Consider the following 144,179-nt stretch of genomic DNA (forward strand, 5'->3'; position numbering starts at 1 on the left):
TACTGGTTTTCAAGTATTTAAAAATGCACCCATATTTTAGCTGGGTAGGCTCTAAAAGGAAATATTTCCAAAGGGAAGAGAAAATTCTAGGATTATGTTGGCATGTATTCTCCAAGTCCTGTCTCTTCATTCTCCTTTCAGTTAATTCTAGGAAAGTTCCTTCAGCTGGTGAGAGGGAACTGAAATTCACAAGATTTGTGTGTTTTTTAAAGTCTTCAAAAACATGTGCTGATCGAAAATGGGAAGCAACAAAAAGTCTTAAGAAAGTAAAGAATTGCTGCCCATGAGAAGAAAGGTAAAAAGAAATACATGGAATGAGAAAATAGAGAACAGGGGAAGATTCAAAGAGGCAGAAATTCAAAGGCAAAAAGTAAGGGGAAATTCAAGTAAGTTTATAAAAATTACTTTTTATAAACAAATCATTTCTATGCCCAATTATTCTAAGCACATAGTAACTGTCACTTTATTAAATACAATTATTACATAAAACCTTATTAGTATGAAAAAGTTTTAATAATTTAAAGAAAAACCCAACTATTAAAATAACCATGCCCTTAGTACACCAGAGGAGTGTGAGGAGACAAGTGAAAGACCCAAAAAGAAGAAAAAGCAAAAGCTCCAAGAGGCCCCTCAGGAAAATGGAATGGAGGATCCACCTGTCTCTTTACCCAAACATAAAGGAAAAAAAGCTTTTTCCAAGAAGCAGTTGGTTAGTAGTGATCTTGAGGAAACAGGTGGCAGTGGAAGTCTTCCCAAGAGAAAGAAATCGTTCCCCAAAGAGGAATCAGTTATTGACCCTGAAGAGGCAGGAAACAGGAGTGTCCCCAGGAAAAAAAGGAAATTCTCTTCCAAAGAGGAGCCACTCAGCAGTGGGCCTGAAGAGGCTGCTAGCACCAAGAGCAGCAGCTCCAAGAAAAAGAAGAAGCTCCAAAAGCTGGCCCGGGAAGATTAGAATGGACAGTAGTACCCTGCGGGGTATAACCACCCAGTGACATTTCCCGACCCATTCCCTACAATAAAAACAAATTCACAGGACAACAACAAAAATAAAATAAAAAAACACATGCCTTTTTAGTCCTATCTGTCTCTGACACACACACACACACACACACAACCACTGAACAATACATATACATGAAGACAGACTCGTATAGAAAAGGAAAAGTTGAATCATTACTTCTCTTTCTAACTACTCCCTTCATAATCGAAAAACAAAATTAATGAAATGTGAAATTCAACCTAAGTGCTACCAGGAATGTAATTCCAGTGTTATAGGTATAGGAGGAGGAAAGACAAAGCAGTTTGGAGTAAGTTCTATGAAAAAAGATTTGAAGCTGACAAAAGGCAGAACTTGATTAAGACTAAGACACTATACTCAAATTAGTTATATGATGGCACATCAAGCAGTCCTACAAATGAGGAAGTACTGTCAATCTTCCATTAGATATTCAATAAAAAACCCAAATAGCTTAAGTCCTGGGATTGCATCTCAGAAAAAAAGACAGTGAGTGTTTCATTACTGCAAAGTAAGCAGCTATATTTAACTACACTATACAGAAACAATATGTAAAAGAGAGAGTATAAATGCCCCGGATAACTTCAGTCCTGGAAAAAAAAAGAAACATCAATAACAGAATATGAGAAACACTAGCACAACTGGTGGTTCTTTTGGCAGAAAAAATGATGTAACACATATTTTTAAGAACTTGTAACCTAAAAATAAAAAGCCAAAGTGAGAGGAAATGAGTGTTAATTTGAGATCAAAAAGAATAGCTATTTGGGAAGCACCAATTCAGGCAGACACCCAAAGAGTGTTTGGATTAAGGGGTGAAGGCAAGGCAAGGTTTTTGTTTTGTTTTGTTTTTTAGAAAGGAAAGGGAAATAATTACATGAGTAGAAGAAAAGAATTTCTATAGGTACAAATAAGCTAAGTTATTCTTCAGCTATACATGGTGGTGCTAATCTAAAGCATGTCTTTAATTTTCAGTCCTTAATCAGGATATCTGCTTTCCTGTTAGCATTGCAAACAGTTGTTTGAAATACAATGTTGGTTTGGCACAGTCCCAAGGTTATTTTTCCCAGTTCAAACATTTCAATGGTTTGAATAATAAAAAATGCATGGCAGTGCCTCTGGAATGGCTGCTCTAGCTCTATTTTAAAATGGCTCCACTTATATCAATTTTGCACAAACTACAGTCAAGTTCCAGGCAGTAATACTAAATTCACTTATTAGTAACAAATCAAACTCATGGCAAAACAAAGTTTACTTCGATGTTTTACTGATACTGACAGATTTATCTGGAGAATGTCAATGTTGCTGAATTTAATCAACTTTAGTTGCTAAATGTTCATTCAGTCTTCATTAAACAGTAAAGGCATTTCTATTTGGACAATCTATATTCTCAGCGTGTTTAGATCTGATATAAAATATGTTTGAGGTAGAGCCCTTCCCTTCAGGAAGAAGATAAATTCAGCAATAATCTTGTATCCTTCCCAGGAAAATACCTTTGAAAACTTAAAAATAGGTAGTAAATCTGTATGTATTTAAGTAAATAAATCTCTTCTCTAATGACTTAACAATTAGCAGTACAACTAAATACAACTAATTAGAAAACATGGGGCTATCTGAATAAATCTTAAAACTCTAGTACTAAAGCAATATGGAATAGCATTTCTCTCTTTAGCTTTTCTAAAGCTGTTTAATCGAAATGACAGCATGTGTGTATATATATGTATACATACATACATACATACATACATGTACATACACACTAGTAAGGAACATACTGGGTAGCAGGTTACTGAAAATTGAGGTAGACAGGCTAGACTCAAGGGCCTTATGAACATCTGTAATTATTTGCTTAGGCACAGGTGAGTTAATTTTTATTCATATCTTAAAACTCCCAGACTGATCTAATATTAATAGACCTGAGCTCTGGATGAAAGATGCCTGAAAACAGTTTTTGGCTTATAGATCACATCTCAGTGAGCCTTCACCTATACCCAAAGCTTGATTAAGCATTATTTTTTTTTAACACAGCAGGAGAAAAGAACTTCATAGATATAAATAACTTTTGAAGTATATAAAATGTCATTTAGGTCTCAGATCAAATATTACCTCCTTAGAGGTCTGCCTTGACACCCCATCCAGAAAATTGCTCTATCATAGCATTCCATTTTATTTTTCTAACACCATTCTCTGAAATATCTTGTTCATTCACCTATTTAACTTGTTTATCGTCTAGCTGTAGAATTAAGGCTCTGTAAGAACAGGAATCCTGTATGCTTTGTTCATCACTATATTTCTAGTCGATGCCGGGCACAATTATTTGAATAATTAGTTGAAGAAATGAATTTCTCAGTGTACATGATAGATCAAACTATTCTGAGAAATAGAAAAGCACTCTTTTGCTATATATTATACATACCTACACATACACACACGCGCGCGCACACACATCTAGACTACAGAGTAGGTGTTTTTAATTTAAGATACATTATTCAAAATCAGAGGTGGAATATTTTGTTGCTTTAAAGAGAAATAATACTGTATTACAGTAAAAATTACATAAGCTATTGAAAGTAAAGACCTTTGATAGGAAAACAATTTAAATTAGTATTTTTGATAAAATAACCCAAAGATTCCCCATAAAAGACAATGTTTCTCCCACAACTTTTACATTAGTTAAAAATAATCAGATAAACCAGCTTTAAACATGGTAATTTATTTTATGCAGTTGTTTAAATCCATTGTTCAAAAACGTTCAAAAGGCACTTTAAAAAACATATTTAAAAATACATTTTTCTGACTTATCAGTGATCACTTAAAATAAGCAAGTCACCAAACATTTTCAAATCATTCATGATACTATTACCTTACATAAATTTTAAATTCCAAAACACAAACATTCACTGTGTAATATAGCACACTGCTTAGCAGTAAGATTAGTTCCCCTCTAATAATATACTTTAGATGAATCATTAATTTGCAGGGCCCTGCAAAGTTATTTAAACTTAACTAATATAAACTGAAAACCAGAGAGGTAAAGGAATTGAAATAGAACACTAATTTTAGAATTGGCTCTCTATAGAGAATTTGTAAAATTTCTTGTTCTAATCTGTATTAAAATTTCTATTTCAACACCAGTATATAAACATGGCAATTTTTTATCAATAGAGGTTACATTTAGCATAAAATAAACCACAGGTTGTCCCGCAGACTTCTTTAGTATGATACTATCAGGCCTACTATAAAGAAATAGAGAAATGAGGCAAATGAGTTAATAATTTGTTTTTCAGGAAAGTAAGAGGAGGGGTGGTAGTGGTGGAATCCAAATAATTTTATTTAATTTAATAATTGGGTACCTATAATTAATTTAAAATTATAGACTTTTAAGTAGTGCAAGTATCCTGAGAGCCAGCAGACATTATTCTTGGACAGATTTTTTATTTCTAATCTCATAGGGAAACCTAAAGTTAATAGGTATTAACAGTGATACAAATTCTAATCACTAATAACAGCCAAATTAACCTTGTGAAGGCAGCACTAAGAGTAGTTAGAAAGTGGAAATTAGTTATAAAGGAAATAAAGAAGGCAACAAGTATAAAGAAGCAGAAATTGTCAAAGACAGAATACTCTAAATGAACTGAAAATTTAAATGGAGAATAAAAGATACACTTGATCTTATCAATAAAGGGATTTTTTTCAAGCCTCAATCTGGTAATAATATACTTTGATAGGCTCAAGGAAGTAAAAAATTAATACTCAAGAAACAATTATGAAAACAACCTGTTGGCAAATTTAATGCTCAAATCCAACTACCATATTTCAAAAAATATTAAAAACTGGTCAGTGATTTATTTTTGAATCTTCTTACAGTAGTAACAAAAATTCCTCTGAAATTTAAGATATTTGAAAACAAATACTGAACTCTGGCACAACAATCTGCTTTGTATCATCTATGAACTTCCCAACTGAAAATATAAGTATACTGTTATTAAAGAACATAGATAGCAAAAGCCTTATGTTTTGAGACCACAAAATCATTTGTCCAACGACAGAGATCTTAATTTAAAAGGTAAGTTATTATCATCATGAAATCTGATTTCTTGTACGCTATCAAACACTTGAATTTTTTTACTTTATTAGGTCATATAGGACAGTCAACTGATTTTTGAAAGTGATGAAATTTTGATAGTATGACTAGCAAAAAAATCTGCATATTATAAAATAGTGTTTTGCTACCTCTATCTAAAATTATTTACTAATAATTGTGGACATTGCTTATGACATTCATTTAGGTATGCTTTCAATGAATTAGTATGTACTTACTAGTACTTAATGACCCTTTCCTAGTCCAATGGGAAATTACAAAACTTGGAGAATTACAGATTTTACTGTGGGCCCTGGTATTAGTCACTCCGTAGAAGCTATAAAGAATTTTACCAAAATGAATGAGCCACTGAACCTTTAAACCACCTTTAAAGTCTTTTACATTTATTATAGTTAATCTTGGACTACACTTATTTAAAATATGCTTTACGTAAATCTTTGAAACATACCTTACTTATGGGGCAGTAATCCTCAGCATGTTTCAAGGCTCATCTGTATCAAAATCACCTAGATCTGAGGGCAAAGGTTTTCAACCTGGCATGAGTAAGACTCACTTGGAGGGCTAGTTTAAACACAAGTGCTAGCCTCCACCCTTAGAGTGTCTGATTTAGTAGGACTGGATGAGGCCCAGGAGAGACTGCATTTCCAACAAGTTCCCAAGAGATACTGATAATGCAGGTTGGGGCCACACTTTGACAACCACTGCCCAAAGGTGTCTGGTCAGAATGCATACTCCTGCGCCCCATGCTAGATTCAGAATTTTTAGGATTGAGGTCTTGAAATCTGCATTTGAAGAAGCTCCCAGGCAAGAGTATAAGAACCACAATTTGAGAAGCACTATGACACTTTGACTGGTTGATTTTACTATTACGGGTCAATGTATCAGATGTTATATGTCAATAAGCAAAAATGGAAATAATGCTAAATGACTAACCTCAAGGCTGACAGAGTACAAAGAACAGTCTTTGAGTATAAATCCTAGCTGGTACTGATTAGCTTTGTGACAGCGGAAAAGTTACGTTAATTCTCTAAGCCCCAGTTTTCTCATTTATCATATGGGAATAACACCCAATTTGTGAGGATTAACACTAATGTACACAGAGTACCTAAGCACAGTACTTGGCATACAGCAGGCATCAAATAAAAACTAGCTATTACTTGTAAGAAATGTACAAAATATTTCCTTCAATATCTGATTTGATTAAAGCAGATTTTTAACTTATTTAAAACAAATATTTATACTCCAATTTAACAGAATAATAAAATCTTATATTTACTACTCCATACTCTGGCCAGACAGTGTTCTAAAAGCCGTACATATATTCACTCATTTAATCCTCACAAGAATCCTGTGAGGTAGGCAGTATTATTGTCCCTAATTTACAAATGAGGAAATGGAGGCACAGAGAGATTAAGTAAATTGCTCAAGTTTACAAAACTAGTAAGTGATAGAGCAAGAATTTAAATCCAGGCAGCCTGACTCCAGACCGCGGGATTTATCACAATGTTAATTTCCTATGAGTAAATTTTAAGGTTTTTGGATGTTTATGACAAACCCTTTATTCTTCTAATACAGAAAAACAGCAAATATGGACTCAAATGCACATCCATATCAAGGTGAAGAACTGTTCACACACTAGAATAAATGTCTTGAAATTTGAGCAGATGACACAACCATGAAAACAATAAAAAACAATTTAATAGGTAAAAATTGGTGGGAGTTTTCACTATGTGGAAAGAGTATCCATAATTAGCCACTAAAATGAACATCCTCTCAAATATACCATTCAAAGAGGTCATAGTTTTGACATGTTTTGGCACAATAAATATAAACTATTTAGCTAAGCAGCAGAGTCAATGGTGTGACAGCCACGTAAAATTAACGTAACAATAAACATAAGAGAAATGTAAATCATTTGTAACATTTAAGATCTTATAGAAAGTCTGTAAAATATTCTGTTATGATACACTCAGATAATATTGCTCAAGAAAACAAAAATTTATACGTTCTTTTTCTTTCCAGAAACTCTTTAAATAGAGGGTTATTAAATTAGGAACAAAACATTTATGAATGTGTTTCTGATGAGTCTTGAATGGTTATTCTGCTCAATGGGAATGATCTACCCACTGGCAACACAATCATCCCAAAATATAAGTCAGCATGAAAATTCAGGCTGTTATTCACAAATTAAGTATTGGGTCTTTTAATATCTGACATATTTCAGCTTGTTTAAGCTTTCTGCATTTTCTGATGTTTTTAATTAACTCTGGTCAAAATCCTGCATTCAAATTATTTTGTCAGTGTAACTAATAGCCACTTCAGATCCTAAAAATGAATTTCAAAACTCTGCTTTAAACAAGTTATGAAAGGCACAAACAAGTTCTCATCTCTCAACAGGATGAGAATAAAAGGAACTGTAATTATGTAGTTAGAAAGAGTTTTAAATAATTCAAAATGTTGCTTAGTAATTCCTGAGAGTGGCACTGATACTAAGAAAAGCATTCTGAACTAGCATTAAATTTACTATTTATTAGTTACCCATAATTAACAATGGGTAAATATGGGAACAAAGTATTTAAAAGTCCATGTTTATCGAATGCTATTAATACTTTGAGTAAATAAATATTAACAGTTGAGAATGATATCCAAGAAGGTTAAACACATTTAGAAGAGACAATAGGACTCAGTATATGCAGACCTTAGAGGTATTGTGGGTTTGGTTCCAGATCACCGCAGTAAAGCGAGTCTCGTAATAAAGCAAGTCCTAATCTCTTTGCTTGTGGAAGGTCTTGACTTCAATTTGTTAAAAAAAGAAAAAAAAAAAAAAGCAACATCCGTGAAGTGCAATAAAACGAGGTATGTCTATAAAAGATTATTTATTAGAACCAAACATATATAAAATACAGTCAAGGCCCATAATTTCAAAATGCAGTTTTATTAATGCACTTTAGGACAAGTGCCATTCTTATTCTACCTTCTTCTGGAAGAAATACTGCCAATTATAAGTAGTCACAGCAAAATGTTGATTAGCCAAAAACTGCACACGGGTGTGTGTATGGGGGAGTTCATTTGTATCATACTACAAATATAAACGTATGTCTTGAGTTTATAACCAATACTGAGCAACAATATTTCCTTCTAAAATTTTCTTTAAGGCAGATCTGTTTAGCATCATGTGTGTATTACTAACATGGTACAGTGGTACAGTGTAGTTTTAGCAAATTTAACTGTTTTAGTTTCCCAGTGAAAATAATACATATGGTCAGGAATGGACAACAAAATCTTTCCTAGTTCTTTTACCTGGCCACGGTAAAGGAACTAGGAAAGATATATATATACACACACACACACACACATATATATATATATTCCATACATATACGTGTGTATATATATGTGTGTGTATATATATGTGTGTGTGTATATATATATATATATATATATATATATATATATATATATATATATCAAAACACATTTTAACAGACTTCACAGCTCATTAAAGCTTCAGTTTACAGTCATTCATATGAAAGATTTCTAATATGGAATGGTCACTTAGAATTCCTCACTGGTATTCCAGTGTCCTACATCAGAAATGCATTAGTTCTTCAGTGCAATGCTAGACATTTTACCTCTGTTCATTTATGGTTTTCTTTTAAAGTTTCCCAATTTTACTTTTGGATCTTCATTTTTGTATGCTCGACTTATTTCCTTTAGCATTTTCTCAGGTAAGGCAGGTTGATATCTGTATAAATATCCATATGGACGAAGATGATAAACGAGGTATTCTAACTCATACATAGTTGTAGAATCAACATAGTGAAAAGAAACCGCAAGATCAGAACAGCAACCAGGACCCTAAAAAAGAAGCGGGGACAGGCATTGTTAATAAGTAGCACATTGTCAACATACAATATTCATATACTGATAAATGAAACACTAATTTTAAAAGACTCCGATAATGAAAGCTAGCAAAGTTTAAAGAGGCACCTAATTTATTAGACCTGTGAAAGAATTAGAGTCCTAATGATTTAAAACTAAACATGACTTTGCTAAAGTATTTCTAACTGAAATAATATTCTCATACTCTACAGTGTTTTTAGCAGAAAAGTCTTGAGACTTCTTTCAATGAAAGGAGCAGCTAGCTTTACAAAGACTAAAGCTCTATTTCTTCAAGTTTTGCTTTCTCTTCATAATTTTCTCACTATAAATTTTTACTTGGCTCAGTCTCAGAAAGACATTTTTGGCACATTCAATGACTACAGAGTCTTGCCCATTATGTGTCTGCAACCTAATACTTCATCTACACATCAATCCAAACAGTATAGTATTTAAGTGAGAAAGCTCTCAGTCAAACCTAGATTTGAATCCAAATTTTGCCTACCAGTGCGTGACACTGGGCAAGTTACTGGATCTCTGTAAGCTTCAATTTCCCCATCTGCAAAAGATGGTTACTTAAAGGAGATAATGTGTGTAACGTGCTTGGGACTATGCTTTGCCTATAGTAAATATTCAATAAACATTAGCTATATTGACAGAATAATAAAATTTAGGTAGCCCTCAGTAAGTCAGTCAGAGTTAAACCTTTGTTCAATTTTATAATTCTCATACATTACTAATACAGTTGGTATGAGAACAGATTTAAAATAATAAAAATATAAGAGGAATGAAAAAACATGAAAATAAAGAAAACGGGAAAAAAACTGGTCACAGAATTAAAGTCACAAGGTTATTTTGGGATCAGAATTGGTATCTGGATAATGTTTCACCCAAGTGACTCCAACAAAATTTAAGACTCTAATGTCTTTGCAAGGGCCCAAGGAGAAAGATAGTCTGGCAAGTTCAAAGAGAGATTCATAGTGACTACTAAATCGAACATTTAATAATTCATGTTCGGAAGTATGTAGCTTACAATGCAGTAACAATCATCAAGAAATTGTCCATTATATTTTCTGTGGCCTTCTCTCTGAAGTTTTCCTTTGAAACAAACACTGGGTACGTGAGATTCTTGGACAACTATGTCGGCACTGAAAAATTATCTGGTGCCTACTTTTACACTTTTAGGGAATGTAATAAGAACAAATATGAAAAGGAAATATGTAAGTCAAGTTGTGATTATCTAAATCAACTCTGTCCAAGAGATATATATGAACCACATAATGCAGTTTAACATTTTCTAGTAGCCACATTTAAAAAGTAGAAAGAAACAAGTGAAACACCTTTGAAGGTAGCATATTATTTAACTGAGCAAATTCATATTATTTTTTTCAATATGCAATTAATATTTTAAAACTTATTAATCATTCTTTTCAGTTGTGCTAAGTCCTTGAAATCAGGTGTGAATTTTATACTTACAGCACATCTCAATTTAGACTAGCCACATTTCAAGCGCTCAATAGTTAATTTATGTAGTTAGTGGCTACTGGACAAGTGCATATTAAGCTAAAACACTAGAACAATAGCATTTAATTTTAAATTGACGATCCTCTGTGGGAGCAATTTTATATGACTCTGAAATATTGTAGTAATATTTTTGATAAGATTTACTGCATTAATTATGTTATACTCTATTGCATCTTTTTATCGGATGGCCAGAATACTGTTATTATTAAGCATTATAAGCAATAAAAGACAACTAAAAAAAGACAATTAAAAAGCCGCCACAATTATTAGAAATAAAACAGTTCTCTGCATACATTATGGTTATCTCCAAAAACTCAAGAGAATCAAATAAAAAATCTTCAGAAATAAAGAGTCCAAGGACAGAGCCAGATTTCAAAGATGCTTTAAGAAAACAAAAGCTTTCAGAAATACCAGTTAAGAAGTTCTAAGATAGGACCCAAGTATAACAGTAACAAAAATATTAAATACCTAGGGAAATACTTAAGAAGAAATAAAGATCTGAAGAAAACTATAAAACTTTACTAAGGGACCTAAAAGGTAACTTAAAAAATCCTGGACAAAGACGTCCACAGTCCCTAAATTAATGAATTTATACACAAGGATAAAGACATGAGAGTTTCCAAAACAATTTGAAAGAAAGAAATACACCCTCTTAGATTAATAACTTAAATATGTTGTAAAGTTACAAGTTTCAAAATAATATGGTGCTGAGCCAAAACCAAATAAAACAACGGAAAAGAACTGAAATTCCAGACACCGATCCTTCTATAAGTAATACTATAGTGTATGATAAAGGAAGTATTTTGAATCAATAATGAAATTAAGACTCGGTTTTTTAAAAAAGAAAGGTACTGGAAAAATCAGTTAACAATTTGGAAAAATCAGGCACTCTCTATCTCAACCATATCAAATGCCAGTGAGTTTCAGATGAATTAATGTAAATAAAACTGAAAAATTAATAAGTCATATTTTATCATTTCTGACCTATGAAAAAGGCAATCTCACATGTGGAAGGATATATTAGGTTGGTGCAAAAGTAATTGTGGTTTAAAACGTTAAAAATGGCAAAAAACGCAATTACTTTTGCACCAACCTAATGTATGTGTGTGTGTGTGTGTGTGTGTGTGTGTATAATACACACACACACACACATATACACACACACACAGAGGCATATTTATATACATATATATTTACACATCTATTTTAAATCCACTGTATTAAGACTGGAAATTCTCTGGCGAAAACTGTATTCCTAGGGAATAGACTCACTTATAAGGAAGTGAGAAGGTGGTATGAAAAGAGAACTGTATGAAAAGTTCTGAACAACCAACTTAAGAACATAACTCTTCGATCAACTAGAATATCTCACACCCTGACTTGCTAGATAAAACCTTTCTACACTGCATTTTTAGTGACTACTACAGAGAATGTATACATGAAATTTAGGATGGTTTTGAAAAATAGTAACTCTGGGAGGAGAAAATGTATTGAATGATTGATGAGTAATAACAGAAGTTTGATTTCACGTTGGGTTTATACAGAACCTCCTAAGAGACAAGAGGCAATGTTAGAAGACTGGGTCAATTTTGGTACTTCCAAGTCTATTTTAGTCTTAAATATAACTGAATAAATTTGTATAGAAAGAATGTAAATTTTGCCATCCATTTTTAAAACCATGATAATTTAAATAAAAGATGCACTACAGAAATACTAATTTTATTCATATAAAGCACATTGTTAGGTATACCCTAGTTGTAGGTGGGAATTGTTGGCAGTACTCTTAAAGAAGGATATTTTACTGGTTATAAGATAATAACAATTGTATGTAAACCCAGTATCAGATACACTTGATAAAATTGTATGTATTTAGGTGTATTTGTTACGTGCACTTATATTGTTCTTGAGTTTGGGTATATTTTTGCATGGGAAGGGGTGCAGAATTAAGAGAAAAGGTCAAATAATCTTGGAATGGTCAGAATATATTAAGAAAAGTTTCCACTAAAAAAGCATCTCACTAAAATAAAAAACAGACTTAAAAGGCACACATGGGAATACATCTGTTTTATAGTCTAGGAAATTGCTGCACCTACAATAGTAATAAAATGCTAGCATAAGGTTTCAAACAGCCTCATTATATAAAACTGAGCTTTAAAATGTTTATTTATTAAAGTGGAGTTTTATCCCAACAGAATATTTATTCTAACATATCCTCCCCCTCTGTTGGGCACATATCCCATTAATCACAGAGCAGAGCTCATGATGGAAATAGCAACAGCTTTTAGAATCAGAGGTGTTTGCAATACTGACTTACTTATCACCTGACTTTCGTGGGTCTCAGTGTTATCGCCTATTAAGTGCGGAATTACTATAAGGACAGCTCTCATGTCTGTATAAGTACCAAGAACACACTGGTGGGTGATAGCATAAGTGATTTGCTTCAGTTTCATTTTAAAGGTGATTACGTAAAGCTTGGGTCAGATGTTTTAGGTCAGGGTTTCTTAGCGTCAGTGCTACTGACATTTTGGGCTGAACAGTTCTTTGTTGTAGGGGCTATACTGTGCACTGCTTAGCATTTAGTGGGTTTCTACCCACTAGAACCCAATAGCAACCTGCCAGATGACAACCGAAAATGTCTCCAGATTTGCCAAATGCACTCTGGGAGGGGGAAAAAAAAAAAGCTCCCGGTTGACAATCACTATTCTAGATGATGATTTGAAAACGTTTGTGAAGAAGAGAATTATTTGTACCGTAGGGCCAGAGAAAAGGCAGAGTCCTGTAACTTGTCTAAAGGCCTTATTAATTAATAGAACTGAGTCTAAAAAGTAGGTTTCATGATTCCTGGTCTCCTTCGGTCATTCACTGCTGCAATGCTCATAATAGTGAAAAACAGGCAACTTACTAAATGTATATTAGCAGACTGGACAGATAAATCACAGTATATTGAGACATTAGATTATTACACAGCAATCTAAATTAATAAAACATACATATATTGCTGTTGATAAATGTACAAGGATAACATGGTACAAATCCATTTATTTAACAACCTGCAAAACAATACTACAGATTATTATGGATACATGTAGATACATGTAGATAAAAATATAAAAACATGCATGCAATCAGAAACATTAAATTCGAGATAATGATTAGCTGAGGAAGAACGCAGGAGAACTGGATTGGGGATGGTACACAGGTCTCACTATATCTATACCCTTTTCTTTAAAAAAATTCTGAAGCAAATGTAGTAGAAGACTAATATTTGGTAAAGCTGGTTGGTGGGTACAAGATATTATATGCTTCTCAAATATTTGTCTGTACGTCTGAAATACTGAATATTGTATTTTAGATAAAATTCTCAGGAATGTAAGCTAAGGCCTCAAATGAGGGGTAAGGCTTATTACTTCCTCACTCTGTGGTAGGCACTGTACTACAATACACTGCAATTACAGCTGGATGAGACAGGCAGATCCAGTCCATTTTACAAATGGGGAAACTGACGCCTGAAAGTTAGGCAAATTCTGTCCATCCACGGTCATTCAACTATTAAGTGGGAGAACAGGATTTGAACCTAGGTCTCTCTGAACCTCAAAGTCTTTTCATGTGTGTTCCTGAAGACTAAAAGACTCTTTACTCACATCTTCACACAGCCTGCTAAACCTCACTCAGGTTTCTATTCAAAAGTTCCCCCTTAGAAAGGCCTCCTTTAATCACCCAAACTAGGTAACTACCCACTCTGAGTCACTCTTCTTCCTCTTACCTGGCTTTATTTTTCTTCAGCACACTTACACCTACCTAAAATCACATTGTATCTTAACTAGTATATCTGTTTATTTTATGTGTCCTCATCCAGAATGTAAGGTTCATGAGAACTGGAACTTGGCAGTACTTACCTGCTACCTTCTCAGTGTCCGGCATATAGTAGTGCCGGTATTTGTTGAATGACTATTGTTGACACTCTTATTCTCATTTACTTTGTTCTACTGCCTCTGTACATAAAAAGACTAAGGGTGACTGATAATAAAGTGAAACTGGTATACTTTCCATTGGAAAAAAAAGACTAAGGGTATTCTTAGTGGTACTAAAGAAACTTTTACATATTAGCTATTTTTTTAAGTAAACAAAAGTCAGTCTCAGTATTTATACTGTAATAAAATTTCTAAACTTACCTCTATAACAGGATAAAAGTTATAATTCCAGTACCAAAAGGTTCTAGGTAGAAAACCCTTGATTAAGTGGTGTTCTGGTACAAAGGGATGAAAAGTTTCTCTCCCAAAGGAATCTCTGGAATCTCCCGCTTCTACATTTAAAACTTCCAAGCATTTTCCCAGTGCTAAATCTTCGATAGAAGAACTATGTGTACATTTTTCTGTTTTAAATGCATCAACAAATCTCTTCAAGGCTTCTTTGCTCAGTACATAGCCTGCTCCTCCACTCATGTAGCCCTGCTTTACAAAGGGCTTAAATCTTCTCCCGAAGTAAATGGGTTCTTCAGGGCTGTGTTTTGAGAGAAGCCATCTCAAATTGTCTACTATAACGTATGTATCATCATCTGCTTTCATAAACCAATCAGCATCTTCTAGATAATGATCATGAACATACTGAAAAGCTTTAATTGTTTTCCAGTATAGCTGGTCTCTGCCTTCTCTGGTTTTTAATCCCACAGTAGGGAACTCTTTATTTTCTTCTGAACTCATAAACAACACTTTATTACAACGCTGGGCCCATGTAGCTTTGACATGTTTAGCCTTTTTCTCTAGGTTTTGAGGCCCTGTCATAACCCAGCAAAGAATTTTAACCTTCTGGAAGAGGTTTTCAGCGATGTCTGTGTTCTCATCTATAAACAAAAATTTTAAAGTTATATTTACGTATACATAAAATCCAAATAAATTATGCTGAAGACATTTTCTTAAAGACCCCCTCCCCCCACTTCTAATAACCTATCTACAATTAACGATTTAGCTCAAAGAAAGCAAAATTCAACCTAATATGAATTGACATTCTGACTGATTGTTTTCATGTCAATCTTATCCAGGAGATCACAGGAGCTAACAACAGTCAACACTATGACATAAATTCTTACTATTTGAACTGTGGTTCATTGACCAAACAACATCAGCATCACCTGGGAGTTTGTAAGAAATACAGCATCTCAGGTCCCACCCCAGACCAACTGAATCAGAATCTGCATTTTAACAAGTTCTCTTGGTGATTCATAGGCATGCAAAGCACTGCCTTAGGTAGTCTTTGCTTTTCACTCCATTCTACAATGAAAGCTTCAGCAGGCTCTTAACAGAACTTTGAGAGGAATTTTTCTCTGTTCTGAAGGGCAGGAAAGACATGCTGCATTTTGAAGCTCACTGGAGTCCAATGTTATGAATTTCTACAAGTACCCTGAGGTGACTTTAAAAAGGCTTTCACAACTACCCCAGTTTGGGAAGAGGAATCAATGCAGAGTTGAAATTACTTCTGACAGTAACATACCTCATTACAAAATGTAAATCCACCAGTCAAAATAATAACAGATGAACAGGTAGAGGTAGTATTTCCAAGACTGTCTAAAGTATGTTTTTCAAGGTATCAGTTTGCAAAGAAGTATGTAAGGAGTTTATACCAGAATATAAAGCGACATATTAAGCTTTTCATTGAGGAAGTCTTGCTCCATGCACCACCCCTGCACCCCGACCCCAAAAGTCCTAAGCAGTGAGCTTAACTGTTTTATATCCTGGTGCAAGCTCCTTATCTGGGTGCAGATAGGTAACAAACAATTCACAGGCTGTGAGGGCAGGACCACATTTGAGTAACACTGGTGTAGAAGAAGAGTCCAACTGTAAGATTCTAGACCAGTGCTTGGTAAAGAACCAATTTTTATTTCCAATAGTTAGAGATCTATACTTTTATAAATATGCTAAAAATGAAATACCAAAAAATAAAATTTTAAAAGATATAAAATACAGCCCCAATAAGTCTTTATATTTAGATTTAAACAAAATTACTGTCAAATTACCATAAAAGTTTGTTTAATCACAATTTTAATATTTATTTAGCTGTAGACCAGCATAGGTCTGCAAAACCACACTTGCGTTGCAGTGCTGTAGGCAGAATCCTGAGAAAAACATATCCTGAAAGGTCAACCAGTGAGTTACAAAAGCTCAGTCCAATAAAAAATTAACAACCGGAGGCATAAATTTCTAGTTAACTGAGAGAAAACAGAAGGCAAGGTTGGGCAGGACATGAAAATATACTCATGCCCCTCTGAATATCAAGAATTCACAATTTAAAAAAAAAATTCACAATAAGAAAAACAGACAAAATCACCCTATGTTCAGTCAGAGAGCATTCAAGGTTCTTATACTTGAGGAGCCCAATATCCTAGCTATACAGATATACCACCAAATCCTGAATAGATAAGGAAATTGGTGGAGACAGGAATCCCCAATATGTTTCATCTAGAGAAAGACAAATTTCCCCCCCTGGGATCTGGTAGATATTGTCTCATTCTTTGAATTATTCACTCATTAATTACTTTGTAGTAAGCATGTGCTAGCACAGGAGATGAAAAGATGAGTAAGACACATGTGCAAACCAATACTTGCACATACTAAGAGATGCTGTAATAGAGGTATGTACAAAGGGTTCGACTGCGCCGAAGGAAAAGAAAGCAGTGGCTGATAAATCCTACAGAGCAGTGCAGTGGGAACTTGGCTAGAACGGAGAAGAAGGAGAGATAAAGCAATATCAGCGAAAACAAGCAATGATGCAGAAAATAGGTCTTTAAACAAGTAGGTGCTCACCAAAAGAAAGAACAAAGAGCATGGTGAAGTCTGGCTGAGTGCAGGTACATGAGAATAACTGAAGGCCTAAACTAAGGGAAATGCACTATGAATTGAGAGAAGAAATCTGAAAAGCGGTAAAGAAGGTAAATTCTTAGAATTAAGTGAGAAAAGGGATTGGTAAGCGAAGGAAAGCATCTACCATTACTTCATAACTTCTGGCTTAGGCAGAAAATAAAGAATACAGGAGATAGAGCGAGTTTTAGGCGCAGGAAGGAAAAGAAAAGGAGTCTCATTTGCACATGTTAAGTTTGAGAGGAACAGACTTTTAGCATACCCTACGTTTTGTGGGCTATCAAGGAGGACAAATAGGTACCTAATACATGTGCCTGCAGTAAGGCCAATGTAGTACAGCCTACTGGTAGCAGAGGAACCTCAATCCAACTCATCATTTCAAGACCACAGAGCAAGTGCACAGTGATCAAACTGTTTTACGATAAGAATACAGGGCACCTGCTTAGAGCTGAATCACTGTTATATAAACTTGCACAGAACAAAGATAGTTTAGTATATATGTACATGCTAGTTCATAAAACTCAACCAAGATTTGATACTTTGCCCTTCAACCTGTTTTGAGAGGTAGGAAAGAAGCAATTTCCAGCTAGAAAGAGAAGAGAAAAAAGGGACCCTCTGCACCCTAGAATTCCAATTGTTTTCAAGCTGCCTGTATTCTTTTCTGTCAAATAAACCACAAGAATTGCAGTGATCTTTGAATTGTGTTAATGTCTTCTTATAGTGTTTAGAGCTGGGTTGAAGATAAAGACAGCAAGGAATAGATGGAAATTAAAATGTAAGGGTTGATGACATAGGTAAAGAAAGAGTCCAAGTACAGAAACTTGGAGAAAACCAACAATTAATAGGCACATAGAGGACTCAATTGAGAAAATCTGGTCAGAGATATGAGACCAAGAGAAAGAGAAGTCATTATAACACATCTTTAGTTTCCTACTTTCCTAGTTCTTTAGGGAGAAAAGACTAGTGATATTAGCTACTTATAAAAATATGAACTAATACATATATAGACAGATAGATACGGATACATAGATATATGGATATATCTATCGATAGACCGATCGAGCTATTGATAGATGTATCTTGAGTTTCTCTAGGAAAACACGACTGAGTAAAAACTAAGACCAAAACAAGACAATAGCAGAAACCAAAGACACAGATATAAACCATAACAAAGTTAGACAAAATTTTCAGAAAATCTAGTCTGAAAGTTTTGCCTTTCCCCAAATTAGTTTCTGAACTGTTTCTACTGAAAAATACATTCAAAATTAATACTTTACTACCTAAATAAATCTGGATTTCAGCAATTTCTTTCTCCTAAGGCAAACTGAGAACTGTCATTTAATATGTGGAATTAAGCTCATTTTCATCAAAAGATATAGTGATATAACAAAATTCATATAAATAACTTTTCCCAATTCTCTCAACATTTACATACACTGAAAAATACTGTTTATGTTTACTCCTTAATAAAGTAAACCATACCTTTATGTTGGATAACATCTGCATTGAAGTTCATCTGTCCTCTTAGCTGATTCTGTCCATTGTCATCTGAATGTCTAGCATGAGGATCATTATGAAGAATATTAGGCTGGGTGTCATCCTGCTCTCCCAATAATACACTAAATAGCTGAGAACACAAGACAAATCCGATTGCTGATCCACAGAGGAAGGATAAGAAATTCAGCCAAGATTTAGAGGCCATTTCCCGAAAATGTATTTCTGAAAGAAAAAATTAGCAGGATGTTATAAATTATAAAGCAATATCCATATGAAGAGCAAAGAGTCTGGCAACTTTTTGCTATACTGGAAAGTTAATTTCTTCCATGTAAGAGACCATTTCTAAGGGTACTTAACTTTAATTTATGAGTTTATCCCTCTATTTGCTGCTAAAATGCACATTATAGACAAGTCAATAAAATGAGTAGAATAATCACTGTTGGGGTGGGGCATTGGTAAATATGGGCATGGATAAATATGATTTAGTAAGAATTTGAAGAGCATTTTAAAAATATAGATTTCTAGGTTCACCAACTAAGATTTCAGATGCAGAAAAGTGCTGGGATAAGTAAAATTTATATATTATTTAAGGGATACCTTTGTGATACTGATTGTTAAAAAAAACAAAAACCAGCAATAAAGCACTGAATGAAGAAGAAATCACCCCAAACCTCATCAACCAGATGTGAACATCATTACAAACACGAGTAACATCTTTATAAATAATAGAGATAGGAGAGATAAATATAGCTAACTTTTTTTTTTTAAATAATGTATATCATTTTTTTTTTTTTTTTTTATTGTGGGAAGGGGAACAGAACTTTATTGGGGAACAGTGTGTACTTCCAGGACTTTTTTCCAAGCCAAGTTGTTGTCCTTTCAGTCTTAGTTGTGGAGGGTGCAGCTCAGTTCCAGGTCCAGTTGCCGTTGCCAGTTGCAGGGGGGCGCTGCCCACCATCCCTTGCGGGAGTCGAAACCCGCAACCTTGTGGTTGAGAGGAGGCGCTCCAACCAACTGAGCCATCCGGGAGGCAGCTCAGCTCAAGATGCCCTGTTCAATCTTAGTTGCAGGGGGCGCTGCCCACCATCCCTTGTGGGAGTCGAGGAATTGAACCAGGCAACCTTGTAGTCCAACCAACTGAGCCATCCGGGAGGCAGCTCAGCTCAAGGTGCCGTGTTCAATCTTAGTTGCAGGGGGCAGAGCCCACCATCTCTTGTGGGACTGGAGGAATTAAACCGGCAACCTTGTGGTTGGGAGCCCACTGGCCCATGTGGGAATCGAACTGGCAGCCTTCGGAGTTAGGAGCACGGAGTTCCAACCATCTGAGCCACCGGGGGCCGGCCCAATATAGCTAACATTTGAGTGTTGTATTAAGAGCTTTACATGGTGTACCTTAAACCATAGACTAGGGACTATTAATTCCATTTCACGAAATCAGACAGAGAGAGGTTAGTGACTTTCCCAGGGTCACACTAGCAATCTGAATCAAGAATTTAGACCCTTAATCATTTTGCTACAGTCTTATAGAATTCAGATTATATTAGTCATGTTATTTTAAAGATTTAACATATTAAGCTAGATTTACTTAGATTTATAGAAAAAAAGGGAAATTAAATGAATCTTTGAATATCAGCTAAACATTTATAATATGACCTCCCTCCTCTAAATGATCCCTTTGAAGAAAGATTATTACAAGACAAAGTAACTGGAGGCATGTACAAAACTTGTATAAAAAAATACTATATAATGTTGATGGAAAAAATCAAATAACACTTACTAAATGGGGAGACAGACTGTGTTCATGGATTAGAATACTCACATAGTAGAGATGTCAATTCTCCCTAATCTGATACATAGGTTTAATGCAATTTCTATCAAAATCCCATCTAGATTTTTTGTAAATATAGACAAGATTATTCTAAAATTTTATGTGACGGCAAAGGAAATAGAATAGTTTTTCTAAAAAAGAATAACAAAATGGGAGGAACAGTCTGCCTGAGTTTAAAAACATCATATTACAACTGAAATGAAGGCTGTATAGTACTGGAGGAGGAACAGACTCATAAATCAATGGAACAGAATAGAGAATGCAGAAATAGACCTATATAAATATGCTCAACTGATCTTTGACAAAGACACAAAAGCATTTGAGTGGAGGAAAGACAAGCTTTTTCAATAAATGTTGTTGAACATCCCTAAGGGAAAAAAATATAAACAAATAAACCTTGACCTAAGTCTCATACTTTATACAAAAATTAACTCAAAAGGGATCCTGGACTTAAATGTAAAACATGCAGCTATAAAACTTCTAGGAAAACAAATTAAAAAAAAAAATCTTTGGGATCTAGAGCTAGGCAAAGAATTCTTAGACCTGACACCAAAAGTGCAATTCATAAAATGGAAAAATTGATATAGTGCACTTCATCAAAATTAAAAACTTTTGCTCTGTTAAAGGCCGTACTAAGAGACTGAAAAGACAAGCTACAAACTGTAAAAAAATACGTGCAAACCACACACCTAACAAAAGAACCAGTATTTAGAATATATCAAGAATTTTCAAAAGGAAAAGACACAAAAAAATCAAATTAGAAAATGAGCAAGACATCAACAGACAATTCACTAAAGAGGATGTACAGATGACAAACAAGCAAATGAGAAAATGTTCAATTGCATTTGCCATTAGGAAAATTCAAGTTAAAATTAAACTGAGATATCTCTACACACCCACAAGTATGCCTAAAATAAAAAATAGTGATACCAGTAAATGCTGGTAAGGCTGTGGAGAAACTGGATCACTATATATTGCTGGTGGGAATGTTAAATGGTGTCCAACCGCTATGGATCAAAAATAACTACGTGGACAAAAATATGTTCTGACTCATGAAACAAACCCAACTTTTTATCAAAGTAAACTACTCACCGTGACAAAATGGGAAAAATGACCAAGCAAATTTGAACGATATGCCCCCAACCTAGTGAAGGACCTCTTAACTACTAGAGGTTAAAAAATTAAAAAAAATCACAGGAAAAAGATCAGAGACAAATATCTACTTGCACCTGTGCAAGATCCAAGCTCCCCAATTTACCTTCCTCAGGTAGCTAAATGGCTACACGGAAACTACTACTAGCAGCACCAGCAGCAGCAGCAGCAGCAGCAGCAGCAGCACAAATCTCTAACTCAAAATTTCAAAGAAAAGATCCAAATGGTTCATAAAACAATTGTCTACATGTGGAAGGTAACAAAAAAGATTTCCATTTACACAATTTTAAAGCAAGACTAGCTAGAATTGATTCTATTTTTAAAATGAATAAAAAGAAATACATGAAACATATGTAAAAATCTTGCAGTGGGAAACACAGGGAGCAAAAGGTAGGGCAGAAGCACAGTTCTGAATACTTCATAAAAAAAAACACTTAAACTTTACAGGACAATTTTGTAGTCTTTGAAGTTGAAGAGATTAAGCAATTATTGAGAAAATGACAGATATGAAAGACAGGCAATAGAGAGTCAACAGACAGATAACTTATTTCCCCAAAGAGAACAGAACAAACAAAATGAGGAAAAAGTAAGGTATAGTAAAAGAAAATGCACTGAAATGGATGCCAGGCATTTAAATATTTAAAGATCACATATATACAACCCTAATAGAGATAGACCAGTATTGAGAGAGATCCTGAACTTCTTTAAAAAAAACACCTCTAATAATCTAGGGAAAAACAAGCATCGAAGGCAAAACATTAGGCAGAACTACAAAGGAAAAATTATTAAGTAACATTCTCTTCTTTATCATTACATGCAAAAAAAAAAAAAAAACCACCTTCAAAACACCAAATATTTGAGGGTAAAAAGATATGACAAAAGACTTAAGTAATCAGTAAGTTGTCATTCAAATTCAACATAACAGGAAAACATTTTCAAATATGCAACGATTCAATACCCACATACCCTTGGTATACTGTATACTTTAAAATATAATTCATCTGAGAGTTAAATTCAGTTTTAGAAAAAATCACAAATGAAGAAATAATTCAATGAAAAGTTTAGCATACAACATAAAAGGTTGTAATTCTTTCCAATACGAAACTGTGGAGTAACTGTGTGTGGTAATTATGAAGCAAAACAAAAATATTATCATCCTGGAAAGAAAAGCTACATAGAATAAAATGATAGTAGTAATTTAACTGTAAGATACTAAGACACAAAAGGCATATCAAAAATGAATAAAAATGGAGTGGGGGTGGGAGAGAATGTGCTATGCACTCTAATTTCATCAGAGGGGTAACTGAGAGGTTTTTTTAAAGTTTAATTATAAAAATCTTCAAATGCATGCAAAAATATAACTGTGAAACCCCATGTACCCATCACACAGATCAAATTATAATAAAAAATGTGCTATATTTACTTTAGTTATTATTTTGGTCAATTGACTATAAAATTTTAATACTTATCCCAGACATTAAGTCATTTCATCTCTACATACATCCATATACTTATCTGAAAATATGGACATTTTCTTACAAGTCACAATGCCATTATGAAATGCCTAACAAAAATTAACAATAATTCTTTGGACTCATCCAATCCACAGCCTAATCAAATTTCCCCAACTATCTTCTATAATCAAATTATATCAATTAGTTCACAAATGTCTTTTTTACATTTAGGTTTATTCAAATCAGGATTCAAACTATATCACATTCACAGATAAAATTAAAAAAAAAACACAAGAGAACATATAAAATAGCTATTAAACATGAAAACCTAAATGAAACACAAATTTCTCTAAAAACAAAACAAAACAAACAAAAATTACTAAAGCTGACTCAAGATATAAAACCTAAACGGACAAATAACCACAGAGGAAATAAAGAACAGTGACAAAGAGGCAGACTTCAAAAACATCCAGGCTTTTCCTGGATACTTCAATCTTCCAAAAAAACATAATTTTTAGGCTACATAAGTCATTCCAGAAAATTGAGAACTTAACCAGTTCTTCTTTTATGTAAAAGCTTGATAACTTCCTTTTATCTTGATATCTGACAAAGAGAGTTCAAAAAATATAATATTATAGCAAATCGCAGTGCTATCTCACTCCAAAATAAATTATCAAAGAAAATACAGCCCAAACATTAGTGGTCCTTTTAAATTGGATTCTGTGGAAGCAAATTCTGAAAGGAGACATTTGTTTGAAAGTGATTACAAAGTGTTCACTGGAAAAACTTGCAGGGAAGTTAGACAGGGAAGGGAAGGAAGCCAAGCAAGGGTAAGACACCAAGCACAGTCCCATCGAGGATAATTTTAGCTCAATCCTTCAGGGTAGTTCTGGAGAGAATGTAGGCTACACCTCAGAGTTGTACCCATAAAATCGACTGTCCTCAGGAAACAAATTTCCCAGATACTTCCATTGGCAGAAAATGCTCTGGCAGTGTGAGGGCAGCCCTGCAACAGAGAACCTTACCAAATAAGATACTGGGAATGAAAACACATCAGGAACCTGTGAACAGGAAGGAGATACAGGCCTGTGAACAGAGCCTTAGCATAATTTGCCACAGTGGCTTATGGATAAAGTTAAAATCTTATTGATTTGGATTTACACTATGCAATTCCCAAAAGGTTCAGGAATGAGTCATTCCTGTTGAATCATCCAACAGGGAAGACCACTAGTGATAAGCCCCAGGAATGTGTACAGAGATTTCAATTAGTTATTTAGCATTTACTGTAAAATATGAATAGCCAATTAAGAACCGCCAGATAGTTTAAGAAAAATCCTCTAATATGAAGGGGAAAAAAAAGGAAGAAAACACAAGACAGTCAAATTTAAAGCAACTTGGAAGAGATTATGCAATGAGAGGAAAACTTAAAAGAACTCATACAAATTAAAACTTAAGAAAATCAAAACCTCAAAATAGCTATAGGATAGGTTAAAGAAATTGCCCCCAAAGTGAGCAAAGCAGAGACAAGGTAATGAAAAATAAAGAGAGAAAATTAATGATAACTAAAGATCAGCTCAGAGGTGCAGAGAAAAGAGAAAGGAAGTCATCAACAATCAAGTATTTCAAGGAAATTTCCAGATTGAAAAGATCCAATGATACCCAGCACAGTGACTAGAAAGACCCATAAAAAAAATTACAAAATTTCAGAACACTTGGGTTAAAGAAACCATTCTGTAAGCTTTCAGAGAAAGGGGCAAAAGGTTACATACAAGAGATCAGGAATTAAATAGTTTTGGATTTTCACACAACAACACTGAAAGCTGGAAAGTAATGGAGAAATGCCTTCAAAATTCTGTGGAAAAGTGACTTCCAATCTAGAATTTTATACCCAGCCAAACTAAGCAACAATGAGGGACGAGTAAAAATATATTAAAGACATGACAGACTTTGGTCAGATCAATATTTACTATATTCTACTGTGCCTATTTTAAAGCACCAGTAGGGCACTGACACAGAAGTGTTGGACATGCAGGTCTGGAGCCTAGGAAAATATTCAGTTGGTCATCTGTATATTTGAATTACAGAATTAAAAATAACAGTCAAATCTAAAATACGACCAATCAAATAAAAATAGGTAACACTGAAAAATTAGTCAATGCAAAGAACATTCTTTGAAGTGCTTTGAATTAATTCACTTAATTGTTCCACAACACAATACAGGCTAAAAGAGTTGGGTAAATTCCTAGTACTTTTCAGTTTGCCATGTGGTCTGATATTACAAAAAACTCAAAAGACAAGGTTTTCTTTAGCAAATTCCCTTCTTTGCCTTAAAAATATATTTCAGTGACTCAACTCTTAAGCTAAGGAAATCATCTTAATAAAAAATAAAAAAAACATTTATGAACAGTGCCTGCACACAAGTCCTCAAGTATCTGCTAAATGAAAGAATAATTCATAGTCAAAAACTAGAAAAGGAGAATTATATAAGCTAAGGTATACTCATTAAATAGACTATTATACAATCACTAAAATTTTTTGAAAATTACATAACATGAAAACATGGTTAAAACACAAATTGAAAAAAATAGATGCAAAATTCTATACACAATGTCATTCCAACTATGTGCTTAAAAAAAAAAAAAAAAAAAAAAAAAAAAAAAAAAAGCTATCCTGAAAAAGACATTAGAAAAAACATACCGAAATGTTAACAATTTCTAATTTCAACCCTGATTTCTAATTTCAGTGATGGAATTAGGGGTAACTAAGATGATTTTTCTTTCCATATTTTTCCAAGTTGAGTTTAATGACTATACATTAAAATTATTAAAAATAATACTCTCAAAAATTTTAGTCTCAGGATTCCTTTATACTCTTAATTAGTGAGGGCCTCAAATAACATGTTTATAGCTATTAATTAGATTATTAGAAATTAAAACAAAAAAGTTTTAAACATTTGTTTATTCATAAATACTAAGGAAAAATCCACCATCTGTTAACATAAATGATATTTTCTGGAAATTAACTATAGGTATTTTCTTAAAATATTAATAAAAAAAAGTAGCATTGATTTAAATTTTTGTAAATCTCAGTATCTGGTTTAATAGAAGATAGCTGCTGGATCTGGAATTCCGTATCTCCTTCTGCATTCAATTTATTTTAATGTATTGTGTATCTTCTAAAAAAATCTCACTGTACACTTGTCAGAGAATGAATGAAAAACGTAAGACATGTCTCAATATTAGTATAAATAGTTTTGCCTTTAGGGACCTCCTGAAGGGGTCTAGGAGATCTCACTTTCCCTGGACCACTCTTTGAGAACTGCTGCATTATTTTGACTGAAAATTTTTTTCTCCAAAAGTATTGAATGGTGGCTGGTAGTTTGCTGGATCAAGAAATAAATAGAACAGAGGCTTGAGAGTTCTGATTTCTGGGTGAATAGAACCCAAAGTGGAACATTCTATATTCAGTCTCCCTTCTAGACACAGAGTAATGTTCAAAGTAGGGAAGCAGTTTTTCATTAGTTCAGTATTCTTTCCATTTGATTTAGATTCAATTCTCCTTTAAGTTACTGGTAGATACACCCAGGCTTGGAAATCCCAGTGTGAGTGTTAGCCAGTAAGGAGCACCTGTGAAAGAAAATCTGTATGACACTCTTGTCCCTCTCTTTCTTCATTTTGACATAAAGCAGTATAACATAGCACTAATGTTGGGTATTACAGAAACAATAAGGGACGCAAAAATTACTTGAGGACCATAGAACAGTAACAAAAAGGCATTCTCATCTTTTGATCTCTGAACCCAATACTGACGGGAGCCAAGAAAATAGAATTACAATTTGAGATTTATACAATTTGATTTTAACTTAATTATGAGGTTTTACGTAATCTTTGGAAGGTGCTACTGATTGAGTCTCTTTCAGTGTGTCAAATACTGTCCTAGGAGCTAAGAGCTAAGGATATAGTCATTGGTATATTTTCTCCTGTTTAGAGTGTAAACTCCCAGAAGGCAAAAGATAGTATCTTGCCTCTCAGAGTTGCTATGATGCTTTTCACAAGATAGTAGTGCAATAAACATTAACTGGCTTGAAATAAGAGAGCAAAGTCTCTCACTTTACTCATCTTCCAAATTGCCAATCTGATTATATCTCCTTATTTATTGTACCACTCTGTGATGACACTTTTCTCCTTTCATTCCTTGATCATTCTTCCCTGGACTCAGCTCTTGTATTTCTCTTCACTAACTACACAGAGGCTTCACATAGCAGTATTGTTTTTTTAAAAAAACATACTTTCTAATGCCACAAAATCAAGTCCATACTGTTTAGCTGGTACACAAGATCTGGCTTTAGTTTACCTATCTGCCCTCTTATTTCTGATACTTCCTATCTGTAAAGCCTATATGCACCCATCCTCCAAGTTTGCCATGGACTTTTGTGTGGATGACTTTAGCCATTCTATTCTTTCTGCCAGAAGTGCCTTCCTCAGTTTTCTCTACCGGATAGATGTGTTATTATCTTTCAAGGTTACTTTAGTTTCAATACTTTCCATGACCCTGCTTTCCCAACACCCATGGTCAAATTAACTGCTCTCCTATCATGTTTCCTTGTTCCTTCATTCACACCTTCTACTATGTACTTACCATACTGCATTATAATAAATATGTACGTATCTCTTTCCCATTAGATGACAGCTATGACTCTTATATTTCTATATCATCTCTGTATCTCTAGCACCAAACACATTGCCTGGCTTGTGAAACGAATTCACGCATTCAAATGTATGTTTGTTTGTTGCACGGGGGGTGGGGAGAGGGGTAATACAGTTGAAATGATTTTCCCAAATAGGTATCTATAGCTATACTGCTTAATTCACTAAATAAAACTGCTTCTGTTGTGTTTCAAATCATACCTAAATCTCTAAAGTCAAGTTTTTTCAAAGCTTTTTAACAAGTTTCTATCATATTAAACAAAAAGCAATAAAAACGAAATGCATTATAATTGCATAAAGGTATGCCCACATAATCAAGTATTTACCTACCACGAAATCATGATTCCATCAATTGAAACTTTTGCATTTCTATAACCCAAAGCCATAAACTAGTATATAATACGAACTACTACGTATGTTATTTCCTTTGATGTGTATTCAACTCACATGAATTATAATAGAAGTACATTATTAATTCAGAGAGAGACTAAAAATATTTATACTAATTTAAGAATACAGAAATAGAAAATATTAACAGAGCCTTCACCTAATAAGTCAGAAGTACTGTATTTTGCCATGTGCAATGTGCACTTTTTTGCCCCAATTTGTGAGGGAAAAGTAAGGATGTGCATTATACATGGGTAGTACTAATTCCGTATCAATATAAATGTTTTCAATTCCTTTATTTATGCTTATGAGTTAAAAGTGTAACTCTAGAAATCAATAACAATATCCATATGCAAAATAATACCGTGGAATATGATAATCGGTTTTGTTGAACTTGCAATGATGAAGAGTTATTGGCCTTCTATGATGTGTAAATATCGTAAATTTGTTACCAGTACATAAAATTTCTTGTACCTTGTATCTGTTCTTGTGTTTCGCAATTATTTGTTACATAAAATTTCTTGTACCATAATACATTAAAAGACAAATGCTAAAATTCCTTCATAATACAAAAAAAAAAAAAAACAAGTACTTAAATGTAAACAAATAAAAATTTGAATTAAAAAATCAGAATGAAAGATTTTATTCCCCTGAAAGTTCGGGCCAAAACGTGGGTGTGCATTATACACGGGAGTGCATTATATGTGGCAAAATATGGCATTTTATGGGCATTGCAATTTCATAATCTTGGCACTAGAATGGACCTTAGGATTTTATGAATCCAGACAAAATACATAAGGTTAAGAAAACAAATTGATAAACCTCCCAAAAATTACATAATACTTCACAATCAAATTAAAATCAAATTGTAGTGAGTCTCAAACTATAATTTTATTTTAAAAAATAGTTCCAAAATTTCAGATTCGGAAATCAAAAGTGAGAATACCTTTTTGTTACTGTTCCATCAGAACATAAACATTTTTTATATCCTCAATAGAAATTAATGACATAAATAAATGGAAATTCATCCCATGTTCATGGATTGGAAGAATAGTGTTAATTAAAGATGTCAATACTACCTAAAGTGATCTAAGATATATTGCAATCTCTATCAAAATCCGATAGTGCTTTTTACAGAAACAGAAATATCTACCATAAAATTCACATGGAATTTCAATGTACCGCAAAGAGCCAAAACAATCTTGAAAAAGAAGAATAAAGCTAGAGAACTCACATTTCCTGATTTCAAAACTTACAACAAAAGGTACAGTAATCAAACAGTGTGGCATTGGCATAAAGATAAACATACAGATCAGGGGAAAAGAATAGAGCACCCAAAAATAAGCCCTCAGATTCATGGTCAAAAGATTTTCAACAAATCCAAACAATGGGCAAAGGACACTCTTTTTAACAAAAGGTGCAGGGAAAACTGGGTATCCATATGCAAAAGAATGAAGCTGGACCCTTATTACCATACAGAAAAATTAACTCAAAATGGATTAAAAACCTAACTATAACTCTTAGAAGAAAACATAGGACAAACATTTCATGACATTGGAGGTGGCAGTAATTTTTTGGATATAACTTCAAAGGCATATGCATCAAGAACAAAAAAGTCAAATTGGACTTCATGAAAAATTTGTGCATCAAAAGACACTAACTATATCAAGAGAGTAAAATGGCCACCCACAGCATAGGAGAAAATACTTGCAAACCATATATCTGATAAAAGATTAATATCCAGCACATATAGAGAATTCCTGAAATTCAACAACAAAAAACACCCAAAACAAAAATGAGCAAAGGACTTGTACAGACACTTCTCCAAAGAAGGCATACAAATGGCCAATAAGCATAAGCGTGTTGAGAATAAAAAGATGCTCAACATAACTGATCATTAGGGAAATCCTAATCAAAACTACAATGAGACAGCACCTCACATCCATTAGCATAGTTACCATCAAAAAATAAAAAAATAACTAGTGTTGGTGAGGGTGTAGAAAGATGGAAACTTTTGTGTACTGCTGGTGGGAATTTAAAATGGTACAGCCACTGTGGAAAATAGTACGGCAGTTCCACAAAAATTTTTTTAAAAAATTACTGTACGACCCAGAAATTTCACTTCTGAGTATATGCCCAAAAGAACTGAAAGCAGGGTCTAAAAGAGTATTTATACACCCATGTTTATAGCAGCATTATTCACAATAGCTAAAATATGGAAGCAACCCAAGTTCCACCAATGGATGAATTGATAAGCAAAATGTGATATACAGTACATACATTGGAATATTATTCAGCCTTTAAAAGGAAATTTTGACATATGCTACAACATAGATTAACCCTGATTATGCTAAGTGAAATAAGGCAACCACAAAATGACAAACATTATATGATTCTACTCACATGAGACACTTAAAACCACAGAGATAGAAAGTAGAATGGTGATTGCCAGGACCTGGGGGAAGGAGGGAATGGGGAGTTACTGTTTAATGGGTATAGTTATTAGTTTGCTAGATGAAAAGAGTTCTGGCAACAGATAGTGGTGATGACTGCACAATATAAATGTATTTATTACCACTGAACTGTACAATTAAAAATAGTTAAGATGGCAAATTTTATGTGTATTTTACCAAGACAAAAAAAGTAATGATAAAGATGTTGATTTTCTTGAAATTGTGTGTGTGTGTGTGTGTGTGTGTGTGTGTGTGTGTGTAAAGCCATTCCAACTAAAACACAAGATTTTTTAGAAGTTTAAAGTATGGAAAAATAAACATGCGAACACGGGAAATTCTGGAAACGATCGTAGGTGTTGAGTGGACTAAGACCCACTTAAAATACAAGATATTGGGCCTACCAGATATTAAAATGTACTGCCTACAATAAACAATGGTATAGTAATAAAAATAATTTGATATTCAGGTTGAACAGGCATATCAATGTATCTGTGAATCTGTAAAAAATGTGTATTTTTTAATGCCTGTGTTTACTAAAGACATAATGCTAAGTAACTTTTTTCTCTACAACCAGACTGTCAGAAAGTCTATCAATGAGATTAGAACATTCCACTCTTGCATGGATGATGGATCATTCATGAAACAGAAACAGCCTCAATTTCTAACATAGAGTCAGACAAGGATTTCTCAGACACAACCTGCCACATTTATCTTAACTTTATAGTCTCCAAGTAAACAGGACTCTACGTCAGCTTCTTAGCCCAGGCTTGATGTTAATTAACCCCTGGACAAATAGTCCTGCTATGCTTTAAAGTTATCAAACATTACTTCATTTAACTTTTGTCTAAAATCCACCCTTCAAAATCCTGTAATAACCCTGTTCATTCTTTATTTAGGGAAATGCTGGTAGCTCCTCTAGCATTTGGTCTCCGTCACAGCAGCAAGTTTAATTAACCTAATTTTGTAAGCCCAAAGATATCCCTGGTTGTCTTTATCAGATCAAAATAAAGAACCTATTAAAAAACAAGTACATACGGAAATTTAATACATAATACACATAGCATTTCAAATCAAGAAAAATATGGCTTATTCAAGAAATGATACTGAAAAAAACAAAAAAAAGAAATGATACTGAATTAATCTTTTGGGAAAAAATAAAAAGAATCTGCTAGATCCCTACCTTTCTCTTTTAAATTCCAAATGTTTTAAAGGTTTCGATATTTAAAAAATAAAATTAAAACAAAACTAGAAGAAAACATTCTTTACATTTTTATGTCATGAATTGAGATCTTCCCCAAACTCAAAAGCTATGACTACTGTATGAGGTTATTTACTGGATAAACTTCTGGCTATGAAATTGTTGGTTCAAAGGTATCTTTCTGTATAAAATGTTCAAAAAAATGTGTAAGCAAAAAAGTATTGGAAAGTATCACAAAGAAAAATACAAAAGATAAACCTAACATAAAAACAGATAAAGAAAATAAAGGATTCACACACAAAAAAAAATACAATGGTCAAGGATTTTCAAATTTCACTCATATTGAAGAAAGGTAAATGAAATGAAAAGATACTGATTTTAATCTATCATATTGGAAAAAAATTCTAAATTTAGTAACACCCAGTATTGACATAAATATGAGAGAAAACTGACATTCACAGATTCTTTCTCACAATATATTTACTATCTTTTGCAAGGGCAATTTGGCAATGTCTTTTTGAATAAATATACCTAAGACCCATCATTCAATGACCAGAAATTTCTCTTACGGACACGACACACAACATAGAAGTCTGAAAGAAGTTCATGGCAGCCATAGCTATAAAATGTTTGTTGACAAGGATCTAGTTAAAATATATTATATCCATACCACAGAATACTCTGCAGCTATTAAAAATAATGATCTATATGTGCCAGTCAGAAAAATCTTTGCACTTCTGGAAAAGATCATGTTAGACAAACCCAAACTGAAATCATAGATAAATGTATATTTTTATATTTAGATTTATATATATGAAAATGTTTTTTTTTCCCATCCCTAGTCCTATTTCTCCCCAAAAGTAACTACTATTGTTTTTTGTATATTCTTGGGAAAAAAGTAAGGCTTATATCAGCATATATGTATGCGCATCCTTTAATTTACATCAAAGAAGTGATGATCTAGATCCATTAGTCTCCACTTTATTCTTTTCACCTATTTTCTCTTATAACACAACCTTACTCATTTTAACAACTGTGTAAGATAAAAGATTTACTTTTTAAGAGAAAACACTAGTCTACATAGTATGATTACTTTTGGCTTTTTTGTTTCTGCAGATATAAAAAATTCTGGAAAGATAGATACAGTAGTGCTCCCTTATCCTCAGTTTCACTTCCCATGGTTTCAGTTACTTGTGATCCAAAAATACTAAATGGAAAATTCCAGAATAAACAATTCACAAGTTTTAAAATGTGCACCATTCTGAATAGTATGATGAAAGATTGCAATCCAGGTCTGTCCCACCCTGGACCTGAATCATCTCTTTGCCCAGCATCTAGGCTGTACATGCTCCCCTCCCATTCATTACTCATTTAGTAGTCAGGTTATCAGATCCACTGGTATTGGTATGAAAGTGCTTGTGTTCAAGTAATCCTTATTTTATCTTATAATGGCACCAAAGCATAAAAGTAGTGATGCTGGCAATTCAGATATGCCAAAAAGAAGTTGTGGAAGTGCTTCCTTTAAGTGAAAAGGTATGTATAGGAAAAAACAGTATATGAGGTGTGATCTACAAGTATGGTGAATGCCGCTGCCGAATGCCATCCAACGAAAGGCAGGGATCTTCAATAAGCAAAGCAGTGCATCGAACCTTAGTGACAGTGTGTGACAAGTTTCAGTTCAGTCAGTCAGGTGTGAGCTACAGTTGAGAGAAGCTGTGTTTTAAAGTGTGCGGTAAATCATGGATCACGAACAAGGCATTAACATGAAACAGGCAAATGGTTTCATGCTCCATCATGCTAACGCACTGTGCCACACATCGCTTCTGGTATGGCAATGTCTGTCCAATAAAAACATTAAAAGTTTGTCCTCATCCACCTTATTCACCAGACCTGGCACCATGCAACTTCTGGCTCTTCCCTAAAGGCAAAATGACCACGAAAGGTAAACGTTTTGAATCGAGTCAGGACATCGAGGAACCGCTACGGAGTCAACTCATAAAGACACTCACAAAAGAGGACTTCCAGAACAGCTTCAGAAGGCAACATCAAGGGGATAAGTGTGTTTGAAGGGGGGGAGGATTAATGGCAATGTGTCTTTTACTGTAATAATTTTTTTTAACATTCACCGTTTTTATCACACCTCGTACAGAGGCATACCTCATTTTATTGCTCTTTGCTTTATTATGTTTCACAGGTGTTATATTTTTTTTCAAATTGAAGGCAAAACCCTCCACCACCAAAAAAATTACAACTGGTTTTATTACAACGGTCTGGAACCAAACTTGCAGTATCTCTGACATATTGCTGTATAACAGGGTTTGGTACTATACAGTTTCAGGCATTCACTGGGGGTCTTGGACATACTCCCAGTGGATAAGCGGAAACTACTGTCTATAAGATATTTTAACAAGGACTAACTCTGGGAACCAAGATTGGGAGGCATGGGCAGGAAGGACAAAATTTATTTTCATTTTATAACCTTTTCATGTTTTAATCAAGTACACACCTATTACTTTTCTGACAAAAGATAAATAATGGTAGACAATTTTATCTAGAGAGTGAAATAATATAAGAGAAATCAAAGTGCACTAATTTCCCCACACTTGTTACACAAAAAGAGCTCTTGATCCTTTTCAGGCTTCTCCAAGTTTCAGACTCATATATATACACTAAACATTTCCACCTGGGCCACAGGAATCTCAAATTCAACATGTCCAAAAGTGACTTATTACATTCCTCCCTTAAGCCTGCTCATTTTACCTAAATTACTGACTGATGCATTCCAGTTTCACTAGGAGCCATTTGATTATCTAAACTAGAAATTAGGGAGACATTCTTAACACTCTCTTTACCCTTTCCCCACATCCAATTACCAAATCTTGCCAACTTTATTTCCTAAATGTTTTTCTAATCCAATCCTCTCCTCTCCATTTCTACTACTTGTCCTATTTCAGACCCACCCCTCTCCCCTAAGCTACTGTAATATCTAACCCATTTCCCTGACTCAAGTGCTTATCTCTCAACTCGTCCCATTCTGTCACCAGAATGACCTACCTAAAATGAAAAGTTGACCATGTCACTCCACGAATCCTTCATGGAACCCCACTGCCCAAAAGACAAAAATTAGCACATGACATATAAAAGCCCTCCTTGATCTAGACTCTATCTAGGTTTCCAGCCTCATACTTCAATACTCCATGCCTTATAATTTATGCTTCAGCAATCCTGAACTATGTACAGTTTGCTAAACATCCCAAGCAACCAGTTCCTCTATCCCTACTGTCTTCTCTGTCTATACAAACACCCTCATCCCTCCAACATCTATGCTCCAACTTTTGTTAAGTCCCATTAAGCCAGGGTTTCTTAACTTGGCACAATTGACCTCTTGAGCTGAATAATTCTCTGTTGTGGGGGACGTCCTGTTTACTGTAAGATGTTTAGCAGCATCCATGGCCTATACTCACTGGATGCGTGTAGCACTCCCCCAGTTGTGATGAGTTTTTTTCCCTCCAAAGGACTCTTCTTACTGTCACACGTTTACAGATTTTGGCATGTATTTTCCCCTTGGACATCTGAATTAGCTGCAAAGTTAAAATTTAACTACGCATTAGCTACAGATTTATATTTTAAGACATTATGTTATCTTCCGTTTTTATGGAACAAAGCTACCATTTTTTTCTTCCTTTTTTTAAAAAAATGACCTTTATCCCACTGAATTTGGGGCAAAACATTTTGCCATACTTTTCTTTCTACCTTGCTACAGCTTGTACACTAGCCTTTTTATGCAAATCTCAACAACAACTCTAAAAGTAACATGGTTATACTGGAAAGCTTAAAATTTTAAATGAATTGAACTTCAGCATGGTTATACATTTTCCATTTAATGTTTGTTTATACCTGCACTGTCACAAGAATTGTGATCAGTGATTTTACCACACAAAGACTATTTTAAATTACCATTGTTTATAAAGTTCATAAGCTGAATATAATGCAATCTTTACCTTAGTGAGTCTAAATCAATATACGTAAAAGGCATATGTCTAGTGATAAACCTTTGTATTTCTATAACTAGGGAAACATTAACTCATTATATGTATTCCTAAATAACTTTGTGATTAAACTCAAGAATTTCTGGATATTCAATTTACCCAGAAATATAATCTATTCCAAGAAAGTATATTTAAGAAAAACCATACCTTTAAATGGGTAGTAACCACAAAATACTTTTTAAATGCTGAAGTCTTAAAAAGATTCAGAAAAACATAAATTCCAGGCAAATTTAAGAGATATTTAATAGTTCTCCAGTAGTACTGAAACACCATATTCTTTTCCCATGAAAAACTTTAAATGAGTCATACTTTCCTTACTGAATCAGTTTTACTTAACATACACTAAAAAGAGTTAACTGTTTAGTAACTTGAAACTTAATATTCATAAAAATTGCACATCAATATAGCCTAAGGCTGACAGAAAATAAGTCTACTTTACTACGTACAATGCTTAGAACACACAGCATCATATGTATAAAGTTCATTTGACATTTATCCGGTAAGGGCGTGAAAAGTTGTCTAAATGCCTCCTAAAAACTCAAGATTCCCACTGTCTAAACTTATACCAAAATTAAACAACTTGAATTCAAGCAAAACACTTTTTCCTGGCACCCAGGCAGATCTATCTATGGTTCCATGCCCAACTTTTAGTAAGTGAACATATTTCTGTCCCTTACACATCGGCCTAATTATTCACTCTGATGCATTCAAGTTGTAACTTTATAATAATTAACTTTTCATTCCTAATGAAATCGAATCATGGTTAGCATAATACTTTTCAATCTGAAAAGCGTTAAAAGGATATACCACCATACCTATAAAGAATTTAGAGAACTAGATTACAGTCAAGTTTTCCAGAACGGTGTGGTGTTTTTTTGTCTGTTATTTTTAAAAAAATAATAAGGGGAGAGGGAAAGAGCTAGGGAAAAATAAATACCCACCCCTCAATTATGTTCATCTTTTACGAGTATATAATTTATTCAAATTTAAAGCTGTACGGCCAACTCTTCAGCACCTACTAATCATATCACACAGGGTGTGTGTGTGTCTGGTGGGCTCTTTCCCCTTTCTCCACACAAGTGCCCAAAGCACGCCTGGCTTGCTCATTCTGCCAGAGGCAGGGAAATTTGAAAAAATAAATTAATCAGACAAACCTGATGATCCAAAAAAGCCCGGAGGAAGTCCCCCAGCACTTGTGGAAGACGCCCACTCTCTGAGCGCTCAGGTGGCGCGGCAGCCCGATGGCTGTCGCAGAAGGTGCCCACACCTGAGCTACGTGTCCGGCTCGACCCACAGATCGGACGGGGGCGGGGAGCGCTCGGAGGAGCTGGACCGCTAAGTGGTCCCGCCGCGCCTCACAGTCGCCGCCCGACGGCAGACAGCGCGCGAAAAGGTGAGAGGCTCGAGAGGGCAAAAGAGAAGGATCCACGACGAAGTGAAGGCAAGATATCAACGAAATAGCGGCCCGGTGGGAAGGAGGACCCAATGGCAGCTCGCAGGGACTCCAGGAGCAGGAAGTGCCCCTCGCCGCCCGCAGGAGCCCGCACGTCCCTGCCCTGGCGGCAACTCCGGGACACCTGTTTGGCCGCGCCCGGGGTTTGGTTCCACCCTCCACGTTCCCCCACACACACTCCGAGGGGGGAGGGAGAAGGGAACCAAGACCTAGAACCCATAGCCTGAGGGCGCCTCCGCCGGCCGTACCTGACATCAGCCGCGGCTCCCTCTCGCCCCTCCTGGGGGGCAAAGAGGGGGACGACACGAGACCAGCGACCTTCGCTCTTCTCGGCAGCCGCAGAAGTGGCTCCTTGCCGCTAGCCGGGGCCGCCAGCTGCCGCCCAGATTATTCCCGGCAACCGCGGCGGCGGCGGCGGCTGCGGCGGCGGCGGCGGCAGAGGCGGGCCCAGCGCGCGCTCCCGCCCGCTCGCTCCGCCCCTCCCTGCAGCGCGTTCAGGCCGCGGCCCGCCGACGGCGCAGCCGCCACCCAGGGGTCTCCGAGCGCTGACGTCGCCGCCGCCGCACCAGCCTCGGGGAAGGGCGGGGCGAGAGGGGGCAGGGTGGGGCGGGGCTACGGCGACGTGCGGACATGGGGATTGGCCGCCGAGTGCACGCCCCGCCCTTCTGCGAAGGGGTCTGGGAAGTCGGGTCTTCTGTGAGCAATAGTCTCCTCGCTGGCCGCTTCCACCTTTTTTATCCTGCTGTAGGATCTTGCACTAGCTTCCGGACCTGAGAGGGACTAACGCGGTGAAACAGCTGGGTATGAGGCTGAGGATGTCTTATGGACCTTTGTCTGACGGACAGGGTCTAGCCCTGCAGGAGTCTTTTGACCTCTAGCCTGCTCTTACCCCGTTTTTTTCCCTTTCTCCCACCCCCACCTCCCTTTAGTCAGAATCTCTCTGGCCTTAATGAAAGGAAATACGGCAAGATGAGGTGTGCAAATGGGTACTGGCTAACCAGATGTGTGAACCAGGAAGTGCTGAAAATTCAGTTAGTGGTAATACCACAAAGCCTTCTGTAGGCACACGGGGTGTTTGGTTCTGTCATTACTCAAGTGCTGCCAGGCAATGGCAGGGGTGGCTTCCTCTGGGCTTTGGAAAACGTATCTCTCTTTTAGTTGACAAAAGGGCTTTGAAATCAGAACACTAGATTAAAGGGCGGAGCCTACTAACCATTGAGGCAACCCCAAAGCAGTCTGGAGGTGGAGGTAAGGTCTTGGCTTTATTGGTGTTCACCATCGTCTACAAGGCCTTACTAGAGGGCGAGGAAGCTATTTTGCTTCCTTTAAAGACTCTCATTAGGAAGTTCTTTAGTGACTTTTCTGCATAGATGTTAGGAGAGGGTAGACTCTGGGCTGGAATCTTGGTCTCTCCACCTATTAGCTGTGTAACCTTGGCGACTTATTTAGCAACATGCCTAGAAAAAAATAACGTTTGTAAGTTATTGTTGTTATTTTTCCTCTGATTTATTTAGATTCAGCTCTAGTGTAGTTTGCCAGGATATGCCACTAATAGATCCAAAAGAATCTAACGAGAGAATTTTAAAACACCTAATGATTCTTACCCGGACCTCTCATTTTTCTGGTGAGAAAACTGAGATCAGAAAGATAAACTGATAGGCCCAGGCTAGAAGAGAAGTGCAAATATCCTGACATCAAGGTTAGTGCTCTTTCCTTGGCTCATGCTTCCAGACTTCTCTCATACAGTCCTACCTCCATCCTCTTCTCTTCCCCAACCTGTGCATAGCTACAGCCAGCCTCATCCCCTTCCCTCCCACAGCCACTGTAAAACAAGGAAAGGAGAACGTTCAGCGGTCACAGTGTTCCAAATGGAAAGGAAAGCAAAGCAAAAAACCTCAGGATTCCATATCTCATTTTAATTTTATTAAAATTTATATTAAATAAGGGATAATATTTTTCCAGTGAGCAAGAAACACTTCCAAGGATAAGTTTGGCCACAGCATGTCTAAGAAAATTACTAGCAAGAAGGAATGTTGATATGAACAATACTGGATAAAATCAGCCCCTCCCACTCTCTTAGGTATTTTTGAAAATAGCTATTATTTTGATGAAAACAATACATACTATTCAAACAAATACAATTTTTTTCCAAAATCCTATAATCCAGAGAAAACCATTTTTAAAAGTTCATGTTACATTCTTCTAGGCGTCTCTAAGACTAAAATACACATAAAGACATATACATACAATACTTCATACATGGAATCTTATGTACACAGTTCTTTTCTCTCTGAACAATATGTCATGAACAACATCATTTTTAAAAGTTGCATAGTGTCCATTAAGTGGATATACCATCATTTATCTAACCAGCATTCTATTGATTGACTTTTAGGTTTTTCCCAAACTTTTACTATTGTAAGCAACTCATAAACTTTCTTATGTATGTCCCTTTGCACAACTGTACAGTTACAATCTTCTTGGACAAATTCCTAGAAGTGACATTTTTGTCAGCCAATTCTTATCAACTAGAAATGTTGATAATGTTAGCCAACATTATCAACCAGAAAAAAGAAATTTGTGGCCTCTTTGAAAAATATATTTTATATGTGGGACTCCAAATGACCAGATTTTCCCATTTGAAACACAGATAAACCTCAGTATTGTCTGTCTGGTGTGATATTTCAATAATGTGTGTCAGAGCTCCTTGAAGCAGGGTGCTAGACACTGCTAATTGTTTAAAACAATATGCTTTCTTTTTTACTAGCAGAACTCTGATTGTCACGTCCAGCATGACGGGAGCTGTGGGAAGCGAGAAGGGCGGCGCAGGGCTAAGAAAAGACAGTAACCAATATAAGAGTGCGAGCGGGGCCAAAGGTCTCAAGCCTCAAGGTCTGAGCCCCGAATCAGGCCAACGCGTAGTTTTTATTGGTAAACTTCTAAAGAGGTAAAAGATTGTTAATCTCAAGATCTGTGTGTTAGTAGCCTGCTGGCTGTCTTTCCGCAAGTTCCCATTGTGTTCCAGCTTGAACTTTGCCTTCACACACATGCACATCTCCAAGGAATCCATTGAAGGGGAGGGACCGATATGAATCCTTCGGGTCTCAGTTTGCTGAGACTTCCCCTCAAAGGAGCCTTTCCGATATCTCTCCATCGGGCCTCAGTTTGCTGAGGCACTCCCTTGTGAAATCCTGGGAAGAGCGTGGGGGAATAAATGGTTTGACAGCTGTAAGGCAACATCTGATTTTTTTCAGGGTGACAATGTGTCAGTTAAAAATCTTTACTTCCCGAGACTCTTGTAAGCCATGTTTGGCCATGTGACCAGTCAACAAAATTAAAGTGGTTGTTGCTTGCAGGGACTCAAAGCTTTATGGAAGAAATGTGTAGTTTGTCATTGGGACCTGTACCCATTCTTTTTCTTACCAGTGGCATGATACTGGAGGTGGAGCAGCCATATTTCAGCCATAATAACGAAACCCACACACACTATTAATAGTGTAGGAAATCAGAGGTGCCTGGTTCATGACTGCTTTGGAGGCCCAGCCTACCCACTCTGGACTGCCCATTTCTGGACGTTTTGTTATGTGACGGAAAATAAATCCCTCCCATTTAAGGTTTTGTTGTTTGGGTTTTCTGTTATAAGCACTGAATGCAATTCCTAATTGATGCCTTAAGACAAAAGAAGTCATCATTTATTTAGCACTATGTGTAGAATTTTTAATAGGGTAAGATGAAAATGGGGACACAAAATGGAAACAAACAAGCAATAACAAAAAAAAAAAAACACTCTCTAATATACTTAGTTTCCATTTAAATACCCAAATATTACAATTAGATTAACAAATCATTTGTAATTATTAGATTAAATTCTGTAAAGTAAATTATATTCACTGGTATAGTAGTTTTAAATTATGTCCACAAGTTCTTTGATACTAATTCCTTCAAAAGGTGGAGCTGAATTCCCCTCACCTTGAGTCTGGACTGTGCTTAGTGACTTGTTCTCATGAATAGAACGTTGTAGAAATGACATAGTGTAATTTTTTAGGGGAGGCCCACATTATAGTAATGAAGCCTTCCTGCCAACAGCTAATGAGGAACTTAGGACTCCTGACAATAGCAATGTGAGCGACCTTGGAAGCAGATTCTCCAGCCCTAATCAAGCCTTCAGATGACTGCATCCCCAGTCATCTTCACTGAACCTCAAGAAAGAACCTGAGCCAGACCACTCCACTAAACTACTCCTGAATTCCTGGCCTACAGAAACTGTGAGTTAATAAATGTTTGTTGTTTTAAGCCGTTACATTTTGGGATAATTTGTTATATGCAGTAAAGATAACTAACACATCTGGGTATAATAGAGTCTAGCACAATGCCTGGCACATATATCAGTGTTTATTTATGGTTTGAATGAATAAACAATTGAATGAAGTAGAATATATCTTTTTTACTTTAAAGGGTAACATACAATGCTGGTATTATCTTTGATCCCTGACACCTGTATTATAAAAGCATTTTCTGACATGATCATAGAGAAATCAGTTGTGAATATTACCGAGATATAAACATCTACAATCCTGGAAGAAACATACTGAATAGGGCAATAGAACCCTTGAGACTTGAATAATGCTTCCAGTTTTATCACTAATTAGCTGAATTGCTGATGGCAAGTCACCTAAGCCCTCTATATCTCAAGATCACTATCCATAAATAGGGGAAAATAACCCCAGCCTGCCTCAAAAGGTGGTCAGTGAGATTATATGTGACAATGTAATTGTAAACCCATTACTATTTGTTGAATTACATTAGGCTCATGAGGTCTATCCTATTGTATTTTAAACAATTAAGCATTAAATATTCTAGCAGTGTACACCACGAAGACTTTTCTTTCAAAAGGTGATAACTTACTGATTTTACTGTGTATCTTTGTAAAATATTAGCATCATTCATAATAAGCAGTTAGGATTTAAGAATATGGCAGGATAGTAGGTTATTATATGTCAGATCTCATTTTATTAGCCTGCTGACAATTTATTGCACTTTAAAAAGAATACATAATTATGACTGGCTTCTTTTTCTTTTCATGAATTAATTTGTAATTGTGGTTGGGTGTGTGTCCCTCTTTATGGTAAGAGTGGTAGTTAAATATACTTAGTAATAGATATACATTTAACCAATAATTTGGTCTGAGTCGAAGAGTTTATCCTAGAGCAAAATTGCACCCAGCAGCAAGAAAATAAATGGTAAAATACATGTCTTTCTCTTTCAGAGAGGAGGACTTGGGCACTCAGGGGAAGACTTAATACAATGAAACATCAGAGGTAGAGATTATGCAATTATTGACAACACACAATTTAATAGCATGGCTAACTCCAGAGGTAAATATGTGAGGAAGAGTAAGATAGAGCCTTAGTGTAGGAGTCAAGTCCTGATTATGTAGTGGATGAACTACTCAAACTCTCTGGTTTTGTTTTATATATTGTTCGTTCTTGCTTTCTGCTGTTCAGCTGTGACTCCAAATCGGTTGAAATTACTGGCTTAACTAGACATCAGATTATTTGTGGTTGTAGATGACCCCTGCTAACTACCATCTTTATTAACCTGAGTAGGAAGAACAACCCTAGAAAGAAAAGGACAGAGCTTCCTTCTTTGGCAATAATGTGCTTTTCAACAGAGCTTCTCATCTCAGATTGAAAAATACCTGCCAGGATAAAGTATTTTCACCCTATGGAACCTAAGAGAGCATTTTCCAAACAGTTTTTATTCCTTGCAGCTACTGCTTCACAAAATCTACCAAGATTTTGAGATAGTTGCAAAGGTTAGTGTTATTTTCTAAATTGACTGACATATGAAAGGGATAAAGGTGAAAGACAGAGCAGAGGAGGAGATAAAGAAAAAAAGAAAGTCTAGGAAATACTTTTAACCTCAAGGGAAGAGGATTCAGCATGACTCACAACTTATTAGCTTACAAGTGAGACTGCCACGTGTGTACTGAGGACTTGTGTCATCTAGAGAAATATTCTCAACTTACGAGGTTTGGCTCCCTGGGATTACTTGTTTTTCTAGTTCCCTGGAAGAAGAATCAGGATTTTCCTTAATTGTTTTCCCTAGTGGGGCAACAAAAGCACAGAACATTTGTTGTAAGTGGAATAAATGAAGCCGGCTTCAGTTAAAAGTCCTAAGCAGTAAATAATTTAAACATGCGTATGCTACCTCTATTGTAAATAACTGACTTAACAAATTTTAGCTGCATAACATGGCACTTTTTCTCTTCTTTCTTTTAAGTTGCATTTAAATGTGTTTAAATCTGAAAATGGATGGTGCTAGATACTTTTTTGGGTTTCTGTCCATCCTCCATAGAGCAGCACCCCTCTCTTCCTCATCCCTTTCTCCTGAAATTTCTTCATCAGGTTGGGTCCCCATAGCCATGTTTATATGAAAGGACCTTTCTCCCTTCCTGGCCGCAGCTGATTCAATAGGTTTTGATCCTTTAAGGAATCTGAATCAACCAGATTCTTGTGGGAATTTGGAATTGGGAAAGAGAGGCCTTACTCTCTGTTGAACACTGAAACTGTAACCCAAACATGGGCTTCTAACCCACACACGTAAACCCAAGATAAGGGGCACTCACTCTACAGGGAGAGATAGAAATGAAACAGACTATCTGAGAATAGTAACAACTCTAAGCTGAGTGCTCCCTGAGAGAGAAAGGGGAGTCACTTCCTAGTTTCCCACAGCCCCATCCCGTAAAAGGCCTGACTGCTCTTGAGTTCCCTGAATCTCTACACTGTATTCTTATATATGTAATTACACTTTTTGAAGTTAGTTTGAATGGATAATTTCCCCATTACTTAAAATATGTTTCGTTACTTCATTTAAGAGAGATCTAAATAGTTTTCATTTATAAGAGGTAAAAAGTATTTTGAAAGATTTTTGTCCAGTTTTATCCCCCCAAAATTACAAGGTATACAAAGAAACAAGAAAGTATGGCTCATTCAAAAGGGACAGAATAAATTGGTCAAAACTATCTCTGAGGAAGTTCAGACATGGGAATTACGAAACAAAGATTTTAAAACAACTGTTTCAAATATGCTCAAAGAACTAATGGAAAACATGAAGAATGAACTAAAGGACATGAGGAAAATAATGTATGAACAAAATGAGAGTATCAATAAAGAGATAGAAATAAAAAGGAACTAAACAGAAATTCTGGAGCTGAAGAGTATAATAGCCACAATTTGGGAACTGTTGGCTCTAAGACAGCTTTTTTTGTAGGAGACTCTGGGCCTGGTTCCCCAACAGGGGATGGTGTGCCTTAACTCAAATCATAAAATTTGTTACAGTTTAGTGGGAAGATCTTGGCCTTTTGAGTAAGATTGATGTGTTTCAATTACAGCTATAGATAAAAATAACAGTGACTAACATTACTAATTAAAGTAGAGAATGCTCTAAGAGGGAAGAACTCCAAGTCTAGGACTTCTTACTGACTTCTGCGGCTCACTTACTATATATTAGGCAGTGTGTTATAGTTAAGTCACTCTACTAATCACCTTATTTTAATCTTCACACCAACTCTCTGAAGTAGGTGTTATCAACCCTATTAACTGATAAAGAAACTAGTTTCAGAGATTAAGCACTAGGAAGTAGTATAACAGGGATTCCAACCCAATTTTTAAAAAATTGCTTCACTGAGATGTAATTAACATGCAATAACTATACGTACATAAGGTGTATAATATGATGTTTTGGCATATGTGTACACCCATGAAACCATCACCACAATCAAGATAATGAACATGTAACTATTGCCCCCCCAATTTTTCTCCAGCCACTCCCCACCCCAATCCCATCTCCAAGCAACCACTGACCTGCTTTCTGTAACTACAGATTAGTTTGCATTTTTTAAAGTTATATAAATGAGTCATACAATGTGTGCTCTTTTTTATTTGGCTTTTTCACTCAGTATAATTACTTTGAAATTAAACCATGTTGTTGAGTTTATCAAGAGTTCATTTTTATTGCTGAGTAATATTCCATTACAAGGATATACCATCATTTGTGTATCCATTCATCTGCTGATGGACATTTAATCTGTTTCTGACCCTAAATCTGTGCTACACTCTCTCCAGCTCCATAATTTACTGTGTGGTCATAGAAAACGGAATTATTCTCTTTAAGCTTTAGTTTCTCTCACTGTAAAATGGCAATAATATTTCTTTCCACAAGATGGTTATTAGTAAATGAGAGATAATATGTGAAATCACCTAGTACTGTGCTTGGTACTCAGTAGTTGTTCATAAATATTCGTTTATTTTTCCCCAAGAAAGAAATATCTCCAGGGAGGAACTGAGAAAAAATATAGCAGTACATGCCTTCCTGGACTTTTTCTTTCTGCATTTTCACCTCCTACTTGAAGATTTCTCACTTTAATTTCCCCTGCTTGCCTCTCATCTGTCACCTGTTTTCTTTCTAATACAAATATATACACAAACTCTTTTTTCTTATTCTTGTAGCATGGCTGAAGTAGAGTGCTATTTTCATAAAAATTAAGGGATAAATTAAAAGGTTTTGTAAAGGTTCTATGATTCCATAAAACCAAGCAGCATAAAAATAGTCAAGACACCTAGATGCATGCTTCTATCCCAAATAATTCCAGCAAAGTTAGTCTAAGATATGCATTTTTTTTCTTTTCAATTTTATTTTGACATAATTTCAGACTTTACGGGAAAGTTGCAAGAATAGTATAAAGAATCTCTGTACAGCTTTTTCTTTGGTTATTTTAAAATTTTAATGATTCACTTGAGCTATTCTCTTGCCTCCAAAATTTAAGCTAATAGTGGCTTTGACAGAAAATACTCAGTTAACTTAATGTGATAATAAATTTAACAACAATAACATTTCCAAAAATTGCTTACTGAATACTTGATAAGTGACAGACAACCGGCTCAATATTTAACTTAAACGATCACCTACTCTTAACAACCTTATAAGATTAGGTACTATTAATATTATTATACCCATTTAATAGATGAGGATATGGAGACCAAGAGAGCTTTAGGATCTTGCCCAAGGCCACACAGAAATCTTGTGGTGCTGAATGCAAATGAAACCAACTAGATTCCTGGATCTGCGTTTTTAATGCTAATCTTTTAAATCAAGTGTCAGCAAACTACAGCCTTTGGCTAAATCCAACCTATAAAAGAGCTTTATTTAGTCCCAGATCTGCTTTTCAAAGGATCACCATTCTCTGACACAGGTGGCTGGGCACAACCTGATCTGAGCTCCTTCCTAACCTGGCTTCTGTCTTTCAGTTATCTGGCCATTTCCTCTCACTGGCTGCTGTGATTTCTTGTTCTGCTCACAGAAAAACACCAGCCTGACCCGGTAAGTTCTAACTTCCTGACACAGGTCTTTACACTGAGGGTCTCAGGTCTAAAGGAAACACCTAAGTGCCCAGTAAAGTTGATATGCAGCATTAATCTTCACCAGGCTGGGGCATTTCTGGGGCATTTTATGATGACTCACCCCATACATCTTAAATAATACAAAATGATACTGTATATACGATCAAAGTTGGCAAACCTGGGGTAGGCACTGTGGTGCATTGTTCTGATCCCCTTTTAGGGCTGAAAGATTTATACCCCCAGCTACTGGAAGTGCTGCCAGCAGACAAACCTCAGCAGCCAGCCAGCCCTCTTGGGGAATTGCCTCAGGTGCAGATATAGCTGCCTCAGCCCAAGATGAGCCCCCGATAAGGGCATCCACATCCAATGACTGATCAACACAAGCCTGTAAAGACCCAGCCTCCCAACACTGACCTGTGACACTCTCTAGGACCGGTCCAACATCAGAGTTCCCCATCCAGTTGAGTAGAACCTTTTTTTTTTTTTTCAGAGAGAACACAGCTTTATTACGCCGGTGGGCTCAGCGGGATCCTTCCCAAAAGACTGAGCCCCTAGCAAGGTTTTGAGCAGGTTTTTATGTGTTGGGGACTTCAGTAAAACCTTTTTAAGACAACGTTATAGCCCAGTTTTTCCCTCTGTCCAGTCCTGCTTTCTTCTCTTCCCTTTCACAGATATTCATCTCCCTAATAAATTGTATGCATGTTGATCTGTGTTTCAGAATCTGTTTTCTGGGAAACATAGCCTATGACAAAACCTAAAACAAGAGGAGGGCTATATCTCAACCCCCTTAAAATTCAACCTTCTTTTTAAGTTTCTGTCAGTGAGTCATATCATTTTGAGTGACTCTGCCTACCTAGAGTTAGGTCTTCATACATTAAGATCAATGTTCCACATGAGAAATGAAGAGAAATAGACCCTGTGCAACCTGTCAGTCTTGTTCTCTGCCCACAAATGAGCCCGTAATCATACCACCAACTAGATTCATAATCATCAAACCAATTCAATGGTGATTTGGACAATTACTGAAGCTTTTGGATTTTTCACATTTAATCAGAGGTAGAATTTTGAAATACTTTCAGTATGCCATCCCTCTTTATGACCATCTTTGCTTTAGGGTAAACTTCAATAGACTGTACTTGCACATGTGTTTTAAGGATACTTGAAAGATCGCATACTAGAGAAAGGATGGAAAGTGTTCATGTTTTCCTATCTTTCTGATATCTTTTTTAAAAAATGTTTCCATGGTGATACAACCTAATAAAGTACTAGGTATTAGATAACATGTGTTCTCATCCTGGCTCTGTTACTTATTAGCTGCTTTCTGAGTCTCATTGTCCTCAACCATTAAAGGGAGATATGATGCCCGTATTTTAGAGTGATTATGTTGGTTAAATGAGAGGATATTTACAAAGGCCTACCATAGTACAAGTCCTCAGGAAATGGTAACTATTTTTATAAACAAGCATAATATTGATAATAAGTGCATTGACCAAAAATTTTAAAAGGAAAGATCTTTTCAACAAATATTTCAATTTGTTGCCACATTTTCCATCCCCTAGTAGCAAATACTAATTAGCAAACAAAGATATCCACTATATAGATTTCTATACCGAAATGTGCATAAATGATTTTCATCCAGGGGTCAATTACCTTTAAAGTAAAGGAGTTGGATTAAGTGATTTCTGTTTTTCCCCCAGTGTTTAAAGCCTCATGAGTCTACAGATTAGGATGACCTCCAAAAACAGAAGCAACTGTTATTTCTGGGAATTGAGTCTTTCTCTGTTGAGAGGGGCTGCATGTCAACAGAACTCTAGTTCTAAGTCCTCTTGACTAGTAGTCTACTTGAAAATAATTCAGACTCTCAATCTATTATACCATTGCTTATACAAAATACCTGTCATACAGAAGTAGTAATGATTAAATTATAAAAATGGAAGTTACTGTCCATTTTTTTGTCCTTGTCTCATAGTTGCTTAAACTCTATTTATATTGAATGCATGTTATGGCTCATTATTTTTCTCTCGATACTAATTACTTCTGCTGATTAGTGCTGTGTTTGTATATGGAGGCAGTTCTGTGCAAACACAAGTGAAGAGTTCAACTTTTCCTCTGTCATCTGGTAACATCGTTCTCAGGGACTGGTTTCTCTGATACAATTTCTACAGCTACATCACCTCTTTGGATATGTCCTCCCTAAGACGTGTGCCCTCTATTTCATCTTTGTCTCTAGAATGAGTTGCGTGTGTATGTTTATACTCTCGAACCAATTTAGAGTCAAACCTTACCTCTACTTTGAGCTGGACTTGCCTCCTTTTTTACTGAGTGGATCCATCCTAGCAGACACCCAGGACCATCTTTATTTTCCTCCCCTTCTCAATATCTGTCTCACATCCGTTTTTCTACTTCCTGCCTAAGGAGTCTGACCTCCTTTCTCAAAGGAAGCAGAGTAGTATTTTGTGTCTCTTAGTGCTCTACCTGGACCATTTAATACACATGTTAGAGCATTGTCAATCCAGATAACATTACCTATCCCCGTATATATTAGACTTTCATCAAGGATGTAAATGATGGGGGAAATGGCCAGGGCTAGTGGTTGAAGGTAGAAAGTGGAGGCTGATGAGCAGAGAGGTAACACTTTATAGTTGAAGCCTGAAAGCTCTGGATGGAAGGTGACGATGGTATACAGAAACAGAACAGAAAGAAACGTTCAGAGTTCAGAAGAACCAGCACCATTTCAATGAGGAGACTGGAATTTGTACCCAATATAAAATGTAGAGGCAAGAGGGACACGCATGGGGGGCAGGAAAGAGTTGCAGGCAGAAACAAGGATCAGGAAATTAAATTTAGCTTAGCTTCTCATGTGCAAATGGCTACTTATGGTTTGGCTGCCTTTTATCTTTGAGGTACAGCCACATCTCCCAATTTTTCAACACTGGTAACTACGAAGCTCTCAAGGAAGTGAAAAAGGGAATGAAAAGATACGCTGCACTCCCGTTTACCAAGCTCCCAGCTGATAACTCAAAGGCCAGTTCACTTTTCTTTCATTATACGTTAAATATGCTTTTAGGGACTGTTGTGATACTGTTTGAAACATTATTTCTATAGGAAAATACATTCTTTCTTCAAATTGGATCACCTTTAAACGTATTTTTGGGATACAGCTCATATGGAGACAGCGGACTTTTTCTAGTGTACTAACATTAACCATCTACATGTTTCAGATAAAGACAATTCAGGTGGTAAAACAGTGACTTGGCAAGGGCACTATGATGAAACTAAGCTAAAATTGGAATTTCATGCACCTTCATTCAGTCTGTAAAACTTCTTTTTCTATTGGACTTCTAAGGAGCCTTCTTTGCCATGAAAAGATTACCATGTTTCCCCCAAAATAAGCCCTAGCCAGACCATCAGCTCTAATGCGTCTTTTGGAGCAAAAATTAATATAAGACCCAGTGTTATGTTATATTATATTATATTATATTATATTATATTATATTATATTATATTATATTATACCTGGTCTTATAGTAAAATAAGAGTGGGTCTTATATTAATTTTTGTTCCAAAAGACACATTACAGTTGATGGTCTGGCTAGATCTTATTTTCAGGGAAACACGGTATTGGGGAAGGGAACAGGAGGAACAGAACAAACCTCTCTCTCATGCTCTCTTGCTCTCTCCCTCTCTTTCCCCCTCTCGTTTTCTCCCTCTTTCCCCCTCTCCGCTCTCCCCTTTTCCTTCTACCTCTTCCCTCTCTCATTCTCCCTCCCTCGCCCCCACATCCTTCCTGCTTTGCATTTCTATTTCTCTTCCAATCAATTTCTTTCCTTCTCCCCCTCCTCCTCTTCCAATGCCTCTCTCTCTCTCTCTCTCTCTCTCTCTCTCTCTCTCTCTCTCTCTCTCTCTCTCTCTCTCTCTCTCTCTCTCTCTCGGAAATGGGTGTGTATTTGGGGGGGAGGGGAGGTGGTTTGTTTGCTTTTCTCTTCTCTTTCTTTGCTTCCTGGTCTGTCACTGCTCTCAGTATTTGGCCTGCCTCCTTTCAGTCTCTTCCTTTTTGTTTTTCAGTTCTTGTTTTTATACCTGCCCCTCCTAGTAGAGAAAAGAATGTCATCATTACTTTAATTTTTTAAAAAAAATTTTAAGTCCTTAACTCTTTCTGGCTCTGTGCTATTATAAAAAGGAAGTTACATAGACAGTGTCTGACTTCCAAAAGTACGAAGCCTATTGTGAAACTCAGCTGTGATTTTATAACACCCTTGTGATTCCTGACTTTTTTGGTTTGTTTCTCAGTCCCATTAAAAATCTAGTGATAACAACGAATTGCTTCCTTCCAAAAAGGCCTGTCACAGACATGCCTGATTCACATACAATTTCAGAAGGTTCAAAGACTCCCTGAACCCCAAAGGAGTTTATGATCTCAGATTAAGAATGCTGCCTGTTGTCTCAATATATTTTACAAATGTCACACAATTTGAGATAGGAAGAATTTCTTGAAACATGATCAATTTTAATTCATTTCAGTAAGAAAAGCAGTAGGCCATTTTGTGTGGTTGGCGAGGTAAAAGGGAAAGAAATGTTATCACATTACAAGTAGATTGTAACATTATCCAAAAGGAACAAACATTTATTGAGCACCATCTACTACATACATACCTATATATAAAATTCCTACATGATACAGCTGTTGTAAAAATTACATATATGTATATGTGTATTTAATATATATATGTATATACACAGATATATACATTTGTGTACATATATTTGTATAGGTATACAAATATGTGTATATATAATATATTAAGTATATAAAATATAAAAAGCATATATATAAATATAATTTTCACAATAGCTGTATCATGTAGGAATTATACTCAGATATGAAAATTGAGATTCAGAGTGATCAAATAGCTAACTCAGTTCACCAACTAGTGAACAATAAATCTAAGCAATGATCCTAACCAACATCTAACTCTAATGCCCCCTCAGAGGATGACTTCTCATTTATCTTTTCTACTCAATACAAAACTTAGCATATAGAAGATACTCATAACAGGTTCAAATTTTGATTAAATTAAATCTAACTGTGGGGGGGGGTGTCAAGTACAGAGCCTTGCAGTAGATCACTGGAGGTTAGAGACCACTTTCTCCACTCCCACCCCCCATTTAATTTCTTATTTTTAGAGAAAAGAAGGGGGACATTAACAGTTCTGAAGAGTAGAGGGGACTCTATAAAATTGCATAGAAATATAATAATTTTACTTCACTCATCAGAGAACTCTGTCAGGTCTATCATTGTGAAGATAACAGGCTGGAGTATGCCAGTTTTCTTTAGAAAGGAATATATTGCAAAGTTAATGCAATATTAACTTGAGGAAACCATGTTTGATTAGTGAGCCCTCCGAACATTGAAGGAAGCATTTTGACTGAGGCTCCTGAAATATAAGGAACAATTTGAAACATGCCTTGGAGGAAAATACAGCAATTTTAACATAAGGAGTTTCTCAAATAAAGTCTGATTTTAAAGGAAAAAGAATCTCATTGATTGAAGAAATTGTTCAAAATGTGGATGCACATATTCTGAGGCAAGCTAATGAAGGAAGCTGTAATGTGAAGAGAGTTGGTGAGGAAAATGAAAGCAATATCAGAATGTGGGCAGCTCTCGGATAGAAGCTGGTTATACTTCAAAAGAATACCTTTAGGGAAGCTAAGAAATACTTAACTAAGTTTAACAGAAACTGTATTGGAAGTAATTATTATCTTAGAAGCCAGTTAAAGCAATGGAGTGATGCAGAATCTGACTTGTGTTGCCCTGATCACTAAGTTCATGATTTAAAAATAACCCCATCTTGACTTCAGGTCAGGGGGACATCACGATGCATAGTTTTTAAATTTCTCCAATCCCTCCTTAAAAACATACAAATAACTAGAATAGCAATAGAAAAATTCTACTCACTACATCCTCGAGAAAACCAACTGACAGAACATCCCCATGAACCTCAGAACGCCAGTGAGTTTTGCCCCCACCTGAACCACCAGCAAAGCAGGACCCATGCAGGACACGTGTAAGTTTAGCAGCTATGCAGAGGTAGTGGAGGGGAGAGAGAGAATTCTAATGGTTCTATAAGTACAGCAATACAGCAGTTGCCAACAAAAATTCAAGAAGAGAGGGTCCCTCCTTGAATGGAATTCTCAGCAAGTGAATATCACGAGAATAACAGTGAAAAGGAGAGGGTTCCAGGCTCCAACTGTGGATAGTGGAATAAAAAGAGCACAGCTACACACCATAGATCAAAGGTGCTGCGCTGGCTTAAATCCTCAAAGAACTGAAATAGCTAATAAAACTGTCCTGAGGAAAATGCGACTGTGAAGAGAATTCAAATTGAGCAGGATGGGAACTCTGAGGGCAAAGAGGAGAAAAGGATCCAACACTGCGGGGAATGCGGACTCCAGAGAATGCAGATCTCAGAAAGCAGGTGTGACTACAGAGAGGCTATTTTCATTTCTGTCTGTCTATCATCTGTCTGTCTATCTATCTATCTATCTATCTATCTATCTATCTATCTATCTATCTATCTACCTATCTATCTATCCATCTATCTATCAATCAATCATATATCTGTCTAATTTGTAATAACAATAGAGGAGAAAGCTCTTAAGCAGTGAAACTAGGAAAGCTATTACAGTGCATCCCAAGCCCCTCCAAGGGAGCCACTTCCTAAAAGCACAGGACACTCAAATTTGTTTATACATGAACAACAGAAAAGAACATTGTTGAACATTAAATACACTGTTATAAAAAAAAGGAAATGGACTGAATAATACAACAATGGATAATTACTGCATACCAGAAAATATGTAATCAAAAAGCCAGTGAAAACTAAATAATATAACAGAATTATCTAAAAGAATTTAAGAAAATAATAGAAACTATAAGAGAACAGCGTATATTAGAACTAGGAAACTCAGAAATGCGATGGCTAAACATCAGCTGGGGATTGCTATGATTCATACTGGACTTAAGTCACTGTGAAGGCTGGTCTATTTGCACTTTACCCTTACTCATAAAGTGTGTCCCTTTTTGGTCCTAATTGAAATGTATAGATCCCTTCTTCCGGGCATGGCTCTGAACTCCAGTTTTCCCCCAGCCCCCTGTATCTATCAAAAGTTTTGCTCAAATTCTCATCTTTTCAGCTGCTATTTTTCTAATAAGCAAACACCTCAAATCTAAAAGCAATGCCACGTGCCAGGCTCAGATACCTTCACATTGTTCTGAAACAACCTAGGCCTCCATTGTCATAAATAGAACTTGGGAAATACAGTTAACAAAGGAGGGAAGATAGATAGATAACAGATAGATAGATAGATAGATAGATAGATAGATAGATAGATAGATAGACAGATAGATAGGATTCAAGAGAAAAATGAGAGCTGTAGACAGGAAAGAAAGGTCCAACATAAGTGTAATTTATATTGGCAGAAGAAAATGAAACCAGTAGAACAAAGCAAATACAAAAATCCATAATGCAAGAAGATTTTCTTGAAATTAAAATAAATTGAACATTTATATTGAAAGAGCTCACCATTAACCTTGGAAAATGAACCTAACATTTTCACCACCAAGACATATTCTATTAAAACTGGCCAATAAAGAAAAAATGCTATGGACATCCAGGTAAAAAGACCAAGTCACTTAGAAAGGAAACATAAAGTCCTATTTTCATCAGACCGATCCACAGTTAAGACAATAGAGCAACACATTTTAAGATACTCAAGGAAAGAAAACATGACACAGTGATTTTTATATACACCCAAACTTGCTTTTAAGTTTAAAAGCTACAGAAAAATAAAGCAGCTGTGAACATGCAATAACTCCTGGCATATTTTTCCCTGAGAAATCTACCTAGAAAACAAACTTCAGACAACCAAGAAATCATAGGAGATGCTTTAGCTAAGTTCCAGGCACATAATAGCATGCCAATAAATGTTAGTTGAACAAATGGATAGATGTATGGATACATGGATTAAAGAATAAATTTATGAATTTCAGGGTATATCTGGTAGGGAAAAGGAAAGGGCCATCCATATTACTAGTTACCACAGAGCTAAGGATGTAAAGTCAAAGAATGTTCTGGGAAAATTTTTTTTAGATCAAAATGAATAAACTGTGTTCAGAGTGATTTGCCTACGATACACAGATGGCCCATGGGTGAGCCAGGAAACTGATCCAGAGTTTTCTTAGTGAAGTTCTCTTTAAAAACTCATTCAATGACAAAATATCACCTTTAAATAGCATTATTTATTTTCCCCCCAAATAAACTAATCCCATAGTAAAATATTTCTTGAAGACTGGGGCATAACTTTTTTTTTCATTAACTTTTAAAAGTTACAACAGCAATATATGTTTATTAGAGAAAGATTAGAAAAAAAATTTACTTATAATCCCGTCACCCAGACAAAACTTATGTTACAAACATTTTTTTCACCTTTTTAGACATTTTCATTCTTCAAGCAAATGTACACTAGTGTTTAAAACAAAACTAGAATCATGTCATATTGTTTTGTAGTCTTTTTCACTAAATATATCATGATCATCTTTCATTATCAATAAATATTGAACTAAATTGCATGAAAAAACTTTAAATAATCTTATATTAATGGAAATGTAAATTTGAATATTTATATTCTGTTTTCCTGAGCATTTCATGATTTCAATTCACTCAATGTTATCTGTATATAGTATCTCTTGTCTACCTTAACTTATATTCTCCCTTTATATATGATTGATTGTTCTGAATCTTAAACTTGCCAAGCTGATTAGTTACAGCTCCTTGGTACCTCCTGAAACCTGGAGGCAGTGTCATCTAATGGGATTTTTCCTTTGATGGGGAAAAGTGAGAGACAATGAGAGGGGGAAGGAACTGCTGTGTGCTGAGGGGAAAGGAACTTGGAGTGAGTAAACTAATGAACTGGGGGTAAATATGTTGGCCTTGTAGATCAAGCCTCTTATGGAGATGCCATAATCCTGTGTGGTTCTGGGGAAGAGAGAGGCTTCCTGTTTATAGTAGGGGACTAGAGAATTCTGGAGAAGCTACGAGAGCACCACAGGCCTGGCTGCTAGTTGGCTGGGTTAGAGGAACAGCATTCAGACCCTCTTCCTGTACTGGCTTCACCTCACATCATGTGAAACATACTAACAGGCAACCACTTCTCACCGAAGGTATTTCCATCTAACCAATGGAGTCTTTAGATGCAGATGACTACTTGACTTGATGTTACCTTTATAGATATTCAGTATTTATTAATTTCAGTTTTTTCAATATATATTTTTTGTATTGTGGGCCCAATAAGTTTTATGTTGCTTTTATTTCTTTTTCAGGCATCTGGCCATTTTGCAGGCTCTTGAAATACTTGTGGGCCTGGGCACTGTTCCTCTACTGCCCAATGCAATGCATGGGAAGGTCCTGCAACCAACTCGGGGTCTGCCCCACTACTGCATAGGCTTCCTGTCCCCATATCTCTAAGGCATTGCTATGGACGGGGCCCCTAGCTCTGTTGGACCATGGCAATGCCATGTGTGTGCTGCCAACACAAAAATCACAACGAGAAAGTCTAATGCTGCCAGAGCAGAGTTTCTGGTTTTCTTAGTTCAAGTATATACCCAATCCTGAGTAAACCTCTTGGGGAGGAAACAAAAACATTTTTGTTTTTGTGACAGATAAATGGGACCAGAGTTACTTAATTTGAATATTAATGTGTATTATGTACCTAGTTATTAGAGTGGTGCAAATGGATTAGTCTCAGCGAGTTTATAGAATTAACTCAAAAAATTTTACCCAATAGCAATAGGTTCTCGGGGTAAATTGTTTGGATTCTGTTCCCAGTTCTGCCACTAGAAACCGAGTCATTTAAGAAAATTAGTTCACCTCTCTAAGCCTCAGTTTTCTCACCTGAAATATGAAAATAGTAATAGTACCTACCTCATATAGAATTGTTGTGAGTATACCATGAGATAACGCATAAACATCACTTTAGTATAGAGCTTGGCATGTATTAATCCCTTTGTAAATGTTGGCTGTATTACTATTGATATCATATATTCAGATGGAGACTGCAGCCAAGAAATCAACAGAAGGCTGAAACTCGAAAGGGCAGCAGTGGAGGAAGTAGATCACCAAGAGCAAAGATGTATAATCAGAGACTTTAGTCTAAGGCTAAGATCATCCACACCCTCGTATTCCCAATTCCTATATACAGATGGAAAAGTTGGACAGTGAAGAAGACTGATAGGCTCACAGGTTAAGAATGGTTACTGCATTTTTAAATAGTTGGGGGTAAAAATAAAACGATATTTAGATGTAATAAATCTTAGCATGATAAGACTAGGATATTACTTATCAAGAAGTAGAGTAAAATTTATGTTAAAAGTTGAAATTTCCTGAGTGAGAACAGGGTATTTCTATAGGAAATTATAATCTATGATGTAGTGGTTAAGAGCCCTGGGGCCAAATTGCCCCACAAGCCTCAGTTTTCTTATATGTAAAATGAGAATATTAAGAGCACCCACCTTGGAGGGATGTTGTGATCAAATTACATAATGTATGTAAATTGCTTCACATATTTTTTGACAGGTCTCAACAAATATTTGCTGCTGTTGCTGCAACTGTTGTTGGCATTACTATTATTAGTAGTAGTAGTACGACTGTTATCTCATATGAGAGATATAAAGGCCCTGTTTTCCCCACCCTGGCTTTCTGTGGTTATTTGTATAATGGGTTTCACCACTGTCTAACCTTGCAGGTGATGGTGGCTTTTCTTTCTTTACCTTCCTACCCTTATGGGTGTTAAAGACCCCCTTTTTCAGGGTTTTTTGAAAGGAAGAGTTTTCAACAAGAGCCCAGTACATGTTGGAATGTCGGTTGGCATTCTTTTGGTAGATTTTGAACTGCTTTCTTGGCTCTTTATTCTGACTCAGTGTCTGATATATTGTTATTATTATTGGCGTTATTTTATATACTTGGCTCTTGGCCCTGCAGCCCAAAGTTCAATCCTCTTTCACTTCACACCTAGGTTTCCAGAAAGCTTACCTGAATCTCACTTATCAGGGTCCATTTAATTGGGATCATAAAAAACGTCTTGGAGTGGAATAAACAAGGCTTTTGGAATTCAGCAGACCTGGGTTCAAATTCCAGTACCACTACTTGCTGGTTTTATAACTTGGATCTGTCACAAGACCTCTATGTGAGACAATTTTAGTATATGTAAAACGGATAACTTAATGCCCATCTCAGTGTGTTTTCATGAGGATAAAATAAGATAATAGACATATATAAAGTAGATACCCTCCAAGTTAGTTTCCACCTATATTTTGTATTACTATATTTAAATTTGTATGAGTTTAGATTTATACTTGCTTCCTTCTTTCATGTTTGCTATTACAATTCAAAGGGTGCAACCAATATGCATAACAGTGATTTCAAATTTGTTTTACTGCCATATTTGAATAGCAGAGATGATCGTTTTTTTAGCTAATAAATACGTGTATATAGCTATCATGTAGGTGAAGCCCTGTTATATCTTTTATTCCTCCTGAGACAATTGCTTTTCTTGGAACCATTTCTTTCTATGTACTTGACCTTGACTCACTTTCTGAAATATATATTACTTATAATCATTAACTTGTTTGATTACCTTTAATTCAGTTGTATTGGTGCCTGAACATGAAATGCCCTTGTTTTTTCAGGTTGTTTTTTTTTTCAACCAAGTTCTATCTTTGCTAATTGTAACAATTCAGTCAACTCATTTTGCCCTTTATAATAAATGTGGTACTTCTGTCTCCAAATTTCTCTTAAAAGAAACGTCTATTAAAAGTATGTTTTAGTACAATGCGCATTTTAATAATAGTATCATTTTTTAAAATAGAAATGATTGATTCTTCAATTAGTAAAGAGTCCATTTATGTTGTAGCCTTCAATTAAAGTCAAAGTTCAAGAAACCAACATACTAGATTTGTCACTACAAACCTCTATCTAGATATATACACTCCTATGATGTAAGTATATAATTTATAATTGATTAAACATGGTCTCTCTGATCAGCCCTTTATACCCTTGGTCAAAAAATCAAATATTTTCTTGTTATTGTTTGTATTAAAAAACGTGATTCAATGATACCACTTTGACTTTCAATACCATTTCAGTTTCCCCCAGTGTTCCTATAACAGGATCAGCAAGGTGGTGGCCCATTGATGAAGGGAGAGGGAGGTGACTCTAGGAGAGGAATGGTAGGTATACAAGGCACACACACACACACACACACACCACAGTCAGTGTTGGGAGAGGATAAAAGGTCTTTGTCCTACGTTTCTAAATTCTAGGCCCTTTTACTCTCCCCCATCACCCCCCCCCCCCCCGAAGAAGGATAAATTAGCTTCTCTACGTTCTGGGCCCTTTCTCAAAAGTAGTATAATTCTGTTTTCAGAGAAATAGAGAATCCTTTGTGCCTAACAGCCTAAAGGAAAGGGGGGGAAGTGTCCTGGGGATTAGTTGAAGCCCAGGAAGTGTCCCGATTGGTGCACAATGAAAGGAACTGCTATGAGGACTGCTTCGTGCTCCACGTGCAGCCCGATGAGGAGGCCTGCCCAGTGTTGTGTTCCTGGGGTCACTTACGGCAGTAGAGGGATATCTTCATCAGGCAGGACCTCCGAAATTTTGTGTTTCCTTTGTAGTTTCTTTGATGCCACTTGTCCCTGTGACCTGTCACACTCCAGCATGCTCACCAGCAAACACCTTGGAGACTCATGCTCACCAGAGACCACTGACAGCTCTGGTAGTCATTCAGCAAAGATTTATTGAGTGCTTACTGTATGCCAGATTTTTGGTCTGGGGTTAGACCTTTGATAGGAGGAGGACAAAACATTAAGAGGTTCATAACCTCTCCCTTCCATTCTGTACCCTGATTTATCTCTCTCTTCATAGACCTCAATCACTATTTATATGTCTCTTTGTTTATTGTGTTTCACTCCATTGAATCCAAGGGCCAAGAGAGCAAGAACTCTGTCTTGTTTTCTGCTGTCTCCCCAGTGTCTAGAACAGTGTCTGGCATGGATTGTATGTTTCGCAAATATTTGCTGAATGAATGATTGAAAGGATCCCATTGTTTTAGTCAATGGAAGCCAAGTAGCCTTGTATGTTACTTGATCTTCTCTTTCTAAAGTTCTCTTATGTTTTTATACCTAAAATAAATATTGCCTTTTCTGCCTCTTTTCCTAGAGTGTTTATAATGCTGCATCATTTATAGTCTACAGAGCTACATAATGGACGGTGAGGTAAAAAACGGACACAGTGATCTTGTAAAGTCTCTAGTCTTTCAGACCCTTATAGAGCCAATTATTTTATGAAAGTCCTCTTCTGAAAGATTCATGCAGTTTTATAATCTACTTCAATTTGTATTTATAATTTGAAGCAAAAAAAATTGTCTAGTTTCTACATGAAAAACAAACCCTTTAGAAACAAGGAAGCAGTAGCCTCCGAAGCTTCCACCCACCACCTCCCTCCACCACTGTTGTCGCTCAGATTCTTCTCCTTTCCACTGCCCTCCCTCACCTGAGGGGGGGAGTAAGGGTGGGAAAAGAAGAAGGGCAAGCAAGCCACAGTAGGTTGAGGAAAAGATTACTGCAGGATTCTCTCGACTGTCATTTTTGCCAATGAAATTTAATAAGATGCATCATTTTCTATTTCTGCAGCAGTTGTTTGCCAATTTTCTAATAAAGACTTCATTGATGTGTCAAAAAAAAATACTTAGACAACCTCAAGTGACCATGCCTGTGACTTTTCTTCCATCGGATATCCATCACAGGCCTATTCAACTTTGCTGGCATGATCTTCTTTTAATAAAACCTGTGTCAATAAGTTTCAAACCTTTCATCACTTGGTGTTTACATATTGATTTTCTTTATAGTGTTCTTGAACCTTAATTTGAGAACTGATATTAGCTTTTTAGCATGCTGGAGTTTTCTTTCTTTTCCTTTCTTATAGAGATCAGTCGTTTTCTTTGTTTTGCTCTTTAGGTGGTTCTCTTGATTCTTGAGATTTATAATGCTCTACTGTTTTACCTACCCTTTTTTTTTTCTGCTTGTAGTAGCCCTTCAAAACCTTTTTGATATAATCTACCTCTTTCAAAAGGTCAACACAGCATTCTTGACAAAATGACATTTTTAATGCTCAAACTTCTCTTGACTTTTTAATGAAGAGTTTTAATTGTTTTTCCTTTTCCAACTTCCTAGGTTTCTTTGTATTGTGGGGAAGGAACAACCTTCCCTCTATTCTTAAGGTTCTTCTGGTTTAATAATCACATAGACATGAGAGAGATTATACTAGCAAGAGAAAATAACCAAATTTTATACATACACATATATGGGAACCCCACATGCATGAGAGGTTCAGAGATAGAAAAGGGGCTCTACGTATATAAGACCTTCTGAGCTAGCAATGAGATAATGCACCTCGGGGGCTTCAAAGGGTCTTTTCAGAATGATAAGAAGAACAGATGTTTAATAAGTTTGATATTGCTTGGCCATATAGGTGGGTTGAAAAGGGATCATTGCTGATAATCTCTTATTATGGGCAAGGCCCCTAATTTGAATTCTAGGTAGTTAAAGGGAGAGGAAGAAGTTTCTCTTGAACCTGAAACTAAAATTGCCCTTAGCTCAAAACAATCCACATACTGAAGAAGCACGTGACTTGTTCTGAACTCCCAGTTTAAAACTAGAAAAACAAGTAAAAAAAAAAACAAGTTTAAAAACAAGTAAAAGATTTAAGGGGGGGGGGGGGATTTTATAGTGTAGAGTGTACATGTACCTGCATCTGACTGTTAATTTTTTCTTTTAAGCATTGCCTTACCATTTCATGTCCCTAGTCCTTACCTGTGTGATTAATAGTGAATATTCACTGAGCCTTCATTATATATGAACACTGAGAAAAGGACTATCTCTTTTGAGCCTCCACGTAAAGAAGCTGAGGCTAGATTACTGAATGATGAGAGAGGGAGTGGAGGGAGAGAAACCCAGCCAATCTCCTGCATGTCAGTCACTCTAGCAGGGGCGTCCGTCATGTGAGGGAGCCTGGTACCCTTGATCAGTAGCTTTTGTTGAGCTGCCCCAGCCAATTCCTGTTAAATTGCCAATTCCTGCCCAAATTGCAGCATCATGAGCAAATAAATCAAATAAATGGTTGAGTTGTTTGGGGATGGTGTGTTTCATAGCAATAAATCCCTGGACCATAAGAGGGCTTGTAGCTTCCCTTTTCACTCTCTTGGAAGTCAGCCCACCATATATAAAACTTCGATTAGATAATGGGATAATGAGGGATAATGTGGGTAAAGTTAAGCCCTGGTCTTCCACTCATCTCTGCCAAGGCTTCGGATATGTGGGTGAAGCCACTACCTTAGACCTCCTAGCACAGCCTTTCTACCAATTGAATGCAGCCGTATGAAGGAGCCCCAGGTAAGTCCAGCAGAAGAGCCACCCAGACAACCCACACAGTCATATGAATGTTGGCCTACCAGTACATCTTGGGGTAATTTATTATAATATAACACCCACAATGTACCAGGGCTTCCCAGAAGTGAAGTCCTTGGCTTACACTGTGTCTGGGAAACAGTAGTTTGTACCATGAAGCAAGTTCTTTCTATGTGCCTGGTACTTTACATACTCTGTTTTGTTTAATCCTCATGGTAACTCTGGAAAACAGGTAGTTTGGCAAATGAAAAAGCTGAACTTCAGAGATGTTAACTAACTTGCTCAAAGCCTTGCGCTTGTCTCCAACTTTCTTCTCTCTTTAGCAATGGTCTTCTAACTCGTCTTGCCAACTTCAAGTCTCACATCCCTCCAGCAGTTCTCACTACTTAAGTCGATGTGGTCAGATATCTATAGGATCTTTGACTCACCCTTATTAAAACCCCACTGTTTATAAGATAAAGGCATTAGCATACAAAGCCTCTCTTCTTGTTTCCCCAGCTGCCGGTCTCAGCACCTCCTTTATTTATCTCTTTACCTTGTGGAGTCACTTGCACAGCACAGATTTGAAACCTCATTTTGTATCATCCCTCCGAGCTTATGCATAGATTGCTTTGCCAGGAGGGACCTCCTCCCTCCCCTACCTCCTGGTTTATCCATTTATCCTCCAGGATTTAGCTTATGCTTCACCTTGACTGTGAAGCCTTATCACCTGGTCTCCTCCAGGCGCAGTGGACCGCTCCTCACTCATGCCCCCACTGAAACTGTACACTTTCCTAGTAGAGTATTAGTAATACCTTGTTGTTTATAAGTCAGTTTTTATCAACTCGACTGTAAGCTTCTTAATTCTTTATTTATTCAGTGTCTCCCACACTTAGCCTGGACTGGTCCTTAATGAGAGAAGGGCTCCAGTAAAGAAGTGAGATCCAAAATGGATCACGTCAAATTGTCAAAGTGTCTGTCACTTGGATGTCCCCAAGTCCTCCCATTCTTCTAGGGCCATCCTTTCCTCTTATAGCTACATTTTCAAAGTGTCCAGCTCCCATTTCACATTATATGGAAAGCCCAACATCACCGACCTCTTCCTCGGGTCCTCCACCCAGATATCTCTAGACCTTCAAGGAATGAAGAGTTAAGTCAGTTCCCTTCATCACCTCTTGCTCCCATTTCCTTCTTGTGCTGACCGTGTCATTTTCCTGTGGCTACTGTTCACATCCTATACTGCTGCACTTTTGATAGCGTTTGCTTCAATTCTTTTGTTCTCCCAAAGCAGCTTTAACACAAGCCTATGGCAGTTGGAAGACTTCATCCCCCACACCAATTGCTTTTACAGTTTGGAGTAGATAACATAGTTATACGGTTTGCAAATCAAATAATATGAAAGGATGCATAGTGAAAATTCTCACTCCTACCCTTGCCATCCTGTCTGCCCTATTTCCCCCTTTTCCCCACCCAAAATAGCTATTTTTTCTTTTAGCTACTTTAGTATCTCTCTAGGATTTATTTATGCAAAAAATTACAATGAAAATATAGTTTTGTTTTGTTTTTCTGTTGAACATTTCTGGCAAAAGCTATGAAAATATGCTGCCTGGGCCCACTTTCAAACCTGTGCTGTCGCCTGCTATCTATGGGGCTTTCCCCACTGCCCAGAAAAATTATTTCTTTTCCACTTTCCTCCAAGGATGACTTCCATAATGACAATATTTTTTTTTGAAAAAAATATTGGGATACATGGTGTGAGAAGTGAATTTTTGTAAAATATGGGACCAGATAGTGGGTTTGCCCTAGAAAATATGGGACTGAGTTCCCTCCAGCTATTCCAATCCTTAATCCTGAAGGCCAGGCCTTTTCTCTGGGATAGCAGACTTTTAGTATCATTTAGGTAGACAGGACTACAGCTCAGTAAAGAATTGAAGATGATTTAAACTTAAGTATTGGATATCATTGTCCTGACATGGGGCATGCATCATTAACCACCCTTCTCTCCAAGGCTCCTGCCAGCTGCCATCTGGCTGGTCTTCCCTCCCTCTGTTGAGACTCTCTCCTCAATCTTTTTACTTCTCTTCCAAGTCCTGGCACTCTACTACAGTCTCCCCTTCCCGGGCTGCCCCTGAAAACTCCTACTTTTTTGTTTCATACGTGAAGCAATTTAGTTTGGTGGAAGGGGTCACATGTGGGGAACTCCTCTGGGAAATACCAGAAGTAATGGGGGGCTCTTGAGCAGCATTAAATTTTAGCAATCAGCCAGGCTGTAGTAATTTACATATAGATGGGAGGGCATCAGAGTGCCTCCTCGTTAACATTAATGAGATCAGATTCTCATTGGATTTATCATCTAACAAACATCTCACTTTTGCAATTAGTGCATTTTATACACTTATTTCCTGTATAGTTTTATGGCAGAGGTAATTAGCATCCCTCATACGTTCCAGGTGTTCTCCTACATTACCCAGCCTCACTTGCAGCTAGGTTGGGCCATTTAAGTTGTTCTGGCTGATGATCTGTGAGCACAAATGGTGTGTGTCTCTTCTGGACTGAGGCAATTAAGAGCCAGTGTGCCTTCTCTATCTCTCCCTTCCCCTCAGTGGAAGCCAGTCATTCCAGATGGTATAACTGCAGCCTGCAGAAGGGCCATCTGATCCACGCTGGACTGATGTGAGTGAAAAATAAACGTTTATTGTGATAAGCCACTGAGATTTTGAGATATTTTTATTAATAGTTAATTGCATATCTGTCCCATCCCGCACGACGAGGGTTGTGGGGAGCGAGGAGGGCGGCACAGGTTTAAGAAAAGACAATAGCCATGAATAGAGTTTAAGCGGGGCCAAGGGACCTACAGCCTCAAGGACTGGGCGCCTAATCGGGCCAACACATTAGCTTTTATTAGTTAGGTGGGGAAGTAAAGGAGATAAAGCTTGTCAATCTCAAGATCTGTGAATCCTACACACCATAATAGGAAACTGAGTCAAGCCAATCACCCTTGCCTGCAGGCAGCTGGACCATAAGTCTCAGGATGTCTGTACTTCCCCAAAGGGACAAAACCTATATGCATATAAATAGATGGAGAGCACACCACTGAGTCTGTTCCCTTGCAGGTTGTGGGGAGGAATGCAGCCACAGAGGCATTAGTAATCCTCTATTGTTAGAGAAGTAAAATTAATTTAGACGCTTTCTATTTAGCAGCCTGTCCAGAGGTTCCTAATGACTAACTCAATATTCTGTCCTAGAACCTGGACGAATACCAGGCCCCACTCTGCTGGCTGCAGCACTTTTTCTTCTCTTAGCAGCTCAGGTGTTCTCTCACACAGTGCTTATTTGATCTGGAATTTCAGTTCTACTTCCATAACTGTCACGTAGTTGTTGTATTAGTTTTCTAGGACTGCCAGAACCAAGTACCACAAACCAAATGGCTTAAAAAACAGGAATTTATTACCTCACAGCCTCGAGGCTCACAGTCCAAGATTAAGATGCCTGCAGGACCACGCGCCCCTTGAAGGCACCAGGGAAGGATCAGCTCCAGGCCTCTCTCCCAGCTTTTGGCAGTTCCTTGGCCTGCAGCAGCTGAGCTCCAGTCTTCACACGGCTTTCTCCCTGTATACAGGTCTGTGTTCAGATTTTCCCCTTTTTATAAGGACTCCTATCATATTGGAGTAGAGGCCTACCCTACTCAATAGGACTTCTTCTTGACTAATAGCATCTGCAACAACCCTATTTCCAAGTGAGGTCACATTCGGAGGTACTGGGGGTTAGGACTCCAGTGTGTGAATTTTGTGGGACATCAGTGACTCCATAGCATCAGTGTTTGTAGTGTCAAACATCTAATCATAATGGTGAACAGCAAAGGCCTTAGAGTCATACGCATATGTGTCAGAATCTCATTCTCTGCCATTTGGACTTCAGTTTGTCTCTAAAATGGGAGCATTAGTCATTACCTTATAGCGTTGTGATAATTAAATAACATTCTGTCTCAATCTTCGCCCCGAAGACCAAAATATCATGGCTTCAAGGACCACAAACAAAATAAATATCTGCAAAATACCTCCACATTCTAAAGAGAGTTGCTAAACCACATAGGTAAGACGTACTTATAGAGTATGAGTCTATTCGAGGTAGCGTACGCAATCACCTGTCTTCTATTGATAAAGGAGTCAGGGCTGATAAGGCCAAAAAGAGGAAATTTTTTTTTAGAGAGTTTTTCTCCTGCTCCTCAAAATGCTACAGGGGAGAAGAGTGCTTCCCCTTCACCTCAAATCAGGTGACAAGAACCCGTCAGAGAGTTTGAGGAAAGTAGGAATTGATGTTTGACTCACTCGTTGGAAGAGTAAATGTGGAAGGTTCTGGCTAACGTTGGCTGTCTGAGGGCTGCAGGGGCCCAAATGCTTTCCCTTGGACAGCAGCACAACACAGTGGGGAATTTTCCCATGTGGGCTGGTGGGATGGAGCTAACTGGGAATCATTTTGAAAAGACTGTCTGTCCAAAAGGCTTCCTGCCGAGCTGGACCTCAGCAAAAATAAACTGGGATATATACCATCGGATATGGAAACTGAGGAGGATTCATTACTGGGCAACCTCGATAGGAGCTGGTTGGAAGCTGGAAGGATGCAGTGGGGGTTCCTCTGAGGAAGCTATGTCAGCACCCAGAAGAGAAAAAATTGGTGATGGGAATCTGCCATACCCAGAGGGCTCCAGGGCCACATTATATCCAGACCAGTTTAGAGACTTTTTCAGAGATTAGTTTTACCTCTTCCCAACCTCATTCCAAACCCAGAGGATCGCCATCTAGTGAGGGAAGAGACACGGGAAGGAGAAGGGAAACGGAGAAACAAATATTTTACAGAGAAATGGAGCGGAAGCCAACCACGTCCTCTCCTCAAAAGGACAGGCTTTCCAGCCCAAAGAAAGCTCAAGCTAGGGGTGTAAATAGGTTTTAAAGTGGATGAGAGCATTGGGTTATGTGCTAATGAGCCCGGACTGGACAATTTAATGACTGAAATGAGACCATCTGGGGGACTGAAGTGAATTGGAGGACTTATTATGATCTGAGAGTGACTGAAAAAGTGAGGCGATGTGCCTCATCTCACTCCTGGAGCAGTGGACAGATGTACTCATAGAGCTTGAGTATGGTGAAGAAAAGAATACAGCTGCCCTCTGCATGGACCTCCTTGAGTCAATCCTGGCAGAAAGTCAGTACTCAGTAAAAGCTGTTGTTAACCTGATGGTGCTGGTAATTATTTTAGTTACTATTGTGACTGAAAACCCACACCATCTTTCATGGTGAGGTCAGTGTGTATATAGTCCCAGGGAAACAAATTATTCCAGCACTTAGAAAGGGGTTTAATACAAGTCATTATTAATAGATGCCTGCAGAATCATTGGGGAGTTGGAGGAGCAGTCGCTAAACGGAGCCTCCAGAAATAATTCCCAGGAGATAACTATCAAACTGATTTGCCTGGGAAGCCATTGCCCCTGCCATGGTCAGAAATGTGTCAAGTCAAGATTCTGCTGGGGAAACCTTTGAATTCTTGCATGCTCTGCCATAGTTGCGATGTGAGCATCACAAAGCCACGGTCATCCTTGCCGCCACTCACTCATAACACTCATGAAGCTGGACACTGGACAATGAAATGCTATTGCAGAAAAACCCAGTGCCTACCTGACCCTACCTGCAAGCAGCAACAAACCTCAGAGCAGGCAGGTGGCCCCGACGTCCCTCCTGCCTTTCAAGTCTCCTGGTTGTACTTAACTCACAATCTGCACACATTAGCTGTCAAGGAGTCAGAGAAATGTAATTTCTACCTTTTCAGCCTTTGCAATACAAGAAGGTAGCATAAAAGGTGGTGGGAATGGATGCTAACAGCTAGTGTTTCCTAAGCATTATAGTGGCCCGTGCATATGAGAAGACACATTACGCCAGTGGCCCAGCTTCTGTCTAGAGGACCCAACACTGGATTCAGTTGCGTTTTCAAACAATCAACTTTATTGAAGCATAATTTGCATATATTAAATGCACTGATTTGAAGTGGACAGTTCAATGAGTTTTGACAAATATAATCAATGCTGGAATCAAAATATAAAATCTTTCCATCGTTCCAAAAATATCCTTTGTGTCCCTTTGCAGTCAGTTCCCTCATTTCCCCCTCCCCGAGCAACCCTGCTCTGCTTTCTGTCCTGATGGACTAGTTTTCCCTATTCTAGAATTTAATATAAATGAAAGCATACAGTAGGATACAGCTGTTTTTAATATTTGCAAATAGGTTTTTTTCTTGCCAAGAAGCCAGCATGGCATAGTAGAAGTAGGATTTTTGAAGTTAGACAAACTCAGGGTTGGATTCCAAGCCTCCCACCTGACAGCTCTCTAGCTATTTCAAGTTGTACTTGCTGAGCCCAAATTTCTTCACTGTAAAATGGTATTTAAAACAAAAAAACTCCTGTGAAGATTTTAGCTAATAGATAAAAAGCACACAAATGGAACTCCATGAAGGTAACTATCATTCTTCTTGATCGTGGCCTGTTTTTTTCTGTTTATGCTGGTTTTCCAGTCAATTGCATCTAAACTATAGCATCTGTGGAGAGTTTTATTGCTGACTTTCACACGTGACTGCCAACAATTAGAAGCTATTCTCTGTGGATGGCTTAGGTTCACATCTGGGCTCTACCATGTGCTATGTGACCTCGCACAACGTCTGAATCTTTCTGTGCCTCAGTTGTCTCTTCTGTAAAACAGGAATACTAACCAGACCTAGGATTTTGGGGAGAATTAAATGAGAGAATATATATTACCATCGTAAGTAAATATTCAGTTGGTTAGCTATTATTATCATTGTTATATTGAAATTTCCCTGACATCTTCTAGCATGGATCCTTTCTCTATCCCTTCACCCACGTTTCTTCCCCCAATAGGGGTGCCTTTCTCTTTCTTTTCTGGCAAATGAAATGGTCCCATGTTAGCCTTCAGGAACCTCTCCCTCCTACAAAATACATTTGTACCCTCTCATTGGGCACTTAGCCCATGCTTTATATTATCATCGGACCATAGAATGTTTGAGATAAAAAATGGTCCACTTGAACCCTCTCATTTTAGAGCTGGTGTGATAGAGGTCCAATAAAGGAACATTATTTATCAAGGTCACATCATTAGAGCACAGACTAGGTTAGCACTTGGCCTCATAACTCTCAGTCTGTGTCTACAACATGATTTAAAGTGCTTAGCACATAATATTTAGAGTGCTTAGCACACACTCTTCAGTCGTTTACCGGCTTGTTGTGTGAATTCTTAAAATATATTGTGTTCAGTCGATTTCTAGAGCTAAATCCAAGGACGACTTTGCTTGTCACAGTGTGTAAGCTCTTGTCATTCTTTGAGATTAAATAAATGATATGCAGCCCTGTTAAAATATAATCACAAAGTTTATCAGGAAAACCATCTGAAAATAGGTCATGCTTGTGACCCAGTGGGGATGGACATGCTGCATAGCAGGATATGCTGTGTACGTTTTATGTGGAAGATGTAAGTGTCTGCTGGTGGTGTGGTGCCAGTTCTTCAGTGACTAGCCATACATTTATGAAGCCTTGCTATATAATTGCAAAGAAAATACCTTTTTATCAGCAGTTTAGTGTCTGGGTAAATACTTTAAAAAGAAATTTCAATGATATCTTCAGCCCAATGAGATAAAAGCTCTTACACTACACCCACACAAGGTAAACAGAATTGGATAAAAAATAAAATGCAGGCAACCACTGTTCTTTATATATGAGATAGCAGTTACACAGCTTCTCTTGGGCTGAAGAATTTAAAGGGTCATCTCCAGTAGTGTGTTCATGTCCAAATGCCACCTTGGACTTAGGTGGGGAGGAGGTTCAATATGCATATCCTGGGAAGAAGGGAGGAGAGAGAACTAGTATGAGAAAGTTATGAAAAGAGCGTTGAAGAGCTCTCCAATACATCTCTCACAATTTTCAAATGCTGTGTGTTTGGGGTCCCCAAGATCACCCCTCTCCCCCACCCCAGGTCCAGTGATTTGATAGAAGGTCTCAGAACTCAGCATCTATTTGTACTCTTGGCTAAGATTTATTACCATGAAAAGATACAAAGCAAAATGAGAAAAAGGAGAAGGCCATGGAGTGAAGGTCAGAGGAAAGCAACTGACAGCTTCCGAGAGTCCTCTCACAGTGGAGTGGCTTAATTCTTTCAGCAATAGGTTGTGACAACATATGCAAAGTGTTGTCTACTGGGACAGCTCATTAGTGACTTGGTGTCCAAGGTTTTTTATCGAGGGCTAGTCAAATAAACACCCTCTGCCTAGCACATACCCAAATTCTAGACTCCCAGAAGGAAAGCAAGTGTTCAGCATAAACCGTACTGTTTGCCCAAACAGTCTAGCCATAGTGAGCAAACCTTGTAATTTAGAGGAAGGTTTATATCAATGTAGGGAACTGTTCAGTAGCTACATTCTTTGATACCAGCCAGGGGTCAATCTTGCAAGTAGATCTTTCTCAGGATAGCAGTGATGGTCTTGCTATGCTAACTCTGTTCTGCACGCATGGTTTTCTTCATTTCCGCATGCTTAGAGACTTAAGAAAGCCAACTATCACAACCACATTCGAAATAAGTGATCTGTAACAAGGACAGTTTACATGGCTTGTCTAAAGGTGTATCTGGTTAGTTGGCTGGGACAACTTGACTGAGGCCATAGGTGTTCTGGATGTTAGTTGGGTTCTCAACTCTTCTCCACATTACATTTCCTGGGGCTGTCAAGACGCTGCCAGGACAGCTTCTTTACTTATGTTTTATTCCTGGGCTGGGACGGCTGGAACAGCCAGGCCTGATGCTTTACCTATGCAGATTCACCAGACAGGTATCTTGGGCGTCCTTACTGCAGGTGGTCCCAGATACGTGGATTCTTACACGGTGGGTGGCTGGCATCCCTCAGAGCAAGTGTTCGAAGAGACCTGGGCGGAAGTCCTAGAATATCACTGCTCTCACAGTGTTAGGTAAGCAAGTTACTAAGGCCAACCCAGATTCAAGGCAAAGGGAATTAGACTCAATAGCAGGAATAACAGAGAATTTTTTTTTTTAAGATATTGCAATAAATAACTTACCTGAATATCTTACCATAGGTCCATTTTTATTATAGTTATCTTTGCATGTTTTATCTTTCCCACTGGACCACAGATTCCTTTGAAGGGCAAGAACCTGGTCTGCGTCCGTTTTCAATTCGCTGCAATGTTAAGCAGTACTTTGCTTATAGCACTCATTGAATAATTGTTTGTTGGGTAAGTGAATGCTATTAACTGCTTACTACATGCCAATCACTATACTAAGCTCTTTACACTTATCATCCTGTTTAATCCTTACAACAACCTTATGTGGTAGGCATTGTTATTATTCCCATTTTTTTGATGAGGAAACTGAGGCACAGATTGGTGAAGTTATTTGCCTAATGGCACATAGTCAGGATTTGAACTCAGACTGACTCTATGCTAAATTATCCTCTTCTACTGCTTCCATCATGGACTGGACTTTGCATGAAGAGGAAATCTCCAGAGAATCCAAATTATGGTAGTGTTCTGTGTAAAAAGATAGAGTGGTCTTAGCTGCGTGAAACCCTTTATTTGGTTCTTTTTCCTGTTTTGTTGAAGTGGAAAGGGAAACGGGAAGAAAAGGACAAAGAATGGTGATAGAACTGAAAGGCATTCTAACTGGCAAAGCCATGTTATGTAATCTTGATTATTACGTAGTCTTGAGGCATTTGTAATCTTGAAACACTGATTTCAAAAAAAACTGTGAAATGAATGCAGAGTGTAAGAGAAAGAAAATAACTGAAAAATGGAAAGAAATCTTATATCATGTTATATGGGGTGTGGGTTATATTTGATCCTGATAATTGATCATTTTTAGTTTCAAAATCATGTATGTTAAGATGTAGAGTCTAAGGGTAAAATGCTTGACTTCTGATGTATCTGTTGTTGGAAATTAGTTAAGATGAAAAATTCTTTTCCTTGAAAAGTAAAGGTAAGTGATTCAGTCCCCACCGAGGTGGCAGTGTCATAGAAGAGCCTTCTCTGGAAGAGTGTATTTTTGGTTACTCTCAGAAGGGACTGACGGAGAGTGCAAAGTGGAAGGAGAAGGGTGGTGGAGAAGAGAATCCTAAATACAGAAGAGAGCACACATGAGGAAGGCGAGGGGAAATCATGGAAGCTGTGCATGGAACAGTTTTTCCTGGGAAGGTGACTGGGACACACAGGACAGTCAAGATAGGTTCTGCTGTGACAGCAGCTGACACAGCTTGGAAATCTTTCTCTTTGACATAAAAACACGTCTGGGGGAGAGAGGTTCAGCGCTGTGTGGGGGCTCTGTGGGCTTCAGGAAATTCAGCTCTTTCTACGCCTCTTGCTCTTTACTTTGAAAGGACACAGGACAGCTGGGTCCCACACCATTTGTAGGGCCTTTCTGGTAGAGAACCGTAGAACTGAAGTGCTTCCCCAACTTTGCGACCAGGTGATATGAAAAGCAGGTCTCAGAACAAATTCTGCCATAACCAGACATTTATTAACAAAATATTTATTTATCAGCAAGCTTAGCAGTAGTTTCTGTTTCCTATCCTTTCCATTCAATGAAGTCTCAATTCCAATGTCCTCCAATCTCCAGTTTCACCTGGAGTGAAAAGTTCAACCTAGGCAGGAATGACGGCATTCCAGGAGCAGGAATCTGTTGCCTGTGTAGTTGACATCAGTCAGCCTAAAACCAAAGGCTTGATGGAGGATCATTGGTTAGAGATGAAGCCTCCGGCCCCATTCCTAAAGTATAGGCTGCAGACATTACTGCATTCTTTTACTCTTATTCATGCCAGGGTGGGGCGTGTCGAAAAGATTTTAGCCAACCTTATCTCTTAAATATCTTTAAAGTTAACCAACGAGAGTCCCTTTCTAGCATGTGTTGCACTAGTTAGTGAACTGCTAATTTCACCCTGAAAACCCCATTTCTGAAATTCACTGAGAACATTAGCAAAAAGTCTGGTGTTGATCCAGATATTGGTGACCGAAATACAGAGTAGTCACTTCTGGGATATGGGTTTTTTTGATTGGAACTTTAGCAACAGTCTCTGGAGTATGCCCTTTCAACTGAAATTTCACCTGACATCACCTGGGTTGTAGCTTATCTGAATTTGGACAAATAAAATATCTTAATTTAATTGCCATCCTTAAAACATGGCTTGTGCATACTTCTGCCTAGAGTCCATTGACTGAAAATTGGAAACATGGCCAAATTTGGCTGCAAGGGAGGCTGGGAAATGTAACCTTTATTCTAGGAAACTTTGTGCCCAGATATCATAGACATTACTACCAAAGGAGAAGTGGTGAACTGATACTATGTGAATTCTATGCAAGACTTCCTGTACAGAAGAGAGGCTCGCTTCAGTTGCTCAATGTTTTCACTTTCGCATTGCAATAACAGGTCCTGACTCCACCCTCAGCCTGTGGGAAACTTTCTAGGTTTGAGAAATAGTCCCTTGTTTTCCAGAAATGAGTCAGGGATGTGGCAATGGCTTAATGGTAGATAGATACGTGAAAGCAAAAATTTCTTCCATTACTTCTCTTATGTTCCAGCAGCATCTTGCTACTAAGTATGTCCATGGACTAGCAACTTCTTATCACCTGGGGGCTTGTTAAAAATGCATACTCCGGCGGCCAGTTGGCTCAGTCGTTGGAGCACATTGCTCATAACACCAAGGTGGCCAGTTAGATTCCCATATGGGCCGGTGAGCTGCGCCCTCTACAACTAGATTGAAAACAACAACTTGACTTGGAGCTGATGGGTCCTGGAAAAACACACTGTTCCCCAATATTCCCCAATAAAAAAAAACAAAAAAAAACAAAAAACAAATGTATACCCTACATTTTTAACCAGATGGACAGATGATTCTGATGCACAATCAAGTTTGAGAAGCACTGTTTTGAATGTCTTCCTCAACATACACATACCTCCAGCATGACAACTTTGACCTAGTGTAGGAGAGTTCATGGACAAGTGGTACATTACAGTTTAGATCATACTCAGCATTTCATGCAGATTAGCTTATTAGCCTACACAAAAAGCAATTAGTATATATATGTATGTATTTGGTTTTTGAGAAGAAAGTCACTAGGAGACTATATTAAGACTGGATCTGTTTGGATGATGAAACTCTGGATAATTTATTTTTCCAACTTTGTCATACTTGTCAGAATTTTCTTTTATGAACATAAACTGATTTAAGTGGGAAAAATTGTTTGAAGATGAAATGAAATGTTTGTTTTAGCTTTAGCGATCAATTATCTCGCTGAGTAAGAAATAAATCTCTCACTGATCTGGAAGAGAACAGTAATGGCCTGGGATCATTGCGAGTCCACCCACACAAGCTTCTGCAGTTGCCAAAATAAACTGCTTATTCATGGGAGATGGGCAGTGCCTAGTTTGAAACATTTGTCTTAATTGCTGAGTTTTGCAACACAAAAATTTTAATGTCATTTTCTCACTTTGCTTTAAACATATTTTTTTATTTTGAAACTTGGCACAAAAGTTAATAAAATTTTCTCCTGGTAATTGAAATGGTTCCATTCAACTACATTGATTGGACAGCTGAAGGTTACATGGTCTGAGTCTATTTTTTTTTTTTTTCCTTTTTGGTGTAACTATGAAAGAGAATTCAAAGACATGGTCCCTACATTTGGGACCATGGGGTGTAAGTACATTTAAATAATTTTATTCCGGTTGGATATTCTTATAACTCTATACATTCTTTCCAAAACCAATGATATATCTGATCCGTTTGGTATAAAAACAAGAAGAAACTCTAGCTTAATAGGTCAAGATGCATGTGGAAAATAAACCTGAAGTAAGATGTAATTTCACAAGAGCAAATATAGAAACACGTTGAAAGCGTTGGGTCTTTCTCCTACTGCCATCTGGAGAAAGATAAAGAAGGGCAAATGAAGGGAGCAGAAAAGCCGTGGGTTTCCTTAGCCAGTTGTTTGCAGGAACTCCTATAAAAGAACTTACATTGGAAACTTCATACCTAATTCTTGGCATGAATTTCCCCAGCAGAAATTTTTATTCCAGTGTTGAGATTAGATTAAGCTGACAAAAACCAGCCAAGGATTAGTCATGAGGACTCCAGATTCTATCAGGATTTTTCAAAAAAAGAACAACGACTTCTAATTCTCTGACATTTTAATTTGAGTACTGATTGATACAGATGTTAATTTTTATTTTGTTAAAATAAAGAACTCTTTCTGTTTTAAGAAAAAAACAAAAACCAGGAAATTAAAATAATACAGCTAACGATTTTTATTTTTTGGTTGCAAGAAATAGATACCCACTCAAACTAGCTTTGTTATTAGAAAGGAATTGTTTCAATGTTAGAGATATTTCCCAGAATTCTGTATAATTGGGCCTCACACGAACTAGAGAGTGGTTCAGAACCAAGATAAATTCTTTCCTTCTCACTTAATTTCAGCTTCCTTTCCACATATATGTCGTTTCCATCTCTCTGAAGATCTGTTTCATTTGCTCGTTCATCATCTTGCAAATGGCTGCCTCAACCACTGAGCTGACGTGACTTTGCCACTCCACTGCCTGCCCCTGACTAGTAACAATCTCTGTATTTTATAGTTTGAATTCACAACGGAGGGAATCTGATCCAGACCAACTCTTTTAAGTCAAGCCACACCAATGAAAGGTCCCTGATCAACCCATGGATTGGCTGCCCATATGGGGCAGACACCTGGTCCCGTCAGTCATGGCTGGGAGAAGGAGAGGTGATGTTCTGGGCTGCCCTGTTTTTCTGGGCATAGTCTTACTTCAGATAAAATATAAAAAAAGAATAAATTGGGTTTGGCCTTAGCAAGCCCCACTCTATAAAGTGAAGCTATAATAGAAGACAATGCATGTGAAATAATTAAGAAATGAAACTTGACTAAGTGACCAAATAAACAGTATGACAAAATTACCAAAGGCTGAGATTGTAGTGACCTGAGAGAGCTCATGACAACATGAAATGTTGAAAAGCTGAAGGATTGACATAATGGAAAAAAAAAAATAAGTAGAAAAAGGATGTATTGCTCAATAAGTTACGGATTAAAATTAACATTAAATTGTTTAAAGAATTCTGGTTCAAGATGGCTCCGGAATAAAAACACATGAAGAATGAAAAACAACAACAACAACAAAAGGAACAGAAGGGGTCTTTGGTAGATAAGAGAGTTCAACCAATTTCTGGAAGATGCAAAACAGATTAATGAGTATTGACGGAGGGAGCAGAGTGGAGGAAACCATAGCTGAGACCACACCATGGAACTGACTGGCACAGCCCCAGACTTTGACAGCAGATGCAATAGGGGATGGGACTGAGGTATTGGACTGAAAGGATTTGCAGACAGCCATGTACTCTAGGCCAAAAATGGAAAGGTTTAAATAATCTCAAGAAACTGTCTAGGAACAACTAGGACAGATGGCTAGAGAAAACACTCCCAGGGTAAATGCTACCTTACTCTGGCATTTAAGGTTCCCAGAGTTACAGCTGGTTTCATGTCTGCATGAACTCTACTGGAGCCTGCCATTAGCCAGCCCATTTCCTTGTAGCTCCCAGAGAGCCTTTCTGTTGCCATATTCTTTTTTCTTTTAACTTTTTATTTTGGCTTAATTTTAGATTTACAGAAAAGTTGGGGGAATAGTATAAAGTATTCCACATGTGCTATACCCAGTTTCCTTCAATATTGACATTTTAACATATTTATTTTATTCCTTTCTCTCTCTCGGCACATAGGTAAGTGGATAGATATACATATACGTACATTTTATTTTTTTTTTGAACCATTTGAGAGTCAGTTGTAGACATGATGCCCCATTATACTTAAATACTTCAGTGTGTCTTTCTTGAAAACATTCTCTTACACAAGGACAGGAAATTAACACTGATATTAATATTAGTATTCAATTATAGATCTTACTCAGATTTTGCCAATTATTTTTAATGTTTTTTGTTGTTAACAAAAGAAATTTCCAGCTCATATTGCATTGAGTTGCCATGTCTCTTTCTATCTCTTAGTCTTTGTGTATCATGGTATGGACATCTAAGACTACCCTTCAGTTATCCTGTAGACTGTCATTCAGTTTGGGTTTGGGTAATGTTTCCTCATAATTAAATTCAGGCTATGCACTTTTGGCAGAATACCACAGAAATAGGTGTTTTTCTCAGTGCTTGCTATCAGGAGGCATAATCATATTAATTTGTCCCATTATTGCCTCATTCTTAATGTGAACAGCAACCAAGGATCAATAGATATCAGATGAAAGTCTTACAACATGAAAAAGAAAACCCAAGATAAACCAACAGAAAACAAGGCGGGCGGGGGTGGGGGGAGAGAAATAATTCAGGGAACAAAAGTATACTTCAAAATAGGAGAGACATTCTAATTGATATATAAATATATCTTGATACACGAGTATATCTCTTCTGAGATCTAAAAAGCTGTGATTTATATAAGACAAGAAACTGTGCTATGAAAAAGAAAGAACTCTTGGACAATAAAATTGTGATTCAAAAAATTTTTAAATAGGAAGTTTTAAATACAAAGTCAAGAAATTCACCTAGAAAATAGAACCGAGAGAGACGGGAAAGATAAGAAATGAAGGACAGAGTGCTTATCTCAGTGCTGGGATTTTATATTGGAATACAATTTGGCTGTATCAGACAACAGAAAATCATAAAAGAATCAGTGACTGAGGAGATAGAAGTTTCTCACTCACATAAAAGAAGTCAACCCTTCTGAGGTGGTTTGGTGACTTGACTGAGTCACCAGAACACCAGGCTGTGACCTTCTCACTCTACCATCTAGTACATGGCTTCCATTCTGAAGGCTGCCTCATGGTCTAAGACGGCTGCTGGAGCTGCAGCCATTATATCTGCATCCAGGCCAAAAAAAGGGGTAAAGCCAGAAGGACCAAAAGAGAGAGAGAGAGAGAGAGAGAGAGAGAGAGAGAGAGAGAGAGAGAGAGAGAGAGAGAGAGAGAGAGAGAGAGAGACAGAGACAGAGAGAGACAGAGAGAGAGAGAGAGGGAGAGAGAGAAAAAAAGAGAAGGGAAAGAAAAAAGCCTTTCAAGCTGTGGCTACGATCATTAAGCAGCTTTCCCATAATTCTGCTTGCATCTCTTTTGCCAAAAATAGCTGCCAGGGAATACAGGAAATGTCCTTTACTCTGGGCAGCAGTATGATCAGGTAAAGAACAGGATACTCTTACTAAGGAGGAGGATATTGATATTGAGATATTGAGTGAGGCAGCTAGTAGATTCTGCCACATGGTTTAATATGCAACATAGTTTCCAGAGCAGAAAGGCAGTAAAAATCATTAAATTAACCAGATACCATGTTTCCCTGAAAATAAGACCTAGCCAGACAATCAGCTCTAATGCATCTTTTGGAGTAAAAATTAATATATGACCCGGTCTTATTTTACTATATGACCTGGTCTTACATACTATAATATAAAAGAATAGAATAGAATAGAACAGAACAGAATACCGGATCTTATATAATAATATAATATAATATAATATAATATAATATAATATAATACCAGGTCTACAATATAACATAATATAATATAATATAATATAATATAATATAATATAATATAATATAATATAATATAATATAATACAATATATGATATAATATGATATGATATAAAAATATAATATAATACAATACCGGGTATTATATAATATTGGGTATTGCATTATTTAATACACTTTTATAGGCTCAAATTGCAAAATGCTTGATGAGAATGTATAAAGGCAAAAGAGAGTCATCTGGACATTTTCCAGAAATTTAGAAGGAAACAGGAAAACTCAAGGAATTCATATCTTGCACACCTAAGCCAAGACCATTAAGCATTAAATGCAGTCCTCTATAAATGCAAATATTGGCCAAGGTGACACATGCCAGGCAGTGGCAAATAAGAGGCACAAATATGTGTCGAGGAGAAAAATGCCAGGCCCCAACCCCGGTGAAGAGGAAGAATGGAAGCCAACTGATGCTCCTTGGAGCAGCAATGCACTGATTGAGAAGCCCAGGGTTTCCAAATGGAGTGGCAGGAAGGGAGTTGCTCATCCGGAACCCCTAAAACGAAGGTCTTTGCTGAAGATCGGTGCGTTAAAAGTTCAAAAATACTGACGCTCAGCCCCTATCCTTGGATTCAATTGGTTTAGTGAGGCTCCCAGGTATGGCGATTTTCCTGGTGATTCTAAGGTGTAGCAAAGTCTAAGAACTACTGAAAGAACAGGGAGGTAGGAGAATTACACTTGTGGGGTAAGTTCAGGTTGCAATACTTCCCTGCTGGGAATTCATTCTCTCTTACCTCACCCACCCACCCCTTCCCACTTCACCTCACCCACACTCACCCTACAACTAGTAGATAAGTTTTGATGTCCCAAGTCAGACCCTTGGAAGACTGTCTTTCCCCTCCCCAATCTCCAACCCTCACCCCAGCACAACTCTCTCAATCAATCAATTATATAATATTATATAATTATATAATATAATATTATATAAGACCCGGTCTTATATTAGTTTTTGCTCCGAGATGCATTAGAGCTGATTGTCCGACTAGGTCTTAATTTGGGGGAAACACGGTACCTTTAAGCCTGGTTACAACCTGTACATGGATGTATATACTAGCTTTGCATAGGAAAATGTCTGGAAGAATGTGTGCCACAATGTTAACAGTGATTGGGGTTAGAAATGGGATTTGAGTGGCTTTTTTGTGTGTTTATCTTTATTTTTCAAAATTTTCTAACATGATCATATATTTGTTCGTTATGCAATTTAGATAGTCAATCGACTAAAAACAGTGTAGAGACAACTGTGACAGCATTATGGGGGAAAAAAAACATGGGCTTTGGAGATAGAAGATGGCTTTAACTCCTGGCTTTAGTACTTAAGAGCCACCAGGGACAGTCACCACCCTATATTCCTTTAAGATCAAGCAGGGCCAGCTAAGAGGCCAAAAGCATTCGAAGGACCTTCCAATTTGCTGTGCCTTAATGTGCCAAGTACTGTGCCAGGCACAGGAAATGGAGGAACAAGATACTGTCCCTGTCTTGAAGATGTTTCGAGTCAGAGGAGCAGACCGGGAAAACCTCAGTCATATTACAGGGCTTCCTGTAAACATGGAGTGCCCTGTGGCCCCATGAAAGTGACAACCCCTCTTGAACTAGAGAGGGTCCAACGAGGCTTATCATGGAAGGTGACATGTGTTGTGAAAGATAAATGGAAATAAGCCAGATGGAAGACATGGGAAGGGCGTTCTAGGCAGGGCAATTGTGTATACAGTTGGAGGGTCATGGCGATCCTGCAGCCGAGAGGCCAGATGTGGTTAGAGCCCCAGAGTGTGTGATCCTGGTTTGGTGGGTGGGAGCAGGGTCAGAAAGAGTCTGTGAGCTCTCCTAAGGTGTCTGGGCTTCTCAGAAATCACAGCGCTGCTGCACAGGGGATGGCATGGAGGGGGATGGGACCACGATTCTTAATGAAGCTGAGAGTTTTGAAAGAAAGAACGTGACCCTCCTGCCCTCCCTATGGAATCAGATTCCCTCTACCTCCCTTTACTCTGTCCCCGCATTCTGCTGTTTCCTTCTCGGTACTTACATTTACAACCCTAAACTTATTTGTTCCCTGACTTGTTTATGGTCTTTCTCCCCCATTAGACCGGAAGCCTCTTAGGGTGGGGACTCTGTTTGATTAACCAATACAGTGTGTATATCTTCTACCTAAAGAGTGATAGATAGCACTCAATAAATATTTGTTGAGCAAACAAGTGCCCAGAATAAGGTAGCAACTATGGAGATGGGAAGGAGAAGGCAGATGTGAGAGTTAAGATGAGGAATAGACAGAACTTTGTGATTGATGGAGAGTTGTGCTGGAGTGAGGGTTGGGGATTTGGGAGGGGAAAGACAAAGTATTCCAGGTGTTTGACTTGGGAGACATTAAAACTCATGTAGTAGCTGTAGGGTGAGTGTGGGTGAGGTGAGGTGAGGTGAGGTGAGGTGGGAAGAGGTGGGTGGGTGAGGTAAGAGAGAATGAATTCCCAGCAGGGAAGTATTGCAACCTGAACTTACCCCACAAGTGTAATTCTCCTACCTCCCTGCTCTTTCAGTAGTTCTTAGACTTCGCTACACCTTAGAATCACCAGGAAAACCGCCATAGCTGGGAGCCTCCCTGGACCAATTGAATCCAAGGATAGGGGCTGAGTATCAGTATTTTTGAACTTTTAACGCACCGATCTTCAGCAAAGACCTTCGTTTTAGGGGTTCCGGATGAGCAACTCCCTTCCTGCCGCTTCATTTGGAAACCCTGGGCTTCTCAATCAGCACATTGCTGCTCCAAGAAGCATCAGTTGGCTTCCATTCTTCCTCTTCACGGGGGTTGGGGCCTGGCATTTTTCTCCTCGACACATATTTGTGCCTCTTGTTTGCCACTGCCTGGCATGTGTCACCTTGGCCAATATTTGCATTTATAGAGGACTGCATTTAATGCTTAATGGAGTTGGCTTAGGTGTGCAAGATATGAATTCCTTGAGTTTTCCTGTTTCCTTCTAAATTTCTGGAAAATGTCCAGATGACTCTCTTTTGCCTTTATACATTCTCATCAAGCATTTTGCAATTTGAGCCTATAAAAGTGTATTAAATAATGCAATACCCAATTTTCATCTCCTTTCCAATAACCAGGGAGCATCTTTCTAGTTGGTAGTGTGGCAAAAGGGAGGCACAGCAAACTGTGAACCAAAGCAGAATTGGGGATGGTTATCTTCTGGGGTGATCCCTGATGGGTTTTCATTATAGACACTGCTGCAAGTTTCTGTGGTTATCAAAACCTCAGTTAAACGACTGAAAATGGCTCAGGAATGCTACTGAATGAAGCATTGTTGTCTGTAAATTAATGTTAAAAATTACTCAGAAACTGCTGAATGAAGCATTGTTGTTTGTAAATCAATGTTAAAAAATAGACATTTTTTTCCCCTTCAGTTTGCAGGTAATTTGACCATAGAAACTGTTTACAGCTAATGTTTCTTATTCAGTTTATATACAACACTCTTTAGTCCTGAAGACAAGTTTTGGACTGGCAGACTTTGGGAGGGGACATGGCTCTTTTCCAGCGTAAGCCTTGTAAGGGAGCAGAGAAATGGTCTTCCAAGGCCACGAAGACCCAGGTGCCCAGCTGGGAGGGCTTGGTTTGGTTGAAGAACTGCAAATAATTGGATGACTGGTTTGTAGTGGGGTGGGATTAGGTGAAGGACGAGGTTGAAGAGGTGGGTATGCAGGGGCCACTTCACAGAGGGTCTTATACACTTGTACGCTACCCCCTCCCACACGGTAGTCTCTCCTTTCTCCACTGCATCCCACACATGGATCTTCCCAAAGTGTAGATACAATCATTTTGCTTCTCACTTAAAACAACAAATGAATAAAGAACAAATTCTTTAGACTCTCTCAGTCTAGTTTTGAGAACTTTCTTCTGTTTCTTTCTTATGCCAACTTTATTCTTTGGCCTATTTTATTATTTTTCAGAAGCTCCTTCCTGTCCAACCTCCATGATTTGCTTATAGCATTCCTTTTTTTATAGCATGCCCATTCTCCATCTCTACCTCGGAAGGCTTGCCCATCTTGGAGGGCCTAATTGTAATGTGATTTCCTTCCTCCAGTTCCATTGTCATTCCAGGTGGAAGTGACTTTTATCTATACTTGACTAGAGTTTAATTTTTTACAGCTTTAATTGAAGAATAATTTACACACACTTCCTTGCATACTTTCCTTAACGTAAGGGTGTAAGTTGATGAAGTTTGACAAACTGAGCACACTTTTTAACCAAGAAATCACTGCTCCTACCCAAGGATAACTACGATCCAGACCAGAGCATAGATTTATTTTGAACTTTATAAAAGTGGAATTATAATGTATGCATTCTTTTTTTATCTATCTTCTTTTTCTTCATATTATGTTTGTGAGATTCATACATATTGTTATACTTGTATGTCTCTGTGGATAATTCATGCTAGCGGCTGCCTAGTATTCCATTGTGTGAGCATTCCACAATCTACTTTTGCATTCTATTGTTGACAGGCCATTTGCTACTTTGACCATTTTAGTATATGTTTTTTTGGTGAAAGTATGTGTGTATTTTTGTTGCATATGTATGTAGAATTAGAGTTGTTGGGTCATAGGGTACACATATGTAGACACTGCCACACAGTTTTCCCAAGTGATTGTGTCTATTTTTACATCCACCGCTGTCGCACAAGAGTTCCTCCACACCCTCACTGTGACTTGTATCTTCCATCCCATCCATGGGTTGAGATACCTTCCCCAAAACTTCGACCACAGAGCTCTCACTCAAGGCTATGCAAAGACCTCAATCAAAGTACAAAGTAGGGCAAGCCCTCTCCTCCATTCTTCTGCCTCATGAGTTCTTGTTTTTGTTTCAAACATATAATACTATTTGAGAAATAAACTATTTTCACGATTTTCAAAGTTAAGAGACCACAGAGAACCTTCTGAGATGCTAGAAATGTTCTATATGTTAATCAGTGAGATGTTTACATGGATGCATATGCATGCATACATTTAAAAACATTTATTTCATAATGTATACAAATATCAAATCATGTTGTATGCCTAAAACTAACATTATATGTCTATTATATACCTCAATAAAAAAACATAACAAAAAAATTAAGAGAGCATCAACAAATCAGTATTCATGACTCCAGTCCTATCCTAGAAGTCAGCATGAAAAATAGACTTATATGAATACATATATATTCAAAGTAGATTCTTGCTGTGCTGAGGAGTAGATTAGTGAAAAGGATTCCTGGACACAGTTCCAAAGTAGGAGGCGGTGTGGAGGGGTGTTTCCCCCACACCAACAAACAATTTTCCAGCAGGGTGTCTAAAAATTCAACTCATTTCTGACACTATCTACCTGGAGATAGCATCACATTCCACAGGCGAAGTGTTCAATCCTGTAAGACCACCTGACTACCTTCGCCTTCAGACTCCAGAAGCAAGTCCAGGCTCTTATCTGTGTTTTCTGACCAATGGGCTATAGATTGAAGGTTCCAATGACCCCCTCCAACTCAGAATGCCAATTGCAAGTCCAGGCTGTTATCTATACTTCTGACCAACTGGCTATAATTCAGAGATTCCCACAAATCCTTTGGGTTTGATTAATTTGCTAAAATGGCTCACAGAACTCAAAGAAACATGTTACTTACTAGATTACTGATTTATTACAAAGGATATTAAGCTGCCAGATTTTAGATACATAGGGCAAGGTTTCAAACAAAGCAGCTCTGTCCTCATGGAACTTGTGGCCCGGCACCGTGGCATGTGGAAGTGTTCTGGTTCCCCAGATTGGAAGGTCTCCAAAAAACAGAAAGGGCCAATGGGCTGTCCTCCTGGGTTTTTATGGAGGCTACATTACATAGACACAATTGACTAAGTCATTGGCCATTGGCAATTGAACTAGATCTTCAACCCCTTTCCCCTCCAGGGAGGTGGGGAATGGGCTAGGCCAGAAGATTCCAAACCTCTAATCACTAAGTTGGTTCTCCGGACACCCAGAAGTGACCTTATTGACATAACAAAAGATACTCATCATTCTCAATACTTGGGAAATTCCTTGGGCTTTGGGAGCTGGAAGCCAGGAATTGTAGATGAAAACCAAATATCTTATTAATCACAATATTGCAAATAGTGACTTGAATGTAACCCAATCTGGAGGTTCTCAGCGATGCAGATTTATCCTTTGCAACATGGGGTTTCTTTTTCTGCCTTAATTATCATTCTAGGATTACCTGATGGGAAAACAGTCTGCTGGGGGAGAGACATCAGTGTGCATTTCTTCCAAAGGCAAGGCTCTGAGTGAAGTGGTGTTATTGGTGAGCCCTCTTCACTTTTCTTCAAATACCATCATCTTCTCTTGTTTATTCCACTGTTACTTGCACTGGACACTCTGAGGCGTAGAGCTTAAGTATGAAATGAAGATGAAAACAGATCTGGAAGTCTGTGAGATGCCCTTGTTATTATTTGTTCCTAAGCAATACTGACACCTATTGGTAGAAAAAGAGAACTTGCTCTCAATGTTTTATCTGCCAGTTGCAATGATGGGGCGTCCCAGGTACCATGGGTGAAAATAAAACTGTTAATTCAACGTTTTCACTCTGCCCCTCCCCTTCAACCTCCCCCTGGGGAATATAGCTCAGAGGATTCTTAAAACTATGCCACAAAAGGAAATGCCTGATAGGGCATGCAAGAACCCTGCAGAAAGCTGGAATCACTGCTTTCTACATTTGCTTGAAAGAAACTTTTCATTGGTTCATTATTTAGTATCATTCCACATAACAAGATTTTAAGATAAAGCAGCTAATTAGTCTGTCCTGTATGGTGCTAAATTCTCCTGGTAAATCTCACACTTATTAGAAGATGTGTTCTCACTATGTTTTGCTTAATGGTATATTTATTTGGCAAATCCTCCTCTGTTCATTGGCTTCCAATTATTACATTTCACTCTTCTTTTTATTGCTAGACATAATGAAGTTTTACTTTAGCATGACAAAAATCCTTTTTAAAATCACAATTAAGGGAAAATTACGTTTTTTTCTGATAAAATACTGAAATGTTATGTTAACAAGAATACTAGTTACATGCCAAAGATACCATAAAATAAAAATGACACTAATAAAAGTGTTGGGTAGACATAGAAAATTTGGCAATGTAATTTTTTAGTGCATCTTTCTCTTACTCATTTTTTTGTTTATGTATTGATTTGCCAAGCATTTATTAGCAACCTGCTACATGCCAGCACTCGGCTAGAATTTGGGAATACAGAGATTCATGAGACAGTCCCACTGAGGGACCACACTCTAGGGAAGTAAGACAGATAATCATAATAATTTGTACTATCGACGAAAAAACATCCAGCCTAAGAGAAAGTTTATAAGAGTTTATTTGAGCCAAACTGATGACAGCTGCCAGAAAGCAAAGTCTCAATGGATTGAGAAAATGCTCCAGAAAATGGCGTTTTTGCAACTTATTTTAAATGTTAGAAGCAAAGGAGGAGGGTTACATGAAATCCACTGGTTGTAGATTAAGGGGGTGGGAGAAAGCAAAGCGGGGAAATCTCTGGGATTGAATGCAAAGTAAAATGGAGAGACACACACTTCTTTTAACATTGGTGGACACAGGATAGTTAATAGCATTTATTTTTAAAGATTTTTATTGGGGAAGGGGAACAGGACTTTATTGGGGAACAGTGTGTACTTCCAGGCTTTTTTTCCAAGTCAAGTTGTTGTCCTTTCAATCTTAGTAGTGGAGGGCGCAACTCAGCTCCATGTCCAGTTGCCGTTGTTAGTCGCAGGGGGCACAGCCCACCATCCCTTGTGGGAGTCGAACTGGCAACCTATGGTTGAGAGGACACATTCCAACGAACTGAGCCATCCGGGAGCTCAGCTGCAGCTCAGCTCAAGGTGCTGTGTTCAATTTTAGTTGCAGGGGGCGCTGCCCACCATCCCTTGTGGGACTTGAGGAGTTGAACTAGCAACCTTGTGGTTGAGAGCCCACTGTGGTAATTGAACCAGCAGCCTTCGGAGTTAGGAGCATGGAGCTCTAACCGGCCAGTTAATAGCATTTTATAGCACAGAGGTGGTATTCAAAGAACAAGGTGACAATGAGGGATTGTGTAGTTTCCTGCTCTGGTATGGTGGGTTGTGCCCCTGGGGGGTCCAGAAAAGAGGGATTACTCTGACTTTCCAAGGGCATGTTATCTTAGATGCCAAAACAAGACAATGGGCAGGCTTACCTAAGGTCAAGATTGACCATTATCAAGAGCTACAGGCTAAGGAGGTGACTACAGGCCAAGACCTGCTTTTAGATAGGAATTTTCATGTTGAGACCATCTTATGTGGTTATTTTCAGTCTGCTGAGCTTGTCAGGTTTAACGTGTGGCCCCTTTTCCATCCTCAGTACAAAGTATAGTTACCAAAGTAGTATGAAGACACAGAGGGAAGCACCCCAGTCTTGATGGAAAGATGGAGAGTAGGACACCATGGGTGGAAGGAAATGGATTCTTAAGTTATGAGTAGGTGCTGGCTTGGCAAAGGGTAGCAGTTGAGAATGGTGGAGGGCAGATGTGAATTTTGAAGTGTCTGTGCGATTTCCACGTGGGGCACTGCAGCAGGTATTGGAAACGGGAGTCAGAAGCAGGAGCATAGGTTAGAGAGCGAAAGATAGATTTTGTATTTCACCGAGAGACTATTTAGTAAGAAAAGGCTAAGGATGAGCCATGGGTTGAGAATGAATACCTGAGAAGGCACAGGCAGGTTGGCTCACAGAGAACCTCCAGCAGCGAAAAGCAGAGATCTCCTAAAAGAACCAGCTAAGTTCAGTCATGGAACCCAGGGCACTTATCCAAAGCCTATAGGCCAGATTAACAACACGTTTCATTTTGTTTGACTTATCAGGGTTTGTAATAATTTTAAAATAATTGCCAGCATTTAAGAGTTGAGAGAAGTCATATAAAATCTGCATTCCTAGCTTCCCTTGAAACATTGGGAAATCTGGCTAGAGAGACCTGGAGCCACTCACAGTGCAGGGGCTGTCCTTTTGCAAGGGGACAGGCTCTCCAAGTCCCCACATGCTCATATCTTAATGTGGCCTTCTTCATTCATTGACATGGTTTGCCTGGCTCCTCTGGGCATTTGAATTTGCAATCTTTCCCTAGAATTTCAAGAAGGGTATATTTGACAAATGTCTACTGTGGCAGAGGAATGAATAAGGAATGAGAAAATCTCCCCTGCCTCTGAATTAGGAAATTATGAGTCACCTGAGTGGCCTGTAAGGGAAGATTAAGAAGGTGACAAGGCACAGAAGAAAGACAGCAATTACCCAAGTTGAAGAGTGGCCAGGAGGGGAGGAAGAGGGTGGTGATTAGGGAGGGGCAGGCATTTTTTTTCTACAAAGGGCCATAGAGCAGATGTTTTTGGCTCTGCAGGCCACATGATCTGTATCTCGACGACTCTGCTGTTGTAGTGTGAAAGCAGCCATATATATGAATATAAAGAAATGAGCCTGGCTGTATTCCTATCAAATTTGATTGACAAAAATGGGCTTCGGATGAGCCATAATTTGCCAAACCCCAGATGGGGCATGCTGGGTCAAGGGACAGAATATTAGGTTAGGAGAAATGTGAGCAGGTCTGTAAACATGAGGGGACGAGCCAGTCGAGAGGGAGATGTGGAAGGTAAAGAAAACCAGGAGGGAGATTAAGGGAGCCACTTCTAGAGTATTATTGCTGCTCGCTTGCGGGTTGCGAAAGGATTCATGAGGCCGGTAGAAATACAGAAGGAAGATTTATTAAAGAGGAGGGTCGGCTGGGCAGAGTCTGCTGGAAACTAATGTGTCGAGTTTTTGTTTCATCCACAGTTTTATATTTTCTAACCAGGATGTCAATTGCTTCGCCTGTATTGGAATTTTCTATTGAGTTTGACTTTGTCATTGGGGTGGGGGAAGGTGCAGTTAAACTGGTTATCACAACCTTCGCATAAATTATGTAGATTTAAGTTGGAGCCAGGAGTGGATCCCATAGGATGCAAAACCTCTCCCAAGTCACAGGGCCAGCACTGGGCCGACATAAACAGAACCACTGAAACTGCAGAGTAAATGTATAGTAAACAGTCATTAAGGTTTGGTGAAAAGGAAGCCAAGAAAAGAAAACTTTCAAAAAGTCCCAAGCTAAATTACACTTGTGTCGTGCAGGGAGGCCTGCGGGGTCTCTGGTCCCACTCCCCACACAAGAACACAGGACACGGTGAGGCCAAAAAGGAACACCCACGGAGCCATAAGTAGGGGAGTCATATCACTATATTCTCTATATTCTCTCTGGTGGCATCCGCCTCTCTGCAATCCACTCTTGCTTGCTTAGCCACCATCTTCTTGCTAGCCCCCCATTTTTCTTGCTAGCGTAGCCACAGCAGTTATATTAGTGGCCAATGGCTCACTGGTTACAGCTGATGGCCAACTAGCCACAGCTGATGGCCATGCAATCACAGTTGATGGCCATTTACTACCTGAGCCAGCACCTGTCTATGTGAGGCCGAGAGCCTGGAAACTACTTTCTGGGGCTTTGTCCCCACAACTTGTCAAATGCCAGAGGTCCAAATCTCAAAAGAGAAGATTTAGTGCCATCATTACAATCCCCCTGTCTCATCATAGAGGGAATGGGAGGGAGGTTGGACAAGGCCCGCGGTGGTGGTGAGGGGAGGAGGAAGACTGAAGACCTTGCCCACGGAGACTGGGGTGGGAGAACAGGTTTGTAGTGTGTAGAGTAAAATGAAGTAAGGTATTGATTGGGCTGCTGCTGATGCCAATTTTGTGGCTAAAATAGGAAGTGAAACCATCAACTGAGAATCATTGAGAAGATGGGATGAAGCAGCTGGTCAAAAACAAACAGAAATGTTCATAAACAGTGCTGAGGGCTCAGCTGAAGTTGGAAACCACAAAATGATTGGGTATCACTTTGTGCCGCGGTGCAGTTGCACAAGTGACACCAGAGTTTTTAGAATCAGAGAAGGTAGATTGTAGTATGGATCGTGGGTTTTGATTTTTTTCTGGTGAGATAGTAATTTAAAAAAAGGGGGCCTGGGCTGAGTAGTGGAAGAAGAGAGGCCAAGATGTTTCTGTTCGACCGTAATAAAAGAACAGCTCGAGGAATTAAGACACTTTTTGTGAACAGATGCTGTGGGCATGAAGGCAGAGAGAGCAGAAAGGATAGGAGGTGATCTGAGAACACCGTTGGCATTTAGAATTTCTGAGGACATTTCCAGCATATTAGGAACCAGGGTAGATTCCTTCAATTAGGGGACTGAAATGCAATGCAACAAAGGAAATTTAGGAATTGTGAAGTAAAATTGCTCACTGGCTATCTTCATAGAGGCTGAAATCTCTCAGGATTTGGAGTGGAGAGGATTTTACTTAATGATGGAGAATGACCTAAAGGCAGTAGATGACAGCAGTGAAGAGTGGAGGACGAGCTCTGGATGGCTGGCATGAAGGCAGCAGGACCAATAGCCCTCCTTCCTGCCTTGCAGATAGGAGGCCTGCCTGGTAGCAAGCTGAGCGAGCCTGCCGCCGTTGCTAAGGAGACCAGTTCATTGCTATCTCCCAGAACAAGGCAGGCTGGGGCCTGTCGTTCATTCAAGATAAGAAGAGTCTGCTGTTTATGCTTACCCTCTCCTTAATGCCCGGAAGCCCTGCTGTGAGCTTTCTCTTGCTCTTCCATGACTTAGTCCTGTTAATAGAGAATATGTCAGCCTTCTCTAACTGCCTGCTCCTTTTTGCTTGCCTCTGATTCTATTTAAGTGGTAGCTGCAGCCAATAATGGATGTCCTATCCCCTGTCTCTTCTACCAGCAAGTACACAAGCGATCGCAACACCTGTCCAAATGTGTCCAGACAAGAAACAGCAGTCTTCTTAAAGGACAGTGTCACACCCTGGAGAGGCTGGGCTGTCAGAGCTCGGCTATGGCAGGATGCATTTGGAATCTCATGTTAGGGATGGTGGATGTTGTGAACAGTTATAGTGACCAGCTCTGTCCTGTGTCAGGCCTCGGGCCAGGACTGTCCAGGTAGAGGATTCTGAGACATGTCCGAAAGAAGACAAACATACAATGAGTAGCTCATATAAACTGCACATAGTGTAGTTCTCACAGCTTTGTTAACCATTCTGTTCAACTTGATACATCCCCCTTTTCTCCAAGAAATTGAAGCTTTGCTTTTGGCACCAAGTATGAGCTGGCCCTTATGATCTAAAGAGAGGAACAGACAGGAGTGAAGAGTGAAGATGCCGTGCCTAGCTGGGCCATGCATGCCCTAATCTCTGGATCCTTAGAAACAGAAGCTGAGTCAGCACCAGTCCTAGGCTGTCACTTGGGGAGGGGCCTTGCCTGTCAGCTATTTAAAGAACAGCTGAGGAAGGAGGCCTGCTCGCCCCTGGGCTCCCTCAGCATGTCTTACCCATGAGTCAGACCCAAAGGCTGGCATTTGTTCCCTCAGTTAAGAGCTAAGACCCATATTTTTCCAGACAACCATCTCCAAAAACAGCCAATGCCGGGGCAGATGACCTGCAAGTGGGAGGGGCCAGTGGAAGAATGACAACCCACTTAATGCTGTGGGTTGGGGACCCACATCCTGAGAGGGTAGATCAGCTAAGATGGGAAGTGGGGAGAACATTACCCCTGCTTCTCCCTTTAGACAGAAGAATCAATCCTTGTTGCACTAACATTTAGGAATCTCTTGTTTGTTTTAACAAGTCTGAAACCTATCCACCCAGCATACCTCATTTTACTTGGCAGGATAATTTTTAACATGTTAGCTAAGCCCACCTACGTTCATTTAGTAATACTTATATAGACATTTTGGTATACTCAGACAAGAACGCAAAGCTAAGAAATAGTTTCATTTTCCCATAGTAATGTCTGTTCCTAAGTGCCAATATGGCAAAAGTAAATGGCACCAGTTTGGTTTTCAGTGAAAGCAGTGATTTGAAAACTTCGCATAAGAATCATCTAAAGCTTTAAAAAAGTTCTCATGCCCAGACCTCACTCCACACCAATCACATCAGAATCCATGGGGATGGAAACCAGGAGTCAATATTTCTAGATTTCCCCAGACAATTCCCATGAACAGCCAATACAGACCCCTGAAGAGTGTCCTTTACCCAAGTGATGACAGTTGTCTCTCTTAATTCAAATTACAGTGTTTTCATTGCCGTTTTCACTTAGCGCTCTCAGGATTGATTTTATTATCCTGAGGATATTTCTGGAGCCTGATAAAATCATAACCATTGGGGAGCAAGCAGGGACAAGAGCCAGATGGGAAGCAGAGTAGTTTGTGAACCAGAGGGGAAATTTTGTCCATAATCAAACCAGAAGGAGCCCAAAGCATCTACCAAATTCAGAGATACCGAGCCCTGAGTCTGGAGAGCCGCTGGGACACGGCACAGAAGTAGTTAGGTGTGGTGTACATGGGAAGTACACCAGGAAAACTTCGTGAAATAATTTTTCCCTGTAACTAGATCTTACAAACCAAATGTAGTAGGATCCATGGGTGGGCATGCTCGGCTTAGAGGGACCTGAACACAGTGAAAGACCCCCAAATTCTTTAAATCTCTAAGGTGATGATTTTTAGAATGAATTTTTTTTTCTCGCTGAGAGGTTCCTCAATTATCATTTTGTAAAGATAATCTTTATCAAATATGTGTCAAGTGTCTTTTCTATGCTAAGTATACCATCAGTTGCTAGGGATACAAAGATCAAATAGAACACAGCACATACCTGTGAGAAGCAATAACCTAGAGGGAGAAAGGGATGCATAAATAAAAACCTTTTAAATAAAATATGGCAAAAAAGCTGTGCTAGATTTAGACAAAGTTCTGTGAGTCTGGTGTTAATCCTAGTGACATCAACCCTCATTGATTTCAATTTCTTTCTCTAATTGCTATACTCCAGACTTTGTATTTTTGCATATAATGTAAATTAATACTCTATTGCTTTGTCCCGTTATTGTCATTTTGGAAATGTAGACAGTGAGCTATAGGGAAACTAGGAAGGGGCCTGAAACTCACACCATTATGATCAATTAGTGCATCTTCCAAAAGCCTTGTCCTGGATTTCTTAGTTGACTTGTCCGTTTACCTGTTATGTGATTGTTAAGCTACTTATATTCCTTTAGGGGACTCAGGTTTTCCTGTCAACCTGTAATAATGACAAAATGTGTGACTACATCCCTAAAAGATTCAGATCCTCTCTGGTATTTGAAAGTTATTTTTCCTGCATTTTTAAATCAAGGTCAACTGCTCTAAATTCTGTAGACTTAGTACTCTAACACGGCTCTTAGGCAATTTTTGCTAAATAAAGCACCCAGACTCCATGACTCTTCAAAGCCCTCTCTGATAGTGGGTGTCTACCTTTGCCAAATATTAACCCCCAGACATGACCCCAGCTTATTGACCCAGAGAGAAGAACAACCCACTCCCTAAGATGTGACTAGTAGATAAGAAAAGTTCTGTCATGTACTTGGTGCTTTGCTCAGCACATAGTAAACCCTCAGAAATGAGTTCGCATGATACAGTATTCTGAAGAGTTTATCTGCGAGAAGTCCGATTATGAACAAGTTTGAAGGTATGCCTGGAAGGTGGGTCGTGTTTGGAAACCATAAAGGGTGCAAGGAAGGAACGAGGAGGTTGATGTCTTAGCAGGGGGGGCCCGGCAGTGAGGGATCCAAACACAAGACCAGGGAGCGCTTTATCTGGAGCCTTAACGGGATGAAATGGTTTACAAAAGCTAACACAGGCTGAATTACTTCTGTACTGTAAGAAGTTGTTTCTTTTTAAGTCATTTCAAGGTTTCAGAGATGTTGCCTATTTCTACCATCCTAGAATTGGGTGGAAATGTCTGCTTTACCCACATCTCTGCTCCCAGTGGCGACTTGTAAATCTTGTTTTGTCACCTCTTCTTTGCTCAATAGTGACCCCTAACCTTTCAGATACCTTTGGCCTCGCCCCTCAGTAAATTCATTTGCACTCCCCGTGTGAACCCGTTGGGCTCGTCCCTTTTTCTCATTTCCCGACATCCTCTTGTCCACGTGCTTCTCATCTCTTTGCTGGTTTATTGCGCAGCTTCTCAGTGGGCCGTCCTCAGCTGCTGCTACGGAGGACTCACCTGAACCATAGCATGCTTATTAGAACAGTACTCTCTACAAGAAATTATCACTGGTGCTTTTATAATCATCCAGCAAGTCTGAAGCAGAGAGAAAAAGAGACTCTAACAAGGTGGATGAGTAGGGAATGATCTGGGTCGAAGGGAAAAGGTACTAAACATAAAGAGATAACAGATGCTGGAAACCAGAATGACAAAGAACACATTCCGGTAGGTCAGTGATATTTACCAGGCTGATTTAAGGCTTAAAGTGCTGGCAGGTTTACTAAGCAATTACACTGAGACCAGAGAAACCCAGGGAGCCAGAAAGCTAAATGAGATAATCAAACTTGAGACACCAAGTAAGCTGAGCTGCTCGTGTGTAGCATTCGTATCTGGAAAAAATAAGCTGCAAGAGTTATTCCTCCCAGGCACCCAGCCTAGGGGGAGAGTCAGGATACAATGAACACAACGGTTAAAACATAAACATTCTGGTTTACGCGAGGCAAAAAGGGAGAACGTTGCTTTATTTTTCGGATGGCTCTGCTGCCCAGTTCCTCCTGATCTTATCTATGGACAGTTCGTCAATGAAGCAGGGGACTTGATGTTCCTGGGCCACCTTCTGAAATATTATAATCACCTCGTAGCTCCCTCCTCCGTTAGGCAGACAGTCCATGCTGCTGCCTTCCCTCTCCCGTTTCTCCTTAGCACAAGCTCCAGTCCCGCCGCCCTGCAGTGCATGCTGTGTGGCTGCCAGTTATGCTTCCAGCCACCACACCTCATCACGGCGTCTCTGGCTTAACATCCTGCGCTGCCCTTGTTATCTCCAGAGTGAGGCATAGTGCCCTCAGCCCTGCTTCCTACGACCTCTGGAGTCAGACCCATTGCAGCTGCTTCCACCACTCATTTCCTCCAACCTGAGCCCTAGTACATGACTTTTTCCAGAACCCACTAGGACTTTCCATGCTGCATCATCATTGTCCAAGCCTGAAATGTCCCTCCCTGGTTCCATGTCTGACTAGAAAATTGGTACTCATTGAGTGGCAGTGCAGTGATTCCCTTGCATGAAAATTACCTGGGGGTTGCTTTAAACACACACACACACACACACACACACACACACACACACACACTTCAGATCCCTGGGCCATGCGGCAGAGCTGTGGGTTCCTAACATATAGAAGGATACCGGAGATCATTTCCAAGGCTGAGAACCACTGAAGTACACAGTATTTTCATTTGTAGGGTTTTGGTTTGAAGGTCCATTTTTTTTGCCTCACCTAAAGTTGATAAGCATTCATATTTTAAGTGACAAATGCTAGTAATAGTAAATATTTTTGAAAAATATGTATAAGCAGTTCTGTACGAATTTAAATCTTCCCCATCCCGCCCCAAGCGCTGTGAGGTTAGAATGCTGGCAGACATCTGAGGGAGAAGGAAACGTCTGTCCCTGGTCCTCACATCTGGAGAGCTGAGCTGGGCAGTCCCAGGTTGACCTGCCCTCAGCTGCAGAGTGCCGAATTACGTTTCTCAATTCATGGCACATTAGCGCGAGGTGGCCATGCAAAGCTCTTGTCCTGTTTTATTGATCTATTCCCTGTTTATGCCTAGTTTCCCCATATGTAATCATTCTAAAGTATTTTATGCCTGTCTTTTTGTATGCAGTCTTGTATAATGTGTATTATGTGTGTGGAAAAGTTTTGAGTTATGTAAATTTATGCAAATATTTTCTATTCATCTTGTTTCTTATGCCTGGTTTGCCATTTTGGAGGGAATGGGAAGTGGGAAGTTCTGGAGCCCTCCAGTGGACATTGTTCACATTTTTAATAAAGTGCCTACTATGTGTGACTCTAATAAGGAGGGAGGCAGTATGATGATGTGGCTAAGAGCTCTGGCTCTGGGTTCTGAATACTGGGGTTCAGATTCTAGCTCCTCCACTTACTAGCTTCATGGCCTCCGGGAGGTCACTTGACCTTTCTGCCTTTTGGTTTAATTACCTGTCAAGTGGGGATACTTCAGCACACATCTCAGAGGTTGTTATAAGAGATAAATGTCATAAACAGATCTGGGCTGCTCCTCTTCTTGGAGAAACATCACACTACAGCTTGTACCACAAACCATTTATGACTTCCACTCCCTCTGGGTCCTCAGGGATGCTCAGTGGGCCCCGTAGTTGTAGCTACTTAAAGCCTTTTCAGCAGTTCTTTGTGAGGTTTTGTTTATTTTCAAATCACTTTATTCCCAGCAAGCTCACATTTGGCAGTCAACCTTGCCTCTTTTTCTTTTTTTTTTTTTAAATAGAGATCATGAGGTATAATCTTTGATGCATCTTTCCTCCTTCCAAGAAAAGCACCTGTGCTCACTTCCTGCTCTCTTATTCAGAGAAGTAGAAAGTCTGCCTCTCCAAGCTAAGTCCTCCACCTACTCTAGAGAGTCATGGTCCCTCCCCTTGGGGAAATAACGTACCAAAGTGGGGATACAAGGCAATAAACAAATAAGCAATCCATACAGAAAACACTTTTACGTAGCCAGAAATGTTCTGAAGATAACACAACAGGGAGACTTTCATTTGGGTGGAAGGGGAAGGCCTTTCTGAGGAGGTGACATTGAAATGGACACAAGGCTGTCACGTGAAGATCAGTGGGCCACCACGTCCAGAGAGAACAATCTGTACAGAAGCCCTCAGGGGAGAAGGAGCTTGATGCGGGTAAGGAGCAGGTCAGCCGGTGACGCCGAAGCCCAGAAAGCCAGAGGAACATAGCCACAGGCCAGGCCCGAGCAGAGCTGTCCAGTAGAACCTTCTGTGAAGACAGACGTGTGCTACATCCGTGCTGTACGCTACGGTAACCACCAGCCACATGTGGCTGTTTACATTTAAGTTAATATAAATAAAATAAAGTTTAAAATTCAGCTTTTCAATCACATTAGCCACATATGGCTCCATGAGTATCAATATAAATATTTAAATTGGTAATACAGCTTTTCAAATGCTCAATAGCCAACGTGGCTAGTGGTTCCCATATTGGACAGTATGGGGTCAGAGAGGAAGCAAGAATAGCTCAGTGGTACTTAGTTCACCAGGGTAGTAGTTTGGATTATTTGCTAAATGTGGTGAGAAGTCACTGGAGGGTTTGCAGGAGGAGACTATGATTGATTTACATGGTAAGAGATCTGGGGCTGCTGGGAAGAGGGCAGGGGTGGGGGGCGATCTGGAGAAGCAAGAGAGGAAACGAGGAGACCAGTGACAGCCCTGGCAGTCGCCTGGGACACAGATGAGGGTAACTTGGGCTAGGGTGGCAGCAGAGAAGCAGAGAAGTGGATAGAGTTGGGAATTCTCTTGGCGATAGGTCCTACAGAGGTCATTGATGATTGAAATGGGAGATATAAAGGAAAGAAAGAAACCCACGATGATGCCTAGGTTTTTTATTTGAGCAAAATTATTTCATTGTATGTATTACTGTCGTTAATTAGACTCTTCTCATTTTTAAGGTGATTACCTTCCCTTTCTCTCTTTCAAATATGGATCCATTTTAATGTCTAAATTTATAGCAGTAGGTATTATAGTAGTTTGTGGCCCTACAAAGGGCCAGAGACGTGTGTGTATACACATATACCCATATATACATATATACATATATATGTAAAATTATTAACATTTCATAGGGGAGGGGGTGCAAATAGGGAAAATGTTGTCTGAGAATGCTCCTCAGTGAGAGGATAACAATTAAAAGGTTGAGAAACAGTGGCTTAGATGCAGATCAGAGACAGGATGGTACTGTGATTAGGTTTTAACCAGTTCCCCTGGTTCCCCTGAAGACCCAGTCCCCAGTGGGACGTGGCAGGGCTCAATTCTGCTGAATTTTACCTGGAAGAAAGCCTTAGTGTCCACAGGGAATAAATACTGTTTCTCATTCCAATAGTCTGGGCCCACTCATAGTGGGCATCATCATTATGTCACTCCTTTGTCCTGAAGGTCCTGTTGGGTAGTCCTGAGCTGACTGGCTGCAGTTATTAGTGGGTCCAGGAGGGTGGGAAACTGGAGGACTGGTCGAGCGTGAAACTATGTTTGCCAAGTATTATGAGCAAACATGGTCTGGGAAGAGGGGACCAGTGAGTTACCCTCCTAGGCTCTGGCTCTTCAGAATGTGGTCCTCAGAAAGCAGCATCAGCACTACCTGGGAGCTTGTCAGCACTGTGGCATCTCAGGCCCCACCCAGCCCTGCTGGGTCAGAAAGTGAAGTTTCCCAAGACTCCCAGGTGATTTGCATGCACAGTAGATTTTGAGAAGCACCGCTGTAGGCCAGGGGTTCTCAGGCTTGGCTACACATTAGAATCACCTGGAGAGGTTAAACACTCTTTAAGACCCTCAGGCTCTACCCAAGACTACTTAGATGAGGAGCTGGCTCCAGCAGGCCCTTGTTGGTGAGTGTTTTGTGCTGAGTGATCTGATTTGTATAGATCAACTCTGCTGCTGTGAAGGGTGCTCTGTGAGTTAGCGTGTGGCAGTGGGGCAGGACCAGAAATGGAAGAAGGGAAACAGGGAGACCTTCCGTCAAGCAGAGCAAAACTGGATCAGTGTTTTCATCCTCATATGTCTGAGCTTTTCTTCAAGGTAGGAAAACGACTCCAATTTCATCTCAGACACTATGACCCCCGACTCATCGGGACTCTGACACTCCGGGGTGTTGTGAGTAATCTATTTTAAGAAGACCCCTGGGCAGCCCCATGTCAAGGAACAAGGAGGAAGTAAAGAGGCTTCTGAAGTGACTTTCCAGGAGAGACAAGATTGTGGCTTCAAGGTGGTGGGGGTGGGGGGGATGGCTTAGCAGAAGACAGAGATGAGAAAAGTTGGATTTGGGATTGGTTTTTGGATCGCGGTTGTTGATGGGTTGGATTTGCTAAGTGAAAGCAAGAGGCTCACTTAACATTTAAACAAAATTTTCTTTTAGTTTTTTTAATATGTTCAATTATATATATATATATTATGTATATATAATTATATATATGTGTATATATATATACATTTTTTAACTTTTTTCCAGATAAGTGTCTTTCTCTTGCACTTATGTAATGTTTTGGACAATTAAACTTTCAGAGCCCTACGAGTGCCTGAACACTGTCCTCATATCAGCCTTCAATCTGTGTTGTGACTCTGATTAATTATAGACGTGAAATTCAAGCTTCATGTTTAGTCCTGGTCCTCCCAAATCATGCTGCCTTAAGTCTGGCCATTGTTTGAGGGTCCACCATTCTTTATTGCCAAGCCTGGTAGACTTCTTTTCACCACACTGCTTACACAAATCAAGGACACTAATGAATAGGGTGGTCGTCTATTTCCACTCGTAGGACACCATGCTCACCTGTCGAAGGTCAAAGGTTTTAATGGGTCAGACTCTTCTGATGCCTTTGAATTCTGCTACCCATTATGGTGACCACATGTTCCTTGTCTTTTGTGATTAAAATACCACCAGTTAACTCCCCAGGATCTCATCATCCCCGTTGAATTCAAAGACCCCAGTTTGATGGCAGCATATGCCCTTCTCATTTCTAGTCTTTAGACAGCCACCATGGAGCACTTTATGAATGTGGGGTTTTGGAGTAAAGCAGGCTTTCCACTCTTTCCAAGGTTATTTCTGAGCTGTAAAAATGATCTCCTCCTCTCCTACATGTTTTTGTAATTCCTGTATTCTAGCAGTCAAGCTTGGCTGTCGCAATCAGACAGACAGAAAGCGCACGGACATGTTTTCTTGCATCTGTAGTGGAAACTTGAACAGCAGACATTAATTATTATATGTGTGTCAAATAGATGCATCAATTTTGGTGGGTTTTTTTTTTTTTTTATCAATGTCAGTACTGACAGTTGTTCTCTCAGTTTTAATGCATATGACATTCTTTCTCTTGCAATTGTATAATGATTTTGGTAAGTAACATTTCATAGCACTAGAAATGCCTGAATCCTGCCCCCGTAGGTTGCCATTATCCTCATAGGCCATTGTCCTCAGGGCATTGTCTCTCCCTCAGGAATTCAGGATTAATGTTTTGTCCCATCTTCAGGAATCGGACCTTTTGCTTTCCAAAAATGATAAATTCCACTATCTCAGGATGGTGGCTTGCAATCTACATAATAGCACCTACTATTTCTTCTTTTAAAAAAAAAAAAAAAGTTTTTTTTTTTTTTTTTTTTTAAGGTTTTTTTATTGGGGAAAGGGAATAGGACTTTTATTGGGGAACAGTGTGTACTTCTGGGACTTTTTCCAAGTCAAGTTGTCCTTTCAATCTTAGTTGTGGAAGGCATAGCTCAGCCCCAGGTCCAGTTGCTGTTGTTAGTTGCAGGGGGCGCACGCAGCCCACCATCCCTTGTGGGAGTCAAGGGGTTGAATCAGCAACCTTGTGGTTGAGAGCCCGCGCTCCAACAAACTAAGCCATCTGGCCACACTCAGCTCACTGACTTCATTCTAGTTGCGGAGGGCGCAGCTCACTGACTTCATTCTAGTTGCGGAGGGCGCAGCTCGCTGGCCCATGTGGGAATCGAACCTGCAGCCTTGTTGCCCAGAGCTCGCGTTCTAACCAACTGAGCCACCCGTCTGCCCCAGCTCCTGCTATTTCTAAAGCAACTACCATATGCCATGTACTTTACTAATACACACACACACACACACACACACACACACACACACAGATTATATATGTATCATCTTTAATTAAAAGACTATAATCTTTGTAAAAAACCCATTGATGTGGGTATGAATTATCCCAGTTTTCAAATGAGGGAACTAAGGCTTGGTAAAGTTCAAGATTTTGCTTGAGCCAGTTAATAGATGGATTTGCACCAAGGCCTGTTTGACTCGTAAGCATTGTCATAACAACTATGGTTTACTGCTGACCAAAGATCCAGCTTAGAGCTCCTTGTTCTCAGACTTAAATGTCCGATGGCATGCTGAATGTACCCTATCATTTCAAACTTAATGCATATAAATCCATATCAATATTATTAGTCTTACCAACCATTCCACCACTCCAACCCAACCCAACCCACCCACAACATACCTCCGTTGCTATTCCTTATTCTTTTCAAGGTAACAATCTCCAAATTTTCTGAATCCAGAAACACCTTTGGACTCTCCATCCTCTGCGCTGTCCATATCTGGTTGCTCACCAAGTCATCTGATGTTGGGGTCAGAGGCATCTCTGAGCCACTGTGGTTCCTAATACCATCTCCTCCCTCCCTCCTGAACTCCTGTCACTGTGCTCTCCATTTCACAATTGACTCTCTACACTGCTACCAAAATTATCTTCGGGAGAAAAAAAAAAATCAATCTGGTCCTGTCAGTTTGCTTTAAAACCTCTCTTGACTTCATTTTGCCTACAGCATAAATTTCAATCTCTTTGGTATGCCACCCAAGGCCCTTGACAGTTGGCCCAGCCTTTCTTGTAGTCAGCTATTTTTCACACATATAAAAGATATAGATGCAGTAGAGATGCAGAAAATACAACATTTCAAAACTTGGCTGAGTCCATTGAGACTTTTTATCACATGTTTTCTCAATCGATGGGTACTAAGAAAAAGCACAAGTGTTGTCATGCGGAGTTGCAATTATATGTATGGCGGAGAGGGATTCTTATAATGTAAATATTGAGAACCAACTAGATTTTCATGAAATATTCTCATGAAATATTTATTTCAGATTTTAGAGTGTAATTATTTCAAGTAACTTTCTTAGCCAAAGCTGTTAGAAAGGTATGTACTGGGACTTAATAAATTTGGTTTTATGTGTAAATTTGGGGGAAGATTGCATGGTAGGTTGGTGGAAGGATACGAGCTTGAAGACCCATAAAAAGCAGAGAAAGATTTTGTTCTTTTTCAATAATTCAAATAAAATAATTTTTAAATGTTTTCAGATCTTTTAATAGACTCCAATAAGGAAATAAAGGCGGAGTTAGGAAAAAGACAGCATTTAGTCTTACTATAATGTCATGCTATGAAACTCTGTCTTCTATTATGACCTGTGATAAGGGGGAGAATGAAAACTATCTTCTATTCTAAAGAAGCCACTGGTCCTTGAGCAGTGTCCCCCTGGTCACCGTCTTGTATGGTCTGTCTCCCACTAGAGAAGCAGCATGTGGGAGTTAGAGACTCTGGCTGTGGGTTCAAACACATTTGGGTTCCAATCCTAAACATACTATCTGACTTTGAGCAATTCAAAGCTCAGAGACTATTTTTTGTCCTTCAAATGGGAATAAAATACACATTTCTAAGTTATAGTGAGGTTTATATGCAGTAAGGTTGATCTGCAGGTAATTTATATAAGTTCATTTGTTATGCTTCCAACTACCATCTGTGTCTTTAGTGCTTCAAACTCTGGCTGGAAGCATCCTTACAGCTGAGTTAGTCTATTTCTTTACCTATACGGAAACTCAAAGCGGTCTTAAAGGTTATCTGCAATTATTTCAGAAAGGAGTTGTATCACCAGGACCCTGTGTTTTTTCCCTTTCTAGCAATGATATCATTCCTGGTAATGAAGAAATCAGGCACCAGTCAAGTAATACGGAGATAAAAAATTGGCTTGCGTGTAGTAGCAAATATTCAAGAGCCTGCTCGATGCCAGTGTTGTGCCGGGAGCAGGTGGATAAACAGTCCCTTTGCCTGAGGTGCTCACAGCCTGGTGGAGATGCAGACTGAGCCCTGTAGGACAGGCTAGGCTGGAATGACTGCAAGCCAGGGGCCAAGTGCTGCAGACCCAGAGGAAGGAGGGATGTATTTGCCTGAGGACAAAACACAATGATGCCCAAAGTCCACAGCACTGTGTGTGGGGAGAACAGCCTACCCACTCACCATGCATTAATTCAACACAAGTCTGTGGGGCCACAAATCTGTGTCAGGTAACTACTGTCATGCTGCCACATCTGAGGATAGGAGAGGAAATAACCAAATAATCTACAGGCACAGAGTGGGGACAGGAATAAGATGCAGAGAAAAATACCAATGCCAGGCAATAATTTTCTCTAAAAGAGACGTGAACAAAAACAGAAGCAACATTATTTATAGTGCAGCAAACCAGGCCATCTCTGAAGAGCTGAGATGACCTCTTTGTCCTCTGTGGCAACCCCTCTGTGATTCGGTCATATTTCTTTTCTGACAGCCAGGGGCATGGATATAGCTCTACTCGTTGCCCGCTCCCTGCTCCTCTGTTCTTTCTTCCATTCCACACACAGCTGTCTCCTACCCATCCCTCTTTGTCTCTCAGGTTCTGGTCTGAGGCAGTGTCTGCCTAGCAGAGGCTCCACAGGACTTTGAAGTCTTGCTGGGACCCCACAGGACTGAGGTAATGCTCAGTCTGCACTAATGTGTTCAGACAAGCAAACATGGAGGAGGGGCACAGAGCAGGCTGAGAGCAGCTGAGGGTTGCCTGCCGTCCCCTGGTTTGAGCCTGCATCATAGAGATGGCACTTTTGGTGGGTGCTCAAGTCTGAGAATGTTTTATAAAACTGCACAGGTGTTTCTTATGATGTACAGTTAGAGTCGAGCATCACAGAAATTAATTCCATTTTTTATAGAGTTTTCATCAAAGTTGTTTTTATGAGCTACTGTGAGGGAAAGCTGACAAGCCAGCTCCTTTCACATATGGGAAAGTTAAGCTTAAAGATTTTAAATTGCCAAGAAAATTGCAATTTATATATATATATATATATATATATATATATATTTTTTTTTTTTTTATTTTTTTTTTACTTCTTGATATTTCCCTTAAGTCAGTGGGAAACTTATGGGAGTAGCTGGGAGGTCTGCTCAGGTGCCCCGGTCTAGAGGGGTGGGCAGGGTATCATGGCCCAGGTGTAAGATAATCTTTATAATTGTGGTGGTGTCTGGTGTCAAATATTAACTTTTGTCCAATAATGATAATAATGGCTGACATTTTGCAACTCCTACTGTGTGCCAAATGTTCTGCTAGATCTCACTAGTTCTCTGGTTACCTCTAAACCCCACAACAGTTCTGGAAGATTGTTATATGGCTTCTACTTGATGGGAGAAGGAACCAAGGCCTAATGTCACCCAGCTTATAAGTTGACAAAGCCAAGATTCCAAAATGGATATCTCTGATTCCAGAATCTCGAGATGAGAGTTTTTGAGAGCATGAAGCTGGTTGGAGAGGGCTGGTCAAATATTAGGTAAAAGCCAGGATGCATGAACATGTAGACCAAAGATATGGCTGGCAATAAGGAAGGTAGAACAAGGGGATGGGAGGTGGACTGGTTGATTGCCAAGACAACATGTGGTTGTGTTTGATCATTTACCTCCTTCCAGTTAAGACCTCCTTCCCTTGGTGGAGATGGTTTGCCTGGAAGTAAACCTTGGCCTGTGCTCCAATGAGTAAACTCGGGGGGGAGGAGTTAGCACTGACACTGTAGCATGCCTCTGAGATGCCAGTGGGCTACCACTTGGTAGGTGGATTTTCTGCTTTCCTTAGCCCACCAGGAGATTTCTCAGAAGTGCTCTCGGAGTTCCTGACCTTGCTAGCAGCCACCTTTTCTTCATTGTATTTTTCTTGAGCATCACCATAAGCCAGAAAGTTTGCTATGCATTGGATGGATTGTGTGAGTGGGCCCAGGAGGAATGGGGTCCTGGGAGACTGTAGATGGGAAAGTGGAGTTTGGGGGTAAAGGGTGTTCTGTATGAAGGAAGGTGGCAGTTGGCTCTAGGTATGCACCATGGCCCCTGGATAGGTATCCAAGCCATGTAGTCAGCTACCTGTCTAAAAAGTCTGTGCACAAGAGCACCTGGCTGCAGGCAGGCACCAGGCACATAGATAATCATGGGGATATACTTGGCAGCTGGAAGTAGAAGGCTAGGAGACTGGTTATGTCAAATTCAGTTAGGTTGAATGTGGCTGAGGAATTGACTAAAATGAAGGCCATACTCATGTTTTCCAGGGGCCTGTGAGACTGGGAATGGTGGATCACACCTGTGTCAGTCAGGGTTCTCCAGAAAAACAGAACCAATACAATAGGAGTTGTGTGTGTACGTGTGTGTGTGTATGTGTGTGTGTGCACATATACCATATACACATAAATACATACATATATGTATGTGTGTGTATATATATACACACACACATGCATATATATGTGTATATGTGTGTACACACAAACATATACACATATATATTAAGATTGATTTTAAGGAATTGGCTCATGTGATTATGTGGAGGCTGACAAGCCTGAAATTGGTAGGGCAGCTCAGCAGACTGGAAACTCAGGCAGGATTTCTATGTTACAGTCTTGATGCAGAATTCTTTCTTCTTCAGGAAACCTCAGTGTTTGCTTTGAAGGCCTCAGCTAATTGGATGAGGCCCATCCACATTGTCAGGGATAATTTGTATACTTAAAGCCAGGTGATTGTAGAAATTAAGCACATCTACAAAATTCCTTCACAACAATGTCTAAACTGGTGTTTGACAATTGGGCCCAAACATCTGGCCCCAGTGGCTTAGCCATGTTGACACATAAAATTTAACCATCACAACACCCTTAGACTGCCTGGTCCAAGGTAGGGGTCAAGAAGTGCTGTTGAGACAAGACTCACGATGGATGTGGTGTCACCAGCTATTCCTGTAGACTGAGTTTGGAGACATACATGAACAGCAGTGGTCTTTTCAGGGCGGTGGGAAAGACTAGTAGCCTGGTTTTGCTGGCCAGCTGTATACAACTTTATAAATTTCACTTAAAGTCGTCATAATATTGTACAATGTTATCTGTTATGCATGTTATAGATGAAGAAATTAAGGTTCACAGAAGTGACTTGTTGAAGGTCACAGAGTTACCAAGAGTATTCCCAGGATTTGAACCCAAATCCATTTGAATCCGGAGTCCACTTCCTCCAGTTATCACATTCTGATTCTATATTGGGAGACTGTCCAATACAAGCCGGTGTCGTGGTAATGCTGCCTGAAGAGCTAGTGGCTTCGGTAGGGTGGAAAAACTGTATCTTCCCTTTTTATGACAGGACATTTTGGAAGCCTAAATTTTACTGTAAATTGTACTACATTGTATGGAGATGCCTTTACTACAATTCCCTTACTAAAGGCTCCCAAAGGAGCCAGAGTTGTTTTTATTGAATTATTGAACATAAAGTATAACACCGTTATATAAGCCCTGGGCTAATCTCCTTTCCGCCACTCACTGTGATACACACTAATACAAAACCAAACTTATTTCTCAGCCCAGATATTCCATTGTTCTCAAAGTGTATATCCTTGGACTGACCCTGCATTAAAAAGTTACTTAGCATGAATAAGTGCTGCAAGTTAGAAAAGGACTTAAAATATGTATACGTGTGTGTGTATATATATATATATATATATATATATATATATATACATATATATATATATACATATACATATATATATATATAGTTGGCTCCCAACTTTGAAAGTATGAAAATCTCTTTTTTAACAAGAAGTTGCAACTCCACAAGATAGCTGTCCTTTTTTGTATTTCATTGATTGAAACATACATGAATAAAACCACTATGAATTCAATAAAGCTTTGAGATGAGTTTGTATTTTCTTCATCTCAACAGCATCTATATCCATCTGAAAAATAATCACTCAAGTATGTGTGAGAAATGGCTAACTTCTGGGGAGTCTGGGCCAATTGTTAAGTGCCTTGAGCGGCATACCAAGAAGACTGAAATTTATTCTGTAGGCAAACTGGACTGAGAGGTATTTTAAAGCAAATTGGCAGAATTTGATTGATTGTCTTTCCTGAAGAGGTAATTTTGGCAGAGCCAAATGGCATATGCAAAGAGCAGCAGCAGAAGGTCAGTTAGGAGACAGAAGCTGATATCAGGAGCCACAACAATACAGTGACACCTGAGGACCTGGTGACCAGCTGGGTGTGGGTCATACCAGACAGGGCATGGCTAAGAATGTTTCTACACACATACTCGTACACACACAAGATTGACGCATGTGCTGTAACCAGATCATGTCCATGAGGTAGCTCTACTCATGGGTCTAAACTGAGGCAATACGAGCTAGAGCTTCAGATAGTAGGAAACCATCTCCCTAAAGACACAAATAAAGACCTAGGGAAAATTTGGTTTATTCTCCGTGCAAGAGTTTATTCTGGACCCATCTGGTGGGGGGTGGGAGGAGAGCAAACTTACTTCTTGTCTGTACCCATCCTTTCTTCTTTAATTTATCTTTTCATGTTATTGTTCTTTTTTTAATGTCTATTTTTTTATGTTTCAGGTGTAGAAAACAACACAGTGATTAGACATTTATATACCTCACAAAGTGATATAACCCCATAAGTCTAGTACCCATCTGACACTGTACATAGTTGTTATAATGTTATTGACTATCTTCCCTATGCTATACTTGATATCCCCATAACTGTTTTTTTTATTATAGTTGACATTCAATATTATTTTATATCAGTTTCAGGGGTACAGCATATGACTGTACCCATCTTGACCCTTGTTGAAAGAGTTGATATTTCTGGGGATTTTTGTATGTTGTTCCAAGTACAACTCCCCCCCACTCCCAAGTGATGAGAGCTAAAGGGCTATGGAAAGGGTGATTTAGTTTGGATTCTCTTAGAAGCAGAGACTGAGACAGGATTCCAGCACACACAGGTTATTTGGGAATTTCAGGAAACACTGATATAAACTGGAGAAGTGAAATAGAGAAGGAAGAGCAACTAATAAAAGGTGATATTAAGTGAGTTACCACAGTGGGAGACTAGAGCTTAATCCCACCAGGACCTTCTTGGAAATGATACCCAGTACATGTCCAAGGGGTGAGGCAGCTAGGAGATTTATATGCCAACTCCCAAGAGTTATTGGTGGATGGTTACTCCTAGGGGTGTTCATTCCTCTGCACTTTCCACCTGTTGGAAGCTTTGGTAGAAAGGTCCGCTGTGTTTCCAAAAAAGTTCCCGGGGCAACAGGAGGCAGATGCTGGCAGTTGGAAGTCACCTGAAGCCCACCAACAGGTCTGAAGGACATGGGAGGGTGTTGAGTGTGTCTGCTACCCCAGTCCTGACGGAAAAGATCATATCCACAGGTAGCGGGAAGGCATCTGTAGACCTCTAAGAGCTTAATTATTAAAATCAGCAAGAAACAGACAATGCAATCTTAATTGAACAGGAAGGGACAATGTCACTATTGCCCAACTTATTGGGCCAATGTGTTTAAAGGAAGCTGGAATAGTCATCAGGGAAATACCAACCTGGAAAATATGCAAGATGTGTTAGAGCTGCATTGCTCTGGACCCTGAGTGCTCTTATTAGCAAAATCGGATATTCGGTGCCTTCTGTAATGTCAGTAGTTTCAATCAGGGGAGGGCAAACTTTCTGTAAAGAGCCATATAATATTTTAGACTTTATGAACTGTATGCTCTCTGCCACAACTGTTGAACTCTGCCGTTATTGTACAACATGGTATGGCTGTGTTTCAGTAAAACTTTTTTTATGGACACAAACTTGAATTTCATATAATTTTGATTTATAGTGAAATATTAATCTTCTTTTCTTTGTTTTTCAATGATGTAAAGATGTAAAAACCATTCTCAACTTGTAGGCTATAAAAAAAACATGTGATGGGTCAGATTTGGCTCATGGCTCATAGTTTGCTAACTCCCATTGTAGAAATGAAGGCAGATGAATGTTTCTATCTGTGATAACTTAAAGCCCTTGGTCATGTAAATATTCATCTCATTCAGTTGTCTGCTAGTGCTTGGCAAACAGTGTTCCTCACACACTGTGTGTCATCGAATCTCAGACACATTGATGATGGCATTTTATTCATCTTAACAGAAAGAGTTTTTGTTTTGTTTTTCCTATTTTTGACATAGGTTTTGTGACTTTTTTGTTGTTAAGCTCTTTTTATTATGATATAATTTACATATGATTCACTTATGCATATATCACATATGATATATACAATATAGTGGTTTTTCATGTATTTGCAATTTTGTGCCACTGTCGCCATATAATTCCAGAATATTTTCATCACCCAAGAAGAAATACCAATACCATTAGCAGTTACCTCCCATTTCCCCTTTTCCCCAACCTCTGGCAACCTCTAATGTATGTTTTCCATGTCGTTATGGATTTGCCTAGTTTGGACATTGCATATGAATGAGATCACAGAATATGTGGTCTTTCGTGTCTTGCTTTTTCATTTAGTGTAATGTTTTCAGTTTATATTGTAGCATGAATCTGTATTCCTTTTTGTTGCTGAATAATATCCATTATATGAATATACCACAATTTGTTTATCCATGTATTAGTTGATGGATATTTGATTGTTTTCACTTTTTTAGTAGTATGGATAATGCTGCTGTGAACATTCATGTATGAGTTATTATGTAGACATGTGTTTTCAATTCTTTTGTGTATATACCTACAAGTAGAATTGCTGGACCCAATGGCAACTCTATATTTAACTTTTTGAGGAACTGTCAAATCAACAAAAGATTTTAAATCTACGATATCATGACTTACACCTGGCTGATAGTGACTTATAATCAATTGTAAGAAGCATTCTGACTTTGGAGAGGTTAAATTTGGGGGGAAAGAGAGTGGGATTGATGTAAAAGGATATAAAAATTGACTTCTGCTGTCAAATGAGGAAAAAAGCAATAGTAAATCTTGCATTTTGGTGCACAATGCGGGTATGATTCCTTATTATAAATTAAGATATGGGAATTCTAGTTTACATATCAGAATTAGTTTGATCGCCATGAATCTACTTATGGATCATTTCAGCTTTAGTTATCGAAAGATATGATTTTTGGGTGCATAAGCGAAGGTCCAAATTTCAGATTGCGATGTCTTCAAGAAACGAAACTTTCCCTGAGGCCATGTTTGGGTGGCTAGTCAGCCTAACCTAGACCTCATCTCTCTACCTAGCTGTGCCCTTTGAACTGTCTTTTACCTTGAGACTAAAGAGGGAATCAATGAAGTGAAGACATGTATAGATTGTTCTTTCTAAAATTTTGGAGGTGAAGGCAAGTAGAAGCATAAATGATTTTGTCCCAAATTGGCTGGATGACAGTGAGTCCAGGAGGAATGGGGACCTGGGGGATAGGTAGAGTATGGATCAGATAGTCACCAGCATTGATGGAGGAGAGAGGTCTGGGTGGGAGAGAGCAATGTTTTCCTCTGAAGAGTCAATGGAGCCTCAATAACTGAACCAGTGGTATTTGATTTTGGAGTTATAGCAGTAGAGAATCTATCTGCACTGTTGTGTGTTTTGAGAAGACCATATCTGAACTGTCTTCCAAAACTGGAATAAACATGGAGGTTGAATAGTGGAGATTAAGTGGTTGGTTAGACTTAAGGCTAGAAAATATCCTTCATGCACAGCGTGGTGGTAATTAGTTCTGAAGGGAACAAAATGGGAGAATTCCAGAGTGAGTGTAGTTGGGTGATTGCTGAAATGAGGGTTGCTAGGTCCCAGTGACATTCAGGAGTCAAGGTTGGAGCAGCAGAACTTTGGATGTCTGGGAATATCTTTGTCTGCAATTTGGTTGCCTCAGATAATTATTTTAGAAAAACAATTCATAGAGGTATTGCAATAGGCTCTGCTTGGAGATAGGAATATTGTTCCAATTATCATGGCTATACAAGTATAATAAACCACCCGACATTTACTGGTTTCACATCTATTTTGCTCACAGTATGCAATGTTTGCAGTGCCGTGTCTGCTCTGTGTGGTGTCGGTGAGGGATGCTTGAAGACTGGAAGCTGAGATCATCTGAAGTGTCTCTTACTCACAGGTCTGACAGATGATGCTAGGAAGACTCAAATAGCGAGGGTGACTACTGTCTTTCCCCGAAAATAAGACCTAGCTGGACTATTAGCTCTACTGTGTCTTTTGGAGCAAAAATTAATATAAGACCCGGTCTTATTTTACTATAATATAAGACCGGTCTTATATAATATAATACAATACAATACAATACCAGGTCTTATATTAATTTTTGCTCCAAAAGACACATTAGAGCTGATTGTCCGGCTAGGTCTTATTTTCAGGGAAACATGGTATAGCTGGGGCTCCTGGGGCAGCTCTCTCTTTATGTGTCCTCTATATGAAATCTCTCCAACATTGGCAGTTTCAGAGTAGCCAGACTTCTTATATGTCAGCTGCCAAGGTATGTGTCCAAGAAAAGAGAGAGCCAAGTGGGAGCCAATCATCTTTTTTGGACTTAGCCTTAAAATACATGCTGTGTTACTTTGCCACATGTTCTTTGTCGAGTAGTTACAAAGATTTGGAAGAGTTTCAGTGTTGCGTTGTAAGAAGAGCATATAGGATAGATAGGACCATCTCCGGAAAATATGTCCACCCTTTGGCCATAATAATCATACCTCTCCCACATGAAAAGTATTCTTTCCCTCCCACAGGACCCTCAACTCTCAGCCCTGATGGCATCAGATGCAAGTCCAGGATCCTGTCATGTGAATCTGGTGTAGGTGAAGGTGAGGCTCCTTGGGTACAGTTCCTTGTGTACAGTTCTTTGAGTACAATTCTTCTTTATCTAAAAGACCTGTGAACTAAAAACACAAGTTCTCTCCTCCCTATACACCCAAAATGCAATAGGCTTAGGAGAACTGCTGTAAACTCCCCTTTTCCAAAAGGGAAAAAGGAGAAGCATATGAGAGTTGCCATTCCAAAACAATTTGGTAATCCAGCGAGTCACATGCTACTCACTTCTTGATTAGGATTCTATCCTACTGCCTGGGATTGATTTACTATGGATCTTAGCTCTGCCTGCTGTGTTCCTGGTTTTGCCGTTGGAGTCATTATTTCCTTGTTGTAATAAATTGCTCATATCTGCAGCAGAGTAATTTTCTTAGCCTACTTCCAGCACATAGTTATTTGGGGGTCCAAAGACCTTTTAAATTTTATATGTTCTTTTTCTCTTTTAGTTTAAGCTTGTATCTACCACTACAGTTCTCTTAGAAACTTTGTAGTTCTCCTCTGAATATTATTGTTTTCCTCCATTAGACAAAAGCCACAACAGCAAATTTCACTGAGCTAAGTTCTTCTACCTTGGGCTTTTTGTAAGACTGCTTTGGGACAATGCTCTTACAATTCGTAGAGTCACAATATTGTTTAAAAGAGAGGACTGGTGAGACACACCCTAAGATAAGATCCTTAGGGGAACTTTGGTCTTTTTATATACCACCTTAAATCTTTGTTAGGCCTTAAGAAAGGTTTTTACAGTCACTCCCTTGGTTTCATTTTTAGACTATATATTTTTGATATGGCCCTAAATTTGACCTCTGCTAGGAAGCCATTTCATAATTTTAGAATCATCTCTCATTTAGAGACCTGAGAATGATAAATATCTGCCACTGTATAATAAGTATCCTTTTCTCTAGCTTCCAATAATGTTTGCCTTACTCTTGTTCTTTTCTTTAAACCCTCACCAACAGCTTCCTCTCTCCCCCCACTTTTTCTCTCTCCCTTCTTCTCTCCCTCTTTCCCTCTTCCCTTCCCTCCCTTCCTCACTCCCCTGTCCCTCCTTCCTCCATCCCATGCTGCCTGAGGTTAAATATCCCAGTGCCTCTTTCTAGCTGTATGGACTTAGTTATAATCCCTTAACCTCATCGTGACTCATTTTCCTAATATATACAATCAGGACCGTCATGTTGTTAATCTCATGGAGTTGTGGTGAAGATTAAATGAAAAAGTGTTATATTCTTAGAAGAGTGCTTGGCACATATAAGCAACACAATTAAAGAACAAACTGATGTGATGGTGACAGGAAGCTGAGCAGACGTGGATCTAAGTTTAATGAGTCCTGAGCTTATGGTTTTCGGAGGAACATTTGAAAAAAACACACAAAATTTTTGTCAAGTATAAGAAACAAAAAAATGATTGTGGCTGAACTATAGAAAGCAAGGGACATGTGGGATGAGGGGAAGTCAGAGAGGTGGTCTAGGGTGGGGCCACGTTGGACCCTACTGACCCCGCGCAAACTCCTTGGTTTGGATTTCAGTCTAAGTACAATGGTGAGTCTCTGGAAAGTTTAAAAGAATGGGTTGATATGATTAGATGTTTTATTTAAAAGTATCAAAAATCAGCAGCTGTAAAGAGAATGGATTCTACAGGAGGAAGAGATAAAGAGGAGGATTGTTGAGGCACAGAGGACAAATGGGTGTCTTCAGTTAGGGTGGGAGCCACAGAGACATAGGACAGAAGTGGGTGAACTGGGGCTTGTTTTTGAAAACAGAATCATAAGGACGTTTTCATGGATTTAATTTTAAGGTAAGGGGAAAAAAAATCAAGAAGTTTTTCAGTTTGAGCCAAATTATGCGTTTGAATGTGCTAATACTTTAATTAGGCTCTTCCTAGTTTAATCCAGATGGCATTCTTTGTTAGGATTATGCATCTAGTTTTATGATTAAGCTTTCAGTCTTGAGTGCTAATTGCTATCCCTATGTACTTCCTCCATCCTCACAGAGCTCTTCAAACTGCCATTTTCCAGGTCACTTCCTCTTGCTAAATCCAAGGGTTACCTTTTATCCCGTCTTCTTCAGTGACGGAAAAGCGAATGCAGCTGGCCAGTCTCCTGCTTGTTGAAACACTTTCCCTTTCAGCCTCTAGCTCACTACCCGCCTGAGTCTCCCTGGCTGCATCTCTTTGCCTGCCGCTCTGCCCACTTCTGTGGTGTTAGAGTCCCTGGGCTCTTGTGTTTGACTCTCTTTAGCCTTCCAGCACCATTCCCTTGGCAATACCCACCGTCCATCTGTATTAGGATGACTTCCGTATCTATATGATAATACTAGCACCCGTCATTATTGCTGCCTGGCCCTTTACTCATTGCTGTAACCCATTCCTCAAACCCTGGGAGGAATATGTTTTTATCACTATTTTCAAATGAGGAAACTGACTCATAAGGTTAAAATTCTTGTCCGAGCTCTGTAGCTAATAAATGTTCAAACTGGAGCCTGAACCCAGTCCCGCCTCTGAGCTCCAGCTCAAATGGCCACATTTCTACAGGTGTACATGCAGCTGCCGCATGGATGCTTGTGTGCAGGCACTTCAAATTGATCTCCCCGACCTAGTCTTACAACAAAAAGTGAAATATAGTCCTTCGGGTTTTGCCTTATACCCAGTGTCCAAAGTTGCACATATTCTTGTCTCTTCCTCACACTCACTGAAAACCTGAGGACGACCTTGAGCATTTACCTCAGCTCTGTCTTTGCATCTCCACTGTTACTGAGTCATTTCTTAACTCCTAACTCATGTCCCACCACGGGTCTCTCTTCAAACCACTCTCTAATTTCAGAGTTATTTTTCGAAACAATAAATGCTACGATTATGCTTAAAAACCTTGCTAGAGTAGATCACTCAAGCTTCGTTGTCATTGTTCCTGCTGGTCCTTAGGCAAGATGTTTTGTCCATATGCATGTTATTTTTCAAGTACATGTAGAGGCTATTATGATGCAGGAAATTCAAGTTTATATAAAGAGTTACTTAAATCCTAGTGGCTTTTCATTGCCTATTTTCTCAATCAGTGGCTTACTGAAAGTATAATTTATGATGCTTGCAATCTTTTGATGTTATAAAAAGGAAGTCATAATTGAAATCTATATATCAACCAAATCAAAACTTTTAATAAAAACCCTCTTTTGGCTTCAGAGCTTAGTGAATTTCCTCAGCCACCATTATTTCTTGGCTATGGATCCTGAGGCCAAAGGCATTTTCTTTTGTATAATAATTTGGGTTTGTGTGGGAGTATGTGGGGCCACTATGTTGGGAAGGAGGTAATGCTCGCTTAGTAGGAACTGAGATCATTCTTTTTTTTAAAATTTAATTTAATTGTATTATTCATTTCAGGTGTACAAAACAACATAATGATTAGACATTTACCCCCCTCACAAAGTGATAACCCCACCAAATCTTCAATCTATCTGACATTGTACATCGTACATAGTTATAATACCATTGACTATATTTCCTATGCTGTACTTTACACCCCGTGACATATATATATATATATATATGTGTATATATATATATATATATATATATATATATATATATATACACACATATATATGTATATATATACACATATATATGTATATATATTTAATTATAGTTGGCAGTCAATATTATTTTATATTAGTTTATATTTTCTATTAGGTGTTCAGTGCAGTGGTTAGGCATTTATATTATCTATGAAATGCTTTCCCCCCATAAGTCCAGTACCCATCTGACACTCTACAGTCTTTAAAACATTGTTGATTATATTCCTCATACTGTATTTCACACCCTTGTGACTATTTTGTGACTACCAATTTGTACTTCTGAGTTCATTCTAATAGCACAATTCAAAGAATTTTTAATGTCTCTAGTACTTCATCAGTTTCAATAAGTGGATGGGGAGGAGTCAGGAAAAAATATTTAGTAATAATATCATAGTGATAATTCTGTACTGTTAATACATTACAATTTGTTCTTCTATGCCCTGTAATAAAAAGGGATGATGAAACTGGTTTCTATCTTAGGGAAGCCACCTATATTTCAGTCCCCTTCTACATGGACAATACATTGGACTTGGAATCAAATAGATTTGGGTTCAAATGCTGGATAAACACTGACCAACCCTTTGATCTTGGATGGGTTGTATCATTGAACCTCAAGTTTCTCACTAAAAATAATTTTAGAAAAGGAATAAAACACTTTAAAAATAGTATGAGTTTTTAAATGAAACAGGCTTGACCTTTTGAAGATTTACAAATAGTATTTTCCCTACTCAAAGGTGCCCTATTTTACTAACTCACATCTATTTAGTGCTTAAAATTCTAGGACTAAGGGAAATCTTAGAGGGTATTAATTACCACTGATAGTTTGACAGGTGTGGAAACCTCAGTGGGGAATTGCTTATGGTCACATCCTAAATCAACTATGTGCCTGGGGCTTGAGCCCAAGGTCTTACCTCAGATCCTCGCTGTAGTTTTTACTCTGTGGATGGAGAGATTATCTGGTAATTAAATAAAATGAAAAATCAACATTGACTTGAACTGAATAAATATTTGAGAGTCTCCTTAGTCCTGGTGATTGCAGCTGTAGTTCAATAGATTTCATTATCAGAAGAGACTCCCAATCTGGTGGAGAGAAAGACACCAACTCACCCGAACCTTGCTGCAGTTGGGCTAGGGTAGCAGCTTAAATGAAAGCTTCAGACTGCAGGAGGGAGGTATTCATTTTGCCTATTGACGCAAGGGAAAGCTTCACTAAATCCGTTTCATGCATAATGAAAGCAGTCTACTGTTTAGCCAGTCCTTTGAAGTCACCGATCATCAGTTCTACAAATATTTAAGGAACAAGTCCTTACCAGATATTGTGTTTAATGTAATCAGAGGAAAAGAAGGTAAATCATGTACCATACGGTTTACAACAAAGGGGAGGGGTGAGATCAGGAGAATAATTACTGCGATAAACGTTGATTTCCTCATTAGCATGTCAGCTCGAGTGGGCAAAGGTTTTTATCTGTGTTGTCCACTGTGTCCTCAGGGCCCACAACAGTTCTTGACGCATGGTAATGTCTGAGTAAATATTTATCGAATGAATGAATTTCTCTATAAGAGATATAAATGAATATAAAAGATCCTGGCATTTGCAGGTGAGGCCAGGCAATCACCAAATACTAGAAAAAGGCAGCCCCTCCTTATTCTCTGTGGAAAGGAGAAGCTACCATGTTTCTCCGAAAATAAGACCTAGCCGGACAATCAGCTCTAATGCATCTTTGGAGCAAAAATTAATATAAGACCCAGTATTATATTATATTATATTATATTATATTATATTATATTATATTATATTATATTATAGACCCAGTCTTATATTATAGTAAAATAAGACCAGGTCTTATATTAATTTTTGCTCCAAAAGATGCATTAGAGATGATTGTCCGGCTAGGTCTTATTTTCGGGGAAACACGGTAGCAGCAAAAACCTTCTCCATGATTCAGTGTTGCATGTCTTTTCTGACAGCCTGACTCACAAATCTAGCTTCCTGTGCCTGTTTCCATCCTTCCTTTCTTCCAATCTCTAGTTTAAGGTGAAATCTTTTGTCAGCAATAGATTTTCCGACTCCTTTAAAGCCCTGGTAGGGCCTTGCAGAAATAATGTAATCTCCAGTCTGAATGAAAAAACCCAGACATGGGAGGTTGAGAATAGCCGAGGGCAGACTGCAACCTCTGCTGCCTGCCAGAGGGTGTGTGTCCTGAGAGGGATGCTTGCCTATGATTTGCAGTTGGGATGAGACATAAGTGAATATAAAAGATCCTGGCGGTGGTCTAGAGAGTACCACGTGGGTAGTATTTGTTTTCTTACCTTATAGCCACCCCCTCATGTCCTTCTTCACAGGCTTCCAAGTGGATGTTTCTAGAAGCAAATGATTCAGACCCCACAAATACATGTAATGGATAATCGTTTTGCTTATTTTACAAATATTACAACAGTAATGGAACCCACCATCTTAACAAGTTAACAACTGCCATTTTTCTATGTGCTATCCTCCCCCTTGTCACATTTGCACGATTTTGAAATAAACCTCTTTGGAGAGGTCAGTGATTTTCTACCCTAGGTGGCCATCAGAATCATCAGGGGTTTTAGAAAGATGTAGCTACGCACCAGACCCACAGAACCATCATTTCTGGGTGAGGCCCAGGCATCTGTGTAGAACTTTTCAAAAGCTCCGCAGAGAGCTCTAATATGCAGGCAGGGTTGAGAACCCTTAGAGTCTATTCAGTTTTGTGTAGAATTTAGATGTGGAAATTCATTTCCTGTGGTGATATTGTCCACAACATCATTCATTGTCTTTAAGATGTTTTATGAGATAATGCTTACATAATGGGAATGACTAAGAAAAATATCTTTTTCCCCAAAAAAAAACAGTAGGTGTTTTGTCTTAGTTTTACACACAGCACTGTGAGGTAGAATTACAGGAAACCCTAGGTGGTAGGTGAGAATTGTGTTGATTCCTCTCCACAGGTCCAGAGATGGATTGAGCTCCTGGTCCCGCCAGGAGCTAGGCCTCTGATCTATAACTGATGTGAAGCCGGAGGGATAGGACCACATCAGGTCTCACATTAGTAATCAGAGATGCCTTTTTTTTCTTTCCAGCACCCTTTTGTACAAGGCACTATGGTAAGTTTCTCTAATGTTCTAGTGAGCTCTCATTTTTACAACCGGTGCTATAAAGTCATTTTTCTACTTCCAGTTGACAGGAGAAAGAACCAAAGCTCAATGAAGTAAAACAACTTGCTAATATCACACAACTTGTGTGTGATTTACCCAGGATTCTAGCACTCATCTGTTATCTGATTATAAAGCCAAATTCTCCCGCAGATTCATAACGTAAACATACATCCTGGGCTGCCCAAGGCAGTCCTGACTTATTCCTCTTGCTTTGTGGTTTTTAATAGCACTCCCTTTCATTCTCAGAAGTCCTGGGCTAGACAGCAAATTGTGTGATCATCCTACCAATATTTCAACAAGAGGGCTATACAAGCTGGCCTTTAAGCCACGTGCAGGCAGGATCAGTGGGTCTAGGACGGAGGGCAGGGGCAGGGGATGGATTAGAATGTCCTCTTAGGTGGTCCAGAGGTGAGGTTGATAAAGCAACCATGGATTTAAGATGAATGGATATCTGTGAGCTGACTGAAGGGCAAACAGTACATTGGAGAGAAGAAAGTGTTTTGTGTGGGGAGGTGGTGTGTGCAATAGACAATTCTGTGGGAGCAGGGTGGGCAGAGGAGCATGGTATCTGCAGCAAGTAAAGCAAATTAACACCTGGCTGGGTCTCCCACTTTGGCTACTGTTATGTTGAAAGGTAATTTTTAAGAAGGGTAAACTCATGATTCTTATTATAGGAATGAGATAAACATTTCCCCTTACACTCCTAGCTTTTCCAGCTGGGCCCTGCAAATTAGACTGACAAAAGATAGATTAGCTAGAGAAAAACAAACATTAGTTTATTAACACATGCAGGGTACAAACACCTGAGACAAAACTCGGTGACGAGTGATTCGAAGGGGTGGTTAGAACTTTGGCTTATGTAGCGTCTTAGCAAAGAACAGTAAATTGGTAGAGAAGTGACAAGGCGAAGGATGAGAGTTATAGGCTTCCAGGGATGGCAAACTGTGTAAATATGTGGGGAAACTAATGGGAGATAAGGGTTGTTTCAGTAAGGTTTGTTACTTAAATTTCTCTGGGTGCCATCTTGTCTCTGGTGATAAGGTTGTTATTCCCTCCCTGGTATGGGAAGTGAAGGGTGGGGAGGACAATTTCCCAGGGGAATTTATGTTCTGCTTTCAGGCAGATAGAGAGAGGGCGGAGAGCTCATCCTCTGTCTGCTTTTTCTGTCACCTTCAGCTCAAAATAATCCTTATGACAGAGTGGCATATTTTAGGGTGGCAGACTCTGAACCTCTTCATTATTATACAGGTATGAAAATGTAGACGGTTGTTGAACTCATGAGGGAATCAGGCAGATGTTATAAGCTGTGCAAAGGAAAAGTCAGAAAAAGCTGAGATGTAAACAGAGCAAAGGAATGTTGGATTGAACTTGCAAGTGGTGCGATTGCTTTTTTGCATAGGTTGGCAGGGAAGACAATTAAACCTCTATATGACAGGACATAATTTGCATGTCTCTTGGTTGCCTACAATTTACAGAGTTCAAGGACAATGGACAGGGCTAGACCCTGATAACTTGCAGGAATGTCCTCTACATAATGCATGGTTTTTCACTGAAACACAAATTCTTTCCTATGCCAGACACCTGGTGGGAGGGAAGATGATCACAATCATGGAGGCCTTTGAATGAAGTTGTCCATAGCAGGATCGCCCGTGGGTTGAAGCCAGAGAAAACTGAGTATAATAAGGACAGGACAGTTTAAGATTAGTGTGGCAGAGGTTGGGGACAGCACCTGAAATGGAGGCCAAAGTCAGGGGTCCAGTGTTGGGGGTGCGGTAGCAGACGTATATCCTGCCAAGCATGTCCTATTCCTGGTGGTCATGTCAGGTCACATGCTAAATAAGTCTCTTGCCGGTGGCACAACTACCTGAGAGCCATCTCTTTGAAATCAAGCAAGATAATGCTCTATCTCCCAGTTTCTTGAGGGGAGATGGGCCTAACTCCAGCTGTCACCTGATTCGAACTTGAAACCCTACGTCTAATCACAAAGATGTGATAAATTTCGGAATTTTGTCTTGAAAACATGAATGTAATGGATTGTATCCACTTAGCTACATAAAAGAGTAAGACTTCTTTCCATCTTTGCAGTCCCTTCAAGTGAGTTGCCTGTGATGTGCGTCACATTCTTGTTTAATGGTTATTCAATAATAACATTATTTTCTTTCCCTTCTGCCTTTGTGGAGAGGTGTTCTGCATTGGCAGGAGATTTTGTTTTTAATTGTATTTCCGCAACAGTAGACCCAAGGGTAAGATTGAAATGAAGAGGCTTTTTGAGTACGTCGTATCCCTGAAAGCCTTGCAGGCCATGTTCAGAGAGCTCTGTTGGGGGTGGGGGCGGGGGCTACCCTAGGCCGTGGGAGTAATGCACTGGCCCTGCTCAAGTCCTCAGCCCCATCCACCCTGAGGCTGCCCACTGCCTCCAGCCGCCCACCTTAGGTATCACCCAGCGTCTCCTGAGGAGAGATGGACCAGTGCTGCCTAGACTGTTGGCCTGTTTTATGGCTGCACTGCCTCAGACTGAAAGCTTTTCTGGAGGTGCAGCCTGTGTTCCAGCTTTGCAGTCAGGGTGGCTAACTGGCAATTCTGACCGTTGGGCACTTAGCACATGGTGACATTAAACCACATGAAGAAGGCTGGATTCAATAAATCGCGTCTGTTACTGTATTGTGATACCTGGATCTTAGTTGCCTGAGTTGGCCGTAGGCCAACATGGTGAGAACGGAAGCCATTTTACTTTCACTTTCACACTCAGCTTGGATGCTGAGAACCACATCTTCCTGTTTACACTAACGTGACTTTGCTCTTCCGGTCTTCATTACCATTGCTTTACTTTTCTGGAGTCTCCTGCCTAGGCACAGAGTTTGTTTGTTTATTATTAGAGATTCTCAGCAGGTAGAATAATCTCTCCCCAAAGATGTTTATGTCCTAATCTCTGAAACCTGTATCCTTATTAATACCAGTTAACTTGCATTTTTTTCAAGATAAAAATATGTTACCGTACATGGCAAAAGGGACTTTGCAGATGGGGTTACATTAAGGATCTTGAGATGGGGAGATTATCTGGGATTACTGGGTGGGCCCAATGTCATCACACGGATCCTTATAAGAGTAGAGTCAGAATCAGAGAGTGAGATGTGATGATGGAAGCAGAGGTCAGAGTGATCTTAGGAAGAGGCCATAAGCCCAGAAACACAGGCCCTCTCTAGAAGCTGGAAAATGCAATAAAGTGGTATGTATAGATTCTTCAGAAGAAATGTAGCCCTGCTGACACTGATTTTGGAACTTCTGACCCCCAGGACTATAAGATAATGACTTTGTATTGTTTTAAGACACTAAGTTTGTAGTAATTTGTTATACCAGCAACAGGAAACTAACACAGACCCAGCAACTCTTTAATGAAAAGTATCAACAGAGAGTTTGCACCTAAAATTTTTGTAATCCCTTGCTTCAAAATCATTGCCTTGCTGTTTTCACTAATCCTGAACTTATAACTGTGATCCTTTCCCAATCCTAATCAACCCCTCAAGTCAAACTTCTAATTCTGAATAACGTCTTACTTTGCCATCCATTCCTTGCAGCCCCCTCCCTGAGACACTGCCAAAGCTCTGTGAAGCTGGTGGTCTCTCACTGCAGTAAACAATAAACTCAGCTCGGTCTTATCCACAGGTTGTTTTGCTGATATTTGGGCAGCCAGCATTTGACGGTTGACTGAACAAAGCCATCACCACTGGCTGGTCTTCTTAAGGAACTGCTTCTGGGGCTTAACGGCAGCTTTAGCTAATAATAATTATTGTTTTCAGCTCCCAGGTGCACCAGTGGAGGTCACAGAGAAATATGCCAGCCTCTGTTGGGTTTGAAGTATATACCTCCGTCCCTTTCTTGGAGGATCAGAATTTGGGCAAAGGTGAATAGAGGCCTGGGCTCCCCGGGGGCTGCACTTTAGGCTGGGGTCCAGCTCTGGTGGAGCTCCCTGTCGGGGTACTTAGGACAGAGAAGTCAGGCTTGGATGGGTATCATTCAACAGGCCATAGAAATCACTGGATGTTTGCCTCACAGCACAGGGATAATAACCAGACTTCAGGAATTTGTAAACATCCTGGCCCAGAATTTCCTGGGGAGAGTGGTTTGAAATACTCCCACCACATAGCAGTCTGATTTGGGGAAGTTTTTGATTGAGTCACTGACAGACACCCTAGCATTGGTTCCGTCGATCCCCTGACGGGTATAATCCCTGTTTCCAGCATCATCTTCCATTCTCATACCCTTTCATTGCCTTATCACTCCCAATACCCGATTTATGTCTACGTCTTCTGTGCTTCCATATTCTCCTTCTCTGCAACGCTGTGGTTTCATATCCCTAACCTCCCAACCCCAAACCTAAATTCCATCACATCAATGAGTCTTTCACCAAAAGTCTTCCTTTCCTTGGCCTTTCACCCTTTTATCGTTGCTCCAATTTGGAGCAGACTAATGTGTATTAATCAGCCAATAGCTTCCTTCCCTTCTGACTGTGGCTGCCATGTAATTGCACCACCAGAAACGAATGGTTTCCAGCCTCATGTGACCTCTGTGACGTTCATGCTCCCTCTCATTTGTTCCTAGTCATCTCCTTTCTCATTTGCTTCCTTAGGTATTCCAAACTTTCACCAATCTCTGTAAGTCCTTCCTCCAACCCTGTCCCTCTTAAGCAAATTTCTCCGAGAAAATGGACTCCTTGAAGTGCAAACTCTTCCCACTTCTACTTTTCTCTGGGCTTACTTATAACTGCACCCATTTCTGCCCTTTCTCTCCGACTGGGAAAGAACAGAGGGTCCTCCTCTCAGAGATCAGCTCCTTCTCCTGGATATTGAATTACAGCTGCCACCTTCTTTTTTTGTCTTTGTTTTTGACTACCCTGTTTCCCCGAAAATAAGACCTAGCCGGACCATCAGCTCTAATGCGTCTTTTGGAGCAAAAATTAATGTAAGACCTGGTCTTATATAATATAATATAAAGCCAGGTCTTATATAATATAAGACCCGGTCTTATATTAATTTTTGCTCCAAAAGACGCATTAGAGCTGATGGTCCGGCTAGGTCTTATTTTCGGGGAACCACAGTAGTCTCGCTGCAGTTACTTCTTGCATCATCCCCTCGCCTCATGAGAACCTCTTGCTTTTTCTATGGTCCATCCTCTAAGCCTACTTTTGGCCATAATCTCAGAGCAAGCTGCCATCCCATGTTTTTCCTGTCCTTGTCCAATGAATTTTCAGAAAGAAAAGTCTTTGAATGCTGTTTTCTTTCTCAGCTTGTATCATTGCTATAACATATATGATCATCTTCGCCTATTTAAAGGGCACAGCAAAACAGAGGGGAGGTGACTTGGTAGGCAGACAGGCTGTCCACCAAATGATCTCATGGGATTGTGTCATTTCCTAAAGTCATCACAGTCTGGGTTTTGACCCTCAGCTTTTCCATCCACAAGTTAAATTTTCCAAGTGTCAGATCTAGGTAGATAGACTCATGGTGACCAAACTCCTAGTGGCCTGACATTAAACCAGAATGCAACATACTACTTTTAAAAGCAAGAATTCTTTCTACTCTTTGGACAAGAATTCATTCCCAGTAGTAAAAGCATACCAGAAATCAAATTACATAGAGCAAGTTGTTTGTGAGCCAGCATTTCAAGCAATGAGCTTGATGACTTAGGAGTTTGATACTTTAATGGTTCGTGGTTTCAACTGATCACACATGGATGTAACTGTTTTTGGACCAATGATATTTGGAGGGCTTGGATACCTGAGTTTGTAGCTCAAGTCCTTAGAGTCCCAGACTTGTGCTGTACAAATAAATTTTGGTTCTTCGAGCAGATTTGTGATTTCCCATGTGGACCATTTTATATTCCTATAAATACATTAGGACCATCCGTGAGCTAGAGTGAAGTCTTCTCTTACTTAGTTTTGACTATGCGGTGCTTGTTAGAATTACGTATTGATTTTACTAATGAGGCTTTCAGAGCACCAGAGATGTCCAGCCTCTACTCTAGCTACAGCAGGTCAGGTCAACAGTGACTTCCTCACTGCCAAATCTAGGGGCCAATCTTCACTCCCGATCCTCCTGACAGATAGATGTTAACCAGCTCCTTGGTTGTTCTGACATGTTGTTCCATTGGCTTCTCACTCTACCATCTTCTGATTTCTCTTCTTGCCTCTCTGATTTGTTGTCCTTAATGTTGAAGGGGATCAGACTATGCCACTTTGGCTTAAGGATTATTTTAGTTGAAGGCAATCGGGAAACAGCAGAAGCAGGAAAGCTCTCCACCTTTCCTCTGCCTAAAACAGGGCATAAATTTCCCTTTGAGACAGTGCCTCCCTCTCTCCTACCAGGAAGGGAAAAACAACCTTTATCACTGGAGGTGTAGATAGCACCAAGAAGAGTCTAAATAAACACAACTTCCATAAGTAACCCTTATTTTCCATTAGTTTCTCCCACGTATGTATCTTCCTATACTTTATGGCCCTTAGAAGCCCAAACCCCTTCCCTTTATCTAGTTTGGTCTCCACCATTTATCACCCTTGTTAAAATGCTATATAAGCCCCTGTGTCTGAACACCTCTTTGAGTCGTCACTCATTTTCTATGAAGACCTCGGTACACATGTAAAAATTAACATCAAATAAAATGTATATGCCTTTTCTCTTGTTAACCTATCCTTTGTCAGTTTAATTCATAGTTCCCATAAAAAGAACCTACGAGGATAGAGGAAAAGTCTTTGCTTATCTTCTTCCTACTTTTCAAATATTGGCTCTGTTTTAAATTAAACTCTCTCTTGCTCTTTCAGGGCAACTGATTTTGCTCCTGAAATGTTATGCTGCTGCTCAGACCTATATCATTTATTCTCTCTCCTAGTACTTGTTGAGTACCTACATTGGTCCTGGGCCCTCGGGACCAACTGTAATTAGAACAAATTCCCTGCATCCTTGGTGTTTACTTTCTAGAGATGTGAGTTATAAAATAAGGACATAAATGTATAACATATCATGTGGGGGTAAGTGAAATATAGAAACATAAAGCAGATTCAAAACTTATGAGAACAATAATCACGCCTACTGTTTACTAAAATATGATATGTGCCAAGAACTATCTAATCACATGTCTTCACCTAATTTAATCCTTAGAATTTAAGCAGCTAAATATTACTGGCCACATCTTGCAAAAGAGGCTCATCATTGTTCAAAGTCACCACTAATAAAAGGCAAAACGAGATTTAAACCCAGATTAATCAAACTTCAAAACTATTTTCTTTTTTTAAAATTATTAAAGTTTATTGGGGTGGCAATGGTTAGTAAAGTTACATAGATTTCAAGTGTACAATTCTGTAATACATCGTCTATATATCATGTTGTGTGTTCAACACCCAGAGTCAGTTCTCCTTTCATCACCATATATTTCATCCCATTTACCCTCATCTACCACCCTCTTCCCCTGAAAAAATTTTCTTAATCAGCTCTCTGTATTGCCAAATATTGCAATTGCATATTTTGAACCATTTGAGAAATTTTTTTTTTAAAGTACAGGTGTCTGTGTTTTGGTATAATAATACATTTCAATAAACATCTCAGTGGGTGGAGTTAGAACTGTGTAGTTTGGAAAAGCACCAGATAATGTAAACCCCTGTTCCTGACTGTCTCCTGAATGTCTGTCAAGAACCTCAGTTTAACATGTACAAACAGAACAAATTATTTTCCTTCCAAACTTCTTCCTCTCCTTCTTTTTCATCGCTATGAATAGCATCACCATGCTTATGAATTTAGTGTGGCCCAAGTGTATTAGTCTGGACCCAATTAGGAGAGAGAAACCACACAGTAATGGGTAAGTTTAATATAAACAATTATTAACTGTAAAAAGGGATAGAAATAACAGGAGATGGGCTAGGGAGAGGGGAAAGCACTAAAATGAATCCAGAAATAGTAGATACAAGGAGCAGCCACTGCCTCCCAGGCTGGGATGGAGTGCACCAGGAGGGGTCCCCACCCCCTTCTAGACTGAGACCCAGACCTTGCTGGAGGTGGCACAGCTATCTCACTGGGTGGCAGAAAAGTCACTGTGCAAGACTGGCAGAACTTGCCAGAAATCAGCTCTCTAGAGTACCAAGGAAAGCTATCCACAAGGAGGTGTCTCTGTGGCTGCATTCTGCTATAAAACCTTCCGCGGCAGGTGACTGGAGAAGCTGCTGGCCACTGCAGAAACTGCGTGTGACACAGGAGCAGGTGCTGGAGGAGGCAGACTTGCACACTTCAGCAGAACCAGGAAGCAAAAACCTTTCCTCCTGTGCCCTCTACTGACAAAGCTTAATATTGTGCCAGCTGGTAAAGGAAAAATTTTGACAGGGCCCCAGTTTACTTCACCAAGTAGGCTTTGGGTGACTCTGGAGCTGAGCAGCTATAAGCAGCTAACTGGTTCATGGGGGAACCATCCCAGGCTGCTCCCCAGCCCACCTCCCTGATCCAGGATGTGGCGGTACCATATCCGCCAGAGCTTGTCCTGGAAGCTCTGGGAATCCCACAGCTGCATCTTCATCTTTTGCATCCTTACCAGTCTCCTGCTTCTCAACAGTGCACATTCCAGCTCTCCTTCCCACTGCTTCCAGAGACATTTTTCTCAGCGTCGAAAATGCATCTATTGATGGACTATGTTGATAATTCTTCTATGAATTTATACAGGATGCACGTGAGACCAAGAGATATAGTACCAACTGGTCCAAAATAACAGGAAATGAGCATGGCAGTATACTACTTTATCTGGAAATTAGAAATTCTCTTCTTGGATTTTCCATCCTGCTTTTTAACTTGAATTATGGCTTCGGGGCCGTCAGTACACTTAAGGAATTGTGAGAGATGACCGATGAGGTAGGAAATTAAAGATCAGAAATCTGCTCTCTCAAACCTGCATTTCACACACTGAAAATGAAGTCATTTTAGACCCTGGATTGGAGAGATGCAAAAAATATGACTATTATTTTGGTTATTGACTAATAACCAACCTAATCAGGAGTGAGTACGTGCATATATACACTGCCCTGAATGTGCTTCCACCTGATCCAGGCTGGCTTCTCCATTAGGCCCAGTGTTGGGAACCCACAATGAAAATTTTTCATTTCTTTTAAAAAAAAGAATAAAAAAAAACACTTTTAGGTCAAAGAAAATATTTTAACATAATATTAATAAAAGGTTAGACAATTAAGTTTGTGAACTCATCCTAGAAAAAGTGCTACATACCTTGTTGCTGAATATCACTACAGTCACCTTCAAAGTACTTCCTGTGGGAAGCTATGCCCTGACACCAGTGCTTAGTCCATGCTTCAAAGTAATTTTGGAATTATTTTTCTGGAATGGCCAGCAGAGCTGTCGTCATATTATCCTTGATGTCCTGAATGTCATCAAAATGTCTTCCTTTCAATATTTCCTTTATCTTCAGGTAAAGAAAGAAGTCACTGGGGGCCAGATCAGGTGAGTAGGGAGAGTGTTCCAATACAGTTATTTGTTTACTGGCTAAAAACTCCCTCACAGACAGTGCCGTGTGAGCTGGTGCATTGTCGTAATGCAGGAGTCATGAATTGTTGGTGAAAAGTTCAGGTCGTCTAACTGTTTCACGCAGCCTTTTCAGCACTTCCAAATAGTAAGCTTGGTTAACTGTCCAGTTGGTACAAATTCATAATGAATAATCCCTCAGAAATCAAAAAAAGGTTAGCAACATCGTTGCAACAAGTTCGCGAACTCAATTGCCAGACCTCGTATATTTGTATGCCGACACAATTATAAAATAAAACTTTTAGTATTTTGTTATACAGGGAAGGATCCACAAAGGCAAACTGTTTAGGATCCATGAAAGTCATAATGTGGCCCCGTGACTAGGGATGCAAACCTGAGTTAAGCATCTAGTTCAGTGTTTTCTAATCTGTGTGCCATGGACTCACAGAGTTACTGCTTTTGTAGTATTGTTTGTGGACTGAATAATCATCTTGAAAAACAATTAGGTATGCTTTTGTGATGAATAAGATAGGAAGTCATTTTAAAGTGTTTCTAAAGTCATTCTTTCACACATACACACACACACACACACACACACACACACACACACACACACACACACAGGGTGCCAAAAAATATATGCACATTTTGAGAAAAGAAAACTATTAAAATTGTAATACTCAATATATACCGATAACAAAAGATGAATACAAGTCACGTTTGACTTCTGCAATTACAAGAGGTGCTCACAGTGGTTACCGTCAGCGTCCAGACACTTCTGATGATGGTGAACTAATGCTTGAGCAGCATTGACCGAAGTGTCACATTGAAGTTGTGAGGGTGGAGGAGGGGATGCTGGGGTTGGGAGTGAGGACACCTACTATGGGTCCAAGCCTGATCATTTGTATTTCCTGATAAAGCCCTCTTAGCTCTCCGTCCTGCTCAGGCTTCCATGAAGTCGCCCTGGATATCACCCAGATTCAGCCAAATGGGTAACCCTTTGCTGCCCGCTCTGGGGCCAGCTGGCTGTTTCTGGTGTAGAGAGCTTCATGGAGTGTGTTCCCTCTCTCCTTTTCCCAAAGGTTAGTTTCCTAGTCAGAGTGTCTGCTGGGTCATTTTTGGCTACTGAGAACTTAGCCGATGATAAAAGTGTATCTCTCTGTTGGATTTCTTATTTCTTTGATACTTCTATAATTAATCAATCTAGGCTATGTGCTGAAGTGTACTGGGAGGGTTCAGAACATTAACTCTGGAGTCAGACTGCCCAGTGTTTGAATCACAACTTCCCTACATTTCACTAATGTGGCTTTGAAAACTTTATTTAACCTCTTTCGGCCTCAATTTCTTCTTCTATAAGAGGAGTATGATAAAAAAAATAATAATAAAGAAGAAGAAGAAGCAGCAGCAGCTTCCCTCTCACTGGGTTGTTGCTGGGATTCAATAAATGAATTAGCACATGTTCCATGCTGAGATCAGTGCCTGGGAAAGGGTACGTCTTCAATAAGCACTGAGTGAAAATAAACAGGTTGAAGTGATATGACCTGATTGGGGTGAGGAGGTAGTTGATCACTTCTGAGTAGGTGGCCTTTGCTAAGGTGGTGACATTAGAGCTTTGAGCTCATGAGGCAAAGGAACTAGTCATGCTGATACCCGAGGGTGAGCGGTCCAGGTGGAGGAAAGAGCATGAGCAAATTCCTGAGATGTGAATAACCTTGAGAGGTAGAGAGTAGTCCAATGTGTCTAGAGCATGGTTAGCAAGGAACTGGTAAGAGATGATATCGGAGAGGAATGTAGGCAGGGACCAACTCACATAAAGCTTGTGGAGTTTGGGTTTAGTTCTGAGTGTGAGTGAAGCACCGTCAGGGGTTCGGAATGGGAAAGCATCAAGATCTGGTTTGTGTCCTTATAAAACCACCCTGGCTGCTGTGTGGAACTAAAGGGGAATCAGGGCGATCAGGTGACCCCTGCTTCATGAGCTCTACGTACTCATGGGATCAACCCAGGTTCACTGTTCTATCCTGCTTTCTGGAGACAATGCCACCCCTGAGTGTCCCACTGGAGGTATATGGCTTCCACTCTTGACTGGAGCCTCAGTCATGCATGGCAGTCCCTTTTATGGTCATTATTCTTCTCTCTAAGTCATCTGCAGCCCCAACAATCCTGCCGTGGAGGAAATAGAGGCCTTAGGGGCAAACCTTTTGAACCAAGTATCCCTCCTTTTTATGTTTCTCCATCACCTCTGCTTACCCTAACCTGTACAGAGGCTCTGTGTGGTGAGGGAGGAGATTGGATTCTGGAGTTGGACATATTTGGGTTAAAATTTGAATATAATGTCACCAAATATTACACCTCAGTTTCTGTGTCTTCAATATGGGAACAAAGCCTATTTTGTAAACTTCTGGGAGTTTAAACAAGGTACAGTTGAGCTTGAAAAGATTAATAAATATGATTTCTCTTTCTATGGTACCATGTATCCAAATACCTCACTTCCATTTAGTGCTTAAAACTCTAAGGCTGGAAGAACCATAATCCTTATTTAGTCTAGCCCCTTATTTCACAAATATGAAAATATCAACAGGCCATGCAAGATCTATTGGTCACGTCATAAAATTGTAATGTAATTGGGAATAGACTGAGGAGTCTGCTTCTAGCCTAGTATTATTCATCCCTACTGATGGAAAATTGATCTTTAATCAAATGCTAACGAGCTATTAAGTGGATTGAATGGAACAAACAAATGAGAGTCATCTGAATTCTGGACACTGGACTGGTGCTGCTGAGTATAATGATGAATGAAAATGTTTCCTTGATCTGAAGTGGCTCCTAGAAACATAACACTGGCTGAACACTATAATCACATGGAGAGGTCTTCACAATTATCCATGTCTGGACCTCACCCAGAATTTTTAATTCAGAGTTTTTTAATGCTCAGTTGGTCTGGGGTGCAAGCCAGGTATGAAACACCAACACAGCTAAATAAATATCCTTGAGGAGGGAATGATAACTGTGATGGAAGTGAGAGATACTTGGGAGCACAGACGGAGGAGGGGTTTGCCTGGACAGCGAAAGGAAGGCTTTGGGAAACCTGAAGAAGAGCAACGCCAGCTTGTTTCCCCACCATTAATTCAACAAATATACTTTTATCTGGAGCAAAACGTCTCTTCTAGATATTGTGTGTGACACATCTGAGAAAAGAGAAATGAGTCAAACAGTTTACAATTAAGGGATGGGGGGGAATAGGACTGCAGGTCAAATTATTTCCGGTCTTTGGAAATAAGATTCAGATCAGCCCTGGGTTTTTATTATTCTGATTAGCATTTGTGTTCTGACACTTTGACTCAAAGATACAGCTACAGGCTTTTCTGCCCTCCCCTTATCCTTCCTCCCAACTCTTGCTTCCTTCCCCAGACCTCTTTTCTTTTCATCCTATAGTTGAGGAAAGACTTGGCCTGACAGCTGCGACAGAGGCCCCACCCCATTTGGAGACCTAGTTTGTCCTTGCAACAATGAGATAATGTCCCCAACAGTAATGAAATATCAAAACATATGGGAGTGGGAGCAGCAGAGGGAAGGCTGAGAGCAGCTGAGGGTAGATGGAGGCCCCATTTTCCTCCCTTATCTCTATAGTTCACAGTAACCTAGTGAGTTGCCATATGCCAGATACGTTATAATTTTACATATAAAAATCTATACAAATTTGTATAAATCTCTCTAAGTCCATGATGATTATGATGTGACAAGAACCTTTTAACGTACTACCTCAGCTCAGCCAGCTAATCAAGACTACTTTGATTTCCACCCTTCCATTGTCTTTCTATCTACCAACGCGCTTACATTTCGTTTTCTTTCCTTTCCAGTTTAAGTCCACGGTTTATTACATGTACAATTGTAAGTGGAAGTCCTGGTCTTTGTGATACAACTGGATTTTGTGATATGGGGGGGGGGGGGTAGAAGGAGGATTGGTAGCGGGCAGAGCTTGGGGTCCAAAGTGGACAAACTTGAAGAAGACCGTTTAAAGGGAACGACCTACAATTCACAGAAGTTATGCTGTTTATCCAATAAAATATTTAAGATTTCAAAATAATTCACAGTATTTATCCAGGGGAGTAAAACATAAACACTTCCTGAAGGAGTCAGAGTGTTTGTTCCGGAGAGCAGTAGACTAAGGAAACCCTGATATTTTATCTGTTAGAATATATGACAGGAAGTTCTGTTTATCATGGAAGTTGCTTTTCTTCTACATCAACTTCCCCCCTTTGTCAACTGTAAGCCACACATATACACCTATTTACATATTTATGACTCTTTGTAGCTGTGACGACTGACTGTAACTTCCGGAGACGCTTGACCGAGAGGGGTGCGATTAGAAGCGGAGAAGGAGGATCCTTTCGCAGGGGCACTGGCTTGGTGGTTACTGGTAGTACCCAAGTCCTGATGCTATTTGTTCCGAGTCTCCATGAGGAGCTTAGAGGTTTCCTTGAGGTCTTCAGTCAGTCTGATGGGGATGCCACCTGGTATATTCTGCCCTCTAAGCTAGAGATGCTACGTGTTTTGTTTGGGAGGGGGCAGGGTGGAGGGATTATTATGGTTACAGGAGCCAGAAAAGGAAAATATTTTCTTGTATTTTCACATAATCCCCAGTATTACAACTCTTTTTTTTTCTGATTATTTAAATATAACTATTAAAATATAATTCATATGCCATAAAATTCACCCATTTAAAGTATACAATTCAATAGTTTTTAATATATTCATAGAGTTGTATAACCATCACCATAGTCAATTTTAGACTATTTTCATCATCGCAAAAAGAAATGCCACACCCTTTAGGCACCACCTCCTAACCATCACTTCTCCCTCACCCCCCACCCCCAGTAACCCTCGCCCTGTGTAATCACTAATCCCCCTACTGTCACTTTTTGCCTGTTGTGGATATTATAGCTCCATTTAAAAGAAATTCTATAGACCAACAATACTTGAACTTCTTCTACTGCTTTTTTGTTTTTTAAAGCTTAGGACTCCTTTTTAAAAAAAGAAAAATCTTTGAGGACCCCAGAGAGCTTTTGTTTATGTGGGTTATATCTATCATTATTTACAATATAAGAAATTAGAACTGAGAAATTTATTTAATGTTTATTGATTAGTTCATTTTCAAATAACAATAAATCCTTTACATGTTAACATAAGTAATAATTTTATGAGAAATAATTACAATTTTCCCCAAAAAATTAATGATAAAATTGATATTGTTTACATTTCACTTCTGGCTTAGAAGGTAACTGGATTCTTATATCTGCTTCTCTTTTCAATCTGTTGTGATACGTTGTTTTGAATAAGTATATGAAGAGAATCTGCCCTCGTGCATTTGGAAAGGAAGGAGTATTTTAGTAGCCCTTTCAGATAATTGTGGATTTTCTTTTTTGAAACTACACCAAACTTGGCAAGTGGTAGTTCCTTTTTTTTTCAATCAAATGTCCTTTAATTTTGTAGACAATATGATACATATTGTATAAGAAGTGCGCAATAGCTTTGCAGTACAATTTCAAAGTGTATACTAATTGGAATACAGAGGTTAAACACTGGTGTACTGACAACATTTTTGAACTTTGAATAAACTGCATACAAAACTTAGAATTCAAATATTAGCCAATCTGGAAACTTTACTTTCCATAATATAAAAAGGATACTTTGAGATGCAAAATATTTTTTTTCACTAAACAAACTATATAAGCATTTAAAATAATCATTAAAAACTCAAGTTTAGAGTTTATAAAGATTAACTATAAAAATAAATTGGCAATCACCTTTATAAATGTACCATTTACTGCATTACAAAATAGTCTCTAACATAAAATGGCTTTAATAACTCTAATAGTTTAGAATCTGATAAACCTTACATTAAGTCGATTATAAAATCCTCTTGGAAAACTTTGGTATACATCTTCAGGAGGTTGTAAAAAAATACTCTAATATCACCTCAAGGGCCTATAAACATTCCATTCTATTAAAGCACAACAGAATAAGTAATGTATATTCAACTGCATACAGGATATATAATCAAAAAACAATTATATCTTTGTAGAGAATCACCATTCCCAGAATAACCAAAAAACAAACTATTTAAAAGTATCAAACTTTTAAACAGTTCTCTCTCCATTCTGATTGAAAAATGTTACAAAATCACCACACTCCATTCATGTACCTTAGAAGCCCTTTAGGACAAGGCCTCAAAAATAGTTTAAACCCAGTCTCAAAAAACTCTCTTGAGTCCAATAAACAAACTTAAAAACTCATTTAAAAAACATGGCAACAGAACAAGTATATGTGATCAGACACATAATTTATGTATTTGGTTATATATTAGCTCTTCTTTTATATTTGTAATTTAGAATTTATTCGCAGAAATAAAATACACACACACACACACACACACACACACACACAAAACTGAAAACAGTAAGTTTTGGGAAATAGTAAGAAATGCAAATAGGTAAATTGATTTATTTTTAAAAATTCAATTTACCAAATTGTATCCACCATTTTTGGATTATTGACAACGATTGTCATTTAGAAAATTCAAATTGGTGAAAGTTCATTTCCTACTTCTTGAGTATGATTAATTTTTAGAGCTTCAAGTTGTGCCAATAACTTCCTTGAGGTCATTTTCCACTTTACCCTGTCACCAGATCTCTTGCATCAGATTTTTATCTTTGAGTTGCAAAAGCCTAAAGAAAAGATTCATTTTTGACCTTTTAATTTATAAACCACTAAAAAGAAAAAATTCCATCTAATTTTTAGACAAGTCCATACAATATCTTCTGTAAGAATCCAACACTTTTATGGGACTATAGATCCTTAAAAGTTTTTAAATCTTCTATTAGAGTTTTATTTTGATTTCCAAGACTGCAACTTGCTTTTCGAGGCATTTCACCTATTCTTTCTTCTTTCTGCAACATTCTCAAGCAGCTTCCCTGTTTTTCATCAGCCTTATTTCTCTTTTGAATTGGGGGTCATCTGTCTTAGTTGTCTGAGATGTAAGAGTCATAGGAGAGGTCATCGCCACAGTTTTTGGCAGCGAAGTAACTGAAGGTGTGGTACAGGTCTGATATGTCTGCATATGTCCTGATGCAGCTACAAGATGGGTGCCGTGCTAAGGTCCCATGAGCTTTCTGCAAGGAGCCTATATGATCGTATGAGTCCCGAGACTCCTCACTTTCTGATAAAGATAATACCTGTTGAGCAATATGAGAAATATGCGCTCCCTGAACTGTTGAACCAGGTGGACGTGCTGTCTCTGAAGTATTATTCTTGTGAGAATCTTCCATAATCAACTGTGGCTCCCGCCTTTGACAAGTGGTAGTGTCTTAAAGGTTGGTTGTAATGTGGAATCTGAAATGATACCAATGAAATGTTTTATACTCTGTACATTCATGAAAGAATAAGAGTGAGTTGGATGACTTTTTACTATTATTATGAAAATAATTTTGACCTCACAGAACCACTGATAGAATCTCTTTGGAGATGATAGTTTGAGAATTGCTGCTATAAACCAAGGATAATTATGATTTAACCCCCCTTGTGGGGTCGGTCGGATACCCCTCTTAACACTTGGACTGAGGAAGACTGATAGAAAATTGAGCTAGAGAAAGCATCAATAAACAAGCCATCCATTTTTAAGGGACCATATAAGAAAGATGTAAGAAGCAGGAAGAGTAACTAGACAGATTCAGTTTTTAATCCTCCTCAGTAAACAAAGTCTTTTGGAGCAAAAACAACTCGAGGATAGAGCTTATCCATGACACTGCTGAGGGGCGGTGCAGAGGGGACTTAAGGAAGAAGGTAAAGTAAGGCATCCAGGCTCACACAGTCTGCCCTGTACGTCATCTCTGCCCTTCTCAACGTCTTTGTTGTTTCATATGCAAACACAATTACAAGTTGTTGTGGAAAATGAGACTCAGACTCAGGATTTGTAACAGGATTTTGGTGCTTATCAAAACTGCACCACAGAAAAGGAGGGAGCTCACGTCAATAAAAGTCTGAAGATCACCTTGGTCAATTCTTGATAGAAAATTGTAGTTGCTGTAAAAGCTTGAGTTGGATTATAATGAAAGCTATCATTAGGTCACACTGTACAAAAGGGCATAAAACAGTGTATCCAGCCTTGTCTATTAGTTTGATGAAGTCATGCTCTCTGTCCCTTTAGGTTCTCTGACCACCATTTTGCATGAAAGGTCCACTTGACACAAAAGCAACAATATTTCAAAGGCAAGATATGGTAGCCCTTGGAACAGACATAAATCAACTAGAAACTAAAACCAATGGCTGGTGATAAGACTAAAGGTCAACCATGGGTGCCATCCTTAAGGGTACAGGCAAGAAGGCTCACTAAATTTACAATTCTATTGAAATTGTTCATTCCCCAATGAACTCCTAATTTTCTAGTCTAAGGATACAGTTCTAGTTTTAGTCTTCCTTATTCCCTGTATTGATGCTATTGGACATGTCCCATGACTATTGAAACAATTTCCTCCATTGTTTCATTGTTTCAGCCTGCATGAATCTTCTCTGTCCTCTTGCCTATACTTTCATAGTGTATTTGCTTCATCATTCTCTCCTTATTCCTAAAAAGTTGGCATTTCCAAGGCCTGGCCTTCAAATCCCACCTCTTTTGCTCTTTTAATATGATTGTTTCCATTCTCCAAATACTCCTATGACTTCAAAATCTACCATTTTTTCAACAATTATTATGTGCTGGAAGCTGTGTTTATCTCTTTATATATTTTATCTCATTTAATTCTTACAACAACCTTGAAAGACTTTTATTAATATTCTTATGCTGCATGAGAGGTATGCAGAAAGTTGCATACCTTGTTGAAATAACAGTTTGAGAGATCTAACTCAAAATTATTGTTTTAAACTTACTTTATGCGACCCAATGTATTGCCAACCCCAATTTCTACCTTGTAACTGAGACCAGGGCTTCACATCTTTGGGGCACTTCAGAAATGTCATTAAAAATAATTTTAAATGGAGATGCCTTTGTCCCTCTTCATTCTTACTGAATAAAAATATTGGTGGATGGTTTTGATGCAGGCAATTGATGCATAACAGGTAATGGGAACTTGATCCTAAATAGACTTTCTACTGGATTATCATCTAGATGCCTCCCAGAAACTTTGACTTTGAAATGAACAAAACTGCTCCTGTGCTCTCTCAAATCTCCCCTTCTTGTACTTCTTATATTATTCAGACATCACCATCCACACAAAGAAAGACTTTTGGGAGTTATTGTACAATCTTTCTGCTCCCTCACTCTCTTTATCGTTTTGGCTCCAAATCCCGCAGACTTTACCCCAGAGATGTGTAGACATCCCTACTATTATTTCTATCACCTGCCACCTCCTAACTAGCTTCCTCACTTTTAGTCTCTCCATATTCCAATTCCATCCTACATCTTACTGACTTCAATTTTTCTAAGTGTTTTTTGGGGACCATGTTAATAGTACTTTTACTGTTTTGCACAAAGGGAAATGAGGTTTAATATCTAGTCAAAATATCACAAAGCAAAACATCATGGCAGTTTAATGATGTATTGGGTATTCTTAAATTTTATCTTTGCTATTTAACCTTTTGAACTGTATTTAGGATGTGAGGAGATGCAGGTGGTACCTCTAGGACATCATGAGAGAAGATGGATAGGGGCCTGGAGTGCTAAACATGAAAATTTCTGTTTTTCCCATTCTGAATTTCAATGCTTGAAAAAAGAATTCCTATAAGTAATGTATTAAATGAAGAGAAACAAGGAATCAGTCTTCTAGGCTGTGTGTCAACCTATATAAGGTTAAATAAAGGACTCTGCCTTGAAGGTATAAATATTTGAATGTGTATATAAATTAATTGGTAATCTAGTGTCTAGATCTTGAATAGTTTGGGAATTATATAGCAAAGAATTGGTGAATCTGGATGCTGCTGTCTCACGGTCTCTAGTTTGAAAATAATATAACTGACACATCTATAAAAATGATTTTCAAATGAATGAAGTATAAACTTACAGTGTCACTAAATTTATAGTAGGTGGTTTCGCTATAAATTTTGCTATCAATGGTACCGAGTTACAACTTCTCTCATGTGAATGGTTTGTTTAATTTTTTGATGTTAGGAAAGGGCTCCACATATTGAAAGGATTACCAAGCATTGATTTAGTTGATATGCATTTCAAAATTTTATAGTTTTTAAAAGAATTTCAAGTGGAAATGTTGAATGAAGATGGATATGTTATGAGTAAGGGTCCGCCGCCCAAGGCACATTGGAGCCAGTACTATGGCCCCAGCTTTCGAGAAAAGAAAAACCTTTTATTTCTAAGTCTACCTGCAAGGAGACAGGAAGCAAGGTTCCAATCTGTCTCCCCATTCTGGGGTCGAGACAGGTTGTAAGGGTTAGGGAGAACAGGTTGGTATGTGGTAGTGCTGGTAGGGCAGGTTTTGTTGGAGGGTTTTGGAACTTGGCCACTTATAGTATAGGGTTGAGGGACAAGAGAAAGCACAAAGGAATTCCAATCTGACAGAGCTCAGTCAGCTCTCTGTCCAAATTTGTCCATATTTGGCCTAGGCCCCTAATCTTCCTCATTGAAGGACATCTCACTCTGGAAAGAGCTCTGGTGGCCACGTTTCTGTTACTTGAGTTCTGTACACTGAAGATTGTTGGCCTGGGATCATCCTGAGGACAGGGATGGCACACGCACAGTGCTGTCTCTGTAAAATAACTCAAAAATGGCTTTAATCACCAGTCTTCTTTAAGGGAGCAGAACCAGGTTTCAGTTGGTCCATGTGATTTGTGTGCTGTTTCAGGTATAGTATTCTGGAATTTCTGAAAAGATCAGGCTTAAGATGTAAAGCTGGGAGTCACCAGCATTGACACTTTTTTTTTTAAGTCATGATATTGGGTTAGATTGTTGAGTGAGTGATGAGGATAGATTTTAAAATAATAATAAAAATAAGGAACTTCAGGGACTGAGCTGTAGGACTTGCAAATATTAAGAGATCAAGATGCTGATAAGGAACCAGCAAAGTAGAGTAGCTAGTGAAAAAGAAGAAAAATCAAGAGACTATGTGTCCTGAAAGCCAAGGGTTTAAAGGGAAGACAGTGATTCATTGTAAAATGTGGCTGATAAGGCAACCAAGGTGAGGACTTGGAAATGACCTTTGGATTTTGCAGTGTGAGGGTTACTGATAATTTTTGTGGAATGTGTGAGGGAAATCCTTTTGGAATTAGTTTAGAAGAAAATAGAAGAAATTTGGAAATGGGAGTTTAGATCAACTGCTAGAAGAGTTTTACTGTTGAAGGTAAAGAGAGAAATGGAGTAGTAGATGAAGGAAGAAGTAGAGACACAGAATCAAGAATTTGTTGTTGTTTTGTTCAGATAGGAGAAATAGTAGCAAGATCAGACACTATTTGAAAATGAATTAATCAATAAACATTAAATAAATTTCTCAGTTCTAATCTCTTATATTGTAAATAATGATAGATACAACCCACGTAAATAAAAGCTCTCTGGGGTCCTCAAAGATCTGCTTTAGCTGTGTTAATGCTATTAATTAGCCCCTTCCTGTTTTTAAGCTAGATTATATTCTGTCTCTTAGAATTATATATCCATTTCTAGGAATGCTGAATGCTGTCGTATGTAATGCTTCTACCCTTTTTTCTAACCATCCTTTGTTCTGGTCAACACAGACATCCTCATTAACACATCTAGTGGTGAACTCTCTGCTCCATAACTGCTTAATACATTGATTCTGATCCAGTCTCCTACTTGTTGCCAACTTTTCCATTGGCATCCAGGCCACCACCCTCTCCTGATTCTTCTGTTTCCTTTTTCTACTCCTTCTCAGTCTGTTTTGCCTGTTCCTGCTGTGCCTGCCCTTCTAGAGCTGGCATCCCCAAAGCCCTGCCATTAGTTATCCTCTCTCACGTACTTCTAGGGTTATCAGCTCCAATCCTCTGGCTAAAATTTCTACCTGTATTCATGGTTCAATTACCTATGTAATAAGAATGGCACATAACATTTACTGAGCAATGACTGTTGTGTGCCAGGCACTTTGCTAACTGATGTATCTGTCTTGTCTCACACCAAACACACATTTAAATATTACTGTCTTCATTTTTAAATAAGGAAGTTCATGCTCAGTAAAGCTCTGAATCTTATCTAATCCCATGGAGTTAGTAAATGGCAGAGCTTTGATTTAACCTATTGCCGACTTGACTCTAATGCTATTATTAAAACTACTGTGTTTTATTGTCCTCTGAAATTCTCAGATCTCTTTGGTGTTGATTGGTACACCCATCCAACCGCCTAATGGATGCAGCTTAGACATTTCATCTTAGTAGATACTAAACTAAACTCAGTATTACTTAGCTCTCATTCCAATCCTTCTCCTACTGTACAAATGTCCCTTTTTCAATATCCCCTCTCTGACAGTCCTTATTTCTTATCATGGTTTTTCCTTTATCCCATTCCCTAAATCTAGAACTTTCTGGATTTTTCCGTCTCCATCACCCTCATGTCCATTTGTCTCCAAGTCCCAGTGCTTCTGACATTCTCCTCTGTTTTTTGATGGTCTCCCTGTTGCAGTTGGTTCTCACCACAGCCATCAAGGTTAGCTTTAAGAAAAGTCAATCTGATCATTCCACTCCAGTTAAAAAGCACTTATGCTCATGTCACCTCCGCTGTCATTTCCATTCTCCTTATAATATAACTCTATAACTGGCCTTGCCCACCTTACCTATCAGAGACTTCCTGAACATTCGTGAAGAATTATATTTCAAGATATATGCGGATGATGTTATGCTGAAGAAAACAAAATTAGTTTCAAACTCTTTGCAACATTTTAAGTGGCTTATCACGTATTTTTCTCAATCAATGGAAAGCTAAATGTACAACTATTGTTATGTGAGCCACTCATCTTTTTGACATTAAAAAAGACATTCTTATTCATAACTACATACCTACTGGGTTATTTTCGTGTAGAAGCTCTTGTTTTAATTAATATTCTTAGCCAGAGCTGTTCTCTGGCTGTGGACCCGGCAGCTGGGGCATATTAATTTTACATAACAAACTTTGGTAACATATGAGTGACAGTAGGGATGGGTAAGTGAAGATGGGGGAAGGTGGGGGTATTGACACCAGAGTCTATTCAAAACAGGAATGGGATTCTACATTCTTAACACCTCAATTAAAATAATTTTAAAATGCCTCTGGTTCTTTTTTAGTTTCCAATTAAAAATTACAAATGAAACCTGGAAAAAGCTTCTACTTAGTAACATACTATATTTTAAGATAGCACCACCTGGACCTCAGTCGTGTCCTTTAATAAAAAAGATGGTCATCTTATATAAGTCAGTCTCCCAGACCATGTGGTGGTAGAGAATAGATTCTGGGTTCAGATCCATTTGGGTTCAAACCCTGGATACACTCCTGGATACCTGTGTGACCACGAGCAAGTTCTGTCCTATCTCTGATTCTGAATTATCTTTAAATGGGGGAATGTAAATGTGAGGGTTCCTGGGAGTAAAGATCAATAAGTGTCACATTTCTCATCCTGCCTTGGAATGCCCTCGATAGCTCACACTTAGTTTTAACAGTTAGAACTCTTGGAAGGGACTAGAAAGTTTATTTATTTCTGTCCCATTATTTTACAGATGTGGAAACAAAGATCATGTGAGTTGCCAAGAGATACATCATAAACTATTTGTATATCTGGGAGTAGACCCCAATATTTTAATCTCCTAACCTAATGGAGGAGAGCAGAGTCTGCCACCCCAAAATATGCATCAATGGGATATCGGTTATTTTAGGCTGCTTAATTTTAAGACAAAGCAGACTTGGGAGATGCTCTGAAAACCAAGTAGAAGTTACACTTTGTAACAGGGCATTTATGTAAGGGAAATCTCCATTTGTAAGGATGTCTCCCACACTATACCAGGTCTGCCTTCTCTGTCAATGGAGGATACTTTTTTCTCCCCAACACTAGCATCGTTAACATGTTTTGGTTGGGCTATTTGGAGCACAGCTTGGTAGGTGACTTATACCTCAACTCAATTACCAATATTATGAGTCCAGGACATCAGCTATAAGAGAAGTGGCATGAAGCCCCAAGACACAGGTGAGGTAGTACTCAAAAATACCTATCTCCTCTGGGGAATAGATTATATAGGAAAATCATCATTAGTCATGGTAGCTAAGGGAGTTGGGGTCATGGACCCTTCTGATTGGTCAGGGCTGGAGTAGGAGAGAGTTGATCATTGCATTAGGTCCTGATGTCAGCCGTGCTATCATCCTGTCTGGTTTTGTGAGGATGTGGTCTGTGGGGTCATGGGATTGGGGCTGAAACATACCTGAGGTCAAGATCTTATCATCATTTCACTGAAACTTTGTTCTAGTTTGGGGTCTGGTTATTCCATCCTTGTCATGGCCGATGGACATGAGGCTTTATTCTTAAGAGTTTGACGCTGATGAGAACCTAATGTCCTAAGGTCTTGATGATTAAGGTGTAAGGATTTGGTTGAAAGAAAGCAAGTAAATCATAGTTCTATTAGACTGAATTAAGGAAAAAGTCATACTAAAGAAATAAAGCTTTTTGTGTGGTTATATTTCCACCCTCAGTCTAGTGAGGTAGAATTGTAGAAACATCTGGGGATAGTTGGAAGTGACCTGTTCACCTTTCCAGCTCTGAAATGTTAGCCAGAACGTAAGGGCTGGGTTTGAATTTTTACCTGTTCACCTCAAAGACTCCTTTCTCCTTGGCAGGAAGGATTTGGGAGAGCTGCCCAGTTCTGTAAGGCCTCCTTTCTGCAACGAAGGGTATGAATATCAAGGTAAGTCCAATAATAACCATCACTGTCACATTTTGAACTTTTACTGTGTTGCACCTGCTCTGCCAGTTCTCTAATCCTGTCATCATTTCCTCCTGAATTCCCAACAAAACTGCCAAGTTCATGTCTTTCTGTCCATTTGGCAAGTGAAGGAACTGAAGATTGGAAGGGACTTGCTCAAGGTCACACAGATTGATGGTGATGTATGTGGGATTCTATATTTGACCTGTCTGAGTCCATTGCCCAGATTCTCTCTCCCAAAGCACAGCAGGAGAGCTTGTGAAGGTAACATTAGGTGGAGAAGCTGGTTGAATCATTACATAAGAGCTAGGTGTTCTGAGTATCTGAACCGAAGGTATGGAACCAGGGAGGCCAAAATGCGAGAAGAGAACAGAGGATCAGAATGCTAGCCGGAAGGTAGGGGCTTGTGCATTCATTTTTGCTTGTTCACCTCATAGGCTCCTGTCTCCTTGGCAGGAAGGATTTGCTGGAAGCAAGCTTTAATGCGCGCTTGTGTGCCCATTGGGAGGAAGCAGAGAGAGGTTCTATCTTCACTAGGAGACAGGCATCAAGGGTACGGTCAAGATAAAGAGAGTTGTCAAGTGTGTTAGGACAGTGGCAGCAATGCTGATGGGAAAGTCTTTAAAGCATTTCTGGATGCACTGGTGGGTTTCTAGAACATCTTTTCTGCTGTTCCAAAGCTGGCTAGACCCCCTTGTTCAATCAGCAAGTACCTATTGAATGCCTTCCTGTACCAGGCATTGTGCTTGGCTCTACATGTGTCAAGGGACTAGAGACCTGAGAAAAGGTAGAGGGAGAAATGATAATTTTTAGAAAAATGGCCATTCTGTTGGAGGAAGACAGCAGTTTGCTGTAGGACATTTCATGGAGACTGAGCAGGTAGAAGAACCGTGGTGCCTTTCGGGGGTGCCGCAGAATGGCACCGGCAGATTCACCTTGTCTGAGTGGGTTTGGGCACTGGACAGGAGGATGCTGTCATGGACAGTTTTTAATGGTGCCATAACAAGTAAGGGCATGTGTTGGAGTGGAAGGTTGGAGGCTAATTGGCTGATCATCCACGAAGATAAAGAATCTCTTTCATAATCAGCTACTTTATCCAACTTGGGCAGTTGTGGGTTGGGAGGAGGTTCACGTGGACACCTTAGTTTGAATGTGGTGGGAACACATCTAAAGTGAAGGCCATGATAATTGCAGAGGAATGTAGGACTCTGTTGCTGCCAGGGCCACGCCTTGCTTTGGAGGTGGACCTCAAGAGCAGGTTCAAGCTAAAGAGAGTCAAGTATATTTGTTTCCTAGGGCTGATGTGATAAATTACTA

At 38.8% G+C, this 144,179-nt stretch overlaps 1 protein-coding gene, 1 long non-coding RNA gene and 1 pseudogene across 2 annotated transcripts; 1 reads left to right on the top strand and 2 right to left on the bottom strand.

Moving 5' to 3' along the window:
* Window positions 1-3,709: 3,709 nt before the first annotated feature.
* Window positions 3,710-38,068, bottom strand: C1GALT1 (core 1 synthase, glycoprotein-N-acetylgalactosamine 3-beta-galactosyltransferase 1). Its single transcript, XM_088797737.1, is given in 5 exon segments — window positions 3,710-8,785; window positions 8,787-8,972; window positions 14,690-15,357; window positions 18,851-19,087; window positions 37,794-38,068. Coding segments are annotated over 5 exon segments (1,131 nt in total). The 5' UTR covers window positions 37,801-38,068; the 3' UTR covers window positions 3,710-8,752.
* A 145-nt stretch (window positions 38,069-38,213) lies between these two features.
* LOC141573203 (uncharacterized) lies at window positions 38,214-50,843 on the top strand. The gene is made up of 4 exons (XR_016021071.1): window positions 38,214-40,492; window positions 41,632-41,810; window positions 46,854-46,926; window positions 49,850-50,843. It is a non-coding gene; the product is annotated as an uncharacterized LOC141573203 (long non-coding RNA).
* An 83,924-nt stretch (window positions 50,844-134,767) lies between these two features.
* Window positions 134,768-135,298, bottom strand: LOC141573051 (cyclic AMP-dependent transcription factor ATF-1 pseudogene; annotated as a pseudogene).
* Window positions 135,299-144,179: the final 8,881 nt, after the last annotated feature.

This window comes from Rhinolophus sinicus, chromosome 4, assembly GCF_057876585.1.
Source record: "Rhinolophus sinicus isolate RSI-liver-muscle chromosome 4, RSI-T2T, whole genome shotgun sequence".
Taxonomy (NCBI): Eukaryota; Metazoa; Chordata; class Mammalia; order Chiroptera; family Rhinolophidae; genus Rhinolophus; species Rhinolophus sinicus.